Consider the following 144,179-nt stretch of genomic DNA (forward strand, 5'->3'; position numbering starts at 1 on the left):
CATTTGAATATCTCTGCTGAAAAAGCACTGGTTGTGTGATCAAGAAGAGAAGACTCTTTCTCACCCTTCTATAGAGTGCCTGGATAGACTGAGCCATCTCTGATGCTTGCAGCTGTTCTGCCAGGAGAACTAATACAGCGTCTTCAGCTACTCTAAGAAGGTCCAGTGATCTTATTCCAGCACAAGATCATCTGATGCCTGTTGTCAGCTAAAAGGCATGTGTGGTCTTATTATATACAGTCATATCACATCTGACTGTTTTCTAGCAAATGCCACAGTCTCAACACCAGACTTGTCTTCACACAAATGAAAAAGCCTTTTTTTTTTTTTTTAACATGACTCATTCATCCTCCAGCCTAAGTACATAAAAAATATATTAAAAACTAGCTGCTAAAATCAGGATGTTTGCATGACATGACATGTACTGCTTGTTGTCAGTCATGACAAAACAATTGCCAAGATATCTTGAAGCCATTTCAACTGAAATATGTAATCCACTGAGAACTACCTGCCTTTTTTTTTCACTAACTGCCTGGCACCGTCAGGCATCACAGAAAACTCACTGTACAGAACAACTAGATTGCCATTAGACTGAGCTTTTCCTTTCCTTTCCTTTTCCTTTCCTTTCCTTTTCCTTTCCTTTCCTTTTCCTTTCCTTTCCTTTTCCTTTCCTTTCCTTTCCTTTCCTTTCCTTTCCTTTCCTTTCCTTTCCTTTCCTTTCCTTTCCTTTCCTTTCCTTTCCTTTCCTTTCCTTTCCTTTCCTTTCCTTTCCTTTCCTTTCCTTTCCTTTCCTTTCCTTTCCTTTCCTTTCCTTTCCTTTCCTTTCCTTTCCTTTCCTTTCCTTTCCTTTCCTTTCCTTTCCTTTCCTTTCCTTTCCTTTCCTTTCCTTTCCTTTCCTTTTCCTTTCCTTTCCTTTTCCTTTCCTTTCCATTCCCTTTCCATTCCCTTTCCATTCCCTTTCCTCTCCTCTCCTCGGATACTAAGCTCCTTCTGGAATATGAGATATTTACTTGCACATTCAATTGAATTTTTAATTGTAAATTAAATCTAAGAGATATTTTTTCATAATTTATCCACTCTAGAAATAAGAAAATTGCTACAGAATTTTGGTGGTAGTTATAAAAGTACCTGAGAAAAATACCTTATACTTATCTGTATCTGTGATAATTGTACAAAATATATATTTAAGCGTATGCTTAGTCATTCATTTAGGAAGGCTAGACTTTATTTTCAAAAGCTTTCCTCTAATCTTTGACACTTTGTAAAAAAACAGAGAAATCAATATTGGTTCCATCTGTGACTAAGTGGAAGGTAAACATGCTGCTTATTTCCATCTATCTGAACTCGACATAACGCTGTATAAACCTTTGAAGGTGGTAATTGGACAATACAGAGTTATTGGGAAGTCTATACTGAATGGCAACTTCTTTCTATATCCACTCATAGTATTTGAAATTGATGTCTTGGCAAATGCACATTGAACTGGCAGAAGACAGGGTGGGGGAGGAGGAAATGAAAAGAGATTCAACTTATTTTATTCCATTGGAATTGAAAGAATACAAGCTGTAAAAAGTTGCTTGTTTCAAATCTTTTAATGAATCTATGTAATTGGAAGCACTAAAGAGTTGCTACTTGCAGTTTTCTAATATGAGATAACGTGAAATTAGTCTTGCTTTAAAAAAATGTGTGATTCAAAATGTTACACATTCATCATTTTAAGGCTGGCTATTGATACTCTTCGTCATGTTTCTCTGATTTACATTCTTGTATGACTACTTACAGTTCCCAGGAGAAGTTTGTATCTTAGATAAAGTATAAAATCCTTCACTTTCTTAAATAAATATTTCAATCCAATTAGTAAATTAATTATGGTTTCCATATCATTGTACTACAGTTTCCATTGCATTAATACATAGAAATTCTCAGGATGTCAGGTAATTTGGTTGCTAGTAACATTCTAGATTAAAACTAAAAGCATTTAGGAGAACAAATTTTTATTGATGCTGTTTAATGGCACGTTGTGGCTCACTCATTTTGCTTAGTGACACTTTGTGACTCATTGTTACGAGCTGTTAAAACACTGGTGCTCAAGACTTGTATAAATCAAAAATTCAAAATAAATCTACTATCATAAAACTAATATATGTCCTAGAGTACACATTTTCTGAGGTCATTATGGAGTCAGGGACTAGATTTTTACAACAGATAAATAGAATCATTAGTTGCCCAGCAGTGTAGCCTGAGATTTACTTCTGTATTGTGTGAATTTGACCTCACTGATTTGCAATTGTCTCAAAGGAGTGAATAGCCCTGGCTAGGGTGGAGGACCTGGCTGGCCAGAGCTGAGCAGGGGATGACACCTCGGGATGTGATAAGACCTACTGGGTGGAGACTACTCCCCTTTCCTGAGGACCAGCCTGCAAAGATGGGATCTCCCTTCAGGCACGATTATGTGCCTGGATAAAGTGGCTGGAACAGAGGAGGAATGGCACCTGGAAGGAGATAAGAACTGATGAGTGGTTGGGGGACTGCACCCTTCTGCTCCCCTCCAGGCAGCCTGTCTTCTAACGAACCTGGCTGACTGACAGCTGCCCCTTTGGAACAAAAGGAACTCAGGGGTATACCTGGCTGTCCATGCTGTGGCTGTTTCATTGTCTCTTGACCCACCACTATTTTGCATCGGACCCTGTCCAGGATCAGCCCCATCTTGAAGAAACTCACTGGAGAGCTAGACCCTGGTGGTGACTCTCCCTCTCTCTCTCTCATTCTTCCCACTTTCTTACCCTTTTTCTAATCTTTTCCTCCACTTTTCTCTCTCATTCTTTCTTTACTACTATCTTACCACTTTTCCTCTCTCTTATATCTTCTTTTCCTCTCTCCCTCTTTTCCCTGCCTCTATATTTTTGCCTGTGTCAATTCTCAAATAAAATTTGCTTTCACCCAACCCTTTCAATGGTTGGACTTTGTTTCGCAGATCCAAAACAAAAATAAATTTTAATGTTACAGTGGACCTTAACATGTATATACTGGATTTCTTCTCATTACTCATTTCAAATTTTAACAAAAATATGCTGATCCTGAATTTTCTTTAAATTACCAAGGTAGAACAACAGGTAAAATATTTGCTAAAGTGTCACAAGTGTGATTACAAATTCACTGTTTTATATAATAATGGAAAATGTCTGAGAAAACAACGTGCAGTTTGCAAAGATTATATTCTGCAAATCTGTACTGTAAAAACCGCAAGTACCATGCAGGATATTAACTTCACCATCTATTTGTTTAAGCAGAAAAGAAAAAGGTCATTATAAGAATCAAACAGTGGCCATGAGACAGTAGGAAAGGAAATAATAGTGTATTGAAAGGAGAAATATAAATATGGTAATTTTTTCTAATAAAAAAATTAATCATAGAATGTGGTTTTATTGAGTAACATAGATTATTTTCACTGTGTCTTGAAGAATTCCACATATTTATCATAAAGTGACAAAAAGAGCAATAGTACAGTTTGCTTATAGTTCTCATAATTCTGAAATACTCAAAAATATACTCATCTCAGTAAGAACTAAATATGAATAACTAAAGTGTTGTTACAAATAAAGTTGATAGTGTCTCTACACCAAACTAACCTATGTCATTCCTATTCCAAAGAAATAAAACAAATCTGTAATTTCCTGGCTCTCATATTCCTAGTGGACCATTCCCAGTGGTCACAGCACCAAGCCTGTCTGAGTTGAAGAAGTGTTTGGATGATGCTCTCAGGCACATGGTGTCATCCTGGGGCTGCCTACACAAGGACAGAAGTTGAACTTGATGATCCTGATGGATCACTTCCAACTTGGCATGTTCTATGATTCTATGATATAAGATTATAAGTAGTAGATCAGACGATTGAATGGAATAATACTGCTTTCCAACTTTGGTCCTCAAAGAATGTAAACTTTCTGAATGATTTTCTCTTCTTCCTTATTTAATTTTCCTAACAGAATTGTCTCAGATTGAAAGATTTAACTCAAAATTCAACCTCTTTAGAGGAAACACAGATAAATGGACTAGAAATAAAGGGTTCAGAAATTTTAAACCTGGAGTTGCTTATCTACCACTTATATAATTATGTGAAATAAGTAATGATATAATTATGTGAAATGATAAGTTTTTCAATAAGAGGCAATATTTAGCTAAGTAAATAAAAGGTTTTTTTATAGTCATGTTATCTTTCCCTTTATTTCCCACATAAACTGTCTTCCAAAACCAAATAGCATATCTTATCTTTTTAGCACTAGTTCAGTCTAAGTGACATGGTCATCAACATCTGAGAAGAATAAGCTTCCTTGTATTCTAGCAAATTACAGTGGGAATGGATGAATCACAATGGCTGATAGCAAAGACTGTTACTATGTCCTCAAAAACCACATTTCCTTTATTTTTTTATTTAGTATAAATCGCTTATTAATATGGCATTTGAGATCTGACACTAAGTACTCCATAAAAAGACAAAATAACGTGTGCCTTATTGTTTTAAAAATGCAGATGCAATCAAAATACTGCTGAAATGCCTATCTGAAAAGTTTCTCTTGGGCACACAAAAAGATTTAGCAACACCCTTTTTGTAATCGAAGCAATGTACGCAGCTTAGACCAAGAACACTTTTTAAAATTATATCTCATAATCATGCCCCTGCTTTGCTGCAGGTCATGTCATGGAGTGATCATGGTAAGCTCACAGTGGAATCCTTTTAACCAAGCTGGATAACTCCAACTGCTGTGCACTCCAGCTGCTGTTGGGCACCCTCTACAGAAGACCACTTGTGAACACTTCACTGTGCTTCATCGCTTACAAATGTAAAATTACCCTTGCTTTTTTCGCACAATGATCATTTTCTGTAAACAATGAAAGGAGCCTGGCTTGCTCTTGATGTTACCCATTGGAACTACTGTACCATGTCCTGCACAGAACTGATGATCTCCTAAGTAATAAGTTTATTTAAGATACATTTTTCTAGCTCTCTGTCTGTCAGGATATTAGTCTGTTGTCTATACCAAACTTGAAGAGTATTCAGTGCATCTTGCCTTCTCCTTCTAAACTGTCCTGATTACTCATAACTGGTGGCATAATCCCATTCCTTCTGTGAACTGGATGCTCCTGGGCCACGAAGAGGTGTAGATGTCTTTATTCCTCAGCAAGCACTGTTTTCTTTTTACAGGTACAGAATCATGGAATCAGATTCAAATAAACTGTGAAGAGATAAAGATGCCGAAACAGTACATACAAGAGAAATTGCGAAAAATAAATCTCAATTTTGTGAAAATCAAGTCACAACAGGCAAATCTGGTGTTCTTCACAAAAACGTAACTGTCTTCTTATAGAAATTTAAATGAGCTGAACTAATTGCTTTGATTTACACAAAAGAGTTTCCAGTCATCCCCCCCAAAAAAATTATTGTTTAGCTCTTATTTTGAGACTGTAAATTAAGACCTCAGAATGAACTGAAATGAATTTGAATATATCAGAATGTAGGAAGTTTAAAAAGTTGGAATGGAATGGAATGGAAGTGGATAATAAAAAGAATCCTGCTTAGTGTTTTTGTTGAATGTAGTGTTTGTAAAATACATACTGATGCAAAGCTTTGGCATATTGTAGCAAATGACCACATCAAACACAACAAATTAAAGTGTTGTGTTTTAAAAACAAAATTTAAACAAACAATTATAGTGTTTTTTCACCTGTATCATTGTATTCCATTTTCCTAGTGCTACTTCAAAAGAAAATTCTCATGTAGAAATAGCTAATACAAAATTTTACTGAGAGCTTGGGGCTCCATAAAGTAAGATAGAAGAGATAGGAACTTACATGTATGTGTAGTCATACAATGACTACCACAAGAGAGGACATGGTGAAAGAAGTCCCTTTTCCATCATAGTGTCAGTATAAATTTTGGATATCTTACTGTTTGGGGTTTTTTTAGAATTCTTAGTACTTCTTTTCAATCTCAAATGAAACAAGTGTATCAGAGCTGCTGTCTTTAAAAAAAAAAAACCAAAAAAAAAACAAACAAAAAAACCAAAACCAAAACCACCACCAAAACAAAACAAAAACAAAAAAAAAAAAAAACCCAAATAAACAAAAAACTGCCTCAAAGTATAAAGAATTACTCTACTGTGCTAAAAAGAGAAGCTGAAAATATTTTAAATAGCTTTATTGAATACAGAATACTTTTGCTGACAGCATGCCTTTTTCATTTTTGGCATGCCTAGGAAATTTATTATAGAAATATACATTTTAAAGGTGAAAATTTATTTCCAATTTTGCAAATATATGTATTTTAGCACAGTAGATATGCAACTTAATAGAATTGCTCATATGTGTATGTAGCAGTTCACAAATTAAAGTTTTTTGTTCTTCCCTATTATCATACATTTACTTGTGTTTTCATCTCAGCAAAAATGAAACTCCTGGTAAATGAAAAACTTGTCAGTCAAAGAAATTGTTGAAAATTACAGGTTTACATCTATTTTGTGGAACTGAATTTTTTCCCTTCACTCTCTATGGAATGGAATATATACTGCATGAATGCCCAACACAATTAACTTGAGAAACTAGCTACATTTCGCTTCTACAAGCTTTCATAGATGATAGAAGCTGAAGACTGCAGAATTTTTTCAGATGACTAGTCTTTCTATTTCCATTGCCTGGACAAACTGTACCCTTTCTCCTGGCAATAAACATCAGTAGCCCTTGTTTTTTCCCTTGTCTTCCTAGAACTCAAATCCATAATGTTGTCTTGGATGTAGTTTGAGCAGTTTGAAAATATAACCTGAATACAAGAAGTCAATTCACTTTTTGCTGGTTTAGGGTTTGGTTTTCCTGGTTGAGTTTTTGGATGGATGGTGCTTTGGGTCTTTTTAGAGGAGGGAATTAACTCCCACAAAATGTAGTGACCAGTAAAGACAAAACCAAAAATAATTAAGCCACATAGCACTCCTTTTAAAAGGAAAGTTACCAGATGTGTAGGTGCAAACTTTAAATTTCTTTCATGGAATTTGTACCTCTTCTTTCTTTTGTTGGAAACTTTTTGTGAGTTTGTCTTTTCTTATCAACCTTTTTCTTCCATATAGTAAGAAGTGTCTTATGGGGTTTAGTTTCTTCTGTTTTGGAAGGAGGTCAAGTTTTCTTATGAGCTATATTTTATGTTAATGAAGAGTGAATGTCTGACTATTGAAATGCTTTGGTCAGAATTTACAAAATATGTTAAAAACACAGTTGCTAGTGATTTCCTATTGAGTAATAAGTATGTCCATTCAATTGAATTAAGAATTTTCCCGTTATTTCTCATGAAACTTTCTTTCTCTTCTATGTGATGGCATGGTTAGAACAACCTGCATTTAATTCAGAACCGATCTCAGTTTGACTGCAAATCAGTAAGGTAAATTCAGGCTTGAAAAGCAATAAAATCCTCTTTCCCCATTAGTTTTTCTTCCATTTTTTTATTTTCACTTGCCCTTCCCTGTCTCTAGCTATTATACAAGAAAAAAAAAAAAAAAAAAAAAAAAAAAAGCAAAACACTTTAATTAAAATATAAATAATTTTAAAGCTTTTTGAAAACATGGCCAGCATATCCAGTGAATAAATACAGTTAATTTTAGCATTACATCTGTTTGAGGTATAAATTTTACTTTATGTAATGGAGTATTTTGTTCATGTGGAAAGTGTTGATGGACAATAGCTACAAAAAAACCAAAACTTACAAAACAGCGTGTTTTGCATTGGCATACCAGCAGGGCCGTAAACACTTTGATCATTAAAAATCTTACATATAAATAAACAATAGGTTTGAAAGATGGAAAGCCTTCCTGGTTTGGCCAGGACAGAACAAATTTTCTGTCTTAAGTTTTGCTTTCAGCCAAGTCTTTTATAATTCACTGCACTTGTTGACGTTAACAGCAAGTTTCTCAGTCAATGTCTGCTTCTAGGACTGGTAACATTTGATGTTTATAGTTACTGCTATCGAATGGACTGTATAACCAAGGTCAGTGCTCGTTGCTGAGGAACATCTTATGGTCCAGAAAGTGAGAGGGAGTAAAGGGGTCACACCTGCAACCCTCCTTTAGGGAGGAGAGGACAAAATAAATGACCAAAATTGAGCAAATGGAGTATTCCATCCCATATGCATCATAATCAGTAAGAATTTGAGGGATTGCAAGGGTCATGTCCCTTCTCTTTACTTTTTGCCTTTCCCTTTCACCCTTCCCTTTGGCCTTTCTTTGCCTCCTCCTATTTGCTTCAGCATCCTGGGAGGATTCCATCCATTTGTCTCCCTGTGGTCCCAATCCCTGCCATCTGTAATCCCTATGTTCCTACCTCCAATGCTTGACTGCTGCTGACTCCAGGAGTCCAGCCCGGACTTTTCTAGGGCTGTCCTGCAGCCTTGGTGGTGATGTGAGCACTACTGGGGGAAAGGCGGCAGGAACATGGTATTGGTTTTCTGCATAGAATCATAGATAGGGGCTGGAAGGGACCTCAAAAGATCATGTACTTCAGCCCCCCCTGCCAAAGTACAGTCACCTATAGCAGGTCACGCTGCAATGCATTCAGGTGGGCTTTGAATGACTACAGGGAAGGAGACTTCACAACATCTCTGGGCAGCCAGTTCCAGTGTTCTGTCACCCTCACAGTGAAAAAATTCTTCCATATATTTATACAGAACCGACTATGGTCCAGTTTATTGATGTTGCCCATTGTCCTACTGTTGGCTTTTAAGCAGTTCCTGTGGTCCCTCTGGAACTGAGGGGCCCAGAACTGGACACAATATCCCAGATGCAGCCTCACCAAGGCAGAGTAGAGGGGGAGGAGAACCTCTCTCAATCTACTAACCATCCCTCTTCTAATGCACCACAGGATGCCATTGGCCTTCTTGGCCACAAGGACACAGTGCTGGCTCATGGTCATCCTTCCATCCTCCAGCAACCCTACATTCCTTTCCCTATCTTTATATCTATTATATATAAAATATGTAGATAGATACATAAAATACATTTGTATATATTTAATGATATTTCCTTTTTTGTCATTGCTGTCTCATTAAAGCTGTTTAGTTTAGTTTCCAAGCTCAAAGTCTCTCTTCCTTGTTCTCTCTCCTTTCTTTATCAGGGAAGGGAGGGGGATTAATAGAGAGCATCTGCCATTCAGTTAATTGCTGGCCCAGCATTAAACTGTGAAACTTATAACATTCAGAGAACTGGAATATGGAATCAGATGGTTATTAATGCTTAAAATATTAGCGAAGTGGAACTATGTATTAATTTTCTATTTTCTTCCACTTCTTTGTCTATTGTCTTGTGATAATAACAGGACATTTTTCTAAGAAGAGGTCTGAATTTTTAGAAACTGTCTCTAGGTCTCTTCTTGATATGTTATGTGATGTATATGTTAATATGTTTACATTTATTTTGAGATACAATTTATATCTATACAGCATTTCAAGCACTTTTGAGATAGTTATAAAGACTGTCCCCATAGTATAAGACAATGGTATCCAGTCAGTTTTAAAGAATGTCCTCCCAAGTTCATATTCATTTGCCATCTGAAATACTCAAAGGACACCAAAATTACAGTCATCATGGCATTACCAAGCTAGTAATTATGGTCTTTCTCCTACTGGAAACACGAATTCCATTTTGTGTTCCTATGAAAATACTGTTGTTTTGCATAATCCAGTTATCAGTGTTGCAATTGATATTATTATTTGTTTATAGTATGCATCACAGCTTGTATCTGGTTAAATTGGAAATAATTATTTTTTTTCCTTTGATGTTTTCAAAGATAAAAAATAATTTTGTGCTCTTCTGAGTGCTACCCAGTTCCAATAAAGATTTTCACAGCTAGCAATAGTGTTAATTTGAATCAACTATGGGTTCCTTGACCTGCCTTGGCACTAATTTTTCTCATAACTCAAATCATTAAAATCTCGCTCTCCTGCACATATCATTTAGGAAAGCAATCCTTGCATACATCTTCATGCATTGATCAATCAGATGTGGTGATCTACCAAGAGACAGGAGGAAAAGAGAGCTTCCACAATCAAGCCTTGAAATATAATTCCACAGTATTATTTTAATATATTTTCTAAAAGAAAAAAAAATCAAATGTAAAAATAAGAAATATTAACACTGAAAGCATAAAATTATAAATGAAAAATTAATACTTTAGCCTAAAATGTGAGATTTTCATGCCTTCAGTTGCATTGATAGGACAGACACCTCCTGCTTCCTGTATGCATGACTCTCAGAAGTTGTAAAATAGCACAGAGGGAGAGCACCAGCAGGAGGTGACAGTGCGAATGGCAAATATTGTTCCTATACAGAATGCTTGGGAGTGGAGGGGTTATTATAAAGGACCCAAAATACCCAGAAAGCATAAACAACTTACTATTTTCTTTACAAATATTGAGTAGGTTCATGCACATATATGAATTAGGTTGAAGACCTTGGAACTGGCCCTTGGTAAGGAAGTCTGGTTGATCAACATACTTAATTTGAAATACAGAGAATGCTAACTCTTATTCAGGCTAGGTTCCGGTTTATTTCTCAAAAGCTTATTTTCTGTAGATTTTTTTTCTGGAGGATGTTACATACAGCTGTCTTTCCATGAACTTCTCAATAATATAGTCCTCAAAAAGCAGTGAAATGAAGAATTTTATTATCAATTACTTAATCAAAGCAATACATTTAATATGCATTAAAGCTAAATTTCATGCATAATTTTGCTACACAATTATTTGCCTGCCTTCTCATTGGCAACATAAATGTCCTAGTCTTCCCTTTCTCTGACATATTTTGTTTCCTCAGAAATGTATGATATGCTGCCATAAAATATATACCACTACAAACTATATAATCATATGTTTTGCACAGAGAAATATTTCACTCCCCTCAAGCCATATGTTTCAAATTTTTTTCAGACGCTAGTTCATTTATTTTAAGAAACAGATTAGTGTGCTGTTTTTGTTGTTTGTTTTTTTTTCCACAGATTATGTCTTTTGTTTTAGGGGGTTTCTGGGGCTTTTTTATGTCTTTATTTACATGAAGGAATAAATTCTGCATTTTTCAAAATTAGGTTATTTTGCCATTAAAATTTGATAATGGATTTAAGCCATCCCACCATCAAATTTATAAAAAACAATTCTATTTTAAGAGGCACTCACAAAAGAAGTATCTAATGTCTAGGTTATTATAAAATGACAGTACATCAGAGATATCACTACAAAGACAGTACCACAAAGATAGTTTATATGACAGAGTTCTTCCTATTTTACCTTTTAAAATACAAAGATTATATTTGGGGGAACTTCACCAGACTGATGCAATTTTTTCACATATGATGGATTGTGGCTTAGCAATTTCATACAATTTAGTTTCCTTAAATGCCCTTGGATACATCTCATCAGGACCTATTGACTTGTGTACCTTCTGAATCTTTAGACTCTCATCTTTGCTAACAATCTTCTACCCCTGCCTTTTATTTCTCTTTCCAGATTATTTATGTTTACTTGATTCCCCAGGTCTCTTAGATGTATCTGGATTCCCTAATATGCTATAGAAGAATAAGTCTTACAAAATCCAACTAAAATGTGCATAGGTACACTTGTAGCTATAGGCATATGCATACATAAAACCACAAAACATTTCCTTCCACTTTATTGTACATATAGGTATATATGAGTTGCAAATGTCAGAAGCTACTCCAGAAAACTTGCTTATAATTTGCATTATGGGAAGTTCTCCCTTGTGTCAGTCAGAAACTTTCCACACACATTAGACTACTCAAAATGGCAGTAAATGTGCAGGTAACAGTTAACATGCAGTGATTTGGTATTTATACAGGAATCATGCTTTGGATTTTAAAAAATAAATTAAATAATTACAATCTTTCTTTGGCATCCTGAAACTTACAAAGCAGTGATAGTTTTCATGAATCAGGTGTCTGACCTTCTTCTAAAAACTCTCTTCTTCAGAAGAAATTGTGTTAATAGTAGGATGTCTCAGAATCTGCAGTATTCTATAGAAAAAAACCCCATGATATTATAAGCACAGAAGCAGAATATATGCAGTATTGTGGGGGATAATCCTAAATGTTCGTTCTCTTTTTTAAATTTTACTTCTTTCTGTAAGCATAATCTGAAATAATATATAGATTTAACTCTTTGGAAGAAAATGCTTTAGACTAATTCTGTGCATCATAGAAAGCATTTGCAAAAGTATCAGCTGGAAGAGATATTTACAACAACAGCAACAACAACAAAAAAACCATTATAAATACTATATATTATTTTGTAATAGTTAAAAAAAATTGGGAAAAAACTTTTGACAAAAAAAATAGTCAATAGGAATTATATGAAAGTGAGCATAGAGGGAAGAAAATAACAGAATCACCTGCTAAGCAAAAATTTTATCGAAAAACTCTAGATAACTTCAAGTATCTGATATAATTGATGCACTCCTTTGGATTCCATAGTGAAGGAAAGGAATTGACAAACCAGAGGGCCTCAAGACACCTCAATGAGAGACCAGCTCTAGAGCACTTGGTCTTTGAGGACATGCAGTGAGGCCCAGATGGGTTCAGCCTGGGGCAGAAACAGCTTCCAGGCACCTAAATGAACCTCAAGGTGAGAATCATGGGGACAGGAATGGGCTGTTCACTGTGGCATATGGTGGGAGTTATGGGAAACAGGAATCAATGACAATTGGGCTGATGTTAAAAGAGAAGAAATTCACCTTAACTGTAAATAAACATGGACACAGGTTGTGGGCCCTCTGTCCCTGGAATTTTTGATGATGTGACTGATCAAAGTGCTGTGCTTCCCTCTCTGAAGTAAATGTGGTCTGTAAAGGAGGTTGGTCCTGAGACCTCCTGAAGCCCTTACAACCACAGAAACTTGATTATTACCTTGTCTCCTATGGGCTTAACTCTGTGGTGAGTGTTTCTAACACTCTGCCACCATTGTTTTGCTCATTTAGGTGAAAGGACACTTTCATGACCACAGCTTTATCAGGGTAATGTAATGCCACCAGTAAAAGCTGCAGGAGACAATGACAACACAGTATGAGAGTTGCTTTGGATGGACACAGCTTTTCTGAGGAAGTCGATGCCATGCTGACACATATTTCAGATTAAAAAGAAATATTCTCTAAATAACATGCACAAGATGCTTAAATTTACAAAATAAATATTTTTATTAAATATTTTTACTAAATATTCCACCAATATATGTACATAAAAGTTACAAAATCAAGTGAGTTAGCTTTGACAACTGGCATAGTACTGGAGAAGAATTTCTATTTTCTAAAAGTAAATACATATCTAAGGGAAATAGCTTTTAATGTATGTTTATTCGTTAGGAAAGTTGTTTCATATACTATGTCCTTCATCATGTAACATAAAACCACTGCCAGATTTCTTAATATTAAAGTGTTTTGTAATTTTTCCTGCTTCAGTTTTGCTTTGATTAAGCATTTCTTAATCTTTTTTTGTTAGCTTAAGAGAGGCAGCAGAAAGGATTTAAAAATATTTTAAAGTTTTATTACAGTTTAAAGCTAAGAAATATATTTATGCACAACCCAGCCTTCCACTTTAAATTCAAATTATGTCAGATTTTACACTCATCTACAAAAATTCTGTTTATGAATCATGACCATGAATGCCCTTTCAGAGTAAACAATATCAAATATTTTTAATTATCACCAATTCAGCAGTTTCAATAATTCTGTCTTTATGTTAGAGGCTCTCCACTGTAATTCAAAAGTACCTGAAAACTGTGTGACAGGATGCCAATCTCTTCTTCCCAGTAGCAAGACACAGGATAGAAGAAAATGGCCTCAAGTTGTGCCAGGGTAAGTTTAGACTGGATAGTAGGAAAAATTTTTTCACTAAAAGGTTGTCAGGCTGTGGAACAACCTGCCCAGAGAACTGGCTCTTTTACCATCCCTGGAGGTATTTAAGAGACATATGGATATGGTACTTGGGGACATCATTTAGCAGTGGACTTGGCAATGCTGGGTTAACAGGTGGACTTCATGATCCTAAAGGTCTTTTCAAATAAATACAGTATTTTATGATTCAACTTATATTTTTGTTTAACAAACCTACCTCCTTTTTTTTTCTGCATTTGCAGAATTCTGCATTTTCTTGTAAAAATAGACAGAAATGGTGTGAGGATTTTGAAAATAGATACCTTAAATAAAAATGAAATATTTTTCTTTTACATGCTATTCCCAGAATTTATTTGAAACTTATGAAAATTTTTATGTAAAACAGATACTTTATTAGTAATGTGATGACTAAAACCACAGCATTCTATTGGAATATTAATTAACTTGACAAAACATACTCAGAGTTGGTGGAATGAATAAGAGACACTGTGAAATAACAGTAATAATATTAAGCACCTTTTAAAAAGTGCTTTCCTTTTGTTTTAATTAGCATCATTGCTACAACATACAGGAAAGAGAGCTAAAAGGGAATGAAATGGAATCTAAAGAAATAAATACATGAGTGCATGTGCATGTATACATAAACATAAAACATTGCCTATAGATGAAAGCTCATAAATATGGATTTACACATCTGAATTTCTGCCTTATCTGCACATAAATGTTGCTGAAGATTTCATATCTCTTGTAATAGCCCTTCAAACTCAGTGGTATTTATGAAGTCAAGGGAAAGCACAACCTCACAAAAATGTAAATATTTTTCTGTCAATACAACATTTTCTATTGAAATATACAGGCATTCTTCATAATATAAAATAATCCTATAGCTGGGAAATTCATTGTGGCACCAGCATCTTCCTCTAATAGGCAAAAAAATTCCTGAGTTTATGACCTGTGTGTTATGATTTTAATTGACATGTTAAGCTTCCAACTTAAATAAAAAATATTTGAATCAATCACACTGCTTAGTTTTGTCTCGTGATTTCATCTTAAGGAACTCTTCTCTAAATTAATACGTTCTAGGGAGCTAAAGAGTCAGTGTTATATTTTATAGTCCTTAATCTCTATTTAGAAAAAAACCTGAAAAAATCGACTGTTAAAAGTATTTGCATTTTTGCCATATGTGCTACAAAATATAACAGCTACATTATTATTAGACTTTGCTCTCCCATAAATCATCTTTGCGTCAGATATGTAGGGAACCTAAGCATTCTGAGGAGGCAGAATCTCCTTCTGTGTTAAAGACTTGTGCTAATATTGCTTCACAACAAAGATCCAACAAGGTCATTGGAACCCAGATGCAGAAGTCCAAGAAAAGTAGACTATGCTCTACTGCTGAGTAATTGACCATGCCTTTCCTGAACTTCTGGTAAGTTTTGAGCACATTCAGATGGCAGGCAAAGCCTTTGTGTTTACCTTGCTCATCTGCACACCTGGATAGTGTTTTCATTCTCCATGTACAGCAGTCTGGTATTACTTTCCCTATATACATCCCAGCATATGCTGGGATGCTTGTAGCAGGGAACCCTACCTTAGTGGGTCTGTTTCAGTTTCTCTTTATAACTCAATTGCTATTTGTCTCTCAGATTTACACTCTGTCTCAATTTCACTGCCCTTGGTCTGAAGTTAGACAGTTTCCATAGAAAGCAAAGGGCATAGCAAACACTGAATTTATAACAACCTTCCCACTGTACTCTGCACTGGTATGGCCTCACCTTGAGTACTGTCTGGGGCTTTGAGCTCTATAATACAAAAAAAGATATCAAGGTATTGGAAAGCATGCAAAGAATAACCAAGAGGATGGTGAAGGTTCTGGAAAGGATGACTGGTTCTGGAAGGGATGAGTGGTTGAGGTGACTTAGATTGTTCAGCTTGGAGAAAAGGAGACTAAGGGGTGACCTAACTGAAGTCTACATCTTCCTCATGAGAGGAAAACATGGGGCAGGTACTGATTTCTCCACTCCTAAGAGCAAAGAGAGAGCTTGGGGAAATGGCAGAAAGCTGAATTGGAGGAGGTTTAGGTTAGATATATCAGGAAAAGATTTTTCACTCAGCAAGGAGTTGAGCAGTGGAACAAGCTCCCCAGAGAAATGGTTACAGCATCAAGCCTGCCTCAGTTCAAGAAGTGTTTGGATGATACTCTCAGGCACATGGTGTGATCATTGGGGTGCCCTACACAGGGAGAGGAGCTGGACTTGATGATTCTGATGAGTTGCTTCCAACTGAGGATATTCTACAATTCTACAATACTACAATTCTATGATTCTATGACTGCAAATACTAACAGAAGGCCAAGCTGGTATCTGTGGTGCCAGATGGTCACCTGTGTTGAACAAGAATGGACAGAATAATGTAAGAATATTTATAAGAATGAAGAAAAAGGCTTCCTTAGTTATTCCTTTGTTTCCATTTTGTTCTCCAATAGAAGATAGTGGAAGTCTGGTTAAATAGGTAAATGATAACATCCAATCACTTTAATCTATAAAAGGCTAGTCCCAGCTTTTCATCATGGAGAATCCTGTACACTTTGCCTAGAATGTGTGCTGGAACTTCTCCCTCCATTGAGTACACTTGGTCAATTGATTGGTCCTGATGGGGATGAGAAAGGATACCTATCTGTTTGAAGAGTAAGAGGCAGCAAATTGCTATATACGAATACTTTAGGAACCTTGTAAAACTGCAGTCATACTATTATAGTATTGCCTGTAGGTATCACATCAATCACTGCTCTAGAACAAGTGTAAGACCTACAGTTAAGTAATTTGCTATCAGTCAATTAGCTTTGTTTAACAGTTATCCAGATTTTTGATGACTTGCATAATTTATTGATATCTTCTTCTTATACTTATACTTATACTTATACTTATATCTTCTTCTTATATTATGATATCTTCTTCTTATACTAGCACCTCATTCTGATACCCTAATATCCTAACACCCATATAATCCAATTTATACCTTTTTAGTCTAGCTTTTAAGATCCTTTGCTATTTACAATAAAATTTTGGTTTATACATATACATCTCATCTGCTATCTTGTCCCAGTCAGGATGTATAGAGAAAATCTCTTAAAATATCTGAAAACAAATCTGAGATGTGTAGGTATAGGAACATAGTAAGGCTTCAAAACTTGTGCTTAGAAGCCCTACAGCAAAATTTAACTTGCCTACAAGCTTTTGTTGTGGGACAACTGTTAGTGGTAAAGAGGTTAAAATAAAGAGTTATGGGACAATTGAAATCATTTCTGTGTCTACAAGAGCCTCTTCAGCTGTTGTTCTGATTACTGTGGTAGGGACCTGAGAAAATCTGCATGTTCACACCCTGTTTCATAGCATTTCTACTGAGATCACACTACTTGCACTGTACTTTGCTATTATCTTAGACCTATTTCCAATCACATGAGATCATAGGTATGGTCCTAGTTAAGGGGAACATCTATAACTGCTACACCCTTTTCCAAAAGATTTTTCATTTATTGCTGTAAGAAGGAACTTTATCTGAGGGCCTGGATATATGGAAATCTAGGTGTCAGGAAAAAACAAAACAAAACAAAAAAACAAACAGTCTTTGCTGCTTTCCTGAGTTCTTGTTTTTATGTGCTTGCTGGTTATACGAATGTATCTCTAATACACTGCAGCCCATGTACTGCCTTAGTGTCTATGGACATCTCTAGAGAATATGTAAACCTTTTTTTTTTCTTAATCTGGTGTTGAAGCTTCCTCCAAATGCTTTATTGCCTCCAGTAGTACTCTCACTAGTCAAAATTACCTCATGTATAAAAACATACCTGTATCTTTTATAATTAGGTGTTCAAATAAATGTTTTCCTCAGAAAAGCATGTCGTTATTACAAAGGTAATGTTGGCTTGAATGTGCCACTGTTACTGGTGTCTTGGAAGAAAACAATTGTCCTGTGCACTTTAATTTTATGCTAGATAAAAATGGAACACACATGGAAGATGTATTCCCAGGATGGAACATTCTGTGGATGGAATATATTTGGGTTGTATATCAATACTTCCATGTGTCTGATAACAGCTTCTTTACAGTGTTGTCTCTGATTTTCTCCAACCTCTTATCTCCCCAGCACCACCCTGAACAAAGCCATTTCCTCCTCATATTTTAATGTATATAATTTTTGATACTTCTGTGTAAAGGGCTTCCCTCCCTTTTTAAGACTTTGCACTCAAACGTGACCAACAATTCTTTTCCACCTTGTTACCCAGTACTATGATCCTTTTGTATTTCAAGATTTGACTAAATTATTTTTAGTCTTGTTTTTTGTTTGTTTTTTGTTTTTTTATTTTCTTTTCTGTTTTTATTTGCTCTGCTTTAAAGAATGCATTCATTTCATGGCTCTTAAGGTAATCTTTTTTTCCTGTTCTCCTAATCACTTCATTTATGTGATTAATCCTTCACTTGTTTCTTGATTTGCAGCATCAAACTACTTATTTTGATCTCAGAGCTCTGCATGTACATTCTATTCCAAATATCACGAGTACATAACTGAACCCAGAGATAGTCTACAAAAATGATCAGAGGGCTGGAACACGCCTCCTGCGAAGACAGGCAGAGAGAGTTGGGTTTTTTGAGTCTGCAGAAGAGAAGACTCGTGGAAGACCTTATAGCAGCCTTCCAGTACCTGAACATGTCTACAGGAAAGCTGGGGAGGGATTTTAACAGGGACAGGTAGTGATAATGTCCCTCAAATAATGGATTTAAACTGAAAGGAGGTAGATTTAAATTCAATATCAGGAAAAAAACCCTCACTGTAAGGGTGGTGAGATTATGAAATAGGTTTCTCAGGGAAGTTGTGCCTGCTCCCTCCCTCAAAGTTCAAGTCAGGGTTGGATGGGGCTTTGAGCAACCTGGTATGCTGGTATGCATGGGTTCCCTGACCATGACATGTGGGTGGGAACTAGGTGAATTTTAAGGTTCCTTCCAACTCAAACTATTTTATGATTATACGTTTCTATGATTGTCTTTTCTCCCACTTCCCTCAGATTTTCTTTTCCTTCCCTAACTTACCTCATTTTTTTCCTTTGTGTTTTCTGTTCTTAAGGTGGTTGGCATGTATTATTATTGCCTTTGAACACTGGTTATATATAGAGTTGCTTGGTTCATGATAATATTTTTTTCCATTTCAAAATAAGTTTTTGTTAATGTGTGTAAGTGGTTTATTCCTCTGCTTTTTAATGTGCAAGGAGTGAGCTAGATTTTAAATGTCTAAAATGATTTAAATTTACCACCTAATGGTAAACCAAGTAGATATGCTTTTGATAATGACCTCGAGAATATAGTGTTAACGTATCCCCTTTATATGTCCTCACAGGTATTTTTGAGCTCATTGTATTTGCTGGTGCCATTTTAGCTGTTCCTCCATTTTATTTTGATATTTAAGAAGCCACAAACCCCATCAATTGTCTTTTATAGATGGATGCTACAGTCTTCTAGTATTTTAGCTTTGGAATATCTCTTGGAACCAACAGAAGGTTTTAAATTGTGCATGGAAACACAATTTCCTTTCAGACATCAACACTTTTCCAAAAATACATCAAAAGGCCTTTTTCCAACAGAAGAGTGGAATGCAAATTGATATAAAAAGGTTTCATAAAATTGGGCAGAGAACCTGCATTTAAAACAGCAGGAAAAAGAGGAAAAAATTACTAGGGAAGATTAGAAGTCCCTGATGACTGCCAGACAAACAAAATCAGGCTAAATAGCATCAATGGTAATATTAAGAAATCTTGCTGCACATTAAGAGTTGGTCTGACTCCACAAAACTTTGACAGGGGCATATTAGTAATATCTCGATGGAAATCCTGTTTCTTCTTAGAGACTTGGATTTTTAAAAACTATTTTGATTCCAAATGGAAACAGAAATTCAATGTTTGGTTGTTGGAGTTTTTTTCTGTTTTTGTTTTATTTTGTTTGAGGCAAACCAGAAAACAATTATTTCACATGCAATAAATTTTAAGCAAAGTTGTGCTGGGGAGGCTAGAGTATTCCCACTACACTCAGGCTTTTTTGGCTTTAATTACAGCTAGCCTGGGAACCCATACTATGAATTTTAGAAGCCCAGATTTTCTCATCAGACCACTGTTTCTAATGAACAGCAATACTTTTAAGACGCCTATTTTTTTTTTCAACCTAATAAATGAAGTTCTACTTGAATCCTTTCCTTTCTCAGATTTTTATTTCTTATATTCAGCATTGTGGATTTGTGTCATATAATGTAGTATGATCAAGTAACTGAGTGCACCCTTAGCAAGTTTGCTGATGACACCAATCTGGTGCAGCTTAAAGGCTGGAGGGAAGGGATGCCATCCAGAGGGACCTTGACAGGCTGGAGAGGTGGGCCCAGGAAGGATGTCGAGGTCTTGGAGCAGGTCCAAAGGAGGGCAACTGGGTTGTTGAAGGGACTCAAGCACAGATCCTATGAGGAGAGGTTGAGGGAGCTGAGGCTGTTCAGCCTGGAGAAGAGGAGGCTCAGGGGAGACCTCATCACTCTCTACAGCTACCTGAAAAGAGGTGGGAGCTGGGTGGGGGTTGGTCTCTTTTCCCAGGCAACTCTCAGCAAGACAAGAGGGTACAGTCTCAAGTTGTGCTGGGGGAGGTTTAGGTTGGACATTAGAAAGAATTTGTTTACAGAGAGGGTGATCAAGCATTGGAATGGGCTGCCCAGGGAAGTGGTGGATTCTCCATCGCTGGAGATATTTAAAAAGAGACTGGATGTGGCACTCTGTGCCATGGTCTAGTAACTGCAGTGGCAGTGGATCAAGGGTAGGATTTGATGATCTCTGAGGTCACTTCCAACCCAGCCAATTCTATGATTCTATGATTGTCTGCCTCTGCTCTGCTCTCCTAATACCCCACCTGGATGGAATACTATGTCCAGTCTGGGATCACCTGTTACAGGACGGACATGGACATGCTGGAGCATGTCCAAAGAGGGGCCCCAAGGATAATCAAAAGGCTGGAGCACCTCTCCTATGAAGACAGGTTAGGAGAGCTGGGTTTATTCAGTCTGGAGAGGAGAAGACTCCGAGAAGACCTTATTGTAGCCTTCAGTATCTGAAGGAGCTACAAGAAAGCTGCGGAGGGACTTTTAGGTTGTCAGGTAGTGATAGGACATGGGGGAATGGATCCAAACTAGAGGAGGGAAGATTTAGATTGGAAGTTAGGAAGAAGTTCTTCACCATGAGGGTGGTGAGAGAAGAAGAGGTTGCCCAGAGAGGTGGTGGAAGCCCCATCCCTGGAAGTTTTCGAGGCCAGGCTGGACAGGGCTCTGAGCAACCTGATCTAGTGGGAGGTGTCCCTGCCTATGGCAGGGGGTTGGAAGTAGGTGATCTTAAAGGTCCCTTCCAACCCTGAAAATTCTATGAATGCATATAAGCATGCAATGTACAGCCACCAGTTTCAGTTGGACAACTGGTAATCTTGCATGTAGAGGAAAAAGCTTTTCCATTCTAATAGAACTGGAATTTTTTATATTTATACATTATATATATTGTACAATATTTATGTGCATTTTTGTATCTTGACACATTAATTATATTTAACTATTTATATATGTACTTATATAATTTTTGTTCCTATCAAGACACTGAAACATTCCCCAGTAGCTGGTGAACAAGAACACTGAAGTCTGGATTTTTAGTCTTTTGTCCAAAAAGTGTACCTACATCATATGTTTGTTTGTGATGGTGAACAGGCAACTTTCTGAGACTTATGTTACACACATGCTGTGAAGAGAACTGATAAAGTATGATTTCAGGTCTGGAAAAATACTGCAGGCTAAAGAAAGTAGCAATCAACTAATTTCTGGAAGTAATCTGCTTCCACAGGGTCTTAGACAAAAGGTAAATTTAAGAGTATTGGAATCCAATCATTTCATTTAATCATGAAATTCAAGTCCACATCATTGCTATACATCTCTTTAAAGAGATCAGAAGCCCTGAACAAGAGCATAACTTGCAACTATAAATGTGACAAATGCGCAAGCCCTGCTATTCATTGTTTATGGCAATAAATATTCCTCAAGTTTGAAAGAAAGACAAATTTCCTAGTTTTTGTTTAAGAGAGTAATTTCCTCAAGCTTAAATACAGTGGAACATTCCCCTTCAGTCTCAGAATACATAATTTTTAAAGTAGGATTAAAAGAGATAAGAGTAAAGGTTTTCACAATTTAACTATATTTAAACTTATTACGAATATTACAAAAGGTAAAAGTGTTCAATATCATATATGTCTTGTCAGAACTTTCAAATTTGTGGGAAAAGGCAGTTTTAGTGTATATGTTTCAATGTTTAAGTTTGGTGAAATTATCAGTATAGGCTTCCTGGTTGAAGACATAAGGGTAAAAACCCTTATGAAATATCAGGAAAACTGCTAAACAGAGATGCCTGTGCCCAACCACAAAGACTTAACAGATAGATAAGTATTTTTACAAATGTGATCATGTTTCAAGGTGTAAGTCTGTTTTTCTTTTCAGATGAGAAACTTTCGTTCCTGCCTAAAGCAGGATAAGAAATCAAATCAGGTTTTCTGGTCTTTTACTCCATGATTGCTCATGTTATGCTTTCATTTATATTCTCTGAAGCCTTCTAAATAAATAAGTCTGCTGTAACACTGTTCAATTAGGGTGGTTTTCTTTTTGTAACTTATGATCCTATATGAGAAGTCAGAGACAGTATTAAGCCTATAAATTTTAGAGTTACTGCTTTAGTTTGTGAAAAAAAAAATCATCCTATGTTAATTATTATATTTGACAATAGATGTACAGTAGAAATGCTTTTCAGCTGGTAAGATTAGCCTGCTTCTGGAAGCATGTAATAATACTGCTCAAATAAGCATATTTATTAGTTTTAGAAAGAACTATATTGCTTATCCGTGGCCATACTCTATGGCATGAAGCCTGATGTCAAATGTGAAGATGGCAGAAAGTAACAATTAACAATTATTTGAAGAAAGGGATTAAGAACTAAAATTGAGGACCACATAGTGAGAAGAGATGAAGCTGAGGATGAAGACACTTGAAGATGAGGACAAGCAGGATTTATGATGCAAATATTTAGGACATGTTTGGGAACAAGGTATTTATTTTAGCTGCAACGTCTGGAGTTTTCTGAAGGTAGAATGCATAAATAGCACAAGGTCTGGGATATGGTGGATAGTTATATTTCAAATCGGTTTGATCTGTCTAGCTGTACTGAAATACTTTGAACTACTGTTAACTTGTGTTGAGATTGAAGATGATTTGTTCTGAAGATTAAAATGAATGGGATGCCCGAAAGGGTGTTTCAATTACAGTAGACCTGGGAAATAAGTTTATTTTTTCACAGAAATATGGTGAGATTAATTACATTGTTTCATGTATATTTTTTAGCCCAACCTTGAAATTAATTTTAAACAACTTATACTAAAGAGAAAACTATGAAATGAGCTGTGGGATGCCAATGTGAGGGTGAAATTGACAAGACCAATTGTAGAAAAAGCACTATTACTGTGGAACAATGTAAGTTACAATTTTATATTATGTCTTGATTATTGTTTATTAGGAGGTAACTATTAGCATATGAAAATTTCAAAGCTGAATTTGCTTCTGAATTTACACATGAGAAAGACCACTGTCCTTTTCCATAGTGTGGACAAAATGGAAAATTGATGTTATATAATAGTATGAAATAATTTTTTTTAAAACATCTTGTATAAATATGCTTAGCTATCAGAAAAAAAGTACAATAGATGACTCATTAGGACAGCTGAATTTATAGGATTCCAAATTATAGGATTATGTGCATATTTGGACATGGGGCTTGTCATTATGCAATGGTCTTTGGTCAGAGACTTATTGCCAAGGTTGTGTATTGATTTGATCATGACCATAAATAAATTATTAGATGAAGCATCTTCATTTTACCTTTGTATATGTGTAGACAATTTTTTTGACAGATGTCTGGATTCACAGTTTTCTGTTGTCTACTGTGGGGCTGTATTACGTAGTAACATGTAAAACCATGTAACACCATAAAAACAAAAGTTATCAATAGAAGGTTTTGTATGAACAAATAAACAGATGTAACTTTAACACACTTTTTTTTTCCTTTGAACCCAAAGCAACATTCTTTTTACCACAGCAGTCTCTCTAGGATTGTATTTAACATGCTTATAAAAAATTAAATACAATATACTGCCCTTGATATTTATAGGAAACTGAGAAAAACTATTTTCTAGATATTTCGGTTATCTTAGCTACAAATAAATTTGAACACTTGACAAAATATCCTTGGAGAGCTCAGACATTTGCCAATAGGATTAAAGAAAATCTGCTTTCCTCAAAAACTTAGTGAAAGATATAATGGAGAACTGCAAGTCCAGACATTTAAAATAGATTCTGTTATGAGAAAAAAATTCTATAATTTTCCATTATTTCATCTATACATTATAGTGATAGTGAGATATTTTGAGAAATTATGTAAGCAATTAGTTTAACACTGAGAAAACAATGAGTTGTCATGTGTTGAAGTGAAAAAGGTTCAGACTTCATTTCAGAACCTAGACTTTTTCCAGTTTAGTGAAAGTCTGCTTTGAAGTTTAGATCCTGGCTCTTCATATTTTGAGTTATGAAAGATGACTTTTCTTCCTTCTACATATGATGCTTGAAACCAGAGGTTAAACCCTATTTTCACATTTTTTCCAATCCTTAAAATTAATCAGGAAACTAGTGAAACAGAAATATATTGTTTCTGAATTGAACCACCTTTCATAAGTAGATTAACATTAATAATATTATTGTTGCCAGCATTACATAAGAGTCAGAACCAGTGACAATGATCCAAGTCATATATTGTGAGTAGACACCTCTCTTTTTGAGTTTGCGAAGAATACATGCCTTCTGTGTTTTCCATTTTTTGTGTTATTGGTAGGAACACTATATGCTTGAAAGCCTGAAACAACATGAGAAAAAAAATATGCTGGATGGAACTTAACCATCCTGTTTTCTCTCCAGGTAATGTATATTCACAAGATCAAACAATAAATCCACTACCTACCTTTTCATTGATGTGTCTACAGAATATGAAGGTGAATGCATACACTGGATCATTCAAACAGTGCTATGAAATAATGGAAAATCAATACTGCTATATGAAATCTGATTATTTTCCTCAGATTTAACAGATTGCACAGTGAACACCTCAAAAGAGTAGGGAGAAAAGAACATCTGTTTCTTTATAAAAAGTGCAAAACCAGATGACTTCTTCCTTCAGGACTCTGTCCTGACAGTTATTTATAAAGGGAGATTGCTATATACCTTTTTTCTCCAGATATATCTAACTTCTAGATTGAGTCAGTCACAGAATATGGATTGCATTATTTTTAAGATTAAAACCAATTATGCATCATTTGTAGGTGTAAACAGCCGCTTGGCAAGAAATCAGACAGTTACAATTTTCATTTCTTAAATTTTTACCTCTAATTTAGTTTAATAACCTCTTAAACAGGTAACCACTTACAAGTCAGAAATGGGAAAAAGTAAGATTTGAACTGTTAAATATTATAAATAAATTTTAGCAAAATTATTCACTTTGTCTAATCAGACCTCCATGTGAGAGAAGCTCGTTTGGTTCTCTTTACCAGTGACAGTGGCTATGACTACTTTCACAACTTGAGTGGAAGTCACAGAGAACGGATATTTAACAGAACATAAACTCTACAAATGTATAAAGAGAAAAGTATAATATGAAGACAATTAAGTATGATACTTCCTCACTATGCCCTCCAAACTGTGACAGGTTTTCATGGATTTTCAAGGCAAAGTCACTTCTTCTAGAGACTTTTGCTCCAGCTGTTTTCTGAATCAACACTTTTTAGTGCCCCAACTATTCTAGAGATGAGTTCCACAGATCTTTGTTGCAATAACCCTGTTTTTTTTCCAGACATATCACTTCCAAATCTTACTAGATGCACATCAAGTTTGTGCATGGAAAAACATCATAACCAATTTGTTCCTGACTATCTTCTGAATGATGTTTTGGATTTTGTAGACCAGACTATTACCACATGGTAGTTAGTCTGTTTATTGTTTTTTTTCCTTGATGTTATTCTGTACTTTGAAAATTCTTTCCCTCTCTCTTATGTTCTTTTCCAAACAGAACTTCTTCTTTTAAAATTATATATTTAAGACATAATTTGGTGAATCAGTTTAAATTAATTCATGCTGTGTTTCACCTGTTTTCTTTCTGGACTGCCACAATTTTTAAAGACCCTTCTGTTATTCCTCACAACAAATCTTACTCTTCATTTATCGGCATATCAGGATGAAGTCAGTAAACTTGTTCCTTTTTAATTCTTACAGTTTTCTGAATAATTTATGACTACCTCAAATACTTAGATCCATGCACAGCTCTATAAGATTTAACTCTTCCTCACTAATTTTTCTATACTGTGCAAAGATAAAGGAACAAGAAGTGTGACTAGGAAATAAGTGTTTAAAAGGAGAGTACAAGTAGTCAGTTAAATATGACTGCCCTAGCATATGAATAAAGTATATAGTAAATTTTCCTATTGGACAAAGTTATGAGCCTGGGTTTTTAATTTAGCACTGTACAATATTCTACTTATAAACATAGTTTTATACTGTAAATGCATTAAAGTAGAAAATATAATATATATGCCTATTTAATGTACTTTTTGTGTTGCACTGCAGGGATCAATGCTTAGTTTTGGTTTGGTTTAGTTAAGTTTTGTTATCCATTATGTAGGAACAGATGCAAATCTAACAATATATACAATGATGCAAAATTTGACAGGATTATAATTATTTAACTTAATCTGGTAATGCAACAGATAGGGACGACAGAAGTATGGAGATAACTGAGCTCCACTAGTGGAAATGAGCACCCATCTATGGCACCCACATCTTGAAAATGATGGTGAAAAATTAAGGTGATTGCAATGGACAGCTGCAATTTCATTTGAAAGCTGGAAAAAAAAGAATAGTTTTAATTAAGATACTTGGAGTTTATATGCAGATTGTTTCTGGCAATGGTTTAGACAGAGAGATTTATATGCTTTGTCATCACTCCAAGCCCAGTAGCAGCAGTTGGCCTGATGATTAGCTAAGCTAATAAGCCCTGCTGAGAAAAACAAAATATTACCTAGCACTCAGTACCATATTAATGCAGCCATATGCCTGTGGGTATTTAGTTTTTTGTCTCTATCTTTTATTTACAATTCTAAGAATAGTTAGTAAAAGAGCAGAAATCAGATGTCCTTAAAAGGTCTCACATTGTGCATACTATGTGAGCACACTCCCTGCTTCTGAAATTGTGGTTTAGTTTAGTTTAGTATAGAAGTAGTTAGCTAATCTGAACTTCATATGCAAAAAGAAAGCCTGCATTTACTAAACAATAATCTAAATAAATTAGAAAGAGAGAGCTCATCTTTCTGAAAGGCTTTGTTTTGTATGATAATTCAGACTTAGTTCTGCAAACTCCCTATAGATTTCTTTTAAACTGAGTACTCCTCCTTTTGCGTTTCACACCAGGTTTTACACCAGTCTGCATGTTTTATTAAGTAAATAAGATACAGATGAGTACTGTATTAAAGATTAAGGGATTATGGTTTAATTGTGTTAAATACTTTGCTTCTCAATATGTAATGTCTTCCTGTACTTTTTAATTCTTCATTATGTTCATTAAACAGATTTATTAATAAAAACATTATCTTCGAATCCATTCATGCTTCTTTAGTATTCAGAGAAGGTTCCTAAAGGTTCATGGGTTGAAAAAGCAGGGAGAGAAATGTTGAATTGCCACATGTTATGGTCTGAGGTAACATTAAAATTTATTTTTGTTTTGGATCCATGAAACAAAGTTCAGCCGTAGAAGGGTTGGGTGCAAACAGACTTTATTTGACAACTGACACAAGCAAAATGATAAAGACAGACAAAAAAGGGAGAGAGGAAAAGAAAAAGAAGATAAAAAAGAGAGAGAAAAAAAAAGTGGAGAAAAAGGGTAAGAAAGTGGGTAGAAAGAATGAGAGAGGAGAAAGAATGAGAGGGAGAGAGATCCACCACCAGAGAGAGATCCAGGGGTCCAGCTGTCCACTGGGTTTCTTCAAGATGGGGCTGATCCTGAACAGGGTCTGATGCCAAACGGCGGCGGGCCAAGAGACGATGAAACAGCCACAGGATGGACAGCCAGATATACCCCTGAGTTCCTTTTGTTCCAAAGGGGCAGCTGTCAGTCAGATGCCACAGAAGCCATTGCAGACAGGCTGCCTGGAGGGGGGGCTTCCAACACACAGGTCTTGTCTCTTTCCACTCCCCACTCCATTCCAGCCACCTCAGCCAGGTACATCAGCATGAGTACAATCAAGGTGGCTTCCTCCAACCTGGCCATGGTAATCGTGCCTAGAGGGACATCTCAGCATTGCATGCTGTCCCTCAGAAAAGGGGCATAGTCCCATCCAGCTCATTTGTTCTTAGTTCTTATCTCTTCCCCTATCACTCCCTGCTCAACTCTGGCCAGGCCAGGTCCTCCACTCTAGCCAGGGCTATTCACTTTAAAATTGTTCTTTTAAGACAATTGCAAATCAGTGAGATCAACCTCTCAAATCACACAAACCTTCAGCTAGGTGTTTCCTAAGCCTCCTAATAGCAACTCTTAAATTTACAAATTAGAGTGATTATTCTATTAATTGGTTTTTTGAAAGTATTTAAAAAACAAGTAGATGAGATTCTTCAAGACACGCTCTAGAGGGCATGGTGAGATATAGATATATGGTTTTAGTTTTATTTTGTTTTAATATTATTGAAGGAGACGATGTTGATGGCTGGGCTCAGTTATCTTAAACGTCTTTTTTAACAGTGAAAATTCTTTGATTCTGTGAAAGAGAAAACAGAGGATTATGAAGAGTGCACATCTTTCATATATGTCCATGTACTTCAGAGATACAAGAGTAGATAGAAACATAAAGCCCTATGTATCTTACTACTGAGACAACAATATTTTGTGTGTTTGTGGTTTTTATTTTTGTTTTCTCTACTATTGTAACATGCTTCTTCAAATAGCAGAATCAGCTGGGTCTTTATGCATGAAAAATTTCACTCCTCACCCTGAATTATAGGAGTGAGTATTTTTTAGTCCTGCTTGTCCCTTCTGCTGCAAAATGAGGCCCCAGTACAGAAACTACAGAAACTTATAGGGTCTCTGAAGAAAGGTGAATTTTAAACTCCTTTGGCTGGTCTCAGAAGCCTCTTTGAGAAAGTGAGTAATGCATCATTGCCTGCCTAAGATGTTATTTTTTCACATCTTCTTCTATTATTGAGATAGCTGTATGTGCACAGAATAGATTTTATTTGCCTTCAGCTACCATTCTCACTTACACCTGTGGGAAATTTTAATTGAATAAGTTTTGCTAGATCCCTAGACATATTTCTTATCATCTTGTGGTAATGAGTTCATCCTAGATTATCATCTGGAGCAGCAGTAACACCACGTAAATTTAGATTTTTCACCCATTCATGGAATTCTCTAAACAACCTTAGTGCATGAAGCTGTGGAAAAAAAAAAAAAAAAAGAAAGCAGATACCTCAGCAAGTGCTCAAACAAAAGAAAAAAAAAGGGAAGAAAGACTGGGTAGATCAGACAGAAAAAACCCCTCTATATGAAGCCGGTTTCCACTGAAAGATATACTCAAATCTTGTTGTGGAACTTGGTATCAAATAAAAAGGATATATTAATAGGATATAGGATAAAGGATATATATTAATACAAAAGTGATTAATTTGTAGTACTAATCTCAAAGCAACTTTATTAATTGCAGACACAAAGACAAAATCACATGAAGGGACTCCAGCACAAGTCCTGTGAGGAAGGGCTGAGGGAGCTGGGGGTGTTCAGTCTGGAGAAGAGGAGGCTCAGGGGAGACCTCATCACTCCCTACAACTCCCTGAAAGGAGGTTGGAGCCAGGGGGGGGGTCAGGCTCTTCTCCCAGGGAGTTACCAGTAAGACAAGAAGGCATGGACTTAAGCTCTGGCAGGGGAGGTTTAGGTTGGATATTAGGAAGAAATTCTTTACAGAGAGGGTGATCAGGCATTGGAATGGGCTGCCCAAGGTTGTAGTGGATTCTCTGTCCCTGGATGTTTTTAAGAAGAGACTGATGTGGCACTCAGTGCCATGGTCACTGTGGCAGTGGATCAAGGGTTGGACTTTGTGATCTCAGAGGTCCTTTCCAACCCAGTTGACTCTGTGATTCTCTGACATGACTGGTAGACATCTTTGTTGGCTTAAGTGTTTTTTTTTTGTTTTGTTTTACTGTCATCTGCTTCACTATCAAACAGCACGTGATTCTGCAAGCACAAGAAACAATGGCAGAGAAGAGATGATACTGGTGTTGAAACTTTGTAATGAAATTTGGGAAAAGAATAATGTGTATCAAATTGAGGTTTGTTCTCAGTGCTACATGTATATTTCATATTCAAAGGAAAAGGCAAAGCAGAAGACAATGCTTATTAACAAATGCTAAGACTTCAGTAGGGCAAAGGTAGGTCAGGATTGGTCATTGTACATCACCCCTCTTATCACCCATGAAAATCCTGTGAACTTTTGAGTCATCCATGACATGAGAATTCCATATCTTAGTTAATTACCATCTGTAAGATTATGAAATGATACAAGACTTCATAAATCTCCTTCAGAAACCTGGCCATCCTGGAACACTGCTTATGTTTATGGATTTGATTACTGCATATTTTTCTGGGCTTGTTTGTTTGTTTGTAGATGCTGTACATTTTTGTTTAGTCAAGTTTGAGAAATTCTAGTTCACATCAAATAAATCTGTGTCCTCCATGGAACCCTTAATCTTTTGTGGGCAATAGTTCTTATATTAGTTTGATAGAAGGTTGTTGATTCCCATATCATCTTCATTGATATTATTACCCCTTTCGTGTTTAATAGAACAGATCATAGATACATTGTCTTCTTCCAGTGACGTAGGAAGTTAGTCTTCTTTGTTTGAAATTTGTAAACTAGAAACATATTTTTATTATATGTAATTTATTATATCTATATTTTGAGGGTATTGTAAGTGAACTGAATTTCCACTCTGAATGTAGATTTTACTGCCTTAGTGGCATTAACACTTCTTGAATCTTGTCTCCCTACTTATTTTTTGACTAAGTAGGTTTCACAGTGAAGCTCTAAAATAAAAAAATGTACCACATTTATGTTTCAGAAGGATGATGAGCTCAAGCCAAGCCAAAGCAGGGCATTCAGTAAGCTACATGCCTTATCCTAGTTAATACAAAATGTTTTTAACTCATCTTTAACCTTTTGAATCTACTTAATCTGTGCACTTGTTAGACCCAGACATGTTGACATGGGATTTGTGTTCTTTGACTGTAAGTGGTCTGAATTAATTTGGACATCTGTGAGAATTGTTAAACCACATTGCGTATTTGCAGATCTGCAGTGTTTTCAAGTTTTATATATTTTTATTTAACCGTGTGCATTGCCAACACCCTTGCAGAAGTGGAAGTTTACAATGTATTTATCAGTTTGCTTCACATAAATGATAATTTAGATCAAAAGACCTCCAAAACAAAACAAAAAAAAACCCAACCTTGGTTAAAGAAGTGTATGCAAAGTGTGACAATATAGAAAATTATTAAAATGGTGTAATTGTTGCTGCATTTGAAAGTAGGGAGACAGAGCAGAAAGAAGGATGTAATGAGCTATATTATAGCTTATATATATATATAATAATATATATATATATGTATACTTGTTTGTTTATTTATTTCTATCTTATATATATGTATAATATGGCTATGTGCCAGTGTAAGCAGTTAAAAAAAAAAGCTCAAAACTTAGTAACAATATTACTTGTAAGATGAGTTTATCTTTTAAATAGTCATGGTTGTTGGTTTTCTATAAGCTCCTTGTTCAAAAAATGAAGATTAGAACTAAGAAGTATTTAAATAATACCTCTGAGAGGTATATCCAGGGCTGCAGAATTATTGTGCATTTCTAAGAAACTGAGGTAAAATCTCATCTTTTACAAAAGTAGTTTCTTTGGCTTATAAATTAACTTATAATAGTTATGTAAAACAAATATTTATTGTATGTTTTAGAATATGAGAGGAGAAAAAAAAGTCTTGCCTTTTACATGCTTATTAAGAAAACTCCTGGAGATAATGTTAGGGGTTTAAAATACTGAAGTTAAGCTGCATTTTTTAAATTATTATAATAATAATTATTATTATTATTAGAGAATATAAATGTATTCTCTATGATGGTATTTATCATTATTAGGAAGTTCATGGTCATTGTTCTCTTGCTGGTGATACAATGTTTTCTTTATTGAAGAATTGAATTTCTCCCTCCTCTTTGACTAGGGGAGGGAGGGAGCTTGCATTTCAGATTTTTTCAGAGACATGAAATCTGTAGGCAAAGACAGAAGGTAATTTCTTCATTTTAGATTGAGATTATGACACCTACACGTATCCTTGATAAGAACAAACCACAGACCATGGCAAGAATGTTTAGGAAGCCATAAACCGATAATGGATTTCCCATACAAACCATCAGAGGAATGGGGGTGATGAGGAATGATGAAATACCTTGAGATGAAATAAAGCTAGAGTTTGAGGACTCTTATTCATTGATAAGTGTCTTAGTTACATATTCTTTTTTTTTTAAGAAAATTAAGTTAAATACAACTGTTTATACCAAATTTATCTGTATGTTCTTTCTTTTAAAAAGATTTCTTAGCAGGACTGTGGTTTGTAAGAAAAGGTTAATCATTACTGATTAGGAGTACTACATATTCTCAGTAATCCATTCAGATGGCTTTTTGAAAAGGTCTTTGTTTTGTGTATTTAATTAATTAGTCTTGGATCAGTGGGTTCTGTTCTGCTTCTTAGTTTGAGTGTATGATACCAGGTAGAAATCTACCAAAAAAATGTTAATCACAGTTCTTTCAAATAAATGAGGCAAAAGTACTCTGTCTCTTCAATTTAGGCTATTCAAGGATTAAGTAACAAAACATGTTTACCTGGTGGAAGCAATAGTCTGTATATCAGGTATTGCCAACTCTGAGTTACGGTTTTGTTAAAAAAAATTTAACTAAAAATTCTGTGATTTTTTTTTTTCTCAATATCTTTAGTTGGGTTGTTATGAAATGTTCATTTAGTTGTTATTGAGCTCAGAAATCACTAAACTTCTTCTTGCCTCATACAAGACATCTAGATTGTAAATCTGTAGCAGGGAACTATTAAGAGCTTGAAATATTTGCCACTGCTAAAGAAACTGGCATATAAATTACATATTTCATTTATGTAGATGAGATATGTGCTACATACAGAAAAAATGTAAGTCTAGCTACTGGTAAAAATTAATCCCAAGGTAAACTTTAAATATATTCTGAGGTTTTAAATTACATTTCTATCACAGCTTTAATACTTGTTTTATATTGGCCTAAAGGGACCTCTAGGATGCAAGTAAATCTCCAATAAATCATAGAATTGTAACCTAGGTTTACTGAAGATAAAATGTGTGCAATCCTGAAATCCAATATCATAAGCATGTTTTAGTTTTGTTATCTTGCATATTTCATCTGTTCTTATTTCAGTTATATTAGAATATAACTGGGTTATAGTATCAGAAAAAGTGAAGACTTCCTTGTCTATTACATAGAACTCAATACAGTAATATCAAAGGTAAGATTTTACAGTGGCTTATTGATCTGAATTTTTGTATTCTTACAGATGTTACATGCCAACATGACTCCCACAATAAATATGCCAGATGCTCTTACACTCCAGACAATAATCTCTTATAAGCTAGCAAAAAGGGTTTTTTCCACTTACATGTAACTGAAGCATATATTTTGTCTTACTGAAAAACTCTAGACATCTAAGAGAACTACTGAAGCTTTTTAGATTTAAAGTTTCGGTCTTTAGACCCTTTCCCTTTTTAGTAATTGAAATTTATTTTGAAGTGAAGTTAAGAGTGAGAAACTTTCCCCTAAGAGTTTAGCATAGGCATGTCCCAGGTATTTTGTTTGTTGGAAATGTACTTATAATACTGATCAATGAGCAGCTTTTCCAGCTAGCAGCCCAGCAAGTTTAATCTGTGATCTTCTAATAAAACTATAATTTTTTACATCTTAGGTAATATATTGTGAGGAATGGAATAGAAAGCTTCTTAACAGAACAGCTGAAAACTCAGAATTCTGAAAAGGCAGCACAATTGTTTCATTAAACACATACATATCTACTAGAAATTAAAGTTAGTTAGTTAGTAGAATACTCAATACACTTGGGTTTCCTTTCATTATCCTTCTCCCGTTGTGATCACATCAGAATACTAAATAATGCAAAGTTCTAAGAGAACTTTGGGAAGTGCTCTCAATTCCATTTTTTCACTGTGGTAATGGCTTATAGAAAAGAGAGCTCTGAATGTCATGGATTACATTTATAAAGGGATATTAGGCTCTGAAAATAATCCAGGCATAAGTAGGTTTTATCCTCATCACTTAAGGCATTTGGTTATATGTAAGAAGCATTCAGTCTTAGTAAGAATATATATGTAGAATTAAAGGCATAAAAGTTAGGATAGGGTGATTGTTTAAAGGGCCAGCAGTGTCATTTATGCTTCATCTCCAGTCTTACTAATTAGTTTTTCTCACAAAAAATGCTACTGAATAGGGATGGGATATGCCAGACAATATGGGGCAAGGATGTGTTTGCAAACAGGCTTGTTAGCCTCATGAGAGGGGCAGGAAACATGTGAGAGAGGAGTTCCCACAAAAAGAAGACAAGAAAGGACACAAAAGTGTTAAGGTGTCCAAGGCACAGCATGACTAGAGGGGGTCTCAAACTTCACCAAAAAAAGCTGCAGATCTTGTTACCCATTTCAATTTCTCACATAGAAAGGCAGGTGGCCCTAGAGACAAGAGGGAAGCCTCAGCAGTGAGTGCAGAGGAAGTAAATTGTGACCCTAAAGGGATTACAATGACGTAGTGGTACAGATCCGACATCTGCTGAAATGAAGTGCAGGGATTTAGGTGCTTCATGAAGGGCAGGGTTGTCAGGTACAGAGAAGGGGTGAACTAAAGAGAACTGGCCAAAATACTGAGCCAGTAGGGGCAGTTCTCTTTAATATCTTTACCAGTTATCTACACAAGGGGACTGAGAGCACCTTCAGTAAGTTTGTAGAAGACAAAAAGGTGAGCAAGGGCGTTGACCTTCTTGAGGGTAGGAAAGTTCTGCAGTGGTATCTGTATAGGCTGTATCCTGCTCTTGCATCACAACAACCCCATGTGACAATGCAGACTTGGGGATGAGTGGTTGGAAAGCTTCTCAGAAGTGAAAGACCTGGGGTTATGGGATTATAGTTGGCTGAATATGAGCCAGCAGTGTGCCCAGGTGGCCAGAGATCTCAACAGCAGAGAATCATAGAATCTTCCAGGTTATAAAAGGCCTTTAAGATCATCCACCAACCTTTAACCTAACTCTACTAACTTGGAACTACCAGCCCACTGCTAATCAGTGTCCCCAAGCACCATATCTATATGATTTTTAAACACATCTAGGGATGGTGATTCAACCACTTCCTGGGGCAGCCCATTCCAGTGCTTGATAACCCTTTCTGTAAAAACATTTTGCCTAACATTCAATCTAAACCTCCCCTGCTCTTCCTATTACTAGTTTTTAGTGAGAAGAGACCAGCTGCCCCAAAACCCCACGCCCCCACCTCCCTCCCCCCTTATCCCCGTATTACAATCCCCTTTGAGGTGGCTGTAGAGAAGAAGTTCAAGGACAAATTCTCAATGCAATTGGTTAACAAATCAGCAAGGGAAGGTGATAATACTCACAAACAAGGAAGCAATGGTTGAAGATATGAAGATTGAGGACAGTCTTGGCAGACTGTGAGACTCTGGAGCTTTAGATCCTGAGGGAAGTGAGCTAAACAGAAGGAAACAAAGGCAAACATCCTGAAATTGAGAAGAGCAGATTTTTGGCCTGCTTAAAGACTTGCTTGGAAAGGTCCCACGGGAAGATGCCAGATGCCCATTGGATGTAAATGTATTGGAGAGAGGTGAACTCACCCTTGGAACAGGGCAAACTGGGGCTGATGGCTAGAAGTAGCTCTGCAGAAATATCCTGAGGAACTTGGGACCAGCAAGTTGTCAGATTCAGCAGTGTGTCTGGGCAGAAAAACAGCCCCAGCACCACCAGGTGGAAAGGATCCTGATCCATTACTTGGTGCTGATAAGACTGCCCTGATAGTCCAGACTTGAACTGATAGACCCACTGATTTCAGTGGAGAATTCACATGATGGTCAAAACTGTCACACAGGACATACAGGGAGAAATCAAGGGCTCTGGGCTGTTTCAGTGTGTAGAAGATAAGGGGAAGGATAGACTTTACTGCTCTCTGCAGTGGGTACAAAGGTAGGGTACAGAGAAAATTAAACAGAACTCTGTGATATACATCAGTAGGACAATGTGCCTGTTGGACCATAAGAAATTCTGATGAGGTCTTAATTTTTTATTATTAATTTTATTTTAACACAAGGGTGGCCAACTTCTGGAGTGTGGAGTCTCTGTACTTAGAGGTGTTCAAGATTCAAATGGACATAGCACTGGGCAACCTGCTCTAAATAGAGCTGCTTTGAGCAGAGATGTTTAGAGGTCCCTTCCACGTTAAATTGTTCAACAATGCTTTGATTCTCTGCAGATGTTGTTCAAATGACCCTTTAACAAGATGAATGATTCCCCAAAAAATTACTGCAAAGTAGTCATATTTCAATATTCACAGCTGCAGATTATGCAGATTTTATGCTATGATTTGATTAATAATAGTATTATACTATCTTCAAGTGACAAAATCCTTAAAGAAAAATGGCTAAGTTTTATTTTAGAAAAATGAACCAACTCATCACTCTAAGAAGATATGTTAAGAATAAATAAAGAATAGTTTTGTTTGGTTTGGTGTTGTTTAATATTTTAATATCAATATTTCTACTGGATAGGCTCAATTAAAAAAACAGTTGTCCTCATAGCTTAGAAAATACAGGTAGCATTAGTCACTTGAGGCACTTCAGATTTACAGTTATGTTGGCCTGTTAAAATCGCAACAGTGAAATCCTGAACAATGTAAAGGAATTTAGCAAAAGCTCTTTGGTTTTCCTTCTGAGACCTCTAAAACAGCAATGTCCATGGGCGTTCAGTAATAGAACCTTGCAAGACTACTTTCCTCCTCCATACATCACCACAGAACTCTGCCAAACCAGTGGAGTTTTTTGAAGCTGTGCCCTAGCTTCAATATTAAATTTTTGCAGTCATCAACGGTGTGATGTTGCATCATCAATTGGATGTAAGGAATAAACCCTCACAAGTGGAACTGTCATTTGGACACAACATTAGTAGACTTATCTGGCTCTTCTCCTCACTTCTCTCTTTTATATGAGGTTAATGGTGCCCTGATTGGCCCATCTGAAAAACGCTTTGTCACAGAATCCTAAGAAACATCATAGTACTGTGCTGTTCCTGTCTGTCCCATGTTCTCCTCTCCCTGTATTCTCAGGGGCAAGTAGTAACAATGCCACAAAATCTTCCCAGAGCAATTTCTGCTGTTGCTGAGCAGTCTGTGTAGGTATGGCAAAGGGCTCAAAGAGAAGACAGGCAGATTGTCCCCTAAGTATTAAAAATCATAACTGGTTATACAATCCCATTACATTTTTCATTAAAACCTTGATACTGTTATGACAAAGAACATATTCCTCTTACAATACATAAACATAGTCAGACTTCATGATTACATGGCAATTCCAGAATGTTTTTCTTAGGAGATATTATGAGGATAGATCTCAACTCCATCAGGTTTGCAGAGCACATGCTTTACCACACTTGTAGGTGAGAAACTGAAGTATCTCTCAATAGTCAGATAAGAACAGTCCCAGGATAAGGAGTTGCTACTTGCATCCTGGAGTTTGCAAAGCAATTTTTTTTTTTTTTAATTGCTGCTCATGATTTTTGTGTTTGTTTTGTTTCTGTTGTTTTGTTTAGGGCTGGTTTTGGTTATTTTTTTTTTTTTAATTCAGTATGCTGTTATATGAAAACATTAGTACATCAGGAGAAAAATGCTTGCATCCTTGCTAACATTTTTTTAATTTCAGTTCCTAAAATTAGACAAATAGCAGAATGGGATGTTTTTTCACATTAATCTCTTCAGATTTTCAAGTTGGAAAACTGCAGGTCTGTGTCAGTATTATTCCAATGTTCACTGCTATAGTTCTGGTGATCAAGAAAACTTTGGAGTAAAGTTGTGTCAGGGAGCTGCTGAAAAAGCTGTTGCATTCAAGCAAGTCTTACAAAAAAAAAAAAAAAAAAAAAAAGAAAAGAGAGAGGAGTTAATATGTTTTTGTTGGATTTAGTAGGATGTTTCATAACAGCCACTTCATATCACATCAACAATACTACCAGCAGCATGGAATTCCAGGAAAACTTCCCCTTTCCTGATCTACATTTCCTTTGTCCATATTTTTTTCACTTCAAGTGGTAAAATTAGAATCATTATATGGAAGGACAGATGTTACTTATTTTCAAAAGTAGTTTTCAAGTATGCTAACAGTAGTCTCTCTAACTGCTAATTTTGTTTATGCACCTCCCGCTTAGCTGTTTTAAAACAGTTAAAATAGACAGGGATTAAACTGTCATTCTGGAAATAAAAGGAAATCACCTTTAATCAAAACATCACCGTGTCTGCAAACTCCTTTAATGTTTACAATAAGGCCAGAGAGAGATCATGCAGAATTATTTTACATATTAAGTTACACTTCAGTTCAGCAAATGTCAAATTATTCTGGGCTCTGTTTCTCTCCATGTGACAGCTCATTTTTCATATGGTATAGCTTTATAGATATTTGCACTCTTAGAAAGGTATACCAACATCAACATTAAAATGGAAAATGATAACATCATAAAGACTTTCTTGAAGTCAAGTTCTGTCTCTGAACTTCATTTTTTATATATGTATCTCTAGTGGTGCCTTTTTGTTTAGGGATTTTTTCTTGCCAGAGGAAAGAAATTTCTATTTGGTCTGCCCATAAAATAATTCATGCACCGTTTCATGAAATATTGTCTGAATTTTCAAGCCTAGTCTTATTTCTACATGAATAATTATTTCTCAATAAAGGTTAAATGAGTGTATTTCTCCTTCAACTTTAATTTCCTATTTGGAAATGGCTTCTTCTGTGTTACTTTTTCAAAATAAGTATATTGCTATTTTTTTACGTCACTTGACTAGGAACATAAAAATCATCTTTGCAAGTACAATCAAAACTTTACTCCATTTATGTGTTCTGAGCAGAACAATCTCAGTCCTTGCATTACCCAAAATGTACCATAAAATAATATTATCCTTTCATAACATTTTGTACTGAGACAAAAAGAGATGTCACAGTGCATCCCAGGCTAAGAAATTTCTGTTTACAAATACCTTGTGCAAGAAGTAACAATTGCTATTCCATTTTGATTTTACAGGTAGTTTGCAGACAACATTCAGTGCTTAGCTGACTAGCAAAACAAAACCAAAAACCCAGTAGAAAACAAACAAAAAAGTAATTTCATATAATTCCATCTATTGCTTCTATTTTTTACCAAGGTTAAAATGAAAATTAGAATTATCATTCATCTCAGTTGTGTCTTTTCCTGAGCAGAAGGCAGAATGTAATTATTTTGTGGTTATATATGAGTCTAGACTTTTTGCCATTGTCCTTTTCCTCAGAATAATTAGGTCTTTCAGGCTGGAAAGTAAGATAAAAGTTGTTTGGAGACTCTTGTTTGGGGTTTCCTGTTTTGTTTTGTCTTGGGTTTTGTTCTGTTTTTGTTTGGGGGTTTTATCATGTTTATTTTTTTGTTGTGTTTTTTGTTCTTTTATTTGCTTTTTGCTTTTGCTTTTGTTAGGGACTTTTTAATTAGGTATGGGGTTTATTGTTGTTTTGGTTTTTAGTTTTGTTGTATTTTGGATTTTTTTTTCTGGTTTTTGGGGCTATTGAGGTTTTTTTTGAGAAAGGAAGATAATTATATTTAGGAGAAAAAATTAATTGGATTTACCTGTAACATGAAAAGTTCCATTTTCTGACTAGCTTATGTCTGAACAACCCTCAAAATGCCTTTGTGAAGGGTGCTGCCTACCCAGTCATTTCCACAGAGATGTAATGTCAGGAAATTCTGCTAAGCAGAATGCTAATAAACAGTGGTATTTAAAGAGTTGCAAGTTCTTCCTGTGACCTGTAGGTAAGCCTGACTCCTGGGACAACATTCCTCTTACAGGTCTCTTAAAAACAGTGTGAGAGCCCCTACATGCCTGGGAAATATTTTCCCGCTAGCACACTGCTCCGTTGGGATGCTCAACTTAGAAGAAGTGATTTCCAGGGAAAAATGCTTTGGCCAAGCTTCAGCTGCTGTTGGTAGTTTCCTGACATGGTCTCACTGTGTTTTATGTTCGTCACTCAACTGAACTGGAGGTTACTTGTAGTGCCAAATGGTGTCTCATAATATCAACTGAAAAAAACCTAAACATCACACAGTGGAAAGAACACAACAACTATGTAAAGAAATAACTGTGCACAGTCCCTCTCCTGTTCGGGAAATTATGCTCCAAAAGTGTCACTCTCTGAAGAGCTCTAAAGTGTAAGATCACTTAAATTATGGACCTTGCTGTCTGATCCTCTAGAGAACTCACACAGTGCTATATTATGGATATTTTTCAACTGAGTCATGTGCAGAAATTAATTGGATTTGAAGAGTTTTAGAATGGAAATGTCATTATTTTTCATAGTGCATTGTCACAAAAGTTAGTAATTTTCAGTACTGAAATATTGCTTTTTTTAAATAAACTCATCTGAATATAAAAACTCTGACAGTTATTCTTGTTCTGGTTTTGTTTTCTAATTTAAAGATGCTTTTAATACCATCATCTTTGTCTGATTATCTTTAAACACTATTTTTCTTACCATATGGCAAAAAGTAATGGAAACCCCCCCCCCATTATTGGGCATTGAAAGTGAAGGAAGTAAAAATGTGAAGGGGAGGGAAAGGAAAAAAGTTATCTTTTTCACTATTTTTTTAATATTCATAATCTGATACAGGTGTTACTTGAATATAAAAGAAATCATTAACATTCTATGACATTAAACTTTAATTTTTAATAATATTTACTTTTTTTTTCCTCTCAGAAAGTATGAATTATCTTTCAAAGCTTAAGGTTTGTCTCACGAGTTTCACATGAAAACTTTCCCTAATAAACTTTAATTTATTTTCATTCCCAGAAACTATCTATTTTATTACCTTCTACTAGACATATTGTCATTGGGTTCCACATCTTTGTTGACTGCTAGAACGAGCTATATCAGATGATGAAAACATGTTAGTCCAGAATGGTCAGATTATGCATTCTAGTGGCTCTATGGGGAAATTTGTTGAAAAGAATCTCAATATCAGCCAACAATGTGTGATGCAGCCAGGAAGGCCAACAATATCTTGGCCTGCACCAAAAGAAATGTGGTCAAAAGGTCAAGGGAGGTGATTCTCTCTTGTGAGGGCTGTAGAGTAACTATTCACTATCAACTTTCCACTGCCATCTGTCAGCCACCAACTCTAACCTGGATTCTTTAATATCACCAACTCTCCACCAGGGCAACTTCAAACAGGTCAGGAGATGGCACAGTGTGATGCACTGGTCATCTGTGCAGCAGGACAGCCCTTCACTCTCCATCTTTTGAAGTAAAACTCTTCTGCAGTCCTCCCTATTCCCATTCTACTCCTTCTTTTTGTTATCTGGCAATATTCATGTAGACAAAATTTTAATTTTTGTGTTTAAAAGCGATAAGGCTTTTGTGACAAAAAAATAGATGTTTATGGCTCCTTTCAAGTGAAACCATTCTGAGATTCTATGTTTCTATGGTGTTTAATTTTTTTTTCTTTTTATTGTGTATAATTGGACTTGCGAAAATAACTGATAGAAAATTGACTTTCATTCTCTTGCGATATATTTGAGAAATTGCACTTCTATGTGTTTGAAGCTATTTTTGAGGTTGATAGTCTAATGTTTTGACACTCCTGAACATGACAGCTGTCATAACATTTCATCTTTCACTAAATTTTTAGAAAGAAGTTATTATGGGTATGTTTAATAAATTATGTCTACATTTCAAATAATTATGCTGCTCAAGACATTAATTTTATCTCTACTACAAGCACTAACAGTATAGCAATAACGAATCAACTCATGAAGTATATGATTCATTCATGGAAAGCACTGAAACAATCACAATTGTTTGTGTCTATGTTGCCATTGAAAAAATGTGTAAATATATTTTACAGATATAGGCATATATGAATAACAATATGTTCACATATCAGAGGATTAGATCTTATGATGATGGTGATGTTTAGGAGACTTACAAATCTGTTGAATTTAAACCTGAAAATTGATTCATTAACAAAAAGGTTTGTGTGAAATTTTATACCATGACTACCAATACATATACAAATTCCTTATTTTTTGACACTTATGTCCTAAAGGAGTTATGAGGTTGCAATGCCATGAATTAAATACTGTGGAGTTAAGGTTGGATTTATATCTGGGGTCCTTGATGGCTTGTGGTCATGGAAGTCACAATGATCAGATCTGAGTGCTGTTGGACAGAAGTAAAAGCCATTGTAATTTTGTCCTCTTTCACCTTTCTTCCTGAAATTTGATGGGTTGGATACATTTCCTCTCCATGAAAGAAGTCCTTTGTCCTCAATGCTGCTATCTTGTATTCTTCGATCTTGACAGCAGTCCTGGCTCTTTCAGCATGATGTTCCAGCTTTTGCAGTCTCTTCTAATATCTTAACTGCCTGTCAGTTTTTTCCATGATAACTTTTCAAGTGCAAGTCCACCAGTCTTCATCTGCTTCTTTGGTGATCACATTGCTTGCAAAATTATGTAAAATGTTTATACATGGTGTTTGGCTACACCATACCAACATTATGAACTACTGTTATTATGTACACTATTTTGGTAGGCTTATATTCAAAGTAACTATGTGCTGATCAATACATTTATAAATGTCACAGTCTCTGCTTCTGCTGCAAAATTCCTGAACCAGAATTATACATAGTATTTCTTAAAAGTTCTTAGACCAAGAAAACCTCAGTGCCATCAAGACAGATTGATCTCTAATGTGCTGTTCTCACTTAGAAGTCTGTACAAGATGATTTCCATAGGTAAGCAGCGTACACTCAAGTACCTGCTCAGTGTCTCTTCCCAGAGGTATACAAAGTGTTCAAAAAGGCTTATTAATATCCTCCCTACTTCCTTTGTAGCATGTGACTATGATACAAGGATTTGTAATTGATGAGTCTCTGTGTCACATTGACTTGGATTTTGGTTGACAAAAGGTTTTTAAGCATTACATGACAGATCAGGTTTCTACTTTAAGGTAGAAATTAATGACTGAACATTTTCAACTACATCAGCTTGATCTTGAGCTCTCAACTGAAGAGTTAGGTACTTGGAGTGAATTAGGATTAACCATTGACCATATTCAGTGTATAAACCCAAAAAGGAGTGAAGAGATGCAGTTTAAGTTTTATTTCTTCTCACAATTTCACATAGAGCCTCTTCCCTTCCTTATCCTACTTCTGATGACAAAAGCAGGCTTATAATTCTTTATTTAATGCATTACATAAAGTAGATTTAATTTAAAAAATGTCTGATTGCCTTCACAGTTTCATCTCTGAATTACTTATCCATCAGACATCTCCACTCATGAAATACAATTTTTTTCAGTAAGCTTAATATTGGCAGACTGAAAATGAGAAATAATATCCTCAGATGTTTTTACTATGGTGTGCTACTTTTCCTGAAACCCTAAAATATTTTTCAGTGATGAGAAATCAACAAACTTTTTGAAGTATTAAGTATCAGTGTTTTGGGTTTTTTTAAGTTGGCTGTAAAAATGAAAATTTGATTGGTATAAAATCTTGCAACAATAATTGTTTCTTAATACTTCTTATTTGCCTAAAGTGTATTTTGAAATTTGTGTTTTAGTCATTCATACTAGATGATGATTCATGGAAATATTAAAAAATATTATTCCAGATGTCTAAAAATTATGAGGTAATTTTTTTCCTCAGATGTTTACATGTGGAAAAGTGCTGTATCACTGAATTCTTGCAATATTTTAAACAAACTGATTCGGTTTCAGTGGAACTATAAAAATATAGATGCTAGTAATGTCAGAGAAAGTAGATACTTCTTTCTGGAGTATCCTATCTGGATTTGCTACTTCTCAGTAGAGTTCTAATTAGTACAAAGACTTCATATTGTTGCTCTGGCAGAATCAAGACAGCAGACATCTTTCTTTATACTTTCTTTATTGCCATGATAGGGTCAAAGGATGTTCATGACAACTGTTAGGTATCAGTAAATGATCCAACACTAAAAAAAAATCATTTCTGAACAGCTATTGGATTTTTAAATAAGTGAAAACATTTTTTTTTTAAATGCTCATTTTTCTAATAACAGTAAATGCATGACAAGATAAAAGACTTTCTGACAGAGAGACTATTATAAATGCTTCTTAGCATTGATACTTACACTGGTCCGATACATCCAGCAATTTTGTAGCTTAATTTAACACTTCCAAAAAGTTAATTTATCATAGAATATGCCAGTCTGGAAAGGACCCGTCAGGATTATCAAGTCCAATTCCTGTACCTGTGTAAGGCCCCCTCAGAATCACACCACATGCCCGAGAGTGTCAAGCAAATGCTTCTTGAACTCTTGCGTCATTCTCCAGGAAGACAAAGTCAAGGATACAATGGACTTATCATTCTTGTTTACATCAAGCTAAGATAGAAGAACTGCATAGATTTCCTTTGATGGTACACAAGAAATAGAAGGAAAAGGGAAGACAAGTCTCTTGAACAAGTGAAAAATAGAAGTTCTTTTCATTGTCTTTTCTAAAGTATTAAAAGGTCAGCCTGGGATTCATTTTGACACCATTTCTAATAATTAAAAGTATTTTTATGTTCATGTCACATTCAGGTAACAACACTGAGAAGAAATAAAATTATACCTGTTTGTAATACCTGTTCTTATTTGCCAAGGATCCAGGTTGCTCAGGTAAAACAGGAAGATCAAATTACAAGGACAGCTGGAGTTTTATTTTCAGTTCTAAGTTAAATATTTTTATTAAGTGCATACATCTGCAAGCAGTTACACCTTTGAAAGAAAACACAGGTTTTGAAAAGAGCTATGGCCTTTTTATTGTTCATTCAGTAAGTTGCTGAAAACATCTGCTGCTTCCAGGTGCTATGATGTTAATGGAGGGGAACTACCATGGTTTAAATTCCTGGTTAGGTAATATTTTAGACATTGTATTTATGATGTTCTATTAATGTACATATATTTCCTTAAAATCCTGGTTGTTCTAAAACTTGTATGCATAATTGCTGCAAACTTAGTCCTCTTCAGCAGGAATGTCTCCAGACCACAGGCTCTGACACAACTCATTTGATGCCTGAAATCCAGGTGTCCAGTGTCAAATGAAAAAAAAACAAAAACCAAAACCAACTAACTTTGTATCAGTTTTCAAGTTCCAGAGAGCCCAAAAGACACAGCGATACTGATCTTTAGGGAGAACTCTGTGAAAACCAATTACATTGTTTAATATTGTAACTGTAAAGAATGAAATAGTATATAGGATTTCACAAACATTAATGGCTTTGTAAGGGGTTTAATGAAGGCTTTGCTTAAGAACGAAGTGAAAGAGAGTTTGATGTAATGATATATGATAGATAAAAAATTTATGAGTCCAATCTTGAAAGAAATTTAACATCTCAGCTTCATTTATGTTTTGCATGATTTGCTGAAAAAGTTTCTCTTTCCAAATCACAAAATCTGAGGTCCTAAATACTCTTACATTTTGCTACTGAATTAGATGTGAGGAATAAAGAGGTAGATTTCCAGCACCCCGAGTTCCACTGACTTATAGCCAATTTACATAAGAGCAATATCACACACTAAACACATATGTGTACAATACTGAGTTAAACAAGTACAAAGAACCAACATACTGGGTTAACACTACCAAATATGTAAAATGTTCTCTATACAGACATCTCTACACACTGGTTTTGCTTAGAGTAGTTACCTCACCAGCCTAATAAGAACTGCCATTAGGTATTTTTGTGTGCTCATGGAGGGCAGATGTGGGAGGGGTGCTTGGGCTTTTTCCGCTAAATTTTTTTAAAATTTTCCTCAAGGGAAATGCAAATTAATTCCACAAAATATTTATATGAATCAAGTATTATGCACTGGCTAATTGTGCTTTTTCTTATTTTCTAACTATGCAATACACTTTGGACCTCAAACTTCTAGGAAAAAAAGTATCTTAACTCTTCATTGCTTGGACCATTATCATCTTGATATATGCTTTCATTACAATTTCTTACTTATTCAGGTAATTAACTAAACACCACTCACACTCTGCTTTCCAGCTGCTATATTGTTGTTCTGCTTAGGTATGTATTAAATTAGAAACAGGCTGACATGAAGATTATTTGCATTCTTTAGAGCTAGGCAGAATATTTTCTCCTTAAAAATGTCATCTGTTTCACCATTTATATGATATGATGACTTAAGCACAAGCAGCTGCTTTCTGTCTCCATTATAATGAAATGTATAAAACAGGGAATAGAAGATGAATGAAAATCCCAGTACATTTCTCTTTGTAACTTTATTTTCTCTAAGAAAAAAGTCTTTAAAGCAAGGTCATTGGTGAGTGAAGCAACCATGGTTATTAATTCAAGCACTTAAACATCGTAAGTTGTAAAAATCAAAAAAATACTTCAGAAATAATAACTTAAAAGTGCTTGATTGAAGTCCATATTTTCTATACATTCACAGATGAAGTGTAGGAAAACAGGCTGGAAAACATACACATTGTGTTAAGTTCATAGGCAATATACTAAACCACTATTATTTGCAGAACATTTGACAAACGTTCCTGGAATATTTTACCATGGTAAAATTAATTTTATATATAAACTTATGTTTATATATAAACATATAAGTCCTTATGTATAGATATTTCTTTAAGCTCTTTTTTATACATTTTTAATAAATAAGCTCTTTTTCCTGCTTAAATATGAGATATCTTTGTTGTCAGCCTCATAATGAGTGGAGGTCAGAAGAAGCCTACAATGAACAAAACAAATCACTGTTCTTGGAGCAGCTGCAAGAGATAAGGGCACCTTTTGATGGAATCTGTTCCCCACAGCTCTTCAGAGTGCCCTTTGCATACCCCTCACAAGTGCATGGGGTGATGTCTACCTTGATGCCCTCTGGCCTCAGTTGCCTGACAACATATCTTTCGATAATATCAGTGAAAACAACATCTGGCCCCTCTCATTTCAGGGATTATAGCTCAGAGCACTGTCCAACCTTTCTGACTCCTTTTGTTGACAGATTATTTCTGTGTTTTCAGTGATAACAAATTTGAAAACCTGCCAAGTGAAGATGATAAGTTCAAAGATTTTTCCAGCTTAAAGTGCAGCTAGTGTGACACCTGTCATCTTCAAGCACAACTCTGATAAAGCTGTCATGTGGAAAAGTTGGCTACCTTTTTAATTTTCTTTCAGTCTGAGGGGCAGGAGTACACAGTGAGTTTTGACCCAGCCAGAGAAACATAGATCCCCTACCCCAAAACTGTAACACATTATACCAAGAGCCTTGCACTCAGCTTTGTTTCCTGAGTTCTCATGTCAATATTAAAACTAAAATTTAAAAGTAAGCTATGACCCAAACTAAAAATAATAGTGTGGTAGAGAAAACTAAACCTTTGGGGATTTTTGAACTGATCAGGACTAGTAATAAGTATTCTTCTTATGTTATGATGTAGTATTGCTGTAATAATAATAATTACTAATTCCGAATAGGAACACATCACTGAAATTAAATTTTTGAAAAATGACACTAATATTAAATGAAGAAGGAGCTTTACACTGCAGTTAGCAAAGCTTGGAAGCTGAGTGGACTTTATCTGCATAATGCAAGGACTGGTAGGATATAGATACAGCTGTGTGATGAGTTTAATATAGAAAACAACTAATCTAGTTTCTGTATTTCTCATAAGAAAAATATTGAAGTACTAAAATCAGATAAGACAAATGCAATCCAATCAAATATATTATGAACAGCTTTTTCAGATCACAGTCCTGAACATTTTTTTTTTAAACTGTGTTTTGATATTTTCTAATTGCGTTTGTTTAACATCACTTTTAAAAATTTTGTTTGTTCGTTTGGTTGTTTTTTTTATATATTTTACTTTTCTACCATCACTTTTAAAAACTGCTTCGATTTTTTTAATTGAACATATTCAATATTACTTCTAGACAATATCTCACATTTTACTATGTTGGCTTTATCTAATTGTGAGAAAAAAAAATCAACTGCAGAGCAAGGTGGGCACCTCAGATGGCTGAGCATAATGAAGGCATAAGATTAATTGCCTAGCATGTTACAAATTGTGTGACTCATACACTCAAACTCCTGTGTATATATACACAGTAGACTTGCAAAAATCAGAATTACTTGGGCAGAGCTGCCTGTTCTCTGAGGTTCCGCTCCACAGTACTGAATGAGGTTCAGCTCACAGTGGTGAATGAGTGCCATCTTAATAGCAGTGTACAGTTGTCCCAGTGGATTGTCAGTGCAGAAGTTTCCAGGGGAGAGTAGACAACAGCTAGTTGTCTTGTCATGAGTTGAAAGCTGGTGCCAGCTGAAAGCAGGACACTTGTCCTAGAACCTCCCTTACAGCTTAATCTATCTACAATTTATTATTATCACTAGTACTCTTTTTATTGATATCTTCTGTGCCAAAACACATATGTACCTCCCATTAGTGTTACTAGCCAACCACACAGTAAAAGTGAGTGTATTTATCTCATCAAAATTAACCATCATGATAACACTCAAATTTCAGATTAAAAAATTCTGAAAACTAAGGATAATTTTCATTATTTCAAATTTCATAATTAATATTCTTGTTGTATCCAGATCCTTTATTCCTAGGTCAAACATGGAAGAATTCAGAAGTATCTTTACTTCTAAATGCAAACATTTCATGACTCACATGAATGGTCTATAAAAAAACTGGCTGAGGAAAACCTCAGCTACAGCTGGCCAGCTTTCTGCCAGCTCTGAGCATGAGATTTCAATGGCCAAATATTTTTCATAGCTGTAATACTCTCTTACATGTTCCCATCAAATACAGGACAACTGTATCAATAATATAGTAATTTTTCTTGTTTTCTAGTAATGCCTGATTCTTTATTGCCAATCTCCTACTTTTATTTTTAAACACAAAGAAATCCTTCTGCATGAATTTTTTTGCTTCTTAGAAGTACAGTAATTGTTCAATTAGAGCAATTTTTTTACAAATATATCAAACCATGATATCCACAATTAATGACATTCTAATCTCGTTGGCATATGTTTACCATTTAAATAGAATTTCTAACATCACTGTTACCTATTGGAGTAAACAGGCATTTTTTTCCAAGATATATTTTAAAAGACTCTTTTGTCGAGATCTCAGAACCTCAAGATGGAGATACTCTAACATATAAAAATGTTTTCAGTTTCTATATTACATTTCATTAAAACAAAGTAAAATAGTTTGATGAGGAAACTTGTAACAGAGAATTTAAGTTTCCTGGGTCAGGCAAAGCAAATAAAAGCTTGACACAAAAACCGCCTTTTGCCTTTGGTCTCAGTGAACAGAGGAAAAAGAGAAAGGATTGTCCTTTCTCTATTCTGCCTTCAGAGCTGAGCTCCCAGAATAACCCTGCAAGTGGACAGCAAGAATGCTTCCTTTTCACACCCATCTCTGGGGCTTCAGCTGGAGTTCACTGTCTGCTGTAAGCAGATTTTTAAAAGCCTCTTGCATTTTCTTCTCACTGCTGTGAACTAAGTGCTTGCTTACTCTCTGCATTCACACGTCTACTTCATGCTCCAGGTTGTTATCCAATCTGAGCATTTTTATTAATATAGGAGAAGAGTCAATTAATACTTCCTTCCAGATATTTCAGTCTGAGCGTGTTAGATGCAAAGTTAGTAACAGTTTGCTCAATTACCATGAGATACTCCTACTTCAGCAGAAGGCAGGGAGCAGGAAGCCAAAGAGCTAAGTTAGACTGTGCTATAGTATGGCACAGCTACATATGACACTAAGATTTTCCATCATAATACTATTGCCCTGTGGCCACAGTAGCAACAAGCACCAGAAAACTTCCAGTAAAAATAACTCTAAGAGAATGGAAATGAAGCCCTTGTAATGCTTAAAAGCTGAAACTTATTAGACTGCTGAATAAAATTCATCTCATTAGTTCTACTGTATAGCAGAGAAGGGACTATCTGCTTTAAAAAAGTCCAAATATTCAGAGTGCAGGCTCACTTGATCAAGTTGTTGCTGCTGAAGTGACTGATCATTAGGTGGACTGTGATACCAGTTCATATGTGTGTTCATGAGTCACCCAGTTCTTTCAGTAAAACTGAAGTTAAAGTTAAAAAAAAATAAAATGTTTCAAATGGAAACACTGAAGAAGAAATGAAGAGATGCAATCTCATCATGTTCAAGGATTAAAGAGAGGTATCAGATACTTCTAAGCATAATCACTGTTTAAACAATAGCTCCACCTTTATTTATTGCTAAACATTTTCTCCTTCTCTATGTGTCCAGAATTCAGTGACCTAGAACATGCCCCACAAGCTTTTATTTTTATAACATGCCCCACATGTTATTTTTGGCCTCAAATCTTGCAGATTTCAACAAACAATTTTAAATTTCAGACTCTGGCTTTTTAAAGATTTGAAGTTCATCCCTTCTCATGGCATTACATACAATGTAATGCAGTACATTTTGTAGTAGATTTTCAACACAGGAAACCTCATTGAGCCTGGACACAGGCAGGGTTGAGAGGCTGAGAGCTCTTTCTGGATTGTGTAGGTGGTGGTGCACAGCCATTCTTTGTTGGTGAAGTGATTTTGTCTGGGGCCACACACGTGCAACACTTACTGCCAGTAGCATATGCTTGTCTCAAAGCTCAAGCCATGCATGTCTGAGTACACAGGGCTGGTACAGTGAAACTGCAAATGGCTCATTAAATCAGTAAATCCACAAGACACTGCCCACAGACTGAACCGCCATTGTACTGATAATCATTTTGACAGGACTGGAGAACCAAGTTTCTGCCCAACAGACTAAGGATGAAAAAAGATTACAGAAGTGACTACATGTTTCACAGAATCTCAGGAGATTTTCTCTCATCACTCCAAAAACCACAGTCACTCATCACTTGGAGGCACTCTCTCCCACCTGCTGCAGCAAGACACCCCAGGTGGAAGCAACAGCAACCCAAAGCACATTGCTTGAGGTGAGACACACGTGTAAGCAGAAAACAGGGGCTGGGTTCAGGAGGTTTATCTTTGTCATCCTGCTCCACTGTGAAGGTCAGAGAACCACAGTGTGAACTGCTGAGCAGGGAGGAAAACACTTAACTGGGCTTGTTACTCAAGGAGTGTTTAACTGAAAACATTCCTTACATGAAATGGACAATTGAAAGCGAGTCATAAAAGCAAAATTCATGCTCTGGTGTCCAGTGATACAAGATCAAAAGTTATATTGCAGTATGCCATGAAAATGTGTAGACTGTGTGTAACCCTGGAGATAAAGACTAAAACAGAAACTGCTTGTTTTTAAGTTTTTTTCAGGGCTTTAGAGACACAAAGTACCAGCTATTTCCTTTCTTGAATTGCTCCTGAGCCTGCAAATATTTGAAACCAAATTTAACAGAGGATGTTGAGAGCAACTGAACTGGTGTCAGCAGGACTTGCTTGCAGTGCATGGTGTCACCAGATGCATAAATCTTTTCAGGGTGACAACTTGCATGTCCACCCTATATCATGTTTTTTCTGTGTTCTCTGCTCTCTTTGCATTCCTGTCTACAAAGAGAGGTAATCTGTGGCCTGAGTACTAAAAATACTACGTAATGAGTGGTGATATTTAAATACAATGAACTCTATAACAAAATATAGCAAATCTATAGCAGTAGCAAAACGGAAGACTTCAGGAAGTCAGTCTTTATTTTGCTACAAGCAGATATGCTCAGACAACTGCAGGATCACTAAAGAAAAAGTATTAATATTATAAAATCATACTACTTTTAATTTTTTAAGTCAACATTTGTTTTTCATTAGCATTCATGATCCCAGATGCTGTGGAAAGACTTTTGCATGATTTTTCTTCTCAGAAAAGTATAATCTGAAATTCATGTACACACGTAATTAAGGTAGTTGTCTATTTAGAATATTATATCATTTGAAAGCAGAAAGAAAAAAATTAATCAAACTGGTACAACTTTTCTTATTCTATTTTTAGTTAATTTATTTGTTTTCTTTAGTTCCTTGTTTCCTCTCTGGCTATAGCTATTTTTGTTTTAAGCTCAAATTTTTCAGTCCAAAATAACACATGATAGCATGCTACAATTTCACAGACCTAATTTGGATATCTCTATCAGGCAGTAATTTGCAATCAATATTTTTGTTTGTTTGCTTATTATAAAGAAATTTATATACTGAGCTGCACAGCAGTTGCATTTGTTTTGCATTTTGTTTTGCAATGCATTTGCATTGTCTAATTTTTTATGTGTGAAAAATATATAGCATATTTTAATGCTTATTGAGTTTGAGAAAAGTAGTCATCTGCTATTTTTCCTCTTATCGATTTTAATTATTCCACTGTTATAATAGGGTAGCCTATTGACTTGAAATTTGTTCCTGCCTTGTGTTGACTGATTTGCACTCTCCTGAACAGAAAAGAAATTGTGAAGTTAAATTAGCCCAAATACATCATGGCAACATCATTGAGTGACCTAGATTGGTCACAGCAACTCCTTTATCTCTGTTCCTCCACTGACTTGTGCAGCCTCAAATTTGGAAATTTCCTAACTCATAGAAATACATTTGTTTGAGTAGTCTCTGACTGTTGACCTACAGAGAGAAGGGACAAAACCAAAACTGAGGGTTCCAGGGTCAGAAGAATAAGATTTTTTCCTGTTATTTTTCCATAGTTGGAAAAATAACACTTGGAGTTCTGGCTTTTTACTCTGATGAGACAATTATAACCTCTTAAAGTTATGAGCCCTCACTTAATTAAAGAAGTCTCTTATAATGTGTTCCTTTCAAACTAAGACACAAATAATTTTACTTCTCTCTATATATATATTCTTTAGTTCTTAGTAAGCCCCATTAGATTTCTTGATCACAAGGGAACACTGACTCATGTTTAACTTTCTGCCCACCAGGATTGCTTGGTCCTTCTCCACAGAGCTGTTCTTCAGCAGGTCAACCTGTAACCTGTACTTGATATATGAAGTTATTCCTCCCTAGGTGTACAACCTGTAGTTGTCTTTTTTGAACTTCATGAGGCTTCTTTCCACCCAACTACGTAGTCTGTCCAGGTCTCACTGAATATGACACTCAGCACAGCTTTCTGGAGTGGTAGCTATTCCTCCCAGTTTTGTATCATCAGCAAACTTGCTCAGGGGACACTACCCCTTCCCCCAGGTCACTAATGAATATATTGTACAGGGTTGGACCCAATACTGACCCCTGGGGAACACCACTACAGGCTTCCAAATAGATTCTGTACTACTGATCACAACCATCTGGGCTCGTCCATTCAGGCAGTTCTCAATCCACCTCACTGTCTACGCCTCTAACCCATACTCCTCTAAGCATTGCAATGTGGATATCATGTGTCAGAAATGTTGCTGAAGTCAGGGCTGACAACATCCAATACTCTCCCTTTATCTACCCAGCTCATCATGCCATTGTAACAAGTTATCAGATTTGTTAAGCATGATTTTCTTTTGGTGGATCCATGGTGACTACTCTTGATAACCTTCTTTTCCTCAATATGCTTAGAGATGACACTCAGAATGAGCTGTTCCATAACCTTTCCAGGAATGAAGGTGAGGTTCTCTGGCCATTAATTGCCTGTGTCCTCCTTCTTGAAGAGTAGAGTTACACTGGTTTTTCCACTCCTCAGACACCTCCTTCTCTCTGTGACCATTCAAAGTTGATGAGGAGTGATTTAGCAAAAGCATCTGCCAGTTCCCTCAGCACTCATGTGTATATTCCATCAGGGACCATGAACTTATGGGTGTCCAGTTTGCCTAAATGACTTCTCTTCCAATCCTCCTCAACCAAGGGTGAGTCCCCCTTTTTCCATACTTCCTCTCTTGCCTCCAGGATCTGGGATTTACAGCCTTTGCAGTTAAGACTGAAGCAAAAGAGGCACTCAATAACTTAGCCTTCTCTGTATCAAGAGCAAGCCCATGTTTTCCTAGTTTTGCTTTTGCTAGTGGTGTACTTGAAGAAGCCCCTCATGTTGTCCTTGACGTTTTTTGACAGATTTAATTACAGTGATTTAATTACAAGTGAACTTTAGACCTTCACTGCATCCCTGCATGCCCTGGCAACATTCCTATATTCCTCCCAAGTAGTCAATCCCTTTTTTCATACTCTGAAAACTTCCTCCTTTCATTTGTGCTTTTTTTTCAGAAGCTCCTTTCTCATCCATGCAGGTCCCTTTACTCATGTGCTCGATTTCCGAATCATAGGGATACATGAATTTTGAACCTGGAGAAAGTGGTGCTTTAGTATTTTAGATATATTTAATATTTAGATATTTGAGATATTTACCATATCTCTTGGGCTCCTCTGTTTCCAAGAGCCCTAACCCCTGGGATTCATCCAAGCAGGTTACTGAGGAGACCAAATCTAGATCTTCTGAAGTCCAGGGTTGTAAACTTACATATTGATCTGTTTTTTCCACTCAGGAACCTGAACTCCACCATCTCATGATTGCTGCAGCAAAGGCTACCCCCAACCATCACAGCCCAAATCAATCCTTTACCAGCAAAAGCAGCACATCTCTTCTCATTGGCTCCTCCAGCCTCCTGTCAAAAAGTTGTCATCAGTGCCCTGCAGGACCTTCATGGAGTGCATGTGCATAGCAGTATTGCCTATTTACCAAATATTTCCCATGAGAAGAGGGTCTATGATTGTGAGGGTGATTTCAATTGTCTATAAAAGACTTCATCAACTTCCTCTTCCTGAACAGGTGGCTTGTGATATTAGGCCTTACCATATTAACTTGCCCCTTAATTCCTACCTATTAGATCTCAGGTCCTTCTTCATCCTTCCTAGGCAAAGCTCAATACATTCCAGGAGCTCTTTCACATAAAGAGAATTTCACCACCACACTTGGCTGGCCTGTCTTTCCTAAAAAGTCCATCCATGACAGCTTTCCAGCCATGTGAGCTATCCTGCCATGTCTCTGTAATTCCAAGAAGATCATGACCCTGCAACTACACACAGATCTCTAGTTCTTCCTGTTTATCCTGATGCAGTATGCATAGGCATACAGGTATGTCAGAGGTAATATAGCCTCCAGGTTTCCTTGGAGGATCGCAGAAGAATCCACCATAGCCATAAACACCCTTGAGATGTTTGGCCTTGTGTTGTCGTTTTGGAAGGCAGCTAAGTACTATTTGTCACAGCTCTGGTTGGAATGACAGAGTCTATATTCCATAGCACTTCACACTCTGTTTTCCTGTCCTGTTCTCAGTACCTAGGTCTCTTGCACTCCCTAACTTGGCAACACCCAACACTCTTAACCCTGTCTTGCAAAAACTGTCAGCTAATGACAGGTCTCTTTTCTCTTCCTCAGGTCTCCTTTGCTCCAGGAACCTCTCTGTTGGCCTCAATTTAGACCTGAGCCACAGGATTTACTGTTGCCCCCACTACCTCACTCACAAGCTAAGTGGTGCTTTTGGTATTGCCACACAGAACGGATACAAATCACCAGCTTCAATCAGGGTTTAAAGCAGCAATTAGGAGACCCTTGTATCTTTATTGTCTTATTTTTATCACAGTAACATACAGGTGTCATCTCTGCACTCTTGGAAATTATTCAAATTAAATCTGTCGCTTATAAAATGCAGTATCTTTTGTGATGAAAGAATGTATGGCCAACTAAGTGCATTTTTCCCTAGGATTAAACCATACAGAGACTAGCTAAATGAATGGTTAAAAAAAATTTGTAGCACTGTTGATAACTGCATGATCTTGCGACTGACAACAGTCATTTGCCATTTGTTTATTAATCCACCTAAGAAGAAGCAGCTACTTCCACTTGCTGTCTACGTTGCAGAAATGGCTAGAGGCCATTAGAGGCCATACTTAGCATCACTGTATGAATAGAACTTCTGATACAAAGTTTTACTTAAACATCCTTAGAAAACAAATCTTAAAATCTTAGTCAAAAAAGGTTAAGCACAAACCCAAAGAGTGGGGAACATTTTTAAATATAACTGAAATGTTGTTCTGAAATTATAGCTTCTCTTTTTCTGGCTTGAGCTGCCCAGTTTAAATAAGTAGTATATTAGCTGTAGCCTCAATGTCAGATCACATAATATCTCAGTTGTTTACAGTATGTGCTGTTAGTATAGATCAGAATCAGCTGTACTAGGATCTGTACATGCTGTGTTAGGCTCAGCTTTTGCCTGGAGGACTTTCCCATTTAAGAATTCAGAAAAAAATGAACAGATAGTGTGAGAAAGAAATTCCAGTTTGTGTGTGTGAGACACAGGCTGTGGTTGTGGAAGTGGTCTGACATAAAGAGAGAAATCCCCATAAAATTCATCCCATACTGCTATAATTGAAATTTTACTTTCAGAAGGTTTTAGGGCTTTCTAGCCTCCCCGTCTCTGTATGCCAAGGAAAAATTCTGTTGCCTAGAACCCCTCCCCTGCTCACCAAGGTGCTTCTGAGAAGTTCCAAACAGATAATTCTGAATTCTAGCAAGCCTCTTCCAAATCAGAGTTTGGAGAGAGAGGGAAGGAGTCCTGCAAGCCAAATCATAAAGCTTTGGAGATTCATCCATCATTATTGCTTATTAACATTTTTTCAATAATTAGAGTAATCAAAAAACAGTTCCTAGCTTTATCTGAAAAAACATCTGTGATAAGAGAAAAAAACTGAAAAAAACCTGTTTACATAGCAAAACAGCTGACACAAATTTATAATGCTCTGAACCTCTATATACATAATGGCAAGTGCAGACTGAAGGATAGCAGAAATGGGATCATTCATTTCAGATAATTAGAATGCAAGTGGGTTAGACTTGTTCAGTCATGTGCAAAAATATTCTCATAAATGACAGTCCATTTAAGTGATGGTGTCTCAGCTGTAAATGTTTCCCAGCATACAAACTAGAGACCTCTCTCCTGTATGAGATTTTCAGCCAAGAAATTAAATGCTTGCTTATGGATGATAGTTTTTTTTCCCTGCTGTTTGCAATCTGGCCATGTACAAGAACTGAAGCAATTTATGGCACTGATCAGTTTATACTGAAATATAAATCAGTTAAACAAAGTGACGAGCAGATTCAATAGCTGTGACAGATGACTTTGTTGTTGATAATATTGTAAGCAATGATACTGTGATATGTTGCCCCTGTGATGACATCAGTAATACCAAGTAAAGTGTTCTAGGGAGTATTTTCTGGCATTCAACTGACTGGTGGAAAAAGTCTGGAATCCAAAAAAATCACATCCCCCTAACTGCCAAGAAAGGGTCCCACTTAACTAGAGTATGGTCTTCAACACACGATGATGCCAAGGGATTTTTTGGGAGACTGATGGTGGACCAGGTTGAATATCTGCCAGAAAGCATACTATCAACTGAAAAAGACATGCAAATATGATATTTGGAACATTTCCTAGGATGGATTAATATACTAGTGCATATATATTTGGCAATTTTTTTTCATATTTTTTTCTAGAGAGAGGAGAGGAGAGGAGAGGAGAGGAGAGGAGAGGAGAGGAGAGGAGAGGAGAGGAGAGGAGAGAGAGGAGAGGAGAGGAGGAGAGGAGAGGAGAGGAGAGGAGGGAGAGGAGAGGAGAGGAGAGGAGAGGAGAGGAGAGGAGAGGAGAGGAGAGGAGAGGAGAGGAGAGGAGAGGAGAGAGGAGGAGAGGAGAGGAAGGAGAGGAGAGGAGAGGAGAGGAGAGGAGAGGGAGGAGAGGAGAGGAGAGGAGAGGAGAGGAGAGGAGAGGAGAGGAGAGGAGAGGGAGAGGAGGAGAGGAGAGGAGTGAGGAGAGGAGAGGAGAGGAGAGGAGAGAGAGAGAAGAGAAGAGAAGAGAAGAGAAGAGAAGAGAAGAGAAGAGAAGAGAAGAGAAGAGAAGAGAAGAGAAGAGAAGAGAAGAGAAGAGAAGAGAAGAGAAAGAGAAGAGAAGAGAAGAGAAGAGAAGAGAAGAGAAGAGAAGAGAAGAGAAGAGAAGAGAAGAGAAGAGAAGAGAAGAGAAGAGAAGGGAATGTTTTCTATTTATCTGTCTTTCTTATTGATGACAATTATTTTCATGAAACATTTTTTTGAGAAATGTGTTTTTAATATGATTGTGTGAATGTCACAGAAAAGCCAGTTCTCAAGAATGACATTTTTACTTTGCTGATTTTATATTGAATATTGTGTAGATGGAAGGACAGGCAGTCAGAATTTACATATTTTCCAAAAGTTTATACCCAGACTCCGAGATTTTCAGTCCAGCAGTTATTCAGAGTCATAAAGGAATAAAATTTCTTATCCACTTGGAGGTTGCAGCTTCACTTTTAAATATTACGAAAATATGTAAAGTAAATTATATCTTTGGTGGCTTTCAGGATATTCTCCACTCATATGGAGAAGATCTTTAAGTTGTTTAAGTTTTTTGTAGTAAGTCTTAGAAGGCACAAAGAGATTCCATTTTTGATTAGTTTTGTTTTCCTCTGCTTATATCTACAGATCAAGTAACAAGCAGGCTAACAGCCAAAAGAAAATGCCTTGATGTCAGCATGGACTACAAGGAGGTAGATCACTGTAAATTCAGATTGAGATTGTCACAACAGCCATAAACAGAAAAGAAAGGCAGAAAAACAGGATACATTCTAATTAAGGAAAGAAAACGAGTATCCTGTCAACTCTCTGTATCACTGTATGTTTTAGACCGAAACCAACTTTCTTGTTAGCCATTATTGTCAGGAGAAGATGTGAAATATTTTCTATTTTATACTGACATGGGATCTAAAACGCAATTTCACTGTGTTTGACTTTGGTATCATTTTCCTAGATGCTGAACATAAACACTGATATCTCTTCCCCCTGTAATGAGCAGCAGAACAGTAGTGTGACAGAGCAGAAAACAAATAAACAAAAAAAAACATCTTGACCCTTTCCTCCAATTCAGAAGCTTTTGTATCAGTATGGTAAAGTTTTCTACTGGAAATTAGTGCCTTGTTTCATTTGATGCCTTAGCCTTCTCATTGTAGATGGAAAATATAAATTTTCATTGTGTTTGAAAAGTTTCTGCAGCAGTGTGAGAAAAAATAGCGTGCAGACCTGTAATATAAAAGGTAAGATTTAAAAAGGGTGAAAATAGCATAGCAGGATAGGATACCTCGGTATTGGATGACACAGCAAAGAATACATTCAGACACATATGAAGAAAAGAAAAAAAGTTGTTTGCTAGCTTTTGATTATTGACAAGAGAAGCTAGTAATATTCTTGTTAAATCTGAGAGTTCTATTTGCACACAGAAATTCTGAGAAAGATTCTGAAGTACGTTTAAAAACATTCAGTGACTGGGAGATAAGACTGACTTCCTAAAGAGAAAGAGTGAAAAATCAAAAAAATAAAAAAATAAAACAGTTGTCAGTGTACATAGTCACAATGTGTCTGATACAAAATTAGAAATAGAACTTCTGCATCTATTTGAATCATTGGTATTTTATTAAATTCCTACTTAAAATATTTAGATCTGACACAGAATTTTATGTACTGTGAAGACGAACTACATATTTTGTGAGAGGAAATGTATGAATACATTAAATCCAGAATGACATGTGGGCTCATCAAAACTAGGTACTCAAAGAGTTACGGTGAATAATTCGATGTCTACATGGAGACCAGTGATGAGTGGCTTTCCTCAGAAGTCAGTACTGGGACCAGTGCTGTTCAACATCTTTCTTGGCAACATGGATAGTGGAACTGAGTGCACTCTCAGCCATTTTGCTGATAAGGCCATGCTGTGTAGTGTCATTGACACACTGGACAGAAGGTAGGTCACCTAGAGGAACCTTGACAGCCTTGAGAAATGTGCCCATGTCAACCTTATGAAGTTCAAAATCAGCTAGTCCAAAGTTCAACACCTGGGTTGGGGCAATCCCAAGCAAAATACAGTCTGTGGGGGGGATGGATTGAGAGAAGCCTGAAGAGAAGAACTTGAGGATGTTAGAGGACAAGAAGGGCAACACGAGCCAGCCATGTGTTCTTGCAGCCCAGAAAGCCTGGGTCCAGGTTTGTAGCTAAAGAAGCATGACAAGGAGGCCATGGGAGGTAATCCTCCTTCTTTAATTGACTCTTGTGAGACCCCACATGGAGTACTGTGTCCAGTTCTGGATCCTGCAACCCAGAAAAGACATGGAGGTTTTCGAGGAAGTTCACAGAAGGGCTATGAAGATGATCAGAGGGCTGAGGCACTTCTCCTATGTGGACAGAATGAGAACATTGGCACTTTTCAGCCTGGAGAAGAGGAGACTTAGGGGGGACCTTATAGGGGCCTTCCACTACCTGAAGGAGACATACAAGAAAGCTGGGAAATGACATTTTATAAGGGCATAGTAAGGTAATGGTTTTAGAATGAAAGAAGGAAGATTTAAGTTAGACATTAGTAAAAAAATATTCTCTGTGAGACATACTGGCTTGTGTCAGAAATAGTGTGGACAGAAGTACTTGGAAAATGATGGTCTCCCTGTACTTAGCACTGGCTAGACCACCCTTCAGATTCTGTGTTCAGTTCTGAGACCCTCACTACAGGAAGGACACTGAGCTGCTGGAACAAGTCCAGAGAAGGGCACCATAGCTGATGAAGGATCTTATGAGGACTAGCTGAGGGAATTGGGCTTGTTTAGCCTGGAGAAGTGGACACAGAGGGGAGACCTTATTGCTCTACACAGCTATCTGAAAGGAGGTTGTATTGTGGTGGTTGTTTGTTTCTTCTCCCTAGAAATAAGAAACAGGACAAGAAGAAAAGGATTCAAGTTGTCCCAGCAGAGGTTTAGATCAGAAATTTCTTCACTGAAAGGGTTAGTAAACCCTGAAATAGACTTCCCATAGATGTGGTTGAATCACCATCCTTGGAGATATTCAAAAGATGTGTAGTTTAAGTACTTGGGAACATAGTGTAGTGCTGGACTCTATAGAGTTACATTAATGGTTGGACTCTGTGATCTTAGAGGTCTTTTCCAACCAGAACAATCCTGTGACAATGGAAAAGGTTGTCCCAAAAAGCTGTGGATTCCCCCTCTCTTGAAGTGTTCAAAGACAGGTTGGATAGGGCCCTGAGCAACTTGATCGAGGAAAAGGTGTCCCAGCCCATGCAGGGGTATTGGATGACCTTTTAGGTCCCTTCCAACCCAAACCATGCTATGATACTATGATTCTGTAATAATATCCAACAACTTAGGCTTATTCAATACAACTAGAACAAAAGTTTAAATTATGAAATGGAAAAAAAATTTCTAAAGTTTTTCTTTTGCAAGAATAACACAGCTCTCATTGCTTTTATTGAAATTAAATACATATTAATTAAAAGAGAACAAGCACTGTTAAGCTACATTCTACATAAGGCAGAGCTGTACACTGAAAGACTTATAATTTCATTATACTCTCTAGTGAAATTCCTGGGTTTACTTTTTCTATGATACAATAGTTAACATCCAATCTCCTTTGAAATCAAATAAATGAAAATTATGTTTCATCATGTAAAATGCTGTACAGTTAGAGATTCGCCGACACTTGAAGAAAATTAGTATCATAGTTCCTGCTTCAGGGAACCAGTGAATGACATCAGGAAAATTCAGCTGGATTTTAGCTGAATTGAAAATAAGTATTGTCAGCTTGTTCTTTTTTCCTGATAGTTTGTGAACTTCTTAAAATACTAACTACATAAATAAATAAAGGCTCCTTTAAATTTCCCTGCAAACAACCTTGCAGACATTCAAACTCAAAAAGGAAAAGGGTTGGCTAAATATTGACAGACTCTTGATAATATATCTGAACATGCTGAACTTCCAACTGAGTGCTTGGGAGGTGAAAAAGCATTTGCCATGCAGTGGATTCTTATGAAGTAACACTAGATTTGTTTAAAGTCAAATATTCTATCAAGCAAATAATTGAGTTACTGGATTTGTTAGAAAATATTTGTTGTTGAATCTTAAATACTTCCACAAGGCAAATTATATTTAAATCTACACTAATTTTATCTTAATGAGACCCTATTAATATTGTATTTTACTTGATATTGATATTTGAATTACCCTTTAAAAGGTTCAACTTTAAATTATATAGTAATTTCCAGTAAAGACTGCCTGTCTCTGTTCAAAGTACAAACTTCCTGCTGACTGAATTCTCCAAAGCAATATGGTAATAGCATGTCTGGATAAGTCAGATACTACCTGTCCAGAAATGTTAAGACATATTATTCAAAAAGTAATTTCTTCATGCTTCTATAAGTGAAAAAGCAGATAAGACCTTTTTTCATGAAATGGAACGTTTATCTAACTCAGCGTCTCTCTAAACGGACAGTAGAGAATGGATAAAGAAAAAAATATAAGTAACAGCAAAAATCAGAGGAAATAAGAAAGAGAATGTTGTGATGAATATTAAACTAATTTACTTTTCAACAATGTGGAACTGTCTGTTCAAAAAAGGAAAAGAGAAAGATTTGACTTTTGATAATGTCCCTGTCTTTCACTGTGATTGAATTTAAGAAGTCTTTTGATATCATACATTTGGGAAATTCCTGCTTCAATAAAACACTTGGCAATTCAACTGCTTTTGTCTCTGTGTTCAGATAATATAGTTTAAATGTACCCAAGGTCATTTGGTTCCAGTAAATAAATGTACAAGTTTAACTTTTCATCTGCTTTGCTCACTTTCCTGTTGTTGGCTGTTATCTGCTTGATATGTCAGTCTGTGAAATGGTATTTGAAAAAGTTTTCTGAGAGAAATATATTAAATTGCTTTTATTTTTCCTTCATATCTCAAAGATGCAAATTGAAATAAAGTGAAAACCTCAAATGCAGCACTGATTCATTCTGCTACAGGGCTGTGCAAGAAGCAAGATGAGGTGTTAATTGTTTTTAGGTTCCCTTAATTACCATTCCTTTTACAATGTGGCTGTAGCAGATACCCTGGCAGTGCTTCCTGGCCAGATCAGAGTTGTGGCCTTGCATGTGGGAGCACAAGCAGTGGCTGCAGAAGAGGGCATGCTCTCTTTGCTACGGGCAGCTCTTGCTCTCCAAGCAGCAACTCATGATCTCCAAAAAGACATGTTTATTCTCACAATTGTGATTTTTGTCTTATTCCTTACCAATATATGAGAAAAATTAACAACACTCACCAGGAGATTCAGAAACTAAATGCTATAGCTACCAAAATGTGGTGCAGTCAGGCCAAAATAAGATGTTGGTATAATTTCCCAAATTAAAACTGAAATTGTAATTACCAACCAAGTTTTTAATTTCTGTATGAAACACCACTGCACCATCTACTACACTGTATATTGGTATTGAAGACTATATCACAACTACAGTTATTAAGCTCCTCTTACCAAGAATGAACCACAGAGCAACACTAATCCCAGCTACAAAGCCACATGTCACATACCCTGAATACCACAAGTATGGCATGATTGGTTTAATTTCTAACCCTGTGAAATTTCCAGAGAAAAAGTCTGTTTCCTGCTCAGTGAATCCATCTGGGCATCCTCCCGCTGGAGCCAGAATCCAAAATATTCAGGCGAATTAGTCAAAATTTAAACCTGGGATCAAGCTAATTATCTTAAGCCCCATGCTGGGTGCCACACATCTGTCACGGTTTAATGTTGGGCCCAACGGTTAATTCCGTTGGGCAGTTAACAGAATGACAGATGCTGATAAAGAAAGGAGAGAGAGTAAGGGAAAGAGATGGGTTGAAAACTAAACTAGCTTTAATGAAACAGTAATGATAAGAAAGGAAAGAAAGGAAAAATTATTAAATATATTACAAATATACAGAAAAATGATATCACATTCCTCCCCGCTCTCTCCCAATAACTCTCACATCACCACCGAGGCTGCAGGGCAGCCCTGGGAAAGTCCAGGCTGGACTCCTGAAGTCAGCAGCAGTCGGGAGCTGGAGGCAGGAACACACAAATTCAGGCTGGCACAGATCAGGACCACAGGCAGATGAATGGATGGAATCCTCCCAGGATGCTGAAGCAAACATGGACAGGTGAAGAAGGGCCGAAGGGAAGGGCAAAGGGAAAAGAGCAAGGTGAAGGGACTTGATCCTCATGATGACTCAAATTTATACCAAGTATGATGCGTATGGGATGGAATACTCTATTTGGTCAATTCTGGTGAACTGTCTTATCTGCTCCTTGCTAAAGGAGGGTTGCAGATGTGATCTTTTTACTCCTTTCTCTTTCCAAAGCATAAGATGCCCTTCAGAACTGAGCAGTGGCCTTGGTTCTGCAGATCATGCTCTAGCAGTAACTATAAACATTGAGCATTATCAGTCCTCAAAGCAGACACTGACTGAGAAACTGCTGTTAATTTTAGCAAGCACAGCTACTTATGAGAGACTTGGCTGAAAGCAAAATTACAAGACATAAAATTAGCTCTATCCTGGCCCAAACCAGGATAATAAAATAATTTTTGGTTGTGCACACTGAAAGCTAGAGGAGATTTGAAAGAGGAGTAGAGAGCTTAGATGGGGTAAATATTTTCTCTATGCAAGTCATCTGCAAAATGGCGACTTAGCTTGTCCATTCCTATGTACAACACCTACTACAAAGGGACAGTTTGAGATAATGGGGAAATAAAGTCTCAGGGCTCATTAGGCTTTTTGTTTATTATCACCCTTAACAGCAACCACACCATGCAGAACACTCTGCTTTTCATGGACAAAGCGTCCACTGTGGTACATTGGTTACCTGCAATGTGCTGATTTTAGGCTTCCAAGTACTTCTAGCTAGCTTGGTAGGTTTTTCAATGATTGTGAAAGACAAGAGCTTACAGGACACAGTAGTGTCACCCACAGTGCATCCTTAACAGGTCGTGCTGGAATACTATAACAGTAACAGAAGAGAGGAATTGGATCTAGGGGACTTTACATTTTGTAATACTCTCACAGTTTTCCATTATAGCATTTGAGCTCTGAAAAGCTTAGCTTGAGGCTCACAGAGCTCAGTGGAAGTGTGGGTAGTTCAAAGCTTACTAAATTTCAATTATGCTATCACAAAAATGTAAACTTATTTAACATGATTGATACTAACACAGCTGCTATAAAGTGAAGAGCTATAATTAATCCTTCTATCAACAGTAAAAAAAATATATAATAATTTAGTGCATTTTCTCCTGTTCTGTTCAGGAATAAAAATAACCTTATGAAGAACAATTGTTTCTTCCCAAATCACAGCTGTTACATATTGTGATAGTTAAAAATCATTTTAGTTTTGGTTTTCCTTTGCTTAGGAAAAAGAGTGAAGAATGATTCTAAAAAAATTTATCTAATTCAAAAGTTATTACAAAAGCAGGTTATATTATTTACATATATTGTATAAAGATATTGGTCAAATTATGTAAAATCACATTAACATTACATTCAGTTATTTCATCAACACAAATATTGTCAGTGTGATTTTGAATCCAGTAGAGGTTTCAGCTGTGATCCCAGATATCCTGTAAATAGTACCAATAATGGTATACTGGTAGAAGACATCAAAGTATGAAAGGCAGGTTTTATAAATTAATTAGAATAATACTGAATTATGCCTTAATAACTGCTGAACTAGTTTGGATCTGCTTCCAACATCAAATTGATGAGGATAAACAAGTATGACACAATCTTATTTGATATTTGTAGTTAAGTAAATAGGGTGAAAACTTAGCCTAGTATTTCTGTCAATGAAGAGAATCTCCTTTCTTCTATTTTGTTTTTATATTAAATCAAAAGGTAGCCATATTTTGCAGCTCTGAAAATACTTTTCTACAGTAATTGCTTCTCTACAGTAACTGCTTCATCACTAATATTAGATATATGATAATTCAAAATCAAAGATTTAAATTGGTTTTTTGCTGGTCTCTGTATTCTGTACTCAGAATACATGTTTGCAATTTTGCTGTTCTGTCCAGAAACTTCCATTTTCTCTGCCTTGTCATCTAGGGAAATCACTATCTCATGTAAGAGAAAGATTATTCTCACCGTCACAGAAAAGGCCCTTGTGAGAGTCTGACCTCACTGATTTGCAATTGTCTCAAAAGAGCAATTTTAAAGTGAATAGCCCTGGCTAGGGTGGAGGACCTGGCCTGGCCAGAGCTGAGCAGGGGGTGACACCCAGGAAGAGATAAGAACAACTGGAGACTACTCCACTTTTCTGGGGGCCAGCCTGCAATGCTGGGACCTCCCTCCAGGCACGATTACCCTGGCCAGGGTGGAGGAAGCCACCGTGGTTGTACTGATGCTGAGGTACCTGGCTGCATCAAAAGAAGCATGATCAGCAGGTGAAGAGAGTGATTCTTCCTCACTACTCAGCTCTTGTGGGACACCATCTGGAGTACTGTGGTTCAGTTCAGGAACTCCCAGCACATGAAGGACATGGAGCTGTTGGAGTGAGTCCAGAGCAGAGCCATGAAGATGATCAGAGGGCTGGAGGACCTCTCCTGTGAAGACAGGATGAGAGAGGTGGGGTTGTTCAGTCTGGAGAAAAGAAGGCTGGAGAAAACCGTATAGGAGATTCCTAATACCTAAAGGGGCTACAGGAAAGCTGAGGAGAGACTTTTTACAAGGGCTTGGAGTGGTAGGATGAGGGGAAATGGTCTTAAAGTTGCGGATTTAGGTTAGAAATGAGGAAGAAATTCTTTAGTGTGAGGGTGGTGAGATGGTGAAACAGGTTGCCCATGGAGGCTGTGGCCGTCCCCTTTCTGGAAATGTCCAAGGCCAGGTTGGATGGGGCTTGATTTATATGATGATTTATAAGGCCCCTTCCAGCTCAAACTATTCCGTGATTCTACGAACAAAGTTTGCATGTGCAGCCAGTACTAACCTTGTCACTTTTAGCCGAGCAGTGGTGATTAAGATCTCCCCCTGAGACAAGTTTTGCACAGAAAAAAAAAAAAAAAAAAGAAAAAAAAGAAAAAAAGAAAAAGAAGAAAAAAAAGAAAAAAAAAAAAAAGAAAAAAAAAAAAAAAAGAAAAAAAAAAAAAAAGTGCCCCTAAAAAGTAGCGCCCCTGTTCAGATCATTTTAAATGATCTAGTCCTCCTGAGTCATTTTTTTAGTTTGGGTTGTTGGTTGGTTTTTTGGTGGTTGCTGGGTTTTGTCTCTTTTCAAAGGCATTGTTGCGTTGGGTCCGGTTTTCAACAGACGTGTCTGCAATATTTAGCCATATTTCATTTTGGCTGTAGAAAGTACCTGTTGTTGTACCTCAGAAATTCTCTGTTATAGTTTTTTTTGTAGGCATTGGTAGACAGTAGCCATTTCAGTCTGAGATGCAATAACAGTGCTGGTAAGATGTCCAGCTGTGGCTTAAAAAACTGTGGCTTAAAAAAAAGAGCCTAGCCAGAATTCTTGTCTATAAATAAATAAAATTTAAAACAATCAATATTCAAGCTAAAATATATGTTGAAATTGGAGTTGTTCTCAATTAATAGTATAAAAAATTTGTTACTTCTTTTTGTTTTATGTTTGTTTGGGGTTCTTTTCCCCTTTTTTTAGTGCTTTTCCAGCCATATTAATATTTTTAACACAGGTATTGACTTTACTCACTGGCTTTGTCTCACTCATGAGCAACTCAGCAACAATTCCCCACTAAACTATAAGTACGACCAGATAAAATCTGAAGCACAGGTCAATTTTCAGCCTATCGCAGCAATTGTATTTAAGTACCAATAAAACTTACAACCTGCTGTCAATACTGAAATTCTGTATCCCAGCACCCTTTCCTCACTTCAAAAGCTGACTCAACTTTTCTAAAACACTCACCTAGCCCATCTCAGCAGATGGATGCTTGGTCTCCATAAACAGCAGGACAGGGCGTGCACCTACACAGCATCATGAGACCAGATGGGAAACAGCTCTCAATGCCCACCAGGTAACCAAATTTCCCACTACTGCTGCAGAGAGTAGGAATCTCTGAGCTGAACCCATCATATGAAAACATACTCTACTATCACAAAACTTTCTCTGCTTTGGTCATATAAGGTCTACTGGCAGATGCTCGCTCTTGAACTGATAACATTTATTTTTCCCTGTCTAATAGAACAGCTTGTTTACTCTATTACCAAAATGGGATGAATGAGGCATTATGGAAGAAAATAGTCACATTATAACCTTTTAACATTATTTTGAGTGCATCATTTCTCCCCTGTTGATTATAACCATACAGTTATTGAACTTTATTTAACATCTTTAGTAATAAATTTTAGAATATGAACAGTTTGCTGAGGTTATCATAAAAATAAAATGTCCATTTTAAATGATTCCTAAGTGGACATCAGTGGTAATAAAAACTAAAATTTGAAACATGTAAATTTAATAGCTTGTACAGGGGAGTATTATGCCTTTCATCCCTTCACTAGATTTTTTCCAGTGCTCTTAAATTTTTAAACACATGCTCAACAGAACAACTCCGGATTCTACTAGACATCTCCAAACCTCATTGTGTGGGTAGGGGCGTTTCTTGTCCCAAAGACACAGCCATCAAAATTATCCAAAGCAAACTTGTAGAGGATTTCAGAACAAAGGATATTAAAGCAATAAAAGATAAGGAGTGTTTAGAGTTGTGATTTTTAAATAGATATTAAGGAAGAATTACAAGGAGCTTATTATTCTGTCTAATAATACAGAAAGTGGGAAGTGTTTTTGTGACCTTGCAAATTAAATTGTATTGACCTGTGTCAATTTCATACCTGTCTCAAGATCTCATGAAATTTTTACTGAGCTCCAGAGCAGGACTATTTGCTAGAATCCATTCATCTCCATGGAAACAATCAAATATGTTCATAGCATCATGTGATATTCCAATGATAAACTTAACTACTGTCTATTAGTCACTTTTGCTTGTAGGTAACCTCTAAACAAAAGTAGTATGATTCCCTATCTGCCTAAATGGATGCACAGTGTATTTGTATAGCAAATTATATCTGAAATCCTGGAGAATTTTCTCTTGTGGCTGTATATGAAAAAAAACTTACCTGGGTCTTTAAAAAAGCAAACAAAGAAAAAGACAGAGAGGACACATGAAGAAAAGTATCTTCAGTGGAGTCCCATGTTGCCTCAAAGCTTATAGGAAGGAACAGTGGCCTTCACCCTTGTGAGAAACATCCAGGAAGATGTATGTTAAGAAATAGACTCTTACAGCTGCTTTCATTGAAGCATCATAGGAAGTTTGAATTCACAAGTTCCCAAATGGCAAAGCCACACTTCAAACCTGCTTCTTACAGGAGTCTACTGCCTTTCTGGGACTCCACATAAAGTTGTGATGAGAAGAATTCTTACTCTAGTACTCCCTTTGGTTTTTCATGTAGGCAGTGATGAACTTGCATTAGGAAGTCCAAGAACAATCAAAGAGAGACTTCAGAGCTTTGGGGCAATAGTTTTAAGTGATCAGGGCACAGGCATTGTTCTCCTGTCTCTCCAGTTGCAGGGTAGGATGAGAGAAGAAGGCTCAGTAGACCAGTGGATCAATACCTTTCTCAGAGACTGGTACTGTTGGGATAGAAAGAAAGTAAAAGAAATATATTCCGAATCTTGTTATTTTAGAATTGATTTTAGAATTAGAGGTAGAAGAAAATAGGAATGTGGAAACATGTAGATGTTTTATCTTGTAAAGAATGGTACTTTGTGGAAACATGTAAATGTTTTACCATGTAAAGAATGGTGCTTTGTTGGGAGTAAGTACTCAGCATTTAAGTAGCGAGATAAGGATAAGACTCTGCATATCAAAGTTAGCCAAGCATAGATAGAAGAAAGCTGGTAGAAAAACAATTTTGAAGCAGTCACGCACCAGATGGACATTAACCAAGAGAAGGAAGGTGAAAAGGACACAGCGAGGAAGACATCTTACTTCATCAGAGGAAGACTACCTACTTCATCCCCACGACCACCAGAGAGAGAGGCATGCAAGCGCAGAAGGGGCCAGTGTCGCAATTCACTGATGAAGCAACCTACACATACATATGTATTAGAAAACGCTGTAACCTGTTGAATATGTAATTAGATTGCGAAATTTTCTGAGATAAATTGTGGCTGAGATGTGACTGACTTCGGAGCCAGATTTGGGTGCGTACCCCTGGTTCCCGGGGCCTCAAAATAAAACAACACATATAACCACTCCCGAGTGGTTATGTGTTTGTCTCCACGATAACAGTTTTGGCGATCCAGATATCACCAGCAGAATTTTGGTTTTTTTGATCATGAGTCAGTCTAAACAACACCTGACTTGCTTTCAACAGACAGACTACAACTTTCTAAAAGGAAAAAAAGAATCTTTACACAGATTCTAGAAGTGCTCATTGAAAAACTTTCAACCAGGGGGAAAGGAATATCTATCAACTATAGATAAGCCTGGTAGCACCATACCAGTGTTTAATGTATTGCTAGCAAGGTGCTTCACTCTGTTCCGTGATGCTCTGATTGCACTGGAGCACAATTCTAATGTCTTCATATTTATGTGAACAGCTTGAGGAGTAAACAAGAGAAGTCAAAATCTCCAATCTCAGACCTATGACATCATTAGAGAAAGCTGGTGGGATGAGCCCTGTGACTGGCAAGCCATGATGGACAACTGCAGGCTCTTCATGAGGAAAGGGCAGGGCAAGTGAGACGTGGGGGTAGCTCTGTGTGGTGAAAAAACAGCTTCACCATGTCTTTATGGGTCTTTTTAACTTCCCAGACATATCTGAGAATATCATACAGTGGACAAAAGCAGGTATGAGAAAATGATGAAGCATGTTAAAGATAAATTCTTAGTGCAGGTACTAAGGGAGCCAACCAGGAAAAGTGCCCTCCTTAAACTATTGTTTGTAAACAGAGAGGGACTGGTGGGTGGAATGGTGACTGGGGCTGTCTTGTTCACAGTGACTACAAAGCAGATGAGTTTCAAATTGTTGGCAATAGGGGAAAAACTGTGAACAAAACTTTGACCCTGATTGTGGGGAGAGCAGACTTGGGGCTGAAGGAACTAGTTAGTAAATAAGGTCCTCTGGGAATCTGGATTTGAAAGTACTGAGTTCCATGAATGCTGGTCACCATTTAAGAACCATCTCTTAAAGAGTGCAGGAGCAGGCAATTCCAAAGTGTACGAAGTCAAGCAGAAAGGACAGAAAACCAGCTTGGATAAGCAGACATGGTCATCTAGAACTTAGAAGAAAAGGAAAATGTCCTTGGAAACAAGAACACATGATATTGGATGACTAAAGCAATATTATTTGTTAGCATTTCTCTTGAGAGAGAAAAATTATGTGACAAAATTCAATTAGAGTTCAAGATAGGCATCACTGTGAAGGGAAAAAAGGGAAAAAAAACCTTTAAAAATATGTTAATCACAAATTGAGAATCAAATATATTAATCCACTATTCTATGAGGTTAATTACCCCACAAATAGCAACATATATTAAGAAGAGATGTTTATTGTTTATTTGCTTCTGCCTTTAACATTAATGACCCCTGGGCCCCTGTGTTACAGGACATGATTGAGGGTATGATAAACTCTCAATAGACTCTGAACTCATTCTCGACTTGTTGCTCCAACTGTATACATGTATGGGGCCTGAAGGGATTCATCCCAGGGTACTGAAGAGCTAGTCAGTATCATCACTGTAACTCTTTCCATTATTTTTCCAAGTGGTCTTGGAAGAAGAAAGAGGTCCCAGTTGACTAGAAGCTAACAAATGTTCCAATATTCAAGAAAGGTAAGATGGAAGACCCTGATAATTACAGGCTTGTCAGTCCCACTTCAGTGCCTGGTAAAATGATGGAGATGGTAATTCTGGGAGTTACTTGAAGAACACTTGAGAAAGAAAGCAGTTATTGGTCATATCAAGCATAGGTTAACAAGGAGACTGTCTTACTCTGCAAATCTGATTTCTTTTTATAGATGCCTATATAGGTGATAAAGGGAAGCCAGTAGATGTGGTGTCTTGAGCTTTTAGCAAAGCATTTGATACTGTCTCTAACAGTATACTTCTGGACAAATTTTCCATCAGATTGCTAGACAAGTCCATAACACACTCAGTGAGAAGCTGACTGATGGGCCAGAGTCAAAGACTTTAAATTAATGGGGTTGCATCAGGCTGGCAGACAGTCATCAGTGGAGTTCCCCAGGGCTCAGTGTTAGGGCCAGTCATCTTTAATGTTTGCATTAATGCAAATTGTTTGTCAGTGATACTAAATTAGCAGGAGCTGTGACTCCCGCTAGTGCAGAGGTGTTTTACAGATGTGTGCAGTTAGATTAGAGAGCTTGGTAGCCACCAAACTTACAACATTTAACAACACCAAATACCAGATTCTGCACTACATTGCTTATATGTACAAGCTGGAGGATTAGAGGCTGGACAAAAGCCTTGAGGAAAGAGGTCTGATGGTCTGGGTTGATGATAACTTGAATATGAGTCAACAGTGGGCCCTGGCAGCCAAAAGGTCAACTGTGTCCTGAGTCAAGAACAGTATAGCTGGGTGGTCGACGGAGGTGATTGTCCCACTTTAAACTGCACTGGTGAGGACCCACGTGAAGTCCTGTGTGCAGTTGTGGTCACAAAAATATAAGAAGGACATCAGACTACTGGAGTGTGACCAGAGGAGTGTAACCATGGTAGTGAAAAGCCTTGAGGGTGACACTTAGGAAGAGTGGCTGAGGTCACTTGCTTTGTTCAGCTCAGAGAAAAGAAGCTTGAGTGGTGACCTCATTACAGTCTACAACTTCCTTCAGGGAAGAAGTGGAAGAAAGGGAATGTAATTGTGTCATAAAAAGTTCAGACTGGATATTTGAGAGAGGTTCTTGACAGAGAAGGTGGTCTGTCACTGGAGGAGGGCACTCAAGGAAGTGGTCCAGAGCTCCAGAAGCATCTGGATGATGCTCTTAGTTATATGGTTTAGTTTTAGTTAGTCCTGTGAGAAGCAGGAAGTTAGATTCAATTATCTTTATGGGTCCCTTCCAGTTTCAGATATATGGGTCCCTTCAGTTTGAGATATTCTAAGTTTCCAAGGCTGGAATTGAAACCAAATCTAATCTGAAGGCAATGAGCTATTTTATCTAGTTAATTTATGTGCAAAAGGAACTTTTAATATAATCAAGAGTGAAAATAAAGATATTTTTTCAATGTCTTTTATTTTATTTTTAATTCAATATATAGGAGAGGAAGATAAAGACTGTAATTTTTCCCAGAAATATTTTTTTCTATCTCAATATTTGCATTACTAGCTCCATTTCCTATGCAAGGTTGTTTTGCAGATTTTTCAGTGTGACATTCATTCTGTTTAGAAAACGCAATAATTGCACAAATGCATTTGATAAAAGGTTTCCTCCAAGATACTGTCTAATGACAGTACAACATAATATATAACAACATATAATATATATAACAATAACAACAGAAATATAAAAACCCTCTGAAAAACAGAAAAGTTCAAGGGGTTTTGAGACTGCTGTGGAGAGATGCTTCTTTTCTTATCAAATCTTGTTGCTTTAAACATCACCAGTAAATGTTCATCAGAGGAACTTTTTCTGCACACACCCTTGAAAAGTAGTAAAAGCTCTTTGTATACCTCTATCTACCTGCTTCTTGTTATGGTTTGAGAGGGTGTTACATTCCAAAGACTGGAAACATGGAGATTCTTGTTGGATCCCGCAAGGACAAAGTAAGGATAACAAAATATCCAATAACTACACAATCTTATCGAATACTGACAGAAGTGGTAAGCCTTAAAAAAAATCAAAACAACAACAACAAAACAAAACAAACAAAAAAACAAAACAAAACAAACAAACAAACAAAAAAAAACCAAAACAAAACCAAAAACAGAGAGAAAAGAAGGCAGGCAAGCAGGAAGGAAGGAAGGAAAGGAAAGAAGCACCATCTAAAAGTAGAGGGAGAGATTAAAAGAGAGCAAGAGAGAAACACATGGAAGTGACACACTATTGGTCTTGTGGTGAAGAAGAGGGGTGGTTGTCCCTTTCTAGGACAGGGTCACAGAGGTTAGTGTCTTTCCTCCTTTTATATTATCAATTTCTTGCTGTGCTACAGCTGCTAGCAAATTGTTGGTCATCTTGACTTGGTCTGGAAGCTTCCATCAATGGTCACCTCCCTTATAGTTTGTCATCTGCTGTGTTAGCAGAATTATCTATTTCTGGCTAGGTGTTTTCCCCTAATTGTCTTTCCTAATTAACAGTGTTCTGTCAAGGAGCTCTTTTTTTCTCAACCTTTCTAACTGTCCTCTTATCATGGATCTGTCTCGTCTCAAGATTTGTGGTTTCCTCTCTTTTTAAGGAAGCTTTACATCCTCCCCTCTGATCTCTTCTCAAGGCCTTTCCACTGCTGAGACAAATACATAACTCATCCTTATAGAAAAGAGGAAGATAAAGAGTATTGCCACCTGAGGATTCCATGGCATTCTTCTTCCTGGGGTGTTAGGCGAGTCCTATTCAGAGCTCCAAGTGACATATCTTCCCTTCCCCTCCTCTCTTGTGTGCCATTGGTCGCAGGGAGGGGAGGTAGTGCTTCCAGTGGCCAATTTTCATTTGGAGCCAAGCCTGACTGGAACCTTACATCACCCTATGACTCAGATGACAACTTTAAACAGTCTCTGAATGGTAACTGCAGGAACAGAGAGGTGAGAGATAAGAGAAAACAGAAAAGGAAGCAAGAGTGAAAGAGGAGAGAGAAGATAGGCAGATTAATAGGAGAAATAGAAGTTACAAGATAGTAAGAAGGAACTGTAGAAGTAACAAAATAATCATCACACTTTCACTGGTTACATCTTAACTCACTGTGCTTGTGAGAGGGTGAACCAGCTAATTCTATGGTATCTCTACAGGGACCTAGAGTGAAAGTGTTTTAGGACACTGAGGAATCTGTGGGAGCAGAAGAGAGAGGGGCCAGTATTCCCTTTCACACTTTGTAAAAGACAGGAGGAGCAAAAGCCCCACCCTTTCTGGTTTCTTTCTTCCTTGCTGCTTTCCTGCACTGGAAGGCCTTGAGAGAGTCTTCTTTGTTGTCAGGTCAGCATGCGCTTAGCAGAATCCAAATCCATTTTTTGTTGGGAAGAGCCATGGACCTTTTCTTGAGTCAGCTATTTTGTAAGGGAACCTTGGACACTTTACACCTGTAACCACCAAGATCATGTTTTCTATGTATTTGTTCCTCATCCCAAGTGTTAATCTCTTCCCTGTTCCAGTAAACCTATTTCAGTTTTAATGGCCAGGCTTTAAGTCTCTTATTAAGTCTCTTATTTTTTCGCCTTTTATCTTTCCCTGTGAGGTTGGAGGGAGGTAATAGAGAACAATTCCATTCTCTGTGTTTTGGTTTGTCTTGACCACTAAGCCAAGACACATGTGAATGTTAACTGGAGAGAACACACAGTCTTAAAAACATATATATTTGAAAGAAAATATTATCAAATTTTGCAAACGTCCAATATTCTGCTTTATTGAAGCCCAGTCCCTTTGCAGCTAACAAACTTTTGTGTTGGTTTGACATTACCCTTTCAAGTGCATTCTGGAGAAAATTCATTATATTTTAAAAAATAATTATATGATTCAGCTTTGAGCTATTCCCACACAACCTGTCACAGGATCCCAGAAAGAAGAGCTCAGCACATCCCTCTCCACTTCTCTTCCTCAAAAGGCTGCAGAGAGCAATGCAGTCACCCAGCAGTCTCCTTTTCTCCAGACTAGATAAGCCCAGCATCCTCTGGCATGCCTCAAAACACATCTTCTAGCCCTTTAACCAGCTTAGCCGCCCTCTTGTGGATGCATTCAAGAGCCTGAACATCACTAAACGGTGGCACGCAGTATTCAAAGTGAGATGGCACCAACACGAAATACAGCAGGAAAATCACCTCTTTTGACCAGTTGGTCATGTTGTGCTTGATGCTCCTCAGGATGTGATTTGCCCTCTTGGCTGCCAGGGCACACTGACTCCTGCTGAGCCTGCTGTCCACCAGCACTCCCAGGTCCCTCTCTGCACCTCTTTGCCCCTCTCAGGGCTGATCTCCAGCCACTCCTCTCCTAATTCATACTTGTGCTTGCATTATTCCATCCCAGGTGCAGAATCCAGCATTTTTCCCTTTTAAATTTCATCCCTTTGATGACTGCCCAATGCTCAAAGCTATCAAGATCCTTTTTCGAGGCCAATTTCTCCTTAAGAGAGCCAACACCACCTCCTAATTTGGAACTGGCAGCAAAGCTGGTGGCTGTGGGTTCGGCTCTGGTATCCAGAAATTATAGTTAGATTGAAGAGACTACACATACATATTCAAATGTCATGACACAGGTCGATAGAAAGAAATGATGTAGCTACCAGAAAACCACAATGACTCTTCTGTTACAGGACATGGTTTGTTTTACATATGCTTTGCTGAGGTCATTGTATGGCTTGCAAATATATATAACACGAATGGATATTTGGCTACCAGATTTTAATTCTGTTCTATAGTCCTTTACTTCCATTTTGTTTAGTATCAATTATTGTGATGTAATCGTGACAGAATTTTCAGCTGAAAATTTTAATCACCTTTCCCTATTTTTATTTTTTTGTGCATGTGCTAATTTTAATGTATTGGTTTTGTTTGATTTGGTTTGGGTTTCTTTTTTTGTTTTCTTCCCTGTTAAATGTTCTTACACTTATCTAAAAAGCTAGAATTTTCCAAAGCTGACAATTACAGTCTCTTATAATAAAATACTAAGAATTACAGGGAATTTCTTGTGAATTTCGAAAAGGTGATATTAAGTCAATGCTAAATTCTATACATTCTAATCCTAAAATCATGACAATGAGAATCTCCAAACCCTGTCACTGGGTTAGCTGGAATTCCCTTTGATTAATTAACAGGGGTTATTTTTTAGGAATTTGTCCGGGTTTTGTTACACTCAAATTTTTGTGCTCCTTTTAGCACTGTGTTAGCCGTGCATTGTAACAATTATTTTGGGAAGTCTTGGAAAGCCTTGAAATACAGTATTGCCCTTTCATTCCAACAGTATTGAGAAGTCTGATACTAGGAAATTTCTTACCTTTTCTCCTGATAGGTGTATTGATTACTCACTAATGCACATTAATATGAGTATTTCTCTTTCTGTTGGTAATGTTGCCCCTCCAAGGTATGGAATAAACTATTCATATCTACTGCATTACCTTTTTCAAAGTAAGTCTGAAGAATTTCCTTATTGTGTAAATTATTTATCTGGGAAATTGCCATTATTTTAGAAAAGAACAATTTTTTTTTAAAAAAAATTACATGGAGATTACGTGCTCTTATGTGTATTTTGAAAATTATAGCTTTTCCAAAGAAGTCTTGAAAGCATTTACAAGAGTGGGGAAAAAAAAAAAAAAAAAAAAAAAAAAAAAGAAAAGAAAAAAAAAGAAAAGTGGTAGTAGTGAAATGTTTTCAGTAAAGAAACAATCCTCTACTTTGATAACGTTAAATAGGTACCAAAAATTACTGTCTTCACAGCTTCTCTCTAGTAGCCCACATCATTTCTTGGTCCTTTTCATTTCCATTCCCCTAACTGCCCTTCCTAAGATTATTATACATAATGTAATTTTGATTGCTTTAATTGGGTCTCTTAAGAGACCAACCAGAAATGTTAAGAAGTAGGAACAAAAAGAGAAAAAAACATACGTGAAAGAAATATGGTTGTCTGAATGGGACTTGGCTTCAAAGCTGGCTTTGATAATCTGCTATGATTAATGCATTACAGCCACATTATCCATCAAAGCACCCACAAAAAGAAGAAAAAATTACTATGAGGGTAATAACAATGAGCTAACTGCTTCTTTGTGTAAACATTAGTTGCTTTGCTTTCTCAGTAAACCTTTCAGATCAGGAAATCAGAACAAGCACAGTCACAATCAGAGTAAGACATTACAAAAAATGAAAATTAAATAGTTGTTAGGGTTTGTATGAGTCTTCAATATAGCTGCATGCACCAAATGCTGGAAGAGATGGGACAGATTTGTTTTTCTGAACTCTTTTCAACTGCTTATTTTAATTTACTATTGATTATTATCACTCACATCTCAGCACTGGGGATATATGGATTTGCTTTTTATACCTTAGATTGTTGACTAAGAGAAGATAACAGACCTAGCTAGAAAAGCCAAAGCTCAGATAGAACTAAATGCAGCCAGAGAGATCAAGGGGAATAGCAAAAATTTCTATAGTAATGTTAACATCAAAAGGAAGGTTAGGGAATGTGGGGCCTCCTCAGAAATGAAATAGATGAAGTAGTTCCAAGTGATATGGAGAAGGCTGAGGTATTCAATGACTTCTTAACCTCAGCCTCCACTAGCAAGAGCTCCAGCCACACTCCTGAAGTTACAGACAGCAATGGCAAGGGCTGGAGGGAAGAACTGCCACGTATAAGTCAAGATCAGGTTCCTGACCATCTGAAGAACCTGAGAGTGTACAAATCAATGGAACCTGATGAGATGCACCCACAGGTACTGAGGGTATTGACAGATGTGGTTGCTAAACCACTGTATTATATTCCAGAAGTCATGGCAGTCCAGAGAAGTCCCCACTGACAGTAAAAGGGGAAACATAACCCCCATTTTCAAAAAGGGAAAGAAGGAAGACCCAGGAAACTGTAGGCTGGTCAGTCTCACCTCTGTGCCTGGTAAGATCATGGAGCAGATCCTCCTGGAGGCACTGCTGGAGCGAAAGAATAATGAAGAGGTGACTGAGTATGATCAAACCTTCACCAAGGACAAATCATTCCTCAAAAACCTCGTGGCCTTCTATGAAAAGGTCACAACATCAGTAGACAAGGGAAGAACAATCAACACCATTTGCCTGGACCTGAGTAAAGCCTTCGACATTGTCCCACATGACATCCTGGTCTCCAAGCTGGTAAAACATGGGGTTGACAGATGGACCACTCAGTGGATTAAGAACTGGCTTGATGTGCACACCCAAAGAGTGGCTGTCAATGAGTACATGTCCAAGTGGAAGCCAGTGACAAGAGGAGTCCCTCAAGGATCAGTGCTGGGACCAGTCCTGTTTAACATCTTTGCTGGTAACATGGATGGTGACGTTGAGTGCACCCTCAGCATGTTCGCTGATGACACCAACCTGTGTGGTGCAGCTGACAGGCTGGAGGGAAAGGATGCAAACCTATTTATTAAATGAAGGAATATATTTCCACATCCAGAGGGTAAATAAAAAAGTAACCTCTAGCAGGGAAAAAAAAAACCAAACCTACAACAAAAACAAACAAAAAAAACCCCTGCTTTTGATAAGTTGTTTTCACCTCAGGTCAGTATTTTACAAATTGGACAATTTTGTCACTATAAATGCTTAAGCAGAAATCACTAACGTGTTTTGAGATGAGGATATAAGAGCCTCATATTATTTTATGTAATGTGTTCAAATGAGTGTCTGCTGTAAAATGATGAGTACTTTAAAATTACTACTTTATTGCCTGAAGGCAGATCAAACATGGTTGGTGCCATCCAGCTCAGGTAAATTTTTTTTTTAAAGTCTGCTTATTCCATCATAAATATTTCACTCAGTCTCAGTAAACACACATATTACTTGAGCTTTTATTATTTTTCCCTTCTCACAGATAATTCTCTCTTCTTTCTCTCAGAAACTAATGATGACTTCAACTAAAAGTGGGAGATGAGATTTTGCACCTTTTTCCAAACTAAGAATGTCATAATACAATGCTGGGAGATTTATTAACTTACCTTTCTTTAATTAATGTTTGGGGTATGTTTTCCACAATCTGTCGTGTTTTTTCAACAGAAAAAATAAAACTAATATGCTAATCTGGGCAAAATATAACCTTATGTGTATAAGGCCCAATAGCTGGTTTCCAGTGTTTCAGAGTCAAGTACAAGTTTTCTCTAACAGGAAAGTAAACTACCATACTCTTTGTCTAAGTGATTTAATGTATTATTTCATTCAAGTCTATCTCAGGCCATTAATGTGTGGTTATGGCCTTAATGTAACTCATCCTCCTGATTACTTCAAATGTTCCAGTTCAATGTAACTTACAATTCTTGGATATGTGAGAACAAAGGCCAGTCACCAAGGGTTGGGTGCAAATGTAAAGTTTTATTTGACAAATAACACAAAGTGATATAACTCCATGAAAACATAGCATATATGTTGAGAGGTGAAAGAGAGAAGGGGAACAGAGACAAGGAAAAGAAATAGAACCAGAAAAAGACAGCACAGAAAAAAGTAAGAAAACAAGCAAGAAAGAAAAGTATAAGGAAATTTGGAAAAGTCACCACCATGGGGCCAGAGATGTTCAGTGAAGATATCTTGTTCAAGATGGCTTGTCAGTTCTGTGCAGGACCCAATGCAGGATGGTGGGTCAGTGAAGGATGACAAGAAAATGTTAAAATGGGAACCTCAGTGTTGCTCGTATCTCCCAAATTTCTGATATTCCAGGTAAATGATTCACTACTCCTTTTTTAGACCAAGGAGAGAAAACTCATTTTTCTAGCTTTCCGCCCCTGAAAGAGAGTTGTCTTAGTCAGTTGCCCATTATCAGCAGGAGGCTGGAGGTGTCTCATTCAGTTCAGAGACAGAACAGGAAAGGGGGCATGAGAGAGAAAATCATCAGTATGCATCCAAGTGCTGAGTCATCCAACATGGGAGACTTGATGTTGATTAGACTCCCCAGGCCCACCAATGAAGCCCCTCACGTTATAGGCCTGTTTGGAGACATGTACTTTCCAGTCCTTATCTCCATCATACAGGAGGCCATATGTAGACCCTATGTGTCCCTTTTTTCTCCAACAATCCCTTTGGAAATGCTAATGAGGATTTGTTAGAGCAGAGCAGCCTAGGTGGAGGGGGTTCTTCCATCCAATCCTTCATATATGTGTATTAATTTATATAGCTATATTTTACTGAGTAAGGGTTTTGTATATAGATGAAGGGATACTATATTCAGGTTCATTGTTTGTTTGTTCTTTTGTAGACTTTCTGTCTACCATATAGCACTTTTATCAATATATCTGCATAGCAATCCTTTCAATATGCTAATAAAAAATGTATATGAGTTTTCCTGAAGAAGTGGATTTGACAGTTTAGAGACTGACTTCATGCTTAAAATCAACACTTTTTGTGTTAATCCCATCATCTCTGTGATGAGATGGAACGTCTCTTTTAGTCAACGTTGTGTTAAAAATGATACAAAGTGCTACAAAATATTAATGCATTTATGTCACTGAATGCAAAGGCCAGCATTAAATACAATAGTGAGAAACAGTAAAGGAGGTGGTTTTATTCATTTTTATACTTGTTAAAGCTAATTCTAACTGGCTGTTTTATTAGCAGATCTTTGCCTGCAAAGCCTCTGTGTTTATATGTAGAAACATGTCATTTGCAGTGAAGTATTACAATTTTCCTCCAGAGCAGCTGGGACAACTTTCCTTTAAAAGAAAACTTCCCTGAGCTGTACATCACACTCTTGCTTCTTAAGTGCACTTTGCCTTTGCCCATGATCCAGATACCTTGTCAACAGTATTGCATCACTATTAAATTTGTACTTCACAGTAACATCTGGATCCACTTCTGTTTGTTAGACACCTTTCCTAGCTACAGTCCTACCTTTCATTGTCCAGAAAGCCACCTTAAATCTCTCTACAATGGGTTTTTTCAGGGCATTTTCTCTCTTTTATTGAACTAATTTTGAGTTAATTTTGTGTTCTGCCCCCACCTGGGAAGACCCATGGTCTTCCAGCTCACCCATTCTCTGTGCCAACCACAAATTTAATTAACACATTCTCTTTTTACCTTTTCAAGTTATAGTGATGCAGGACATTACTCAGCTTTAAGACAAAGGTCTAAAGGACCCACTTGACATTCCTATACTGTCTGCTATTGAATTATTGATATCTACTATCTGATACCTACCATTTTTTGGATTTTTTTAACACTTTTACCCATACTGTATACCTTACTTAATTTTGTCTATAATATAATGTAGATTATAAAATAACTATGATTCATTGCTGAAGTAAATACAATAACATAATACTTTTCTGTGACAGTAGTATAACTTCTCTACACTCCCATTTTGTTATTCAGTTTTACCTAAACAGGCTGGATAATTTTGACCACTAGTTCCTCTCAGCTTTTGTTTCAGATGAATCATACTTCTTCCAGAGACTGAGAAGAGGCCAATCCAGTCACAGAATCACAGCATCATAAATCATAGAAAGGTTGGGTTAAAAGGGACCTTCAAGATCATTTAGTTCCAACCGCCCTGAATGACCAGGGGAAGCTCCCACCAGACCACAGTGCTCAAAGCTGCACCCAATCTGGTCTTGAACACTTCCAGGGATAGGGAACAATTTTCCTAGGCAACTTTTGTCAGTGTCTCATCACACTCATAATAAATAATTTCTTCCTACTGTCTAATCTAAATCTGTTCTCTTCAAGTTAAAGATCATTTTGCTTTTTTCTGTCATTACCTGCCTTTATAAAAAAGTCCCTCCTCAGCTCTGCTTTAGGTGTTCTTCAGGTAGGTTTAACTGCAATGATATTAACCTGCACTAAAAGTACCGCTAGTTTGGGCAATCATGGTGGGTTAAGTAACATTTGTTTACCTGTGTCTTTAATGGTACAGGGTCCAATTTTTAAAAAGTTCTTCAGATAAAATTTTCTCACCGTCTGCTATTGTTGGGAAAGTTAAGTGTGGAATGATAGGTGTTGTGATAGGCCTAATTGTGTCTTAAATCTCATTTTTTTTCCCTGGATAGACGAAGAGAATAGGTTGTGTCAAAGTAAAGTAGTATCAAATTGTATCAAATATACCAGTTTTTCAGGGGCATGGATATTTTTTTGTTCTCTAATTTTGGATGTAGGATTGTACATGGAAATTTCTTATATTTTTCACGGGTAGTTCTACTCTTCATTTAGCATCCCAACTTTATTTTTTTTCCATCTGTACCCCAAATTCAAGAAAGTTTGCCAAAAGTCTTTTACTTTATATCAGCCCTACTCATTAGCTTGGTATACTTTGTTCCCATGCGTGACTATAGTGGAAATATCTGAATTTTCCCTTTTTGAGAATTTTTCTATATTAACAGTCTATTCAATATGAGCGCATGACCATAACTATTTTGGGGTTTCTTCAGTAAGACTTCTTAGTAAAACTGGAGAAATATAAAAAATAGGTATTGAATTAGTTGTGTTAGGTCCAGGGATTTATTGTACTAAACATTATGTTTTTTCCCTCTAGAATATTATACACACAGAGTATCTTAGAATCAGATGGTCCTTTTACTGTGTCCTGTATGGACCAATGCTTTGTCTTACAAGCACCTCTCATATGGTATGTAAGAGCTATTGTAGATAATCACGTTGTATACAGATCTTCTAAAGATAGATGGTTATGTTTTGCAGATCAGGTTCATGTTATTTTCTGCCAGTAGCAAAGTGAGTGTCCTTTCTGCACTAGTGCAGTTGTAGGTGATCTCTTGGTTGATGACCAAGTTGAGATACGTGGGAAAGGTTTTGTGCACTGACTCTGTGTTTTGCACCATTGTAATTTATGGCTTCCCACACAAATATGCTGCAAAGTTTAGTCATTCAGACAATACCAATAGATGGTAAATCAACCATTACAAATTTTCTAGGCTGTCATGTTGTCAGAAGTTCATTTTTCCCAACAGCTCAAGTACTGAGCTCCATTTTTGCAAAGAATTCTCAGGTTATAGAGCTCTCCACAGGCCCATACCATTTTTCCAGGTGATGAAATACTTTTTAAAATAAAATATCCAACTGAGCCTTACGTGGCTTGAGGTTTTTTTCACCAGACTATTATCTCTTTTGACCATACAGTTTGACTGGGGCTAAAAAGCAGTGTGAAATACTCACTGAATTTCCATCTTCTTTGCCAACCCTTATGCCTCTTACAAGAGTGCAATGTGAAATGTGAGCTATCATCACTGTGAATGACATCAGGAGTACCAGTTTTTGAGAATCGAAGTGGTAGACCTTGTATGGTATCTTGCCCATGTCTTGAGTTAGGTGGATTTTCTCCTCCTATGGGGGGTGTAAGGGGTGAGTGAGCAGAGGCACAGTTGATACCAGCTGGTTCTAGACAGCCCATCTCTTTCTGGCATGGTAAGCTGTAAGCAAGCCAGAAGCTACTTCCACTCCAGTAAGGATGTATCATAGAAAGTCTTAATAGCCCAATGTAATTAATTTGGTGCGTGGATCTTAATTTTTCACAGCCTTCATATGTAAAAGTTGATGCTTTGCCAGAGTTATCTGTTTGTACTTTCAATTTTCACCAGGGGCATTCTGTAAAACTAGTTTGACAGGTTCTTTTGTTTATAGGTACTGGGACCGGTGTTGTTCAATATCTTCATCAACGACTTGGATGAGGGTATAGAGTGTACCCTCAGCAAGTTTGCTGATGACACTAAGCTGGGAGGAGTGGCTGACACACCGGAAGGCCGTGCTGCCATTCAGAGAGACTTAGACAGGCTGGAGAGTTGGGCAGAGAGAAACATGATGAAGTTCAACAAGGGGAAGTGTAGAGTTTTGCATTTGGGGAAGAACAACACAATGTCCCAGTATAGGTTGGGGGCTGACCTGCTGGAGAGCAGTGTAGGTGAAAGAGACCTGGGGGTCCTGGTAGACAAGAGGATGACCATGAGCCAGCAATGTGCCCTTGTGGCCAAGAAGGCCAATGGCATCCTGGGGTGCAGTAGAAAGGGTGTGGTTAGTAGGTCAAGAGAGGTTCTCCTCCCCCTCTATTCTGCATTGGTGAGGCCGCACCTGGAGTATTGTGTCCAGTTCTGGGCCCCTCAGTTCAAGAAGGACAGGGAAGTGCTTGAAAGAGTCCAGCGCAGAGCTACTAAGATGATTAAGGGAGTGGAACATCTCCCTTATGAGGAAAGGCTGAGGGAGCTGGGTCTCTTTAGTTTGGAGAAAAGGAGACTGAAGGGTGACCTCATCAATGTTTTCAAATATGTAAGAGGTGAGTGTCAGGGAGATGGAGTTAGGCTTTTCTCAGTGATGACCAGTGATAGGACAAGGGGTAATGGGTGTAAATTGGAGCACAGGAGGTTCAAGTTGAATATTCGGAAAAATTTTTTTACTGTAAGGGTGACAGAGCCCTGGAACAGGCTGCCCAGGGGGGGTCGTGGAGTCTCCTTCACTGGAGACATTCAAAACCCACCTGGACACGTTCCTGCACGATGTACTCTAGGTGGCCCTGCTCTGGCAGGGGGGGTTGGACTAGATGATCTTTCGAGGTCCCTTCTAACCCCTAGGATTCTATGATTCTATGATTCTAGGTCAGATTTGGCTCTGGGCTGCAAGGCGGAGTGCGTCTCAACCTATATGCTCTCATTTCTGATGTAACTCTTTCTAGTTGCTATCATTCAGAATCTGATGTGTCTTCTCATTCTATTCCCCCAATTTTGGCTAAGTCTACTTTATGATTCCAGTTTGTAGCTAGAGTTTTGTTTTGTTTTGTTTTTTATCTTTGGAATAAACTTTTATCCATGCCACCTTGAACTATATTTCTCTGGCTATGTTTAGGAATAGTAGCCAATCTTCAATTCTCCATACTGAGGATCTGTTCATTTCCCAATTTAGAAGATGTGGGCAGAGAAGGGCAACAATGATCAAAGGACTGGGAAGCCTGCCATAAGAGAACTGGCTGAGAACTGGATTTTTCCAGGCTGGATTAGGGGAGACCTTACTGCCATACTCCAGTACTTAAAGGGTGGATACCAAGAAGATGGAGACTCCCTTTTTATAAAGAGTTACATGTAGAAGACAAGAGATAATAGGTGCTATTTATTCCTGGGGAAATCCCAGTCAGACTCCTGAAGGAAGTTTTTCACTAAGAACAGTGTGACATTGGAAAAACCTCAACAGGGAAGTGGTGGATTCCCCATAATTGTGAACTTTTATGACTCAGCTCATATGGTGCTGGGCCATATCATCTAAACTGTATTCTTACCTGAAAAAGTTGTACCAGATGATTACTGAAGTCCGTCCCAACCTGGCATTCTATTATTCTGACTTTTGCACCTTCAGGTTCTTTTGATGGTCTTGAACTTGATCTACTCAGAGTCCAGTACAGAGCCTCTAAGATGGTTAAGTGTGTGGAAAATCTTCCTTATGAAGAGAGACTGAGAGAGTTGGGCCTCTTCAGCTTGGAGGAGAATGACGGACAACCTCATTAACGTTTATAAATACGTAAAGAGAGAGTGCCAGGAGGATGGAGACAGGCTCTGTTTAGTTATGTCCAATGACAGGACAAGGGCAATGGGTACAAGCTTGATTATAGGAGGTTCCCCATAAATACAAGAAAAAGCCCTCTCACTGTGAGAGTGACAGAGCACTGGAATAGGCTCCCAGGATGGAGTCACTGGAGACATTCAAAACTTCCCTGGATGTATTCCTATGTGACCTGCTATAGGTGACCCTGTTCTGTCAGGGGGGTTGAACTATGTGATCTTTTGAGATCCCTTCCAAATCCTGACTTTCTATGATTCTGTGGTAATCAAATTGTGTGTGCTTCTTCCTTCTCCCAGTCCCTGCCTTTGTCTTCTGTGACTTGGGTAGTGCCATTTGAGCACTTGATGGTGAAGACTGAGTACAAAATATGATTGAGCAACTCATCCTTCTTCATATCCTGTGTGACCAGGTCTCCCATTTCAATCCAAAGAATTCTTGAGTGTTCCTTTTCTCATGGACATACCTCTAGAAGCATTTCCTGTTGCCCTTGATGTTCCTGGTCATATTTGATTCTATTAAGGCTGTGAATATTCTATTCACCCTCTGTAGGCTTAATTTTTCAGTTGGAGTTTTTCCAGAATGAACTTGGCCATACATTCAGCCCACTGAAATTGTTTTGCTTCCTCTTTTCTGGTATACATAACTCCTGAGCTTGAAGGAAGTGACGCTTGAATATTAACCATCTTTCTTGACCTCCTGTCCCCTCCAGGGCTTTATCCATGGTACTCCATAAACAGGTTCCTGAAGAGGTCAAAGTCTACTCTACTCCTCTATGTCTTATGGATCTTGAACTCTGTCTAGTGGTTACTGCAGCTGAAGCTTCCCTTGAGCTTCACATTCTCAGCCAGCTCCTTGTATGTGATAACAAGGTCCAGAATAGCACCTGTCCTTGTTGGCTCCTCTGTCACTTGGAGAAGATAGTCAACTCACACATAATGAATCAAATTAAGAAAGTTTGCACAGGCACCTGTTAGGATGTGAATCTGCAATTCCTACACAATGCAAATAGTAATATGTAGCTAAACAAACTGAAAAATAAGATGGGGGGAAAAAATAGAAGACTTTACACTGTTATTTTTGTTTTGATTTTATGGCGAACGACTGAGAAAATATATATTTATGTCTTTTACATTTCTATTATTTGTTGTTTGGTTCTAAAAAATAAGGTTTTGAGCAACCTGATGTAGTGGGAAGTGTTACTGTCCATCCAGAGGGTTGGAACTAGATGATCTTTAAGGTGCCTTCCAACGCAGACTTTTCTATGATTGCATGACATTTTTCAAGCCTGCTTTGTCTGGAGATTGAGATTCAGACCCTTTTCCTCTTCCTCTTCAGAGCTCTACTAAGTGTGCTTCTCAGTTTTAATTCTCCCTTAAAAGTAAGTTTCACAGGAAATTAGCACATAATATGATGGTGAAAATGGTAATTTTGTCCCTCTATATAAGCTACTCAGTTCTCTCTTCTGGAGTTATTCCTCTGATTTCTTCTCACTTTTCTTACAGTCGTCTTGCTTCAAAACAGTAAGCTATTTCATGCTGGTGTTACATGATTTCATCACCAGATCACAGAGTTGTTGTGGGACACATCCAACCCTGTTGCAGCTCTCACTGCACAGTATTTAGGATTGTCCTGGATTCCCAGTGCTTCCAATGGACAATAGGTGTTTTCAGGTCTTGCCAACCTCATCACTTCAACCTCTATGGAAGGCATGGAAGGAGAGGTCACCTCTATCTCTGTTCACAGCTCCTTTTGATGAGCGAATTGCCAGATCCATCAGTCTGACAGAAGCTCCATGTCTCCAAGTCCAACTGGCAGCCAGTCTGAGCATGCATTCCTAATAAAATCACAGATAAATATATATATGTGATAGACATATACACGTGTATCTTTATTCATACATGCATGTATAGACATTGCAATGCACATAGATTAACATAATTTGACACACACAGCACTCAGACACAAATGGGACCTCACCCTGCTTCTCCCTCTTGCTGAGCAGGATGCATATCTGCTAGGTGTAAATACATATGTACCAGGTGGATCTCTCCAGCAGATGGGCTCAGATATTCCGTATCCCAGTAGCTGGCCCTAGGCATCAGTATTTTACTTTTAAACTAGCTCCTTTTATGCACTCATCCCTCAATTTTCCTGCATTTGTTTCTCCATAAATGATGTAGATCCTGACTGCTACTCACCTCTGTCTCCTCCCCAAAACATGTCATAGTAAGCCCTGTGCAACAACAAAACCTCTTTCCCTTCATCCCACAGAGTATCCCCTACACCTGGGGAAAGGAAGTACACCCAATAGCAGCTGCTGGGAACCTTCCAGCATGAGTGTCCCCTTCCATTCATGAGTCCAGGAGACAGGAGATGGGGATTATTCCACTGACTGGGTTATTGAGGGAGTAATATTGCAGTGCCTCTGGGGTCCTTTCTAGGTGTGGAGATGGGTCTTTTGTCACATAACCTATTACCATCTTAGTCTGTGAATTTTACTTGGAATGTAGTCTCCAAGTGAAGCTATTGGGAATTTTTCTTTTGACTTGAATAGGTTTTTAAAGTATTGCCTAAAAATGTAAAGAAAGTGTTTCATACACTGAGATTATGATGCATGGCAAGTTTTAACCTAAAGGGAAATTTTGTATTCAAATAAGTGTGTAATAGGAGCCTCAGCTAGAAGAAATACCACAAATGCAATTGTAATGCTGGAGAACCATTAACCAAGAGTGACACTGTTTGCCTTCTGTAACATTACTCTGCGTATCAGTTTGCTGGAGTGGGAGTATAAGAATAAGCTAAAGTAATCAAATAAGCACAATGTAATCAAATCACTGAGCTACAATTACAGGTTTCAACAATGTTTTTGATGTGTTTCAAAATATGATGCTTTCAAATTTATTTTTTTTTAATATTCTACTGAGGTATAATAAAACCTGTGGAACTAAAAAAATGCATTAAGTTGGGAGAAATTGCATTGCAGTTTAAAAAAAAAGGGAAAACTATTTTAAAATAAATAAATGATCTAGGAGAAGCAGTTGGCATGATGTTGGCTTAAACTTCAAATATTAGTGTTTGACAAAACTTTTTATAATCCAGAAAGTATTTGTATATGCTCAGATTTGGGTTTTTTGGGTGCTTATCAACTCGCTTTGAAAGATCATTCTCCATTACTTGTACTGAAATAAAAAGAAAGGGAAAATGAAAACATGCACATAGAAAAGCCTGCATCTTGAAATATAGCCATATGGAAAAAAAAAAAAAATCACATGAATCATGATGAAACTTGCAAGCATCACTGCTCTATGGCGAATTGATCAGGATTTTTGCCTTTGCAAACTAAGGTGTTGCTGTTGACAAACCCACTGTCACCCACCCAGGAAACCTGATAGTTCCTAGATATGCTATTAAATTGTCATGTAGCAAAAAGTCTCTTTCATGTTGTGTAGAGAAAATTCTCTGTTTCTTTCACCTTTTAATTATGTAGTCTGTCTTTTCTGAAGAATAGAAACAAAACAACAACCATGCACAGAATAAATGTTTTATTCCAGCTGTTCTCTTCCCTTTTTCAAACCTTTTAAATGAGCATATTTGTACTTGTTCTGAAACTAACTTTGTTCATGAAATACAACTGGTTTATTTCTTTATTTATTTATTAAGAAGCAGAAGAAACACTGTGTGGGGAACTGACCCTAAACCCCCACTATTAATCCCCTGTACCTGGAGGGGGAAGCAGCAGTGAAGCAACCGGGGCCTGGGAAGAAGGCAGGGATGAGGAAAAGGTATTAACGTCTTACCATGTTTTCTTCTTCTCCTTATAGATTAAATTAGGTTTTTTTCTTCCCAAGTTGTGTCTGTCAGGGTTTGCCTGTGAGTATAACTGGGGAGTGAAAACCTCCCTGTCCTTGTCTGGATTAAGGAACCTTTGTGTGGATTTTCCCCCTGTCCCACAGTGGTGGTGGGGGGTGAATGAACAGAAGCCAGGCTGGTACTGACTGCATCTAAGCCCTGACATACAGATGATTATTTTGTATCTCCAAACTGCACCAGCTGTTGATATAAGCTTGTGTTAAACATAGAAAGACAAGAGGGCACGGTCTTAGGTTGTGCCGGGGGAGGTTTAGGTTGGATATTAGAAAGAATTTCTTTACGGAGAGGATGATCAGACATTGGAATGGGCTGCCCAGGGAAGTAGTGGATTCTCCATCCCTGGAGATATTTAAAAAGATACTGGATGTGGCACTCAGTGCCACGATCTAGTAACTGCAGCAGTAGTGGATCAAGGGTTGGACTTGAAGATCTCTGAGGTCCCTTCCAACCCAGCCAATTCAATGATTCCATGAAATACTGAATAGAAGCACAAGGGATTTTAAGTGACCCTATTTCTAATAAAATATTTAACTTTGACCTTACAGGCTTAAAAAAAAACAAACAAGTTTTGTTAACTCTTGATTGATTAACTTTGATATTTGATATTTGATAAAATCTGTTCTAAGAAGGTTTTATGGCCCCATTAGCTGTCATTTTCATTTAACTGGCTATTACCCTACCTCAAAACATTAAAAACCCTACACTTCACATTCTTATGTTGTATAATACTGTCTTCTAATCTTTCACATCTTATGTGAAAGCATTTTTCACCGGGAAGGGAAAAAAAACTGTCTTCACCCTTCTGTAAAGCCTGATAGGAGTACCTGTTCACAATGGCGGTATTGGAGTGTTTGGTATTTTTTCCTTATTAACTGTCAAAGTACAAAATTGTAGGAGACCCTTGCTTCTTAACTTCAAACTGGGTTTTATTGTTGTAATTTATATGCTGCATTACAGGCAAAGAATAGTTAAGATTGATAGTAAATATAGAAAAGTTTAGTTAAATTGTTAGCTTATATTCAGTATTGTGAACTAAATGATGCAAGTGAAGACTTTCAACTTAAAGGTCTTTCCAAATGTCATTTAAGGTCACTGAGCAATATTTCTAATTCAACTATTGCTTTTTGGTTACTCTGCTTAAGTGCAGAAAACTACACTACAGGAAATGGAAAGTTTTATGCAAATTAAACAATTTTTTTGTCAGAGAGACTTTAAAAAAAAACATCAAACAACTTAGCAGTAGAACTTCTACAATTTATCATCTAGCAGAGCTACCACTGCAATTTTTTCATGTTTGTTTTTGATTTTCTTCTGTGAGGTGAAACTAGACTGGAGCTATTTCATAAGCAGATTGAGTCTCTGTAACATGTGTCCCATGTTAGGGTTTTCTTTCAGAGAATGTTCATGTTTGCATCAAATCCAGAATTGCCTCAGGTTTGAATCCAAGACTCTATTTAGGGCACAGAAATTCTGAGGCTCAACCATGTCTTTCTGTTCTCTATTTCGGGATGAGAATCTTGCCAGTAAGTGGTTGGAACTTGACAGATTGCAGCAGTGACAGTAGTTTTCCTAGTTTTCCATACCAGGTCTTATCCTGGTATTTTTAGAAACAAAACAGGGCAGGAAATATTTTATTTACATTGTTACCACAATGAATTATAAGTTCATAAGTTCATTATTCATTAAGTTCTCGCTTTAAAAATACAAATGAAGAAATACAAGAGTTGACTTGAACTTTTTTGGTTGTTGAAGATTTCACAAGCTTGTTAAGGTCTGAGGCTTCATAAAAAATAATTTTATGCATTGATTTCACGTATTTGTTTCTGGAAGGCCAAAAATACCATTCTACACAGATTATGCAGCAATCGTCAACAGGGCAAATCTTTGCATGCAGCTTAGAAGCAGCTACCTTTATTGTTTTTATTCTAGGTGCAGAATATGGAAATGTATTCTTAGTCACATTAATAAGAAATATTTTACTGCTGCAATATTTTACTATGGAATTACTTTGCAAAACTCATCTTCTGATTGTTTTTTAAGAAAAATTGCAGAGAAGAGTCCCTGTGAAAAATATTTTCAAGATAAAAAATAATTTAAAAAATATGTGCCAATACCTATAATACAAAATTAATCAATATTTTATGATTGATTAAAATTTTTACTGATTTGGCAATGAAGAAATGAACTTTATGTACTTCTATTAAAACATAAAATTTTCTTTTTTTCTAATGTCTTCAATTATTTTGCTGAATACTACAGTGAAATAATGTGTAATTCTTTTTCTTGTACTTTGTAAATTGAACTCAAGGTACATGAGCTGCACATGTGAGTTACGAGATGTTTGCTTGGCACCTCTGGCCTACTTTAGACTCAAATGTGTAACACTACATAAAGCTTTAGACTGTCACCTTGGAAAGAAATTTTGAATATCCTTTGTTCTGTGAGACCTAATTAAACTTCCACTTAAATTTGCCTAAGAAACTTCCATTCAGACTCAGTACCTCTTCTATATATTTTTTTATTATAGATAAATTCTGACCCAATTAGAAAAGTTATTTGCACTGTAGAAGGTACACAGGGGAAGCAAGTTACTTAGAAAACATAAAGCCAAAAAATGGTCATCCCACCAATCAAACAAGGCAAGTTAACAGTGGAATTAAAGTATTAGTAGGTAGCCTTCACATTGGATGCCTTTAGGGTCAAGTGAAAGGAAAGATCCACTTTTGGTTTTCTATTCATCTGAATTCACTATGCAAGAGTTTAAGGTTTGATCTTTTCTTTTTTAACATCCATTTCCTTTGTGGAAAATATTTTTATAAATCATGGGAAAACATTAATATTTTTATTCCTTTTTCCAGGAAAGATGTCAGAGGAAGAGGAAAATAAGCAGACAAAACATAATATAATGGTAAAAATAGGCCTAAATATGCATGTATAAATATACACATGCATATTTATATAGATCCTGGAATTAGGTTTTTCAGGTTTTATTTTATTTGCCATTTTCATCGTAAACAAGATTAAAGTTTTATTTATATGTGTTCATGTATATAACATGACTAAAAATGCAACACCGTCATCATAATCCTAATGCTATGATGGGATATGAATTTTGTGTTGTTATTCTATAGTTTTTTCAAGGTATAAAACTACTACTTATCACAAATTCAAATTGTCATTAGACACCAGTTCCCTGTCCTGTTACATAATGAACAGAAATAGTGCTGTATCCTAACACTAACAAAATTTAAGTATTAGATATTATTATCCCTTTTTATCATACTGAGTTTGTATAATATTACCATTAGCTCTTTGTTTTCCCTAATAAGAAAGGCCCTGATGTAATTATACCTTCAGTCTGTGTTACTGAACACATAATTTTAGAAATCTGATTAACTTATTTCATAGGACAGAAAGCTACTACTTTGGAAAAATTGAAAAATAATATGGTTAGATTGCCAGGAAACATTTAATTTAGCCTTCTTATATAATCCCAAAAAAAAAAGAAAGAAAAAGAGAGAGAAAGACAGAAGGGAGGGGGGGATACAAGGTCTTTCCTACTTCCTGTCCTATCTCACCAGCAATCAAGCTGACAGAGCACAGGAGGTTGGGAGGGGATACATCTGACACAGACTGACCAATGGGATATTCCAGACTATATGTTGTTATGCTCAGCATATACTTCTGGGAGAAGAGGAAAGAAGCATGGGATCTTCAGAATGATGGCTTTTCTCTTCCCATGTAACCATTACTTTTGAAGGAGCCCTGCTTTCCTGGAGATGGCTGAACACCTGCCTCCTGATGGGAATTAGTGAATTAATTCTTTGTTTTGCTTTGCTGGTTTGCACATCTTTTGTTTTACCTATTAAACTGCCTTTATTGCAACCAGCTAATTTTCTCACTTTTAGCCTTTTGATCCTCTCACCCATCACACTGGCTGAGGAGGGAATTGAACAAGTGTAATAGCTTACATGTGAGACTTAGTTGCAAATCAGGGTATTGTGTTTACCTTTGTGCCAAATAATCCAGCTATTACCATGACACAAATCATAGTTTCATAGTGAAAAAACTTTCTGAAGTACAATGTCTTTTATCAACTTATTTCTTCCCCCCTGAAGTCCATTAATTTTTTATTTTTTTTAGCACCTATTGCTGAATGTTTAAGACTAGCAGATTTCTGAATCAGTACACCATGTATGTATTTAATAACTGAAATGAACAGCTTAGGACACAATGCCTTCAGCTCTGGAGAGAGAAAAAACCAAAGATTTAGAGGGGGGTTGGTATCTGGGGTTTTCTTTAAATTTTAGCTCATGTCTTACTTTGTGCTTAGGTTCACCGCTAAACGGTGTTTTGCAGGGAATGCAGTCTCAGCAAGGAGACAAAACATCTGACTGACATGAGTTAAGCAGACATTGTTGTCATTCATACGTGATCCAATATATATTTCTTGACTTTTGCTGCCTAGGAACGTGACTCTATCATGTGAGGAAGCATAGTGCAGAGCCTGCCAAATTGTCACTGCACTGCAGCTGTGAATCCACCCACAGTCTGAGTACAGAAATGTAGATCTCGGTGTCATATAATGAATTTATATGAAACAACATAATTGTTAGTTGGTTACTTATGAGGCCTAACTGAGTATTACAGAGGGCGTGGTGGTTATCTTTGAGCAGTTTCCCAAATTCACATCAGGACATGTTGTTAAATGACACAAAGCTGAATGTTTCTGTAATTTGATAGAGACATGGATTAAAATTGTCTATAAAGCTGAAATTCTTCCATGCCAACCTCCTCTCCTCCCACAAAAAATATATCAACAAACTAGAAATAGCTGCCTAGGTACACAGAGGAAAAAATTTGGAGCACAGAAGATGTACCCCATGGGAACAGGTCATATAATACTTATTCCAACTGGATATACATAAGTATCTAAGCCCAAGTGAGATACACTCAGAAGTGCTGAAGAAGTTGGCAGACATCATGGTGAGGTTACTCTTGATAATCCCTGATTGATCATGTTACCTAGGAAATCTGCCAAAAGACTGTAGGAACTAAAATGTCACACCAATCTTCAAGAAGGATGAGGAGGACAGAGGGAACTAGAAGCCAGTTAACTTCACCTTGATCTCTGGTAAGGTGTTGGATCAGTTAATCCTTAAAACCATTTTCAGGTACATAAAGAACATCAGAGATAATCAGCATGGTTTCACCAAGAGGAAGTCATGCCTGAACTGCCTTATGAATTTCTGTGATGGATTAACTTGTCACATATACCATGAGAGTGTAGTGGATTGTCTGCTTGAACTTCAGTCAGGCTTCTGACATTATAATCCAGAAGATCCTCATAAAGAAGCTGTAGACGTACAGGCTGGAAGAGAATACAGGCTGAATAACCAGACACAGAACATGGTGATTAATAGAACAAAATCTGGTCGGATGCCACTACCTAGTGGATGGAACTCAGTGGATCAATATGGAGTTGAGTCCTCTTTAATATCTTTATTGGCAAATTTGATGATAGGGTGGTATCCTTGGCAAGTTTGCAGGCAAAACCAAATTGAGAAGAGCGGCTGGCTGATATGCAGTGGATGGTATCCCTGCTATCCTAACAGGACAAACAAAAACCTCATGAAGTCCAAGGAGAATAATAAATTCCAGAACTAAGGCCAGCAGGCTTGAAGAAGGGTGCTAAAGCATCCTTTATTCAGTCCTGGTTAGGCTACCTCTGGATAGTTGTGTCCAGGTATGGGGTCTTCCACACACAAGAGAGACATGGACATACTAGAGAGAGTTCAAGCAGGAGCCAAAGGGTTAAAATGGCAGAGCATCTCTCCTATGAGCAGATGCTGGAAGAGGTGTCACCATTTAGCTTAGAGAACAGAAGGCTCAGAGGGATCTCATCAATGTTTATAAATATCTAAAGTTAGAATGCAAAGAAGACAGAGCCAGGCTTTTTCAAGTGACAGAACAAGACACACACACTGCACACAGTGGGTTAAGCCTGAACAACAGGAAACTGTTCTCTGCTGTGAGGGTAATTGATCGCTGGAAAAGGTTGCTCACAGAGATTGGAGACAAATCAAAAGATGTCTATACATGGTCCTGGGTAACTGGCTCTAGGTAGCCCTGCTTAACAAAATGAAGGGACCTCCAGAGATCCCTTCCAACCTTAATCATTTTATGATACTGTGATATTGTTGAGATGAAACAATTTTTATTGAATTAAAAGTACATATGTTGGCAGGAGATCCAAAATTCTATGGTGTCATGGATAATTGCATATGTATAAGCATTTTAGGATACCAAGAAAAATCCTGTGCTTAAAAACTAGATCTCTTTTCTGTTTTCTGCACATAGGTGAAATACATTAATTCTCTGAGCAATACTGTGTGTTTATAGGATTCTCAAAAATATTTATAAGTATTTTAGTATTTATAAGTGGTAGTACTATCTATTGTCATCACCTTTGTCATCACCTTATCCTTGTGTCTTGGAATAAGTTTTAATATAGATCTGAAGTGACTTGTAGCTATATTTAGTCAAGAATTGCATCTCTAACTGTAGCTGACTACTGTATATTTTTATTTTAAAAATACTCCTTCATTCTCAGCTCTTTCTTCTGTCCCCTTCCAGTTGTAAATTACAGTCTCCAGCATTATGATGTGTTTTTTCACAACGAAATGCTACTCCAAGTATTGAACAGGCTTCTGTTAATGGTCAGACTGAGTGTACTATTATGGAACTAGATCAGATTTACCTACCTGGAAATATTTCAAAAAACCCGATGTCTAGATATATTGTACTTACATTAAAAGATACTCTGTGTTTATATATACATATGTACATGTGCGCACAAGAATTATTATAATCACAGAATTATTGAGTCTTGAAAAGATGTCTGAGACCATCAAGTTCAGCCTATGATACAACACCATCACATCAGCTAGACCATGGCCCTGAGTGCCACATTCAGCCTTTCCTAAAACACCAGCAGAGATGGTGACTCCACCACTTGCCTGTGCAGTCCATTCCAATGCCTGAGCACCCTCTCCATGAGGAAGTGCTTCCTTTTTCTTGCCCAGGAGAAGAGCCTGACCCCCACCTGACTACAACCCCCTTCAGGTAGCTATAGAGAGTGATAAGGTTCTCCCTGAGTCTCTGCCAGGCTAAACAACCTCAGCTCCTTCAGCCTCTCCTCATAAGACTCTCCCCCTCGTCCCTTCACAGCCTCATTGCTCTCCTCTGGACCTGCTCCAGCACCTCAATGTCCTTCTTGAAGTGAGGGGCCCAGAACTGGACACTCAAGGTGTGGCCTCACCAGGGCTGAGTACAAAGGGAGAATTACATCCCTAGTCCTGCTAGCCACACTATTCCTGATACAAGCCAGGATGCCATTGGCCTTCCATGCCACCTGAGCTCACTGTTGGCTCATGTTCAACTAGTTCAGTCCAGGTTCACTCTTCCCTCAGGTAGTAGTGCTATATGGGATTATTGTGGCCAAAGTGTAGGACCCTGAACTTGGTCTTGTTGAATTTCATAACACTGGCCTTGAGCCATCAACCCAGCCTGTCCAGGTCCCTCTATGGCATCTACCTACCCCCAGTTTGATACCATCTGTAAATTTACAGAGGGTAAACTCAATCCCTTCCTCCAGGTCATCAATAAAGATGCTAAATGGGACTGGGCCCAGTACTGATCCTTGGGGGACACCACTGGTCATCAGATGCCAATTTAATGCATTACCATTCACCACCACGCTCTGGACCTTGTTCTCCATCCAGTTTTTTATTCAGTGAAGGGTGCACATGTCCAAGCTGCAAACTGCCAGATTTTCCAGGAGGGTGCTGTGGGAGACTGTTCAAAGGCTTCACTGAAGTCAAGGTAGACCACATCCATAGCCTCCCCCTCATCCACTAGGTGGGTCACCCACTCATAGAAGAAGATGAGACTGGTCAGGCAGGACCTTCCTTTCCTAAACCCAAGTTGGCTGGGCCCAATCCCCTGGTTTTCTTCTAAATGCCACTTGATGGTACTCAAGATGATCTGCTCCATAACCTTGCCAGACACTGAGGTCAGGCTGATAGTCTCCTGGCTCCTACTTCTGGTCCTCCTTGTGGATGGGTGTCACACTGGCCAATCTCCAGTCATCAGGGACCTTCCCAGTTGGCCAGGATCTGTCATAAATGATGGAGAGCAACTTAGCCACTTCTTTCACCAGCTCCCTCATCACCCTAATGTGAATCCCCTCTGGACCCATAGACTTGCTGTGATCTAAGTGACACAGCAGGTCGCTAATTGTTTCTTCTTAGATTACAGGAAGGGTATTCTGCCCCCAGCCCCAGTTGCTCTGAGGGTAGCCAATCTTTTTGTTAAAGACTGAGGAAAAGGTGTTATGTAACTCATCCTTTTCTTTGTATTCCATTACTATGTTCCCCCCCTCCCCCATCATCTTGTAGGGAATGAAGATATTCCCTCACCCTTCTTTTGTTATTAATGTATTTATAAGAGTGTTTTTTATTATCCTTAACAGAGATGTCCAGATTACATTCTAGCTGAGCTTTTGCACCTCTAGTTCCCTTTCTACATGAAATCATAGAATTTTCAGGGTTCGAAGGGACATTGAAGATCACCTTGTTCCAACCCCCCAACACCTCCCACCAGACCAGGTTGGTCAGAGCCCTGTCCAGCCTGGCTTTACAAACTTCCAGGGATGGGGATTCCACCATCTCTCTGGGCAACATGTTCCACTCTCTCACCACCACCATGGTGAAGAACTTCTTCCTAACTTCCATTCTAAATCTACCCTCCTCTAGTTTGAATTTTTTTCCCCATGTCCTATCACTACCTTACATCCTAAAAGGTCCCTCATCAGTTTTCATGACCTCACAGTATCTTTAAATGCTTCCCAATTCACCTGCCCCTTTCTCCAAAGCTGATACACTCTTCGTTTATTTCTGAGTTGATGCAAAAGCTGTCTGCTGAACCAGGCCGTTCTACTTCTCCACCATCTCATTTTTCTGTACATAGGGACAGACTGCTCTTGCACCTTAATAATTTCATTCCTAAAGTAAGCCAAGACTTCCTGGGACCCTTTGTTTTTGAGGGCTGCCTCTCAAGAGACTTTCAGAACCAGCATCATGAGTAGACCAAAGTCAGCCCTCTGGAAGTCTGAGGTACAGGTTTTGTTGATGACCCTGCTAACTTCACCATGTATTAAAAATTCTATCATGTCATGGTCACTGTGCCCAAGACAACCTCTGACCACCACATTTTCCACCACCCCTTCCTCATTGATAAGCAGCAGGTCTAGCAGGACACTACATCTTGGAGGCTCACTTACCAGATCTTTTTTATTATTATTATTATCATTTTGCTTCTATTCTCTCTTTCTGAAGCTTCATGATGCTGCCAAGCTGCTTTCTCCTAAATATGAAATATCTCCAAAAGTAGATTATGATGCTAAATTCTGTCACTTTAATAAGATGAAGTTCAACTCAAGTGAGGGAAGCAATAAGAAAAAATTGTTTCTGTTGTTTGAAAACCAAACCCAAACTGTAAATATGTCATGTTGACAAATTTTAAAAAGCAGATTAATGAGAAATGCATATATACCACTGCAAATTTGCTGTTCTCTGACAGATGGTAGCATGAAGAAACATACTGGAGGCACTATTTCCTTTCAAGTATGCTTAATCCATATTCTCATTCCTCTCAATTTAGAATGTTTCATGACAGGTGAAATTACCATGACACCTTAAGACACAAGACATTGATAAGAAGAAAAGTAAAAATGTTTTCTTCTATTTGGAGTTTCTTCATGGACTACAGCACTCAGGATATCTATAGTATTTTTAATGCAATCAATAAAAGCCTTAAGAGTCTGAGAAAAGTAAAAGGTCATTGCTGGTCTTGCCTGAGTGGGAAACTTTTAAAACTATGGTGCAGTAGCACAGATGTAACTTGTCCTACACATCCAAGGACTTGAGAAAGCATTGCATGTGCATAGGCTTCCTGCTGGAGCAGGGTATTATCACTCTTCACTAGCTCAGGTACAGGCCAGTAACACAGTTGGCCACAGAAATGTTAAACACACCACTGAAAACATATGCCATTTAAAAAATCATCACATTAAATTTAAGGAATATAAACTACTGTACAAAATAATGGTGGGAAAAATTACAGTAAGAAAGGTGAACACTGACTTATGCAAATAGAAAGAAAGGAACACAAAGATCATGACAAGAGAGTCTCTTATTACCTCTCTGTCTTACTGGTTTCAGTATTTAACTATCATTTGCACACTGATAGTACACTTACAGCTAAATATATATGCATCTGCTACTTGTCAGAAACAGACTTTTGAAATTCAATCAGTACAGAAATTAGTGTCTCATACTTACTTCACAGTACTTTTTTTCAAGTCCTTGGAAGTCTATTCAGCCCCTGAGCACCTGTGATCACTGACCTCATTCTCAGGAATAAAAACAATTACTATTTTTGGGATATGTGAATAGTGTTCTGTGAATTCTAGACCATAAAACCCAAACACAGTACTGAAAACTGGGAAGTGCTATCAATGCATATGACTTACATTTAGTATTTTGAATCAGATTCATGGGTGACTTAAATACATTGAGGTTGTGGATTTACAACAATATGAAGTTCAAGACATTTCACTTTTAACTTGCAGCAGGCTGTCAAGGACATTTCAAGCTTTTTTTAGCTATCTACAATGTCTGTTGTATTGTGGCAATACAACAATTTTGCTTAGGGCTAAAGTTTGCCCATGGATCTCCCCAGATGCATTTTGTTAGCAGTACAGAGGAGCAGTGAAGGAAGCAGAATTTCATCAAGCCCTCTGAGTACCTCTATCTATCACATCATACAAAATCCCTCCTCTTTTTTTTTTATTAAGACTTCCAGTCCCACCATGACTGTGTAGCTTCTGCTGTATTTTTATGATCTAAAGTCAGAAGAAGATGGTACATTTACCTGTGATATGGAATTACAGTAGAGGTATGTAAAAACAAGTTCATTGTTTGGATATTGTTTGCAAATGTACATATTGAGGGAAAATCTCAAACTAGGTCAAATGAAGTCATGGCAAATCCTGCGGGGGGGAGGGAGGGGGATTGGTTTCAGTGTATAGAGACAGTGTATGCTGGAATCTTTAATCCACAGTGACCTTCTTCACAGCCAACAGAAAAACATTATCCACAAGGAATAGAGTTCAGGAATCTTATGCAGCTTTCCATGTTGGCTCTTCTAAGCCAAGGGAACAAGAAAGGGATAAGAGCTGGTCTGAATGCACAAAACCTGTCTACAAAAGTAAACTGAGGACTGAAATGATGTCTTTAAGATTTTCTAAACTGTTTAAAGGCTTATTTTGATTGCAAACAATAAGTATTGACCAGGGTATAAGTGTTAAGGCTCCGTCTTGGACAAGGAAATGTAAGTTTTAGATTTCTTATATGGGCACGAAAATGTTTAAAGGCTGTTCTTAACTTCTTTGTGACTCCAGTCATTTAATGGATAGGATGTGGACAGAGGTTATTAGAAAAACTGTATGACTCAAGAGCATATTATAGAATAATATGCCTTTCTCTGTAACAGAGAAATTTCCAAAGGCCTGTGTGGTAAATACTCTAAACAAGCTCAGTGTTGCATGCAATTTTTTTTACCAGCTCTATATGCCATAATGGTAGGTGCAAGCTGTAATATAGAGTTTCTTTTCTACAAATTCATTCATCACTTTTCCCACACAGTTTAGAAGCAAAAAGCACTGTAAGGCAGTTTAGCATTGTTTAAGAAATATATTATTCAATTAATAAATATTTTTTTCTAGCTGCTATTGCTACAGGCCACAGTTCAATTTGATTTTAAGATGAAGGATTATGATTACTAGCAACTGGGTACTGTTAAGTTTTCGCCTTTTCCAGAAAGGCTATCAGAGAATAATAGCACTGATGTTTTCATGGAATCATAGAAATTTAGGGGTTGGAACAGACTTTGAAAGTTTATCAAGTCCAACCTCCCTGGCAGAGCAGGGTCACCTACAGCAGGTCACACAGGAATATTCCCAGGCTGGTTTTGAATGTTTCCAGAGAAGGAGATTCCACAGCCTCCCTGGTCAGCCTGTTCCAGTGCCCTGTCACCCTCACAGTGAAAAAATTCAGTTCTATTGAGATGACAAGTCATTGATGTGAGGCAACACATTCCTGATGCATTTATACTCTCCCTTTTCTAAACTTTCCTAAGAGGCCATGTTCCCTGAATTCTGCAAGGGTGAAAAAACCCATAATGCCAGTCTTCTAGTTTGGAGAAAAAGAGGATGAGGAGGAACTGCATTACTTCTGTAGTTCTCCTAAGGAGGACTTGAGAGGGAGGCGCTGAGCTCTTCTCGCTGGGACCCTGTGACAGAATGTATGGGAATGGATCAAATTTGTTTCAGGGGATGTTCAGACTTGACATCGGGAAGCATTTCCTTACCAAGACAACGGCCAAACACTGGGATAGTCTCCCTAGAGAGCTGCTCTATATACCAGGCCTGACAGTGTTCAGGAAGCATTTGGACAATGCTCTTAGTAACAAGCTCTAACTTTTGATCATCCCTGAAGTGGTCAGGCAGTTGGAGGGTGATCATTGACAGATTCCTTCCAACAGAAATATTCTCTTGAAATATCCTCTCCTTTCCTCTCATCTCCTTTCCTCTCCACCCCTATTGAAAATTCCTATGCTATTGAAAATTCCTTTTCCCACTTTTCTGCCACAACCACATTCCTAGAGAAACTCAGAGCTTCTAAAACCTTTTAGTTATTTAGTTTTAGTTATTTAGTTATTTATTTAGTTTTTAATACAAAAAAAAATCAACTTCTGGCATCTGTAGTACCAACATTAAAATGTAACCAAGTGACATAGTCTTTGTAGAAAAATAAATTCTAATTGGATTTCTTGTTACAAAAGTAATATGTATTTTACATGATTTTCAGTGGAAAGTGACCACTTCCAAACTCTTTATTAAGGCCTTCTACATCTACATTTGTAAGATTAGCTGCTGCTGTCAAACTCAGACAGTTTAATATGCAAATTAGTATTTGACTTATATGTTGAGTAAAAATCCTTACAATTATATGCTTGATTGTTTTAGATATATAGATGTCTGTCTGTACACACACTCACATACAAATACATACATGAAACTGAATGTGTACAAATATATATATATCTGAGGCATAAATATCAGAGTCAGGTTTTCAGTATTGCAGACCTACTGATTGTGTTTTGGTTATTTTTTCATCTTTAGCAAAAAACAAATTTAACTTGAATTTACAAGGAATAATGCTAAGAGCAATATTTTTAGGGATAAGCATCAAAATTGTGCCTCTACTTTGGAATTCACTACACCCCAAAATATTAGATATTTCCTCAATTTTATAAGAAGGCTTAGAATCCACAACCAGTGTAGCACTCTTTTACTACATGTTATATTTTGTGATCATGTTCTAAAGTGATTAAACCATTATAAGACAGTGTACAGCTCAGGGATGATGGATCAAGCTGGAAATAGGTTTGTTCAGAAAAATCAGCTTCTGCTCTCCAAGGTTGTGCCTTCATTTGCTTGCAGTAATTGCTAGCTGGTTGACTATTGAAAATCTCAGAGAGAAAGCAAGGCAGAAAGACTGCCTAGGGCAGCACTGTAATACATTAGGACTGAAGGACTTTGTGCCATAAAAGCTATGATGGTATTGCCTTTTTGGCCTATGGGTCAGTCCTAGAGTTCATGAAGGATTTTGCCTTCCAGCACAATCGTATGAAGTAGCATCTTTTAATATTAAACAATTGGTATATACACAATATTTTGAGCTGACAGACATACCTATTCTGCAGGCATGCACAGGCAGTATGTAATAAGAAAGATCTAAAATCTGAAGGACCTGAAAGTGCTATAGTTTTCAGAACATATCTTGATCTGGTTCATCATTATACCTTCAGATGAGATCTGGATGGAGGGAAGGGAAGAACTCATGACCCACTGTATATTTGAAAAGCAAGTATTTATTTTCATTTACACAGGCAGATAATCTTATTAAGTGCCTGAGACCCCTCTGAGTAGAGCAACTTTCTAGCACACAGGTATTATCATGATCTGTTCTAATGCATAATCATTCTTTTTCTACTAACCTATCTGCCACCTCTGTTGATTGCAGTACACAATATACAGTTACATTGAGGGTTATCCTATTTTCACTCCTGCCTTTGTCCTAGGCGTGCTGAACCAGAATTAGGATGAAAACAGATGGATGTAGTTGTTAGACACATTTTTTTTTTCTCAGCAGAAGCAGACATACTTCAGACTTCTTTAATTTTCTTCTGTGTAATGTGGAAAATGCAGTCCTTTCCCTGACAGATACATTGGAAATTCTGAATATATTTTGCATTTTAAGACTTTGCTCTCATAGACCTGACTTTAAAAATCACTTTAGTTTAATATAATTTTTCATAGGAAGTTTTAAAATAAAGAGTCATGAACATTTACCTTTTAGATTTCAAGACTCATTTTTACTGAAAAATATTTTCAGGTGCTATGCAGTCACATATTTTAACAATTTTGTATTCTATTGTATAGTATGCCTCAACTCTGAAATAAGAGATGGTTTGTTGTTTGGTTTTTGTTTTTTTTTTTTTTTTAATAATTTTCAAAGCTATATGGCACAGAGCAATTGCTCTTCAAAATGCAGTACAGGTGTATAATCTCACAATCTCATCCAAAAGCTAAACCTGTATAAATGAGGCTCTCAGTGAGACCTTCTATCCCCTCTCAAATGAGTGTTTCAGTGATTCATGTCCTCTGATTTGGTGTTCCTATATTCTGTCAGTTCATCCATCAGCTTCAATATCACTGCAATGACACCTTAAACCTTGTGCTGCTTCTGTTTTCTCACTGCTATTGCTGCCATCAACTCTAGTTTTTTAATAACAAGATTTTTTTGATGCTTTTGAACATTGATGTTTGTACATTTACTGTCTGACAGTTACAGAGAGCCTTAAAATATTTCCAAGATATTTGTCTTTTTTCCTAGTTTCTTTCCATGAGCAGGTTACTTTAATTTGGGTTTGTATGCTGCAAATTGCTCTCCACATTCTCACATTCCTTCATTTTTGGTAATTTCTGCAACTGTTACAGAATGACACAATGTCTGAGGTTGGAAGGGACCTCTTCAGGTCATCTTGTTCAAGCCTTCTGTTCAAGCAGGATGACCTAGAACATGTTGGCCAGAACCATGTCTAGTAAGTTCTTCAGTATCTTCAAGGTCAGACTGCAAAACACCTCTGTACAACCTTCTACAGTGTTCAGTTAACCACAAAGTAAAAACAGATTTTTGGGGTTGATTGAACATGAATTCCTCTTGGTTGAAGCCATGCTGACCACTCCTGATCATTTTCTTCTCCTTCATGTGCCTAGTAACAGTTTCAAGGATTAGTTAATTCCTCACCTGCCAAGGGATTGACATGAAGATGGACAGCCTGTGGTTCTCTGAGTTCTTTTTCCTGACCTTCTTGAAGGAAAGAATGACATTTGATTTCCCCCAATTCTCAGAAACCTTTCCAAGTCCCATTGATCATGCAAAATTTATTGAGAGTGGCCTTGCAAGCCTCCAGTTAACTCACGCAACACTCAGGGATTCGTCATATAAGGATTAATGTATGTCCAGTTTGCTTCAGTATACTGTAATCTGATCCTCTTCCACCGAGGATAAGCATTCCCTTTGGTCTCCAGGCCCAGGATTTCTAAAGGCTGTCTACTTAATAGTAAAAACTGAGGCAAAGAAGTCATTCAGTACTGTCTTGGTTTGAGCCAGGTTAGAACCAGATATCACTTTAGCAATTTTATTTTCCAGTTAAGCATATTCTCAACTTTCTGAAATTCACAGCGTGTTTTTCAGTCAATGACTGATAATGTTCAATGCTTACAGTTATTGCTGGAAAATGGCATGCAGAGAGGCTCTTGCTTATACTTATTCCTATGGAAACCAAGGTCACCTCTTGGTTCTGCTGAACATCTTATAAGATGGAAACAAAAGCCAGGGAAAGACTTTGCAGCAGTGACCCTCCCATGGGGAAGAGTAGACTGAGCAGGAGGCTGATGTCCTGGGAGGTATCTGTCCATTCTTCTGCCTTTTATCCTAATCTATGTACCAATGAATTTGTGTGGGTTTGGTTTTTTTTTGATTTGTGATGAATCCAACTGCTCTTTCTTGCTGAGTCCAGGAATCCAGTCTGGTACCTTCCCAGGGCCTTCACCCCAGCTTCTGGGGTATCATGAGTTTTATTGGGCATCGTGATACTGGCTTTGTATATGGTTGTATATATTTATATATAATTATTCTCTGTTTCATTATTACTGCTTCATTTAAGCTGTTTAGTTTCATTTTCAAGCTGTGAGTCTCACTCCCTTACTCTATTTCCTTCCCCATTTTGTGAATGGAAAGGGGTTAATAAAGAACATCTGGCATTCATTTGATTGCTATCCCAGCATTAAACTTTGACAAATACTTCAGCTTTTCCCATGTCTTGTGTCACCCTGAACCATTCAGCAGTGGACCCACATTTTCTGTGGTCTTTGTTTTGCTTGATACAGAAGAAGCTCTGAACTCTAAAATTATTATTTTGCGCTTTTTGCCCTGCTCCCTCCTCTTAGGATCCTGAACTGATTCTGAACTCATGGCCAGTGAAGACAAGGCTGCCCATAGCTTTCACATTTCACATCAGTTCTTCCTGTCACAGAAATTTGTAATCACTTTATCTTTTCATAGGATAGAACTGAAAACATATCATAATTGTTGCTGTTATATTAGTTATAGCTATTATTATGGATATTAATATTGCATTTTTTTTCTGTTATTGCCATTATTCCTCAATATGGCAGATATTCAAGCTAATACTGGTCCTTACTGCTGTTGAACTGTATGCAGTTTCTCCTTTAGCTTTCTCTTTCTAAAAGGAGGAATAGGATAAAACATAAAATATTAGTTTTCGTACAAGTAGATGAAGGATAATTTCAGACAAATTAAAAAAGTGAGACAGGAGAACTGTGGACTAGGAATTTAATGTCAGAGATAAAGGAGTCAAGGACTCATTTATGATGAGAACTCATGCTTGCATTTGTCATCATCAGGCACTGCAAATGCTGACAAGGCCCAAAGAGTATAAGATCACATAATTTCCCAACTTAAAGTAAGTGGGTAGTCATAAATTAGAAATAACTTCTATGTCCCACTGATTTTTCCCCAGTCATTGTCTTTTCCATGTTTTTATCTTAATTTTTTGCCCAAGAAACACCTATGATATGCAAATGATTGTCAAATATAACTTTTGTTTGCAAGTGGATAGACATTTAGTCCATCTAAAAAAATAAACTCTCAGGGGATACAGCTTCTGTTGGTCAGAAAGCTATAATTAGAATTTATTATAATTAAAGCTTGAAAAAAATTGACTTTGATAATTTCCACTAGGCTAACTTTATATGTTTATTTTTTAAATCTTTATTTGCTCTGTCTTTTCCAATTAAAAAGCTGACACGAAAGAAATATATTTTTCATCCCTGCGTCAGAAGTTGTTTTTTGAAGAGGACTGGTGGTTCTAGAAATATAGCTGGTTCATTTTTACTTTAGTACTGGTTGGTTTTGGCTTTAAAAGCCTGCTCCTGAAGTAGATTAACCAGACCCACTGGGAGATCAATGATGTGGAAGGCTTGAACTTTACTGACAACCTGTGGAAGACTTTCACTATAAAAATGTAATGAATAAATAATGAAAAATGTGATAGTCAATTGCTCTGGCTTATTGTAAAATATTATTCATGTAGCTAGCAGAGAAGCACCCTGTAGTATAAGCCTGTATTCATTCAGGAAGATACATCACTTATATCAGAGGTCCTGGCCTTACTCTCAAAAGCAAATAAAAGCAGAGGAATAGTAATATCATGTGTAATTTACTTTTCAAATCACTTACCAACTTCTGTTCTTGGAGAAAAAAAACCAAAAACAAAAGCCCTTGAAAATAAGAAATGGAGGGCTCTGATGGCATAGCTGGTGCAGAAGTGTATGGGTGTGTGTGATCACTATCAAACCCCTTCCAGGGGAGTGGTGGGAGAGCTGAACTTGTCAATTGACTTATACAGAAAGCAAGATTGAGCTTTTTACAGATGTTCTGATGTTTTATTTAGATTTGTGTTCATACAGCTTCCCTGAACCCTTTCCGGTGACAATCTTGGCAAGTTCTCATGCAAACAGTTGTGGCGGTGAGGTCCTCTCTCTTGGGAAGGTGTCTCTTGTCAGATTTTGGGGTTGTTTTCTCACTGAGAGCAGACAGAATTTCTCTTGCTGTCTTCAACTTCCCTCACTAAAGTTCAACTTTGAAAACTATTTATTGACCACAACTCATTACTTTGTCAATATCTTCATAAAACTTTCTCAAAGGTGAAATTCTCTACAGTGTATCACTGCGTATTCTCTCAGGTCAAGAGTAATGACGTTATTCATCTGTCTTTTAGCATATTATATATATATATATATATATATATATATTCCCTGATCAAGACCTGTAAGAATTAATCGATTTATGTCTGGGAAGCAGTAATGACCAAAGGTGATAGGGAATACCTCAGCCTGGGCATCTCACAGCAGAAGATAAGCTATGCTGCAATCATTTTCCTGGTAGAGTGTACCTGGCACCTTCAGTGTTTTCCAAAACTTTTTAAAATTCTTGTCTTGTTAATTTTATTCCTAGTAGCTGGTATTATACCACACCTTGGATTTGTATAAAAAGAATGTTGATAACACATTAATGGGTTTAGATGCTACTGAGCAGGGCTTACACAAGGTCAAGGACTTCTCAGCTTCTCATACTGCCCTCCCCGCGAGGAAGTTGGAGTACATAAGAAGCTGGGAGGGGACACAGCCAGGTCAGCTGACCCAAACTTGCCAAAGGGCTATTTCTTTCCATATGTTCATTCTGAACATGCTGAACAATAAAACTGGGGGGAGTTGGACGGGGGGCTGTTGCCACAGCCTGGCAGTGGCTACTAAGAGACTGACCGGGCATTAGTCAGTGGGGAGTGAGCAACTGCATTGTGCAGAGCTTGTGTTTTTTTATATTCTTCTATCATTATTACTAGTTTCACTTCCTTTTCTGTGCTATTGAACTGTCTTTATGAGTTTAATATGACTAAAACCCATGAGTTTTACTTCTTCTTTTCTGTTTCTCCCCTTCAACCCAGCTGGAAGAGAGAGAGCAAATGGCTGTGTGGTGTTCAGATTCCTGTCGTGTTAACTACCAGTTTCCACAAATTTTCCTCATTGTTAATAGGTAGCATTAGGATAATAAAGTGTCCTTAAAAAAATAAATGAGAAAACGGTTACACCCTGTTAGAAAAATTGAGATATTTATATATGTATATTTACATTTTTATCAGTAAAGTTTCTGTCCACTTTTTACTGCCAGCAAGCACAGTGCAAAATGAATTGTGCTAACAGACATCAAGGTTCCTTAAGTCTGTTCATTTAGAAAAAGAGACAGTATGATAAAGACACATTTAATATAGTATATTATAGAAAGTCAGAGCTTGGTATGATATCTGTGCATTTGGTAGAACAACAGCATGGTTTACTGAATAGATTGTGGTCAAAGACTTCGCTAGCTGAGTAAGAAAGAGAAACTACACCTCTTATCAATTACCCTAAGGACTGGCATATTCTTGAGTCCCCATTCCTCTTTTGTGCTTGGCAGATTCTCATCACTGTGTGCAGTCTTGACAATGTTTTGGATGTTACAATATAAATAGTGTTAAATAAGATAAGATTTTTCTCCTTGCAGTCACAATAAATTTCATTTGCCTGTGCAGAAAACAGAATTAAAATGAATAATATACAACAATTGTACTCCTGAAATGGGAGAGGAAAACATCCTGTGTCATTTGGCATTCATTGTAAAAGAGTAGAAACAAAGGTTTCATTTAGAACAGTTTTATGCGTTTGAACTTTCAGCTTTCAGAGCAATTTTACAAAACTATAATTATTTATTTTCTTTATCTCCTTTGGTGTTTTACAAAGTTTTAAACAGCACTTTGATGGTTTTGAGAGTATTATTTATTTATTCTGTAAATGTTCCCTTTTCAGTTACAAAATCTTCACATCTGGACAGTTCTCTGAAGCAAAGATTCTGCTATATATAATCAGCTTTACTCTTTCTGTTCAAAATGTCTCTAAAGAAAAATGCCAATACCTCTAAGTGATATCTGTTCTCTGAATGGAAATGAGTGATCAGTGAATTTGGGTTGGAAGGAAGGAAGGAAGGAAGGAAGAAAATATCACAATCACACAGAAAATTTTGGGCTCAGACTAAGTGTATGCAAGTTTTTATAGAGTTTCTGTATTATGTGATTGAAATAAAGCCAAATAAAATTTATAGCTAAGGTGATAATGTAAATTTCAAAACAAAATTGTAGCCTAAGCTGTTATCTGTATTTTTAAACATAGAATATTATGAATTCAATAGATCTTCATGAATTAGTACCAGGCAGCTGAATATACATATTTTAAATTGAAGATTATATTTGCTTAACATTCTGTCCCATCCTAATCCAGAATGAGAAAAGGAAGTGGTAGAAGGAATTCAGATATTTCCACTCTGTTCTGGTGTTTCTCACTCTTTCTGCCTTTATGGGAATGGCTACTAAAGTGGTTAACATCAACAAATTAGTGTTTCATGCATAATTTAGTTAAACACACTTTCATTCTCTACCTGTATTTTGGGCCCCAAGTTGTGCAGGCCTTGCAGAGCCCTGAGAGATATTAATTAATCACTGTTTGTCTTGAATACTAATTCTTTCTCTAAGTGGGAATATTGAAATCATTTTAGCATGTGGACAGTTTCCTGACTGTAGGTATACAAGAAAATCTGAGGCCCAGGATATTTTCATAATAACATATGTGTTGGAGGCTGGTAATTTTTCTTTTCATGAAAAGTATTGTAATTTTATTGTAATTTCATTTTGAAGGCCAGAGTTCTCTCTGTGCTAAATGCCATATAATTATCTGTTTCATAACATCCAAGGATGGGGAGAGGAACAGAAGTAGAAAAACAAAATTATGGCAATGAACTGAGCAGTTTCCTCACAAGAATGAGTGATTTTCTCAGAAGAAAAATACACCAAAAAAGATACACCAAATACATAGTAATAATAATAATTGCTAGTATTATTATTAATGCAGAAAATGGAACCCAAAGCATATGCCAAGGACAGACCATCTCAGAGCAACCCATTTTTTCTCCACAAACACAATACTATCTTCTTTCAAGGAATTCATAGGGAATCAGATCCAAAAAAAGAAATGCCATCTGCTGTTTAGCAGGTGTAGATATTGATGCTGGCAGTGATTAATCTGTTTAAAAGGACAATATAGAATTCATTTAGCAGTCGGCATAAATGGTGTCAAAAATTAGGATCCAAAATAGCTGTATTCAGGAATAAAATGCTTAATTCTTGTACAAGATCTTTGTAAGACTTTAAGATCATTCCTGATGATAATTTTCTGAACAATTCTGTGTTCATACTATTGTCCTGTTGTTGCTTACCTAGTCACTAAGTGCTGGCAGCTTCCAGAAAGACATTGTGGCATCTTGGTGAAACTCACTACAACCTCCTCCTGAGTGGAGGAACATGAGGTTATTCAGTCTGAAGAAGGCTGAGGGGAAACTGTATTGCTATTTAAAACTACCTGAGAAGAGACTGTAGTGAAGTGGGTGCTAGCATCTTCTCCCAAGTAAATGATAGGACTAGAGAAAATGTCCTGAAGTTGTACCAGGGGAAATTTAGGTTGAATACTAGGAAAAATTTGTTGTCTGAAAGTGTTGTCAGATACTGTAACAGGCTGCTCAGGGAAGTGGTTGAGTCACCATTCCTGAAGGTATTTAAAAGACATGGAGATCTGGTTCTTCAGAACATAGTTTGTGAATAGTGGTGGTTTGTAGACATAGTGGTGAATTTGGCTGCTTTCTCTTATAACAGTTGAATCTGATAATCTTAAGTGTCTTTATAACCAAAGCCATTCTGTGGTTCCTTTTGGGTAGTTATGGAGAGAGATAACATCTCCCCTTAAGCTTCCTTTTCTCCAAGCTAAACAACACCAATGTCCTCAGCAGCTCCATGTAAGATTTATTCTCCTGCTTCATTTTCATTCTTGGGACCCACTCCATCTCCCTCAATGTCTTTCTTGTAGTGAGGGACCCAGAACTGAACACAGTACATGAGGTGCAGCCTCACCAATGTTGAGTAAAGGGGATAATCACTTCCCTTCTCCTGCTGGCCACACTATTCCTGATACAAGCCATGGTGCTTTTGTCCTTCTTGGCCACCTGGGCACACTGCTGTTTAATACTCATATATGAATAGCCAGCTTCTCTAGGAGAGCGGTGGGGTATAGTAAATAATAATGTTAACTGAAAAATGTTGTAAAAGGGATATTTGGTGGGGGGTCGACCATGTTTTTCCATGCATTTGGAATGATAACCCTGAATTGTGGTTGCACTAACAAGATAAGAGCATGAAAATTTACAATGACGGAAAAGAATGTGCAGGGTAAACAACTTAAATAACATTGATTAGGAGATGAACTAACAACATAGGAAATGACAGAAATGAGGAACAGTGTGACAGGAGAAATTAGCATGTATTTCTGAGTATGACAGAAATTTCCAGAGCAAATCACAGGTAGTAAGTAAAGGTATAAATCAGCAAAACTAGGGTCTATGGTGAAAGAATAAACAGAAAGAAGCTGTTTGAAAGAAGTTACTGTGGTGATTGGGAAGAATTGGGAAGGGGGAAAGCAGGGGAAGAAACAGGTATCAAAGCTTGGGGTCCCTCTGAAGCTGTCTCACTCTTGAAGAGGACTCACTTCAGAAGAGGACAATAATCTTGTTCTTGTGACTATGCTTCAGTCTGAATCACTTCAACGGCCAGGGGGCTCCTGGAGAGGGTGGAGGGCTTGGAAATTCTTTGAAGGGAATGATGAATCATCCTGACTATTTAATTTAGCTATTAATGCCACACAAAGGCTGGAAGCATTAGTAAACCCTATTGGTACTATCTACTTTTCTAAGAAGTCTGAAGGTTTTCAGCCTCTGTCTTCTTCATTTTGCATGAATGTCTTTAACAGTGAGCATAAGGGGGTTTGTTTCACCTGTTCTTTTATGAGACTAGCAGTGAAACCCTGAAGTACCTAGACAAGTAGAAATATCAGGTTTCTAGTCATTATTCTTATCACTGAGATGTGTTGCAGAAGAATAGTTACACTCCAGAACTTGAACGAAGGCTGCAAATTACTTGAGACTGCACAAATTTTTGTAAGGAATAAATGATTCATGGAAACAAAAAAAAACAACCAACAAAGGTTTGCTGAGAAATATACTCATAAAACTGAACTCAGCAGCTGCTTACACTAGACTGCTGAGTCTTTTCCCTTGACATTTCTTAGATCACTGTCTCTGTGTGAAAAAAAATCGATGAAACATGATATATTGGAGGTCCCATAAATAAAATTCAGATAAAAATTAATTTTATAAATAAAAATTGAAATTATGTCCTTGATATTAGTTTAGTCAATTTGTTTTCTGGAAAATATTATCCTGGTTATTATTATTCAGTTACTTTGAAAAATTGCTCAGTTAAAAAGATAATTTTAAACAAGCCTTTGAACTATTGAATTTAAAAACCATGTACCCTCTGAAGGCCATTAGTGCAGTATGTGCAAATGTGTGTCAATTTGTTCCTTACTGTGTTTCTGTGTTAGAAAGGAGATTCCTAACATGTTTTTAGAAATATATTTTCATTATTTCATCTTTTTCAGCAAGATCCATTGAAAAAACAATGGTGAAAATAAACAAAAACAAAACCACCAGATTTTTTTCACTTCTACTCTTTCCCAGGAAAAAATAGAAAAGTTTAGTTTAAAGGTCTGTGGTGTTGCACGCAGTTTCTTTGATCTTACTGTTTAAACCCCCTCTTTACTAGCCTGTGATTTGAGGGTACACAGCAAAGACCTCATGACTTTCTCTAGTAGCTCCAAGCCTACCAGGCAGACTGAATTTCACTCTCTAATCAGCTGCATTTGGAACGTGTAGATTGTTGAGCTGCCTTAGGACACAGAGCTGTCACATCTACCTGTTCTTGGGGCTTCTGTTGCTATTTAAAAAAAGTACTGCGTAGGGAGTGACTACTAAGTAATCTTTCACTGTTTCCATTTCTTTCCTGTTAAGTAAGAACAACATACTTTTCCTAAATTTCTATCTCCTTATTTCAGGATTTGCTTAGGGAAGCATTAGCCTTTTAATATGTTTTATCTCAACTTGAAATAGCATCTGGGTTTGCTGTAATGATGAAAAAAGAATAATCATAGGTCTTCAAAGGCTGTCCCCAAGTAGACCATTACTTTGGCCACAATGCATTGTAATTAAAAATCTCAGAACTTTCCTCTGTGAAATTTGCTGAATTCATAGATGACCACAGATGGGGTAAAGCAAGTCTGAATGATAAAATTGCAAACAAATTTCTGACAGGTCACTTACAGTCCATGTAAACACAAACAGCATCTCTCTTTGTAATATTCTAGCTTGCTTTTTTTTCAAAGTTGCATTAGTCCTGGGGTTTTCACTGTATAGTTTTGGTATGGTTCCTTCTCTTCTCTCAAAGAATTTTTGGCTACAGTATCTTGTATCTTTAGTTCTTACCTTAAAACTTAAGGTGTATTGACTGAGTTGAGAAAGTTCAATCACATTTAAATTATTAATTTTTCACATAAAGTAACTACATAAATTTCCATGAGTTTTTTTTCAGTAGCAGCAACATTGTTGACTTCCAGTCTTGTCAGACAAAACAGTTTCTGCTTTAAAAAACAAACAAACAAACAAACAAACAAAACAAAACAAACCACAAACGAAACAAACAGGAAGATGTAGCAACTATTACTTTCACTAAATCCATAACAACAGTTGAAGCACATTCAGTAACAGGAAATAGTGTCCCAATCTAGTAGTGAAAAAATGGTATTTCAGAAATGGAAAAAAAAAAAAAAAGAGACGATATTATAACGAGAATATGAACTTTCTTCAGGTTATTTATATTCTCCAGTAGACATTAAGTTTATTCTACTATAACTGATAAAAACTACAGCAGAGATACAGGAATGAGAAAAATATTATTTCCTTCTTATACAGTTAAGATTAGTATTATGGCACAATTTGTTGCCAGTAATGTGCCTGATGAAAAGAAAGGATTTGGAATTTTTCACTTATTATTTTACTCCATAAACCTTTGGTGCAAACCTGGAATTAAGGACTTGGGCTGCATTAAAGTTTTTGTAAGATATCCACACTGTTTTGTTCTGAAGTATTACTTCCCAGTTATGAGTGTAGAAAACAGAATCAATTTTAAAATGGCTAACTAATTCAAATCAGAAATAAACATCACCTTCTCTTTGTTTTTCACTAGAGGAATTGCTTAATTGTTCCTGCTCATAGAACAAGGGCATCACAATCTTTCCCTGTTATAACAGGTCAGTGTATGCAGCACAACATGGAAATGGAAGTAAATGTTGCAAATAAGTAAACAAAGGAAAAATGTAAATTCTCGTTTTTAATTTGTTGCTGTATTTTTCCCCAATCAATAGACAATAACAGCCCAAGATGCACTGACAAGAAGCTGCAGCCTTAATGTAACTGCTGAGCATTAATTGGTGTCTTGCATCTATCAATAGGTTTAAATCAATGTATAATTTACATCAGGATATTTTTCAACCACCATCAGCCACACTCTGGATGTGAACCCACTGTGAAAAATTTATTTCTAAATTATCATTAAGTGTAAAAATTTCATATTTGAGAAATAAGAAGTGTGGAAATATTATTCTCATTAAAAGAATAGCTTACTAAAAAATAACTAAATAATTTTTACTAATCAAATTAGTCATTCAGTTACTAGTCTGCATTTGAAGAAAACAACTCTTACTGAGAAAATTTAAGGAAAAAAACCATCAATAATATTTCTTTCCAAATTATTTGAGAAAGACTTGTATTTTCCAAATTATTTATTTAATTTATGAAGAATTTTTAGTAATTCTGATTAAAAGTGTATAAGGAAGATGGCTTTTTATGCTTGCAGTAGAAAAAGTAGTTTGTAGTGCTTTACGCAAGAACACAAGAGGTGATAACAGATTATGACATGTTTTTGTTAAGGAGGGTGACATTATTTTCCTTACCATATAGTTTCATTTTTTCCCTATGCCTTTAATAAACTTCCATTTTAAAGAAATTTTATTAAATAATTTTTTTATGAAAGGGGGTAATTACCTTCGTGCTTTTAAGAAAACATTCAGATCAGTAAGTGTCTGGGTTGCTTAAGTTTCTCTTTTTTTATTTCTATAAAAATAGGAAGCACAGCCAGCAGAGAGAGGATTTTGTACAGCTGTATATGGTCTCTGTGTTGAGGTCTTTTTGGTGACCTTGTAAGGGGTGAGAAGGCAGATGCGGACATATAGGTCAGGGTTAACAAGACAGACCAACATGAATGATGTTGACAGTATCTGCTGTAAAGCTCTGAATCAAGAAGTAGATGAGACAGTCTACAGACAACTAAAAGAAGCGTCAAATTCTCAGGCCCTCAGGTGTGGTTCTACTTCCCCATGTCATCTGGAGGGACAGCATAACAGGGTGCAAGCAATCCAAGAGGCTTCTGAAGTGCATTTATAATAAGCGTCTAATATAGATTAACAAGGATTCATCAGAGGGTTGCTCTGTAGGATGCTCTGTAAGGTCTGGATTCCTAAAAACCAGGAAGGACTGGTCAGTGAAAGCTGGTGGCAGACTTTAAATATAGGGACTGTGAGGTGTTGTAGTACAGGATCCTGAGAGGAAGAAGCAAGCCAAATAGTAAGATCACCAGAATCCCCCAAAAAGCAGAGCATAATTTGGCAGGGAACTGCTTATAAGAATCCAATAGGAAAAGATCTCTGGGGTGGTCCAGGATAAATTATTATTTTTTCAGTTATAATCTCCTCTAAACTCAGGAGTAGTCTATCTCCATTTTTGAACTTGCATGAAGAAATCCAGGAAATCAAGCAAAAGTGGCAAGAAGACCTGTGGAAATGAACAAGAATCTACTAAAAAATTCAAGCACAAAAAGAAAGCATGTAAGAATTAGAATCAAGTAAGATGAACCCTGAGAAATATGTGTACAAATAAATGAAGGGTGGGCATACAGAAGAGTGCCAAGCTTTTCTCAGGGGTCAAGAACTAGAGGCAATGGGCAAATATTGACAAAGAAGAAATTGCATTTAAAAATTAAAGCTTTTTTACTGAGGGTGACTGACCCCTAGTGCAAGTTGCCTAGAAAGGATGCGAAGTCTCCACACTTGGATATATTTAAAACCTGAACACTATTGTAGAGAACTTGCTGTAAGTAATTCTTCTTTCACCTAGGTGAAAGAATGGTCTGATTAGATGATCTCCAAATGCTCTGACATCCTTAGCTTTTCTGCAGATCTGTGCAGGGCACACAACTGAATTCTGTGAGACCAAAGATGTGCTAAAAGACAGGATATGGTGTTATAAGGTGGTTGCATGAATTATAATGTCATTAGTATAAGAGCATCCTTGCTTGGATTGATATTTTTGTCCATCCATAAATGCCTCTGTACATATTTAATTATTTTTTAATCTGTTTGTGTATACTTGAAGTATAGAAATGTGAATTCTTCATGCAAGAACCACCTTGCAGCAAGCTGTTATATTAAAAGAGTAAAGTAACTTGGCAGAAAATTAACCTCCTTGCATTCCAACCGACTCAGATATTACAGGAGCTGAAGGGTGGCTTGGCTTTGATTCTGAGTGATAGCAAATATGGTGTTAATAGTCCAGTCATGTCCAGTACATGTACTGCAATATCACGGGTCTGAATGCACTACTAATGCTACACTATTGGTCCAGTAGAGAATTTGGTTGTGTTCAGTGAACACTCTCATAGAATAATTAAATAATAATTTAATTTTGCGAAGCAACAGTTCACGAGCTCCTTGGATTGCTGGTGATAAATCCACTGTCTTCAAAGCATGTGCAAATACCTAGGTTATGAGTAATACAGCATGGCTACAAATTAATAAGAAAAGTGACTCTGTAGAGTTTTACACTTATTCCCGGGGAGGCAATGCAGTGAAACCTTTAAATCTTACCCAAAGGCATACTTATGGTGGGGAAGAGATGCTCAGCCTGTTGACTAGTCCCAGAGGTCAAGGTATAGGGTCTTCCCTGCAATGGTATCGTCCCTAATATCTTTCCCCCTGTTGGCTACATTTACACTATTTTACCTTAGAGGTGGATCTTGAGTGACCCTAGTCGTACATATCTTTATCGTGATTGGTGCAAAGTTCTCTTGCTTTGCATTTAAAAGTATAGACTATAGACAATACAGAGCTCAAGCTCCATAAGAGGTGGGTAGCTTTTGGGGATGGAGGTGTATTTTTGTACTATAATGAGATTACAGTAAGCAAAGTTCACCTAAAGGACAGGATTTTGTGAAAAGGTGGCAGGTTGTTGGCTCAGGGTATCCAAAGTTCAGCTGGTTGGTCCCACAGTACTTTCACACTTCATTGTTGCCACACAGTGTGGCAGCAGTGTCCCGCCTTTGTTCTGCCCTCCATGCAGTATTTCTTTAGAGACAGCAAATTAAATTCCCCTGATGTTACTGACAACCAGAATTGCCATGGTACAAACCTGTTGTGCATTGGCTGCATTCCACCTGCTTTGATGCTGTACCTATCCTTAAAATGCAAGCATGACTTTAAAATTTATAAATCACCTCTACAAATTATTGCAATTATTCCACACAAGGGAAACTTGTCCCAAATATTGAATTAGTTGGGAATTATGAAACTGTACTCCCTGTTAGACATGCTGCAAAACATGATTCCTTTTTTCTACTCTTGACCGATCTCTCCTTGTTTGCTACTTGATTCCTGCATCTTGTTTAAAGTACCATCTTTACAGAAGCTATTATAACTTGTGGCAACCTTAAACTATATTTTTTTAAAGAGAAATTTGTTAGGGTCTGCTTAAGACAGGAACACTAAAAATGCTTTCTTCTCTACCTAACTTTTTCCTTCTGATAAGAATTATTTGGTAGGACATAATGATTTCGCCCCAATTACGCATTTTTGAACTGACACTTGAAGTAAATTATATGCTTTAAAATAAATGTGCAAGTACTTGAAAGGCCCTACCAGTAACATACAATTGAAAAACATTCTTATAAGATATGCTAGCATTTATTATGTCATTCATGCCCAGGCAAAATGAAATTAAGGGATTAAGTAATAAATAATCAGAATTTTTGACATACATTATACCATGAAATAAAAAAGATCACTTAAATGCTAAAACCCAGAAAAGGATATGGTTGTGCTCTCATCTATTTAAGAAAAAAAATTATTATTGATAAAAGGAAACAACCTGATATATAATAAAACTGGTTTTTAGTGTATGACAGAAATACAATAAGAACATAATGTTTTTTAAAGCTTTTTCAGTAAAATTTAAATTGATAAAAATATTCTAATCTATCAAATATTAGGAGTTAATTTTCATTTCATTAGAAAGAATGTTAAGCTGTCTTCCTTTTAAAACCAAAGAAATTAATTGAGAACATGGGATTTGTTGATTCTGGAAGTGATTATAACAATGCATGAACTAATGATCAGTGACTAGTGCGAGAATTAATTAATATGGATTTTAATAAGCTTCTGCATCACATTATCATATTTATATGACTCTAAAATAGAATTAATTCTTGTGAAAGTTTTATTGAAAAAAGATTCTGTACACATACAAGTCACCATAACATTTGTGGAGTGAGTTTGTAAATAACAGATGAATATCTCATTCTTCTTGTATTAATTGTGCCATTATTTTCTAAAGAGGTACATGTTAATTTTTCCTCATTAACAAAATGTAGATCTAAAATATTATTTCCATATCTCTGAAAAATATGTCTAGATATAACACATGATACGAATTAACTATAGAGCCTTGTTGTCAACATGTAATATTTTGCATGTTGCAAGGATATGCATTTCTTACTGCTTGTAATACTGCCATGGTCACTATTGGTACTATTAACTCACAGATTCACAGATCCACATCTTACAGAACACTGAATCATATTTTTTCAACTAACTAAATAAAATTCACACACTGATATTTACACGAGATTCTTGATGTGTATTGTCCCATCAGAATTCCATAGACCATTAATATTTTATATGTCTATTAGCATGGACAATTTGAAGCAACTGAGCATGAGAAACTTTGAAACTGCAAGCTTTTAAAACTCTGTTGAGAAACATGTCCTTTAATTCTTACCATATTATGAACTGCTTCCTTTCCAAATGGGCCTACTCTGCATTTCTAAGTCTCAGACCTGCATTCTCAGGTTCCATGAACAGAATCAGAGAATAATGCAAATTTTGTAAATAATTTGAATTTGTGCATCTCATATGATATTTTGTTTTTCAAGACAAAGGGCAAAGTTGCAGATAGCATGGAAACTTGATTGATTTCTTTTTTTATTCAATCTGTGTTTTTTAATCAGCATGAGGTAATTTTAATTTATTAAAACATGGGGGATGTATCTGTGATCTATGACTGCATTTACATTGTACTTAATTACTTCTCCAGGAAAAAAAGTAGAAGACTAAAACTTTTATGAAATTTAATAAAAGGATTTAGCTGGCTGCTGTGATTGTTTTTATGGTATTGTTCCTATGTGACCAGACACTTTTGCTTATCGAGCAATTACAAGGGAAAAGCACTGGAAGAAGAGGTCTCAAGGTATTTCCCAGGCACTCAGGATTTAGAAAGAATTTAATCTAAAAATTTGTTTTTCTTTATGCTAAATGAAGGGGATGAACTAATTTAAATTATAGACACACAAAAAAAATTACAGTTCAAATAAAGGTAAGCCACATTTAATGGTCTAAGAAAGAAGCCAATGTAAATGTAGGGCTTTTTTTAATATAATCTTTTACTAAACTGGTTGAAACACTTTCTCATCATATCAGGCAAATAACATGCATTCATTAAATACTTCAGTACTAACATGAATACATAAATTGTGTTTGGCCTTGATAGCAATACACTTGTATACTATGCTCATGGTATGTCAAAATTTGGGTTTTCAAAAAAGGAATAGAATGTTCCCTCCCACAGGAAGGGTTTAGGAGATACAGTCTTTCTCTGCTTTGTTTGCAACTGTGGGGAGAAAAAAAATTTTAAAAATTCAAGGCTTCAGGAAAGTGCCTCTTCATATCTCTGTTTGAGTTCTGCTCTGCTTGGTTATTATGATTGTTGTCCCTAACTATTTTCCTTTATAAATTGCACTGGTAATATCTGACAATTATAATTTTCAGATTTAAGATGCGAGAACAAAGAAACAGCAGTGAGATGAGAATAATTATTCAGAATTGGCAGGAAAGAATCTCTGAAAGCTTTCTGGAAGTGTAAAGATTTCAATACTGTTTAAAATTTCACTGTTGTCTTCAATAACCATATTTTCATTGTGAAGGAAAGAAAACTATTAATATGTTTTATGAAAGAAGTTATAATTTTTATGAGTAATGAATGAATGGAAGCATAATCAATCCTCTAATTTTACATGGAATTGTAAAATCTCTTTAACAGATGTTTTTTTAGACATCAAACAGAGATAAACCTTTAAAACATATATATGTATATTTATATGAGAATGTATATATATATATATATATGTGCACTCTTTGATGTATTGAAGACCACTGGTAGGATCTTAAAGGTTACTGTGTCACGCCTCTCTCTCACACACACCCAGCCAAAAAGAAATTTTATTGTGCAAATTTCTGCATCCTCTGCAATGCACAGCCAGCTGCTGCTTTGTATACAGTTTCTGCTGATCACATGAGTTGCATGAACCTGAGAAACAGAAACAGGAAATCAAAGGCTGAATTTTTACTGGAACTTTCATCTCCTCTTAAAAAGGCTACACATTTCATATACATTTGACACTCCTGGCTCTACCCACAGCCTTTTTTTCCCCTTTAGAGTCAGATGATGGCCAGTGTCACTGAGTCCATCCCAATTTCCCCTCAGACGTAACTGGGGAAGCTGATACGAGGACAGATCAGAGCTGATTCAGCTTTGTCAACTTTATGTTAGTCACAAAACTTCTTGACTTCTTGACAAGAGTATACCTCCACAGAGTCACCTACAAGTAGTTTACAAAATTTTGTAGACTTTGGAAACATCCCTTTAGCACAGATTTTGGTAAATGAAATTCTTTTAAAATAAGCAAAAGGTATGTTTATATTATCTAAAATCTTTATGCCAGCTATACTTCTATCTGCATAACTTTCTCTGAAAACATACATTGATATAATAGAATAAGAATCTCATCTCGTGTTACAGTATGTGATTTAGAACAAGACATCTGTCCTCAGAACATTGATAAATGACACTGAAGATTCTGATATCTTCATTTACTATCTTCCATAATGTAAAAAAGTAAAAAAGCTCTCTGCTATTGCTGTACTGCAAGGCAGACCTAGCATTTTGCAGGCAGAATTGCCTTTGATGGTGAAGCAGAAGTAACCATAGCAATCTGAAAGGCCTGAGAACACTGGCAATTCATTTCATAGAATCATAGAAACTTAAGGGTTGGATGGGACCTCATGGAGTCCAACCCCCCCTGCCGAAGAACAGTCACCTACAACAGGTCACACAGGAACATGTCAAGGTGGACTTCTAAATGTCTCCAGGGAAGGAGATTCCACAACCTCCCTGGGCATCCTGTTCCAATATCCTGTCACCCTCACAGTGCAAAAAATTCCTCCTAATATTTATACAGAACCATCAATGGCCCAGTTTATAACCATAATCATAACCATAACCACAACCATAACCATTGTTTGACCCCCAACTTGGTTTGCTTCAAGGTGAACAAATATAAAACAACTTTTGGTTCAGCATGTTTTGAATATTGTACTTTGTCTTCTTCTCCTCTTTGTAACAATGCAAGATGCCTTTGACATGTTAGGCTTGCTATTTTCACATTGGCTAATTCAAGCCATTCTCCTTTATTTTGTATCACAGAATATAAAGAATGTTAAAAAAAAACATGCCACACCAGAAACAAAATTACTCTTCCTATGGGTTTGTAAAGCAAATGTAATAGGAGGGGTTTTGTTTGGTTGGGTTTTTTTGCATTTTAATTTTCTTCACCTAAATAACAATCATTCCTGGGTTTTGCTTGTGCTTTTGATGAGCTATTTCATGAATGAGTTAAAGGCTGTTGTGAATTAATTTGATTTCTTTTCATTCAAAAAGCCAAAAGAAAAGAAAAAGAAAAAAGAGAGAAATCCGTTTTGAGCTAGTCAGTTCAAGCCATGCTTCCAATATCAGCTGACTTTAGAACTGACAACACAGAAGTATTGACCTTGTTGCATCTAAAAAACCTCAGAAGCTCAATAGTACCATTTTCAGTTACATTCTGCTTCAGAAATAAGAATTGTGGATGAGCAGCATATTGAAATATAAAACCCTTTAGAAATACTCACTCTGTTCCAAATGATTTATATTTCTGTAGGCCATGCACTTGCCCCTGGAGCCTAGTTTGATCTTTGGCTCACCGCAGATGCTTGTGTCTTGCTGTCAACAGTTTTCTCTTTATACAAGAACCTCTTTCTTTGCAGTACTAAGACAGTTTGTTGCCAGACGTATCATCAGGGCTGCAAACAGCCCTGTATGTCAATTGATAATTACTGATAATAATTTTGAAATTATTTTCTTTTTTGTGTGTGTCAAAACAGAAAACAACACCCAAAAAACAAATTTATATATCAAACAACTGCACCTCTAACATCAATTTTAGTCTTAATTTTTTCTGATCTTACTTTAGCAATCAGGTAGAGCTACTAATACAGTAGTTTACCTATTCCCTGTGAGCAGGAGGAAAATTTGTTTGTTTCTTTGTTTGCAAAGCAAATACAAAATTCATGACCTGAGTGAAAAGAAGCTTGAAAACTTCAAGTGTGAAAAAACAGGTATAACTTTCTTTAGAACAACCTCTATTTGAACTTCAGTTTGTCAGACCAGTTTCTGTATCAAATATTAGTTTTTTGTCTAGTCACTGACACTTTATTTAAATATAAGGGGCTTGCATAAAAGCATGAACTTGTCAAAAGAAAAATATCTGGGTTTTTTTAAGCAAAGAAATGGTTGAAGCAAAATGTTCTTCTACTATAATTCCGTACAAATATGTTGAACTTTTTTGTTATTTCTTTTTCCACTGTCATTCTGAAATCTATTCTTCTGATGATTTTCTTCAGTTAGGCTGCATAATAAATCTAATACAATTTTAATACAATTTTAATTGAAAACCATCTTCCTCTACATTTACCTACTCTGAAGATTATTTCAGAATCTTCATAACTTCTGTCATCTATCCTTTTTGCATCTTCCTTTGTTAACTAATGAGAACTAGAATATTCTTATTGGTTATTTATTTATTTATATTATCTTACACAATGGAACAGATCTAATGTGAAGTCAGTTAGACCTGTGTTAGAAAACATTCATTTTCTTAAACTGTCTGATTGTCTCGCTGGTTTCAATTGTAAGTTACAGAAATTCTTCAGGCTGGTATTCTGGGACACCAATATCTGTATATGTGCTGATACAATGCTATCACTGTTTAAGAAGAGTGGATTAAATAGATGTCTGTCTTCACTAAAAGTCATTGCTATCTATTTTGTTTTCTGCTTCTTGAATGCTGCTGATTTTCTCTTTGAGCACCTCTAGAAGTCAGAAGATCTGAAATGCATTTTTGAAAGAAATTTCCTATTTAGAGTTAAGCTCTGACAGCTCTCTGGAGACCACGAAGAATCTGGGCACATCAAAAATTATGTTGATAGACTTGTTCCCTCTGGAATTATAGTCTGTTGCATTTAAGAGCATCCTTCCAAATGTATTTTCCACTCAAACATGCTGTAGTGTGTCTATTTGATTTCACTAGAGACAGAAACTTTTCAGAAAATAAAATAGTCCTCACAAATTATTGTTATCTTCTTCAGCTGAATTTCCCTTCCAAAACTGTGGCATGGCATCTTTGTAAGCTGTTTTTAAGTCTGTTGAAATGCTGCCCATCTGCTACTACACAGATAACCAGCTGAGGATATTAAGAAGAAGAGGAGAAAAGCATACAGTGTATGACCTCCCTCTCTCCCATATAAATGATTAGGCAGAGAGAAATACATAATGTTTTCTGAAGACTTGGCAGGTACTGAAGTGCAGCTACTGCAGTGACCTAGCTGGACAGGAAAGACAGGCTCCCAATATTTGTCCCTCTGTAATACAATGGATGAGCAGGGATTTCTAAGGCTTTCTAAGGGAGGAGTTAGTCAGCTGCTGCAACAAAGAGAGGACATAGAAACCATATATGAGCAATAGCATGTATTTTGAAAGTTCAGAAAATATGTGGATCTAAATGTAGAACATGAAGCCTCGAGTAGGCGTGACCTTCAACTTTGTGACTTAGGTATGAGTTATCTCTTTTCCTTGTATGTGGCTGCCTATTAGAAGCTGAGCAGTCATAACCTGCCTGTGTACAAAAAAAAGATGCCTGAGAGAAAGTGCCCTCACTCTGTAGCCCAGTACTACCTGCCTTTTATTAACAAATTATCACTTCATGGCAGCAGTACATCAGAGTCTGTGTTCAGAAAGATTCAAAGATTAGAAACATGAATGCAGAACAGGGCTAGACTCAGACAGTTAAATAAATCCTTAATCTCCAAAGCACAGTACTTGTCCGTGTACTTCCTTCTGCTCTAGAATGTGCTATCCATCTTGTATCATCGTGTATATTGTACTTCCTACAGCCAGTAAGAAACAGATTCATAATGCTAACCTCGCAAATGAATCTAGCCATTCAAGACAACACAGAAATTATAATGCTGTCTAGACTTTCCAGTTGCATTTTGACTTTCTAACTTCTGCTTTCTTGCTATGAATTATTTACCAATTTTAAATTATATATTTCAATGTTCTTCTAAAAGGATGCCTTGTTGCCTTCCATTTTCTGAAATCTTAAACTTTGTAAAAATAATGTTTGTTTTTCAAACAAGAGCAGAACTATAATCTAATCTGATGTCCTTCCTTTTGCAGTTTGAAAGGTGGGAAAGACAGTGCAGATACATCATTCAATGAAGAATCAAACACATTTTGTGTAAACAAGACTGGTGTCATACAAACCTTTGGAGCTGAGAATTTAGTACTTTAATATGTGACTTTTATTTTAGTGTCTTAGCTTGCTCTTCTGTAACCACCCTCTGTAAAGACCTCAAGAAAAAATCATACAGTCATAGAATTGGTTAAGTTGAAAAAGGCACTTAAGATCACCAAGTTCAGCTGTTAATCTAACATTGCCAAGTCCACCACTAAATCATGTTCCTAAGCACCATATCAACATCTCTCTGAAATATTTCTAAGGATAGTGATTCAATAACTTCCCTGGGCAGCCTGTTCCAGTGGTTAGCAACACTTTTGGTGAAGATTTTGTTTCAAATACCTAATCCAAATCTCCTCTGGCACAATTTGAGGCCATTTCCTCTTGTTCTATCACTTAATATTTGTGAGAAGAGATAAATATCCCTTTCACTCCAACCTCCTTTAGGTAGTTGTAGAGAGACGTAAGGTTAAACAACCCCAGCCATTCATCAAAAGACTTGTTTTATAGATGCTTCACCTGCTCCATTGCTATTTTTTGATGTACCCTGGCACCTAAATATCTTTTGAGTGAACCAATTCTGTGCCTCTTAAGCACGCCTGAAAAATTTTGCACTACATCTGAAATTTATTAAACTATGTTGTCTATTTCAATCTGTTTGGATGAAATTAAAGGAACACTATTCCAAACAAACACTGATTTAACTATTAATTAAACCTATAGCATATTAGTATCAAATGTTGAAGTAAATTGTAGGTGACACTTTTAAGATAAAGTATGCTCTCAACATTTAGTAACATTTAGTGTAATCATATACCCTTTATTAAATGGTGCATTATTTTCAAAGGGCTGTGATCATGTTCTTCTTTTGCCTGGTATGTAGAGAACCAATGTTCCTAAGCAACTTTTGGGCTTCTGTGACTCTATAATGTGTTTAAGCTACTTGGGAAGAAGGAAGAAAAATTATAAAAATTACTCCAGCCATTTAGAAAGCTTCATAGGTATTCTAAAAGAAGAAGAAGAAAAAAAAAAAAAATACAAGGTTTATCCCAATTCAGAAAAATCAGTCATTAAATAAGGAACTCTGACACAATTATCAGAAGTATCATTGAATGAAGAAACAGGAGATAAGGGAGGAGATCCTCAGGATCTGTTAAATATTCAGTGTTCTGTGCCATGAGTAAAGCTTTATCATTTTTTTTGTAATGAAAGAGTACATTAGCATCAGTAAAGTGGAATATGAACAACAGGCCTTCATGTGATAATCTATTTTCTCTGCTTGTTGGAGAGAAAGAAGGCGTTTTACAACAAGAAAAATCCTCTTTGACAAAAGTGCAATTGGGAAATTCTTATGTGGGCTACATTTGCTAAAACTGCTTTAGGCTTTAGCCTTTTCTTTCTGAATAAATTATGAAGAGAAGCCATTAGCTGTACTTTAAGGCATATCAATAATGAAGATACATAACACTTAGGAAGGGCAGAAAAAAAAATTGTGTAATATAAAAAAGTCAGAGTTTAGCAGTTTTCTGCATTTCTCATGGAACAGGTATATCCAGCAATATACCAATAAAGAGGTGAAGTCTAAGTAAAATTTGTAGGATCCTGGACTTCACTTGCAGAATCCTGGCAGCCCAAAAAATTCCAAGATCAGAAAAGTGTGAATCTTGTACATGGATTTAAACAGAAAAATTACTTTAATATTTGCACGATACAGCCAGTCTAATGAAAAGTGAAATCATGCGATGCTAAGAATTTATTGAAAATTGAAGAAGCCTAAATTCAGTCACATGATTTAGTTTAACACATCTCACACTGTCTTGTTCTTAAACAATCTGGAAAGGTTTGATTATAACCCTGGATGAGATTGTAAAAGACATTCAGAGCAGTTTAACATCTTACATTAAATGAATTAAAAACCAAAGAAGTGGTAGGAGTTCAAAACTACAGAAAACAGAGGAAACAACTTATTAAAAATCACTAGTCTTTGGTGTGTATTTTATGGGAGTTGAGCCAAGATGAATGTGAGAGTCTGACCTCACTGATTTGCAATTGTCTCAAAAGAGCAATTTTAAAGTGAATAGCCCTGGCTAAGGTGGAGGACCTGGCCTGGCCAGAGCTGAGCAGGGGGTGACACCCAGGAAGAGATAAGATGGAGACTACTCCACTTTTCTGAGGGCCAGCCTGCAATGCTGGGACCTCCCTCCAGGCACGATTACCCTGGCCAGGGTGGAGGAAGCCACCTTGGTTGTACTGATGCTGAGGTACCTCATTGTGGTGGCTGGAATGGAGTAGGAAGAGACACCTAGAAGGAGATAAGAACTGATGAGTGGGTGGGGAACTGCACCCTTCTGCAGAAGCCCCCACTCCAGGCAGCCTGTCTGCAATGGCTCTGATACCGATGACCCTGGCTTCTGTGGCAGCTGACTGACATCTGCCTCTTTGAAACAAAAGGAGCTCAGGGGTATATATGGCTGTCCATCCTGTGGCTGTTTCATTGTCTCTTGACCCAGCGTTATTTTTGCATCGAACCCTGTCCAGGATCAGCCCCATCTTGAAGAAACTCGCTGGAGAGCTGGACCTTGGTGGTGACTCTCTCTCCATCTCTCTCTCTCTCTCATTCTTTCTTCCCACTTTCTTACCCTTTTACTCCACTTTTCTCTCTCTCTGGGTTAGGAACTGGCTGGAGGGCTGGGCCCAGAGAGTGGTGGTGAATGGTGCTGCATCCAGTTGGCGGCCGGTCAATAGTGGTGTCCCTGAGGGATGTGTTGGGCCCAGTTCTGTTTAATATCTTTATAGATGATTTAGATGAGGGGATTGAGTCCATCATCAGCAATTTCGCAGATGACACTAAGCTGGGGGGGAGTGACAATCAGCTGGAGGGCAGGAGGGATCTGCAGAGGGACCTGGACAGACTGGAGAGTTGGGCTGATTCCAATGGGATGAGGTTCAACACTGCCAAGTGCCGGGTCCTGCACTTTGGCCACAACAACCCCATGTGGAGCTCCAGGCTGGGCACAGAGTGGCTGAGAGCAGCCAGGCAGAAAGGGACCTGGGAGTCTGCATTGACAGGAAGCTGAACATGAGCCATCAGTGTGCCCAGGTGGCCAAGAAGTCCAATGGCATCCTGGCTTGGATCAGGAACAGTGTGGCCACCAGGTCCAGGGAAGGGATTCTTCCCCTGTACTCAGCCCTGGGGAAGCCACACCTTAAGTTCTGTGTCCAGTTCTGGTCCCCTCGGTTCAGGAAGGAGATTCAATCTCCTCAGGTCCTGGAGTGGGTCCAGAGAAGAGCAAGGAGGCTGTGAAGGGATCCAGCACAAGTCCTGTGAGGAAGGGCTGAGGGAGCTGGGGGTGTTCAGTCTGGAGAGACCTCATCACTCTCTACAACTCCCTGAAAGGAGGTTGGAGCTGGTGGGGATCGGGCTCTTCTCCCAGGAAGATACCAGTAAGACAAGAGGGCATGGACTTAAGCTATGCCAGGGGAGGGTTAGGTTGGATATTAGAAAGAATTTCTTTACAGAGAGGGTGATCAGGCATTGGAATGGGCTGTCCAGGGAAGCAGTGGATTCTCCGTCCCTGGAGATATTTAAAAAGAGACTGGATGTGACACTCAGTGCCATGGTCTAGTAACCGCGGCGGTAGTGGATCAAGGGTTGGACTTGATGATCTCAGAGGTCCCTTCCAACCCAGCCGATTCTATGATTCTTTTCCTCTCTCCCTCTTTTGCTTGGCTCTATAAATTTGGCTGTGTCAATTGTCAAATAAAGTCTGCCCGCATCTGACCCTTCTATGGTTGGACTTTTTTTGAAGGATCCAAAACAAAAATAAATTTTTATGTTACCTCAAACCATTACAATGAATATAACTGATTTTTCTATCTTAAAATATTAAAATTAAATTTCTACCAAAGTTGCATCAATGGTTGTAGATCACTAATATCTAATATTGAAATTCGAAATTAAACATTATAGCAAATTCACACTATCTTACATTTGAATCTTTAAATAAAGGATGGATCTTGATGAAATACAGACAGCAAGTCTTACTGTTCATTGGTTCTTCATTCTACAGAACAACAGCCTACATCAGAATAATTGGTTCTTCTTCCCTTAGAATCTAATAGTCCTAAAAATTCTCCTTAAAGTACACATATATATGGCACAAGGCACTATAGGTTACTAATATTTTGCTCTTGAAATCAGAAAAAAGTAACTGCTTCATACCATAGAAAAACTATTCAAGTAGCTTACTTTGTGAAATACTTAAGAATTTCGTCCAAGTGAGATTTTCAAGTGTTTCAGAAAAGATGACAGTATGATAATAAAAAACCTGAAGACCTGGAAAACAGGTCATGATGATCAGATCTTTAGAATTACAGCTATTACAGAGGAAAGCACAAACAAAGTATTATTTTATTTACAGACACTCTGATAATCAGAGTAATCAGAGGATGTATTTTCCCAGATAAATGAGGAATAACTATAGCATAGAATCATTCATTCTGAAATTCAGAAAACAGGACAAGCCATATATTACCTTTATAAAAATGCTGACTCATTCAAAAATGGTAAAAAAATAGTAATTCAGACATCAAGAAAAAAATATTTTTATTTCATTTTCTTAAAATCTTGGAGAACAGTGAAAGCAAAAGTATTGAGTTCAGTATTTTTATTTCATTTTCTTAAACAAAATCAGTGAGAAACAGTGAAAAACAAGAGAACTGTGAAAGCAAAAGAAATCTGAAGAAAATGTGTGCTTTAGATCCAGAAAAAGAGATCTAGCCTAAAGAATTCACATACTCCTGTACATTCTAGGTAAGGGACAATTAACATTCAAAAATGAAAGCCAAACTTCTTGCTAATTGTGGATACCTTTCTGTGCTCCTTGCCAGACATGGAGGTGCAATGTTGATGAGGATTGAGCTGTTTGGCAGAACCAATGCCTCGGTGGTGTACAAATGGGATAATTTGTGCCCAGTCTCTACCACAGATGTTTTTCCTAGAAAAACCTGTGAGTTTTTTCCAAGGGTCTTTGAAGGAAAAGTCTGCATAAATAGCACCTTGTGCTGTAATCAGTCTAACACATAGTATCTGTGTCAAAATTCAGTGTTTGCACCTTATATATGTAACATGCTGCTATAACACTAAGTCTCAGGAGTCAGATATAAGTTAATTTTTATAGTAGCTGTGTAGCACAGGACACATGCACAGGTGTGGGTGAATATTATTAAACAAGCCAGTTTGCTTTTGTTTGATTTGGGATGATCATATTATGAGCATATATAATCTTCCTTCAGTAATGCAGTGACTATGCCTCTAGCTGTGTGAGTGACCAGTCTTCAGGACATACATTCTGGGAAGCGGTGTGAAACATCATTGTAAGTCCTCCAACATGGCTCTTCCAAAAGACTTCCAGAATGCCTGGTGCCTGTGGAAATGACCTACATATGCCCTATGGCCTGCATATGGGGACAACAGAGAGAAAGCCTGAGGAGATTTGCTCCAATTGTTCAATTTGGTATGTCTCAACCACACTTACTAAGCAAAACAGTCCTCTAAAAGGAGGAGCTGTGGAGTTGGGTTTTTCAAGTTTCATTGACACCAACCCTTCTGTACTGGCTGGCCCAATCTGGATGAAAGACTGGTGATATTCTGTTATCTACCTCTCTTAGCTTTACTTCTACTCTCTCACCTTCTCATTCTTAAAATCATTAAGTAACACAACCGTTACCAGAATTTTTTTCCTAGGTTCCACAGCTTGAACATCAAAATAATCGTCCCTTATGATTGTACAACCTGAGCATGCATAATAATCAAAATATCAGGGAGTTATTACTTTTATACTTCTAACTAAATCTTATGTTCAAATACATACCTTGAATGTCATTTCACCTTAATCAGTGGGTACCTGGCATGAAGCATTTCCTTGGACTGTAACATTTTAGGCACTCTCCTGGGGAGAACCAGGTCTGATAAGGTTGGATCCAGCCCTACCCAAGCTTCTCTCTGAGAAGGAGTTCAGAAAGCAAAGAGGTCCAGTCTAAGGAGCTATCTGATCACTACAACTTCTAAGCTAAAAAAAGACCTGGCTTAGAAATCTAAATTAATTTAATTTTTTCAATTTTATTGTTTTTAATATACATATAGCTCTTTAATACTAATTTTAAAATAACATTTTTCTGTGCAGAAGAAATGCTTAAGCTTCTGTATAGTACAAATAGATAAAAGATTTGGAGAACTAAAATTCCATGTTTTGTCTGTGACCTGTTAAGTAACTTTGGACAATATAACAAACATCCTCTACTTCAGTTTTCTGATTTGTATAATGAGAGCAATGAAAATTTTCCCATCTCCACATGTTCTTCTTGAATAATTTTATAAAAATTCACTTTTTTTTTTTGTCACTAACTAAGAATACTCAAATGATCTCAAGTACAGTCAAGGTCCAATTTAAATGGACCTGCATATTTAACTATTTCTCGTTGCTTTTTAAGTAATCACAGGTATTAGAATTAGGGTTTTTTCAACAATTTTGTTACTACCATCTGTCATGAAAATTAGACATTAAGACAAGATATGAAAGACTGTTAATAGAATTGAAACCAGAATTATTTATTCCACACAGTGAACCTAAGAAATTATGATAAATGTTAGATATCATGAGTTCAGTAGCCCATGAAGAAATAGAGGTCATCAGGAAGGTTTAATGTTTTATTTCAGTGTTTTGCAATAGCCTTATAGGTCTTTTTACTTCACATGTTAAATTTTCCCCTCTTTTGTTGCTAAGTGGGCACTATCTAAATATACTGTGTCCATTTCTCTGTTTCAGTTGTTGAAAAGACATTTGCTGTAGTACAATAGGTAGAATGTAACAGCAGACACCTCTTTCAGTGATCACAGTCCCAACCTGGCCATTTCATCACTCTGTCTTTATCTCTGTTCTTCCTCAAATAAGAGGTCCTAAAACTCACTTTTTTATGTATTGTGTCATCAAAGAAGCAGCAGGGAAAAAAAAACGTTGAGAGAAAAGTGAAAAAAGGAGCACTAGGCTATGCAAAGTTGCATGAGACATAATCCATACTGGCAGCTAATGCTCAGCATAGGTTTTGATATAAAGTTTAAAATTTAACATTTTTTTGTCTTTCTCATTCAATAGAAAAGGTCGTTCTTATATATTAAAAAAGAAAAATAAATAAATTAATAATTTCACTGCTATTTCAACCCAACCCAACCACCATCAGCTATGGTATCTCAGAGAGTGACAGCTTGTTCCCACCTAAATCCACATGTAGCTGCCTTCACACAACCAATGAGTAGCATGCTTCATGAAAATCCATTGATCAACCAGAAATAAAATTCTTCTCTGTTTAACTGTAGCCTAACTGATTGTGTAAGTTTATTTGAAGACTAAAGAATTGCTCCAGCATAGCTGTCAGGTGTTTTTTTTCCCCTAGTCTTATGTTTGCATTTTATATTGGACGTCCCTTCAATATCTGTAACAACTTAAACCACAAGAGATTAAAAGAATAACTAAACTAACACAAGAAAAAGTGGTAGAGAATAAGAGATAGCTTTCATTTCCTACTGGACAAATGCCACATTTTAAGTGGCACATATTAAAAAGAGATGCAAATTCTTGCTCACCTTCAGTTTATACTTGTACCCCAGAGTTCTTAGGAATTTTGCAGTTCATAAAAAACAAACAATTCTAAAGCAACAGCGTTGATCCAGATACACAGAGGAGAACATCTCAGGAAGGAGGGGTGGTGGAAGTGAATTCTAAGTCTACAAAAGTCAAGGACATGAAATATTTATTTTTTTTTTGCTGCACAGAAAAAGCTCTACTGCTGACTAAATAAATATCATGTTATAAATATTTGGGATTTTACCTGTCAGAGAGAAAAATGTGTAAATCAGCTTTGTTGTCTGATGAAATGTCAGAATTGCCTATGAAATGAAAATTTCATATTTTGATTACTGATTACAGCTTACTGATTGTTAGGTCTTATCTTTCTCTTATTCTGTTATTACTTCCTTAGCAAGTAAATAAGAAATTACCAAGTTCTGCACCAGAATCATGGACACCTAAATAATATTCTGTCAAAGTGCTCTGTAAAAATGCCATCATTTGGAAGTTCATTCAAATAACTAGGCTGGACAGGAGTAAATGATTAAGCAGTGGCAACTCAGAAAAACTAGCTTTTCTGCAGCTGTGTATCATGATCTTGATGTTCCTTCCTACCAGTTTTTCACTAAATATAAAAGCAGAATTGATGTCAGATATTAATTGCAAGAAGTAAATTTTAAGGGGAAAATCACATTTGGGAAAAAATCACATAAAAGAGAATAAAACAGGCATGAAGAATAAAATTAGGGCTCACACTGTTAAACAGTAAAAATTAGAGAAAACTAGATCCTAATTAGAGAAAAACACATCCCAAGTAGTCAGTAGCCTAGCTTTGAGCAGAGACCTGCAAGACACCTGCAAGAGAAATGAAAGGGATGGGAAAGAATACTCCCCACAAGCTACCTTGGTTACAGCCTGAAGCACTGTTAAAAAAAAAAAAAACAGCATTGAGAACTTGGATTGGTTGTATTAACATATCCTTAATATATTAATGAACTATTAGCATACTACAATACACACCCATAGCCTAGAAGCACCCCTACTAAAACAAAGAGCCACTTACTCTTTGAGTATGTGCGGTTAAATTTTTGAGCATTGCCACTTTTAATGGAAGCAAGGAACTGGTTAACCAATCATGGTGAAAATGATACAACAACATTAGAGAAAATGTTTTTTTCTCAGAATTTTCTGTATAAAAGTAGCACTTGCAATTCAGGAAACTGACCTTGCTGTTGGAATACCACCCTGCTCCCTTTTCTTTGCAGAAATGGATATTAAAGCAGACATTTCAACTCTATGTGTGGATTGGCTTATTGCACACCACTGACTCTCCTTTTGTGAGAACAGAATAATCTGTGCAACAGGATATTCTTTCCACCTTCTGCTTTTCTCTAACAGCCACCTTCCCTTTATCAGCTGTGGCAAATTTCTGGTGGTCAGTCAGTAAGAGGCAACTAGCTGAGACCTTTGTTATTTTTGAACTCTGGAAAGGCGGGAAAACAAGGGAAAGGCAGACTGCTGTCTAGTCTGCAAGTCCTTCATGGAGAATTTGAGGAAGCATGGGATTTTAAACACATTTTCTTCCAATCCTGTCTCTCAGTAAAGAATCTGGAAACAAGTGGGGAAAAATCAGAAAACCTAATGATTTTCTGGGACTATATGGATTGGTGATGCAGAGTTTACCCCCTTCAGCTTTCCATCTGTAACTACAGCAGTGTGTAAATGGCAATTTCAATGAGACAGCCCATGCAATGTCCCACTCAACTTACTAGAATAGCTATCCCTCTACCCTGCTAAGGATTTTTATTGGTTGCTATATTCTTGTACTTAAGATATTCTTTTAATACAGAAACATAAACTGTCTCAACTTGCTCGTGGCCACTCCCTTTGGAGTTCCAGTTAAAGCTCCAGCTTTGTAATATCGCTGTTTGTTGGATTTGATTACAATTCTGCTTAGAAAGATCTGTATATGAGAGTAGTATAAGTCAACAGATATCAAAATGATCAATTCAAAACCATTCAATAGAAAACGGTTCTCAGAAAAAGAAATAAGTAACCCATCACTACAGGCAAATTAAGATGTTGGTCCCAAATAGCCTGGTAATAATAACTGTATTTGGCTACTATAATATATATTTATGTATCCATCATTACTCAGGTAGTATGTTCATTTGTTTCAATTAGAAACTACTTTCTGTGTGAGATGCATTTTTTACATTGGACCAATATCAGAGATTGTAAATCCCTTCATAGTCCACAGCTACAATAACAGAACCTATTACTGTTGTAAACCTCATTTCTGCTAAGTTGTTCTGTTTATACCATATGTTTTTGAGTCCTAGTGTCCCTCTCTCCAATTCCCTGCCTACCTGTAGCGTTTTGTAATCTCTTGTTACGTATTTACTGACTCACAGGCTTGCTACAGGAAAACATTTTGCATTTATCCTTAAGGGAAAAAAACTTTCTCTGTTAGTTATGCTATTCAATTTCCCCACTATCTTTATTACCAGATTTAAAGCATTCATGAATCTGTATGTGAATAGCTACATTTTATTAGAATAAAGTTCTCATAACAGTCAGAGACAGAATTTCAGCTATATGCTGTGGCTCGTTTCGCATCCTTTTACTTTTTCTGGATAAAATAAAATAATAAATCATACTTACTAATAAAAACATTAGAAAAATGTTTGTTTGTAAAATATGTATGTGGTAAGTCATAGTTTCATGTGTACAAAGCTGATTTAGAATTAGTGGTAACTTCCTCATATTGCCAATGAATCAGCTTTGGCAGTTATCTTGATTTTCATAGAATATTTTATTTTAAAACATGGTAATTCATTTTGCAAAGGACTAAATCCTAAAATTTATGATATAAAACACAAGAGGGACCAAATATTAATTCTAGAAAACAAGTACATTTCAACACTGTCCTTTGAATATCCTGGATAGAGTACAGCAATAAGATTAGCATCTGGTTTTCTTTTTTTTTTCTTTTTTTTCTTGGAAGCACATGAATTAAAATGAGTTTAGAACTTCAGGAACATTTCAGGAGCATTTCTTCTTCCCTGACCATTTGAAAGCTAAGAATTCTTGAAACGGAACATTATTTAGGAAAGGTGCTTTTATGTGCTCATATATTATTTTGGCTAAATTATTAGATGGATAGCAACTTAATTTTTACCTCTGGGTGTCCTCGTTTGGGCCAGGATGAAGGTGATTCTCTGTCTTGTGCTTTTGCTTTCAGTTGAGCCTCTTTAAGTAGTTGCTGAGATTGGCAGCGGGTCCCTCAGACAATGTCTGCTTTTGGGGCTGATAACGCTTGATGTTTATAGGTACTGCCAGGGACTGGTATGCAGAGCCAAGGACACTGCTCAGCTCTGAGGAAAGCATTTTACCATCCAGGAGCCCTCCTTTGGGGAGGAACAGACAAGATAGATGTTAGAACTGACCAAACGGAGTATTCCATCCCATAGATGTTACACTCAGTATAAATTTGAGGGATTTTCCAAATTTCGCTCTCTTCTTCCGGCGCCTCTTCCTGCTTCAGCTAGCTGCTTCCCTTCTTGCCTCTCATCCTGCTTCTTTTCCTGCCTCCAGCTCCCAACTGCTACCAACTCCAGGAGTCCAGCCTGGATTTTCCAAGTAGTAAAAAACCAAACAAACAAAAAACTAAAACAAACAGACACAACACCCCCCCCCAACAACCAAAAAACCCAAACCAAACAAAAACCAAAACCAAAACAACAACAACAACAAAACGCCCCCCCCCCCAAAAAAAAACCACAAAAAACTAAAGGAAACAAAAATCAAGGAATAATTTATGCCATTACTGTAATCCATCTCCCATGATGACTGACTCACATTTCCAGCAAATTCAGTGGAAAATTAATTGCATGGAAATTTTATATAATCTGAATTAAGGAACCTCAGCTACTGTGCAATTTAAAACATCCTGAATCCTACAACCCATTCAAGTATAGTGAGGAGTATCTCACTGGTTTTCCAACACCTACAGTTAAAATGAAGTGTGAAACACCTTTCACATATTAGTTTCAAGTTCTAAAAGGAACTCAAAATAAAGCATGAAAAATTAATTTTAAAATGGTAAGCTAATTTCCTACGAGTAAAATGGGAATAATTGCTACATTTTTTTCATTGCTTTTTACCTATTGAGACTCCAAATCTTTGAACTGTAAATTGGGTTGTGTCCTCACAGTTTTTCCACTTGAAGTTTCCATAATAGGACTTCTGCCTGCATAGAAGGTAGAAAGACAACAAAATAAAAAACACCATTTCCTGAGCATGCCTCAAATAATTAATTCAGTGACAACAATTATTTTTGCTGTGTCTTAAAATAAAATCATAGAATCATAGAATCATAGAATTGGCTGGGTTGGAAGGGACCTCAGAGATCATCGAGTCCAACCCTTGAACCACCGTTGCGGTTGCTAGACCATGGCACTGAGTGCCTTAGCCATTCTTAGAAGGAACTGAAAGAACTTTGAAAACTAGTGAATAGACTAATCTAGACTGTTCATCAAGAAAACAAATACAAACATACTTTACAGACTATTATAAGAAGTGATGCTAACAGAATGATACCTTCTGTCAATAACACATCAGTTCAGTCATCAGAAATATCAGGTGTATGCTGTCAATAACAACAGAACATTCACAGAAACTAGATTATATTGTGTGACTCCTCAGTACTGAAGGAAAGGCTTTTGCACTATGTTCGGGTCGAGGTCAAGAAAGCAAGAGGTCTATGTGAAAAAATTATAATCTTTTTAGTCAAATATGATTTTCTCATTCATAAAGAAAAACGCAGCTTTAACAGGTCTCCTGTTCACATATGCAGGGAAAATAAGTTGTATCTCAACTAGGTAAGTCCCAACCAAAGGCTGTTAAGATACAAAACCTGTCCTACTTTCAGACAGCTTCAGAGTTTTCAAGACTTCTAGCATATCTATACTGAAGGCTGCTTAAGCAAAACTGTTTCAGTTTCCATGATGACAGAAACATGCGTTTCACCTTGCAACAGTAGGAAGCTATACACCCACTTGAGTGGCAATTGTCCCAGTGAATTCACTTGCTGGGCTAAAATTCAGGGATTTAACTAAAGATCTTAATCGCATTTGACTGAAATCTTGAGAAAAAATAGACTTGATATTTACATCCCTTACTCAGTGATTTGACAGTTTATGACTCCATAAAATATATTTTAAGATTATTCCCAAAACTGCTTAAAATAACACAATCAAACATTACTGTGTGTTTTGAGGAAGCCTCACATGCATGGCAGACAATGGTAGACTGTCACAATTTAGTCACTGTGTTCTTCATATATGCAGTCTAGAAAGTATAGTGACAACAGCTGTAATTCATTCTCCAAGATAATGAGGTGACTTAGGGTTTCAAAACCTGTGTTGATTTGGCATCAGATCTATGAAAAAAGAACCTTGAATTTCCCTGCAACAACTTTGTCCTGGAGTTTCTTTTTAAATGAAGCTAGGTTTGTCCTAAAATTACTCCTTGCATGGAACTTTCTATGATTTCCCCTCTAATTTGGAAGACAATAACAAGAGTAGTTAATTAGTGCTTTCTAGCATGAATATGAAAGGCTGAGAAGTGGCTTATTTAGTATGCAAAACCCCATACATTAGGATTGCCATATTTTTAGCAGTCTTACAAAAACAGTGTAATGAAGAGGTTTGCTTGGCATAGAATTAGAAAAGACAAAGCTGCAAAGCAGTCTATCAGTTTTCTGAGTCCAAAGGAATTTAGACATAATTGGAAGCCCCTTTTTCAATAACATAAAAGGAGCATTTACTGAGAAAATTCTACCTGTTCAGTCTGCTAATACCATAATTTTCTCTGGAGTATATACATCAGGGGGAAGAGGAGAGAGCAGGCTGGGAGGAACAAGAGGCTGCCCTGTTGTGTCCTGCCCAGTCCCACTCCTTTGACAACTCTGCCCTGTGCCTGGATCAACTGAGGAGCATGCACAGAGGGATGCTGGCTGCCCACACTGCTGTGGATGCTGGGACATTGGACACCATGCCACCATAACTCAAGAAAACAAACAATCTAACAAATAACAAACCAAACCAACCAACCAACCAAAAAAGTCCAGACCTCTCCTGCCTCCCCTGCCGGCTAGATCCTCTGCCTCCTTCCTTCTCCCCCAGTGTAATGTGTACTGTAGGAATGACCTCCCTGTTGGTCACCCTGCCCCCCTAAAACACCTCTTCACTGTCACAGCATGGCACTGGTCCTCCCTGCAGAGGCATACAGGAGGAAACACAGTGACAAGAGATGAGGAGAAGGCTAAGGAGTCCAGTCCCCTGAGACAGGAAGCAGAATGGAGCTCAAACTGCTGCTCGTGGAGAAACTGGCTGCTCGCAGCTTGGATGAGTATACCATTCACTAGGGTTAACAAAATGGATGTCCTGTCCCAAAGAGTTGTGGTTAAATCCAGATGTTGGCCAGAAACAAGTGATATTCCCCAGTGCTCAGTACTGGGGCCAGTGCTGTTAATATCTTTATCAACGATCTGAATGAGGGGATCTAGTGCACTCTCATTGGGTGACATGCAGGTGACACCAAGTTGGGAGTGTTTATCTGCCTTGAGGTATGAAGGCTCTACAGAGAGATCTGAACAGTCTGGAAGAATAAGCTAAGGCCAATTGTATGACATTCAATATGGCCAAGTACCAAGTCCCGTGCTCAGGTCACAACAACCAAGTGCAATGCTATGGGCTTGGGGAAGAATGACTGTAAAGCTGCTTAGTGGAAAAGTAGCTGGGTACGCTGGTCAACATCTGGATGAATATTAGCCAGCAGTGTGCCTAGGTGGCCAAGATAGTACAAGCATCCTGGTTTGTATCAGGAATAGTGTGGCCAGCAGGAGAAGGAAAGTGACTGCCCTCCTGTACTCAACATTGTTGAGGCTGCTCCTCATGTACTGTGTTCAGTTCTGGGCCCCTCACTATTAGAAAGTCCTTATGCTTCTGGAGTGTGTCCAAAGAAGAGCAACAAAGCTGGGGGAGGGCTTGGAGAACAAGTTTTAGATAAGGTGTGGCTGAGAGATGTTTAATCTAGAGAAAAAGAGGTTGAGGGGAGACTTTATTGCTCTCTACAACTACCTGAAATAATGTTGTAGGTAGATATGCGTTGGTCTCTTCCCTCAAGTAGCACCCACTAGAACAAGACGAAAGTGTCTCAAGTTGTGTCAGGGGTGGTTTAGATTAGAAAATAGGAAAAATTCTTCTCTAAAAGGGCTGTTAAGCACTGAAATCAGTGCCCAGGGAAGTGTTGAGTCACCATCCCTGGAAGCATTTAAAGGACATGTAGATACGGTGCTTAGGGACATGGCTTAGTGGTGGACTTGGCAGTGTTATGTTTATGGTTGGATTTAATGATTTTAAAGGTCTTCTCCTACCAAAATTATTCCATGGTTCTGTGATCTCCCAGGAACAAAATTTAGAATGTCAAATGGAAATATATTAGTTGCATCAGCAAATCCTTGTAAGGATAAGGTTTTGGACTTGCAGATGTTAAATATGTGATTTAATGTGATTTATGATGTGGTGGCTATTTGATGTCTGATATTCTTTCTGGTTGGTTGTGGGTTTTTTTTATCTCAGCTATCTGGAGATCTGGGTTATAAACCTGCCCACCTACTCTGAAAGCTAGCATAAGAAGACCTATACAGTGCTTGGAATTTCTAAGCTTGTCTTTCAAAAAACATTGTTGTACAACCTGTTTCTTCCCATTCACACAATTGTCACCTCTAGAAGACAATGCTTTAGTCACTGCTGGAGGTGGTTCTGTCAGAACTCTAATGGTACAAGAAGAGAAACACTTGTTCTCTGAGTGAACATGTAAAACACCAGTTTTATTATTTTCCTTCCTTTCAATTGCAAATGCTGGGAACAGCTAATTTGCATGCCTTTGATTTTTCTTAATAAATTATGACATTTAATTCCATCTTTCTCAGTACAATGCATTGTTTTGTACCACAATCATCATAAAGTGCTCAAGAAGTATCTTGAAAAGCAAAGTGTCATCACTGACAAAAGAAACTTTTGTCCAGTTTTGCATAGATGAGGGATACCTTAACAGAAACTGGAAATGTCCAAGCTGCAGAGGCTAAAGACAGTCAAATACAGAGAAATGAATAATCAGCAAACTGGACTAATAACACTTCTCAGAGTCTCTGAAATCTTCCTTATTTGCAAAAAACAAAAAAAAAAGGTTTCATCTTGCATATTTCTATAATGCTCTTTTGGAATACCACTTTGAAGTCATCCTTTAGGGTTCAAAATGCATGCAGTTTTTAATCCCCTGGTGTTCTACACATTGTCTCTGAAATTACCCCCCCACACCCTGTATGCATTTATGCTGACTTCAGAGCCATCATACTGAAGTTCACCTGTCAACAAAATATATGCAAATAGTAGAATATTAATGCCCAGCCTAAAGTACATGCTGTTTTGATCTTTGCTGCTGCTGTTAGTTAAAAAGTCTTCTAGAAACTACTCAAGTGCAATAGTATGTCTTTCTGGGCATTTTTATTTCCTGCCTGAAAATCCCTTGGTATTTTATTAACCGCTGATTTTTCATTTTGTAATATACTTATCCAGAGATATGCCCCTATTAATGTGTGAATGCATTTCTTGCACTGAGTACGTGTTCCCATGGTATGCATTATCTTATTAAAATACCCCACCCATTATTTTTTTCAGAGAATTCTGTAAATCTACATCTCCATTTGCTGAAAGTAAAGTCTTGGTCCTTATTCTCATGGAATTTTCCTGGGGTTTTACATAAAGCATAGAGCAAACATTTGTTTCCAAAACTTCAAAATAATATTATTATCATTAGCACAAGTAAATCCTCTTTGTTACTTTCAATTTGAAGTTAGGTATATTGCAAATACAGCCTCCATCCTTCATTGTTTTTCACCATTGCTATGACATAACAAAAGAAACCAGAGCATATAAAAAACTCATCTTCCACCACAGCCCCTTCTCAGGTTGCAGTTAATGCATCAGGCCTAAGTAAGTACTTTTGAGTCAGAATGAGATTTATGAAATGTTTATAGGATGACCAATTTTCAGACAGCCAAGCCATTGCTTGTGAAAGTTCAGAAATGCTGTGACAGAGTATATGGTAATACTTGTAGCTAAATTATGGTATAGAAAACCCACAACATGAAATCAAGTAGATGATGTTGTGATGTGCTGCTAAATATTTCAAAAGAAATATTTTAAAAGAAGTATTCCATAAGAACTCTTTGGTCACTTTGAAAATAATTTATGATTTATTCTTAAGCCAAAGTTACCTGCAAAAAGGAGTTGTTTCTCCTTAAAACCTCTTGAGAACGACACATAAATTTGAATTAAATACCAAAAAATCTAAAATATTACAAATATATGACACAGTTTTGAAAAGCTGAGCTCTTTTAAAATTTGTTTCAAGATTTACCATTTCTTTATACCTTTAAAGTGCTCTTAGTATGAATGTACTTCGACTTCCTTACTTATACGTAGGAGAGAGCAAAAGTTGCATATCATACTTTTAATGAAAGGTTATTATTATACACTTAAGTTTGATAACAT

Source organism: Calypte anna, chromosome Z, assembly GCF_003957555.1.
Source record: "Calypte anna isolate BGI_N300 chromosome Z, bCalAnn1_v1.p, whole genome shotgun sequence".
Taxonomy (NCBI): Eukaryota; Metazoa; Chordata; class Aves; order Apodiformes; family Trochilidae; genus Calypte; species Calypte anna.